At 45.8% G+C, this 143,792-nt stretch overlaps 2 protein-coding genes and 1 long non-coding RNA gene across 11 annotated transcripts; 2 read left to right on the forward strand and 1 right to left on the reverse strand.

Annotated features, from left to right (window-relative positions):
• The first annotated feature begins 10,530 nt into the window (after nt 1–10,530).
• Slc44a3 (solute carrier family 44 member 3) lies at nt 10,531–84,548 on the forward strand. Of its 8 annotated transcripts, none has more exons than XM_021655489.2 (15): nt 10,531–10,717; nt 11,061–11,168; nt 15,448–15,590; nt 16,871–17,007; nt 17,858–17,951; nt 30,087–30,247; nt 32,172–32,261; nt 34,246–34,370; nt 35,088–35,274; nt 46,702–46,867; nt 54,576–54,732; nt 57,854–57,940; nt 78,171–78,308; nt 81,345–81,581; nt 82,583–84,548. In XM_021655489.2, the coding sequence occupies exons 1-15, from the start codon at nt 10,691–10,693 to the stop codon at nt 82,676–82,678; spliced, it is 1,953 nt and encodes a 650-aa protein (XP_021511164.1). In that variant the 5' UTR covers nt 10,531–10,690; the 3' UTR covers nt 82,679–84,548. The 8 variants fall into 8 exon arrangements, with proteins under 8 accessions (XP_021511164.1, XP_060248794.1, XP_021511166.1 ...); XM_021655491.2 differs by lacking the exon at nt 82,583–84,548 and adding an exon at nt 59,387–59,490 and having other exon boundaries at nt 10,533–10,717; nt 81,345–81,522; XM_060392808.1 differs by lacking the exon at nt 82,583–84,548 and adding an exon at nt 59,387–59,490 and having other exon boundaries at nt 10,533–10,717; nt 57,857–57,940; nt 81,345–81,522.
• Cnn3 (calponin 3) lies at nt 84,055–114,473 on the reverse strand. The gene is made up of 7 exons (XM_060392812.1): nt 114,134–114,473; nt 91,947–92,068; nt 91,695–91,761; nt 89,856–89,993; nt 89,367–89,483; nt 87,083–87,229; nt 84,055–85,179 (listed from the first exon to the last, which is right to left on the reverse strand). Exons 1-7 carry the CDS (start codon nt 114,188–114,190, stop codon nt 84,835–84,837), a joined length of 993 nt encoding a protein of 330 aa, XP_060248795.1. The 5' UTR covers nt 114,191–114,473; the 3' UTR covers nt 84,055–84,834.
• Nucleotides 114,474–122,791: 8,318 nt separating this feature from the next.
• On the forward strand, nt 122,792–138,986 carry LOC132656912 (uncharacterized). Of its 2 annotated transcripts, none has more exons than XR_009594716.1 (3): nt 122,792–122,910; nt 134,164–134,261; nt 138,201–138,986. It is a non-coding gene; the product is annotated as an uncharacterized LOC132656912 (long non-coding RNA). The 2 variants fall into 2 exon arrangements; XR_009594717.1 differs by lacking the exon at nt 138,201–138,986 and adding an exon at nt 134,388–134,489.
• Nucleotides 138,987–143,792: the final 4,806 nt, after the last annotated feature.

The raw sequence follows: 143,792 nt of genomic DNA on the forward strand, positions 1-143,792 counted from the left end.
CTGGACAGCTAGATCTCCACAGTGAGACCTTGTCTCAAAAGAAAGGGGGTGGGGGGAAAAAAACTATTAAAAAATACGTAAAATGAAAAAGTGGGAGGGGCTGCAGAGGTGGAACCGGATCCGGTTCCCGACACCCACAGGCTGTTCTCAACTGTCTGAAAGTACAGTTCCAGGGGATCTGATACCCTCTGCTGCCTCTGCACATAGCACACATGAGGTGCACACATGCAGGGAAAACACACACCATAAAAAAATAGAAATAAATGAAAGGGGAAAGCAAATAAAATATCCACGTAATGAAATACAATGCAGCCCCTTGAGAAGTGAGATAGACTTACAGCTATGGGCTTGGAATGACTTTCCAGCCACGTGAAGAGATGTCGTTGATACGATAGTAGTGCGGTGTCATCTCACCTTGGTGAATCCTTCTTTGTGACTATTTTGACAGTGCGGAGAGGAGAAGTAAAACCCGACCCCTTGGGCTCTTGTGTCCTTACTCTGCTACTTTCCAGCTGTGTGATCTTAAGTCCACCAGAAAATGATTACACCTACTTCAGAAGACTTTCCTGAAACAAGCCGAGTTTTACCAAGTGTTAAAACCTCTCACTCAGAAAAACTGCAGTTCCGCCAGCACCAGAGAGAGATGGGAGAGTTCTTATCAGAAACGGCAGGAGGAGGCACTCAGGGAATTTCACGTCCTCCCTATACAGTATAGTAATAATGACAATAAAGTCAGCATAGAATTTGAAAGTATATAATTCTGTCTTAAGGTTCCAACAGTTTAATTTAATGGCTTCAGGTTGAGACAAACAATACTAAAGCAAGAATAACAATAGCAACCTTTTCTAGCCGGATTTTGCTTATGTCTTTAAAGAAATAAAGCTTGTGGGAATTTTGCCCAGCTAAAGAGCCACCTCTGCCCTCGAATCTGATGCCCTGATTTTGGACTGTCTGTAACTTCTGTGACTCCTACAAAAGCCCCATTGCCTTCTCTAAGGTGTTGTGTTTGCCCTCACGTGATCATCCACGCCAGCACCGAAGCCCATTACACTAACTGTGCTCTTGCAGCAAGCTCAGAGCCTCCCATGTCCTTGGATGAGACTTTATAATTGTGGATCTCACAACTATAACTGATAATGACATTCTGTCCAAAGAAAATGGTTCCAGACTGAGCTGTTCTGTCTCTCCATGAGTTAGAAACAGGAACCTTGGACAGCATTGTATGTGGGTGGGGGAGAGCCATTATTAAGGACAAAGGGGGAAATTACAAAAATAAACGGAAAAAGGATTTTTAGATCTCCCATTGTTTCTCAATTCAGAAGCCATTGTTAACGTGTTAGTAAGTTTCCTTCGAGATTTTTTTCTTATGGTGTTATTTTAGGTGTTATATTTTAGTCATGTTATGGACACAAGTGAGTAAATTGCTTTTTCACTGGTCCTGGAGCAAAAACATGCATCATGCTCCAGATTTTCAAAAACTCGTGAGTAACTAAAGCGTTAGGTGCTATTATGCCGATTTATAGATAGGAAAATTGAGGCCTGCCTGAAGACCTAGTCAGTAGTCCAATTAAATGAAACCAGTAAAGGGAAGGGAATATTCCATTCTCTAGAGGTAAACTGCTTCCTACTGTCTATGAAGGGAGATAGGAAGACACATACCATTCATAAGAGAAACACAACCCAATCGCTTTAGATTAAAGACACAAAAATTTTGGAAATATTTACAGAAAACGAAGTGATATTTATTTAATTCTGCCTTCAGATAATTCCCCTTTGAATTTATGTTCTGAAGTCACATGTTTCCCGTTAGTCTATCTCCCTGGGAAGCTCAACCCATGCATGGTCTTCCAGGAACTTAGCAGACTATTTATATCTGTGTAGCTTTTCTGTGATGGAATGAGGGACACATTTGGGGCTCTGATTTGAGCTGAAAACGTGTAGTGACTCTCTACTAATAGTTATTATTTATAATTTATTTAATTTACTGTTTGCTGTTAATTATCCAATTTATGTCTCTGTGAAAACTTGCTCCAAGAATCATTAATTCCAATTATTATTTACATCTTCTTTCACCTTACAACGCGTCCTGAATTCTTGCCTGTGTGGTATACAGCATTTTGTGGCCCCTAAATTTGCTCCGCAGAACTGTAACTTGTCCTCACTATAGCTTTAACAGGTTTGCTAACCTAATATTCCCTCTCTAGTTTGATTATTTATTCAACAGGTCGAGCTCAGTGGCAGTGCAAACACTTCATACACTTAGGATATACGAAGCCATGGGGTTCAGTCCCTACCACCAAAACAAAAAGAAAGAAACGAGGAGGTTTTGCTTAAACATACATTTAGAGACCATTTAAGATGCTTTTTGCCAAGGCTTCTTCCCAACAAAGTGCTCCATTAGATTTAGTTTGAAGTCAACGAATTAAATTTCAAAGACCTCACACGTCGGCAAGGCTCATCTTTCTGGGCCTGGTGGGGCTTCTTTCCCCATGCCTCGTTATGACCTGCAATTTTATTTCTGTCACATTGGTTGTCTCTTCTTTTGCTTCCACCTTGGCGTCACTTTGGATCCCGTTTTCCTAAAGAAAAAAAACACACTCAAACACAGCACAGATGACTTTCATTTAGAGAGAAACTGTGCCTTGGCTCCCATTAATGAAACAATTAGCAAGAGCGTTACCCAAGGGGCCCAGGGTTCTTCCTAGCAGGGCAACTGTTGTCTGGTAAATAATCACTTGGGATATAAGGGCCATGCGGTGATCTGCTTAAAGTTATCTGGCTCCATCTTCCGGCTTAAATTGTAAGTAGTTGAAGGAAAAACTGGGTCAAAGTCCACAGAGCTGGGCTAGGACTTCAGGGAGTGAAACCAGGTGCCTAGGCTCAGGATTCCAGAAACCCTTAGGGCTTTTCATGTCTCACCTGGGCCCAGCCCACCTCAAGAGACAGGCTGGGCCAGCTAGTGCTGAGAAGCAGGGGGAGGGACTCACTTCTCCCCCAAGACTTCCACTTAGGACTCTGGGATGGGCCCATCCCTGAGGACACACTGTCTGGCCTGACAGACCTGCCCCATCCTTGCTTCTCTGTGTTGCTCTTACATTTGCAGAAGAAGCCCGGGCTAGAGAAGTTTGGCAACAAAACCGTCCCCTTCGCTAAAGGGGATGTCAACTGAAGGAATATCCTATCTGACCAGCCAGTGGGGTCAGTGACCTGCGCTCCAGCATCCGCTATTGTTCACCGTCTAGACTTGCAGCCCACTGTCCACCATCAAGTCAGAGGTACCCATCAACGCCTCACCATGAGGACCATTCATTACAATAGCCAAGACGAGCGGAAAGGAAACAGATGAAAGCAACTGCAGCTTAGATAGATAGATAGATAGATAGATAGATAGATAGATAGATAGATACATAGATACATAGATACATAGATAGATAATATATAGCAGATACTTCAATATCTTGATTTTTTTAATTAGTAACAACAAGGTTTTAAAAACAAATAGTAAATCATCAAAATGTGAGGAAAGGGTGGGGGTGAGGAATCGCTCATCCACTGTCTTAGTTACCAAAAGGGGAGAGAGTGTCTTTGTTTACAAATGGCACTAAGGAGGCTAGGGAGATGTTTAAGTGGTTAAAGCACTTTCTACTCTTCCACAGGAAGAGTTCATTTATCAGCCTCCACATGGTGGCTCTCAACCATCTATAACTCCAGTTCCAGAGGATCTGACCCCCCTCTCCTGACCTTCAAGATCACCAGGCATGCACAAGGTGTATACACATTCCTGTAGGCAAAATATCCCTGCACATGAAGTAAAAAAGAAATACTAAAAAAAAAAAAAAAATGGTTCTAAAATAAAAACAACGTGAGAGTATGCAATTCCGAGTGAGAGATGGAAGAAAAGGGAAACCAAGTACAGAGTTGCATCTCAGCTGGTCGTCTGCTTGTGTCCACACACAAAGCCATGGTCCTCCCCAGCGCTGCACGCATTGTGTGTGGTGGCTCATCACTGTCAACCCGACACTCAGGAGCCAGAGCTAGGAGGGCCAGGAGTTCAAGGTTATCCTTTGCTACGATGTGAATTCAAGGCCAGCCTGAGATGCCTGAGTCCTTGTCTCTAATTAATTAGCAAGGAAAAAAATACCAAAAAATAGATACAAAAGGGACAGCAAGGGGTACACCCACAAGAACAAGAAAATCCTGGGATGGGAGTCGGCAGGAGGAGCTACTTGCTTCAAATGCAAGGCTTTGGGCATCTTGAGCTACCTTAAATCACGGAGTCTATTATCATCCCACACCGTGCTGCTCCCAATAAATGTCAAAATGGCTTCCCAGCACGTATGCTTCGAACAATAGCAATATGTCACAAGAAAGAAGAGGCATGTATATCCCCCATGCAAGAGAAGCCACACTGCTCTTTCGTCACAGTGCTCTCTGGTTTTGAAACATCATGCTATATCGGGAAATAGACATTGCATCCCTCACCGCAGGAGGCCACAGTCTGTATTTCCTCACGCTCCGAGGGCTGCCTAAGCTCTGTGCCCACCATCTTGCTGCATCACTGGCAGCCTTAACTCACACCGCCTGCCCCGTCCTGAGCTGATATCCACCACCTCGTGTTTTACTTCGCCATGGCCCTGCCTCTGACGTTTAGCATATGCTCAGGAAAAAACCCTATCCTCAGAGTGGGAGATCAAACATACAGATGTAGTGACATCCGTCTGGCAACAAATATTCACATATAATAATATATATATATATACATACATATGTTTGTATGTTTAGATACATATAGACATATATACACAAAAATGCAGATAAATGAATGATGGATGGGTAGATATGTAGATTCAAGGTTTCTGACACCCTAAGTTGCCTTCAAGACAAATATTCTATCTATAAAGGACAAAGTTAGGTCACCCGGCAATTAGACATTTTGACAGCATCATAAGTGTCACCGGAGCCATGAAAGCGTGACCAGAAACTGGTGAGGGGCAACTGGAGGAGTACATGCCCACACACAGTGATGGCTGAGGGAATGGGATGCCCCTGCATGCCCTTCTTGGAGGCTCTGTTGTGGGAAGGGCCGCTCAGCTGGCTCCTCCAGCCACACAGCGAGTTGCTCAGCTCCATCACCACGTTCCACTCCACGTGTTCTGTGCACTAGGCCAGAGCCAGAACGCAGGGCGCCGTCGAAATGCTCTTGTTGAATGAATGAGCTGCGAACACCGCTGGATGCGTTTTCTAGGGTGTCAGTAACAAAACACCACAGGCTGGGTAGCTTAAACAACAGCAAGCTATTTCCTCACAGCTCTAGGGGCTCAAAGCACAGAACGCTTGCCTGCTTCCCAGACCTGGGCCACCCTGGGCCACCACCTACTTTGTAGCCAAGACTGTTCTTGAACTTCTGGTTCCCTCTGCCTGCCCTACTAAGTGCAGGGATTACAGGTGAGCACCACCACATCAGTGTAAGCCGTGTTGGAAATCGAAGTTGGGGCTTCCTCCGTGCCAGACAAGCACTCCATCAATTGGGCTACTTGCCCAGCTCCCCCAATAAGGACCTCGCTTTAATTCAACCCTGAAATGAAAAGGGTTGAATTAAAAAACACTTCATCTCCAAATGCTGAGGTGCTGGGGACTAGCAGGTCTTTGTGTGAAATCCAGGGAGGGGCCCAGTTCAATGAAGAGTTAAGTAAATCTCAGGTATCTGGAGCGTTTGCTCTCCAGTCCGGAACTCTCACCTTGGCTATGTCACGCAGTGCACATGGCACTTCCTCTTGGCAATGGACGTGGAAGCTACAGCAAATGGAAGGCATATGACAGGCTGGGGAGCAAAAGGCGCAGAGGAACTCCTCTCTCTTTTTCCACTACCCAATGGGAAAAGCCACTCTGTTACAAGCACTGCAGGAACGAAGCCAATTAATACTACCTCAACAGCAGTTTATAGGAAGTTGTATTTTGGAGCAGTTTTTACATTGGTAAGTCTGGATAGCCCTGGAATGTGGCTACTTAATGCCAATCCAGAAGGTTCTGCCCTGACGCCACAGCATTAGAGATGATGAGCAAGTCCTCTGGGGTCTGTGTACCTAAGAAAAGAATCGCATGAACACAGCTCCCCACCCAAGCTAATTCACTAAACAGTGGAGAGGAGCTCTCTCGTTTACTATAAATCAAAGGGGTCTGTTTGGCATCTTAGCTAACTGAATCTTTCAAAAAGTATTTCACACGAGCCAGAAGTTACTGAACTTGTTTGGGGCCCGCTGATATAGTAGATGTAGAACAAGACAAGACTCACCTAAGTTGGCCCTTTCAAAGACAAGGACACTGAAGCTGACGAAGGCTATGTTAAAATTCAGCCCGACTCACACAGCTGGCAAGTGATGGAGTCCGGCCTCAAAGGTGAGTTTGCCTAACCTCACATCTTCCTAGCCAATGAGGTATCAGTTAACTAATCTCAAATAGTACTGAGCTTCATAATATATTAAATATGCTAGACAACTTAAAGAAGTTATAATTTTTAATAGCTCTTGATGGAGCATACAGCATTGAAGTTAACATCTATATAGAATTTAAGCCGCCTCAATTTTTTAAAAATATTAATATAGATACGAGAAGATATCTAGCACAGAATCAATGAAAAAAAAAAAAAAAAAACCTTTTTTAACAAAGACACTGGCCTTACAGTGCCATCTGCTGTTAGAAAGTGGCAACTACATTAGCCCTCCCTGGCAGGGTTTTCAGGGTTTTCTTTTTTTGGGGGGGGGGGCGGGGGGGAGGCAGTGGGTGCTGTTTTATGAAAGACTCTAACTTATGCTATACTATACTATAGCTCACGTAAAACGTGGATATGGACTAAGGGGGAATGGTCATTAGAGAACAGAGTAAAATAACATTGTAGAGGAAAAAGCAGAGTAGAGAAATGAACTGCAGTCGCTGTGGTCAGAAGCTGCCTAGAACCTTCCGGATAATAAGATGTTATGCATATTTTATCCCTATTCTGTTGACCTTACCAGAGAGTCCTATTGTTTTCTCTTTTTTTTTTTTTTTTTTCTTCAAAGAACAAGCGTTAGCTTAATTGATAATCTCTTCTACTTTATTCTCTTTTGTTTGTAATTTACTTGCTCTGGGCATTTAGTTCTCATACAAATACCACGTTTGTTTGGTTTTGGGGGGTTTTTTGTTTATTTTTGTTTTTTTTTTTAATCATAGGTTTTCAGAGCTGGGAAAAATGAAGAACCTGGATTTCCCATCTCTTTTAGAAAGAGGCCCAGAGAGGAAGGAACCTGACCTCATGCCCTTCTGCCTAGGTTTTCATGTTCATGACAATTAGTTATTCTTTCTCTGTGCATAGCAATGCTTTCTGTGCCTCCTTCTTTCACAGTTTTCTTTTTGAATTCACTTCACAAAGAACAGAAAAAGTTGTTGGATTGCAAACTTCAAGATAATTCAGCAAATTTCTCCCGAGAAGATCTCCATCTAAGAGTTTTTAAATCAGAGCCAAGCCCTAGGGTTGGTGAGTGGTTTTCTTCACTTTGCAATGTTACACCTCTCCTCCAAATGGACAGGTTAAATGTTGGAAAAGAAGAAAAAGGCATAGGTAATCTGATAGTTAACCTTGTCCCCATGAGAAAAGGGAAAGGTGCCTGGGACTAGGAAAGCACTCCTCTGGGTTTATTTGAGGGTGCTTCCAGAAAGGGTTAATTATGAGGTGAACACCCACTTTGAATGTGGGCTTCTCCAGCCACAGGCTGGAGGCTCAGCTGGAAAAAGAGGAAGAGGGAGGAAGACCCTAATTCTTTCTGCTTTCTGACCACGATAGGGAACTCTTCTCCTCCCTAAACCCTCCAGCCATGATGAATCAAAACCTCTAAAATTACAAGTGAAAATAAATCTTTCCTGCTTTAAGTTGATGTTTGTGCGGGTGATCAAATGTTTGTGATCAAATGCAACAAAACTTAAATAAAATGTTTTTCTGGAAATGTCTGTATATATTAATTATTGCTGATATCTATATGAGATATTTGGTAAGAAGCAAAAGCAGATGGTACCCTTATTTTTCAGTAATCATCACCAAATGCAAACGTAGTCTTATACTTCAGAGTAAACAAATGAGCTCTGCCAACCATGACATTTACCCAACTGGACAATAAAAGCACTGGCCTGAGGTCAAGAAGAGGCTGATGTTTGATCTGCAGGTCTCAGTCCTGCCTTCTATGCCATTTCCCAATCCTGAAAAACCCTGCTCCAGCTTCTCCTCTCTCCAAGGCCTTTGATGCGAACAGGCTCAGGCAGTGGACATCCACAGCTAATGGTGGAGTTCTTAGTCACACGCGTTCTCTTTCGGGGTCCTTTGCATCTTAAGTTTTCCTTCATTGACAGTTTATTTTCCTTTGTCTAGTTAAGAAACTGTAGATAGGATTAGTCAGTGGGAAAGACACCGTGAACCAGGGGCTTTCAAGTGTCCTGAAGCTGTTTCTCCACTCTAACGCCTCCATGTTTTATTAGAAAGGACGCTGAACACGTTCCTTCAGTATTGTGTTTCAGTGTTACTAAGTGTGCTGCCTATACTGAAACACATCTGCTATAGGGCGTCTTCTCCGATGAGCATCTCCAGGTAACACCACTCAGGACCAGGTCTTGGGAGCCACAAAGAATTGCTCTCACATTTAGAAAGAAGAACATGGTTTCTCAAGACTGGTGTGTGCAGGAAAAGGCTTGAGTATGAGACATCTAAGAGATGGGAGCAAATACATAGTGAATGAAAGTAGGGAGTTTCATCGGGTCATTCGTACATCCACGGGCCATTCAAACGTATGAGACAAGAGACGTGATTATAACGCAGACACTGCCTCCCCTGCAATCACTCACTTCAGCTACAGCTCTTCTACTGCTTAACCCATGCCGTCATTAACGCAGCCCAGAAGCACTCATGCTGATCGACCTATTCTTCATGCCTAATAGAGCTCTCAGTTCTGGTCTCATCTTTTTTTTTTCCCCTGCTTTCTTGTTACTATTGTACTCTCTAAATATCAATACACATATAGTGCATTGTTTAAACCTCTCTGTCCATCTGTCCTACTGATAATTTGTTTTGGATGCTGGGACTCAAGTGTGGTCTTTCTGTAGTTGTACGATAACTACTTGGAGGGATGCTGGGGGGGGTTGTCAATCCAGGGTCCCCTGGAATTCTGCTCTAAGAAGCAAGCGTTCAGGAAAGTCCTGAGAGTCAGGAGTGGGAGGAAGATAATTAGCCCGGAAGGCATCTCACCCCACACACCAGGGATGCACTCTCATTCCTTCTGCTCACCCCAGCCCCTGGTGATTTTTAATATAATATTTGTATTGTTTCTGTTTTTACCGTACATGCAGTGTATTTTGATGATGCTCACCCCCAACTCTTCCTCCTAACTACTCCCACAAGTCTCAGAGCACATCCCAGAAGCGCCAGGGGAAAGAGGGTAAGAGCCAGAGGTCAGGGAGGACCAGGGCAAAATTATAGCTTCTGAAATACGAGGGGCCACTGCTCTTCGGAACTCCGAGTAGTTGTGGCTGCCTAATCAAAACCTGCACGAGGTCAAACCAGTCACCGGTCGCCATGTGGGGTGAAGAAAGACAGCCCTCACCCCTAGCAGAGGAGCTTGACAATTGATGACTTCGGGGCAGAGACAGAGCCAATTGTCCTTCAGCGTGTGGGTGGCCCCCAGGGGGTGGCGCATGCTCCGGTGGGTGGCTTCCCATCCAAAAGCACATGAGCTGCACACACTGGCCTCCGTCCGCCTTTCTAGTGCTTTACTGATGGCTGCTGCCATCGAGTTTCTGCCCTTGCGGAGAAGCGGTGGGCTAGCGGCCTGAGGGTGTGGATGGGGCAGGAGAGGGGGACTGAGAAGGAAGGGCCTCTGCGTTGTTTTTAATTCCTCACCTCAGCGGCATCTCTATTATACCCGCCTGATCGTTAAAGAGCAAACACACACCGGGTATGCTTCAAATGATGTCCACTGTAAAGTCGGGAAGTGTTGCAGAGTAGGAGAGTAGTGAGCGCTGGCACAGAGAGAGAGAGGCAGAGACACACACACACAGAGATTAAATCGGTCCTCTGCCGGCCTTGATCTTGTGTTTCTGGGACTCAAGCTTCGCAAGGGTACACTGTGGGGGAGAAGATTCAGCCTTCCTTGTACAAACAGCGGCTGGAAAGGTAGACACTTGACGGCGTGTCCCCCTGAGCACCACTGCTGTGCTGTGCCTCGGCCTCGCTTGCTCTGTGTCTCAAGGATAACAACAGTTTGCAACTTTTTTTGCTTGTCGCAGAAAGGTGGTGAAGCTCTCAGCTCAGGATTCCGCACACGGAAAGCTCCACTTACCAGCGAGGAACACGCTCCTGCAAGCTCCCCGCCCTCAGGAATGATCCCTGGGGCCTTACTTCCTACTCCAGGGGCTGGCAGGCCGCCCAGGCGGGGCACAGTGGTCAGGTGCACTTCCTGGGAGCGCAGGCGCCACCCCAGCTCCAAGCAGGTCCTCCCAGCCCAAAGCCTTGGTGGAGAGGCCAGGCCTAGGGGAACCTGCGCCCCGAGGCCGCTAGGCGGCGCTGTGCGCTGCCCGCCCCGCCTGGGTCACCTGGCCGGGCCTCTGCACCTCTGTCCCGTGGGCACCGCGGCCACCACGGCTGCCAATCCCTGTTCCAGCTGCCGAGTGTACCATGCAGTGCCTGGGCGCCGAGTACCTGGTAAGAGCGAATGCCTGGGCCCTGAGGGAAGCGCCCTCTGTGGGCACCTGCACAGGCGGGACTCCTCTGTCGCAGCCACCTTCCCCTTTAAGGACACCTGGCCTGGCCGGGAGGACCAGTTGGGCCAAGGCAAGGAAGACTCAGGCGACTGGGGAGGGGGGGACAGCGGGGCTCTTACGGGACCTCACATTCACCCTGCAGGGAGCAGGCCTCCCCAGGAGGAAGCATCAGGTGAGAACGTTGAGTTGCTTTTAAACAACCTTTGGATAGGTTGGTTCTGTAAACGTCACCTGACAGTTTCTCTCGCTTTTCTCAACTGTCTTTTTCCCCCCTCTTCTGAAAGGTATCCGCAGAGAAAACACCAAGGCAGAGAGAGTGGCGACCCCAGATTTATAGGAAATGCACAGATACGGCGTGGCTAGTCCTGTTCTTTCTCTTTTGGACTGGTTTGGTAAGTACGGCGGCTTGGCAGGCTTAGTTAAGTCCCCGGTGTGTGTGTGCGCGTCCAGACGCAAGTCGTGTCTTAAATGTCAGTCGTTTAACGTGTAAGCTTCAAGGACAGACTTCTGCGATGGGCTCAGAATGACCCCGAGTTACGAAATTCTTACTCTGGGATTTCACAGTCTCCTAAACTCTCTGAGGAGACTGTCTTCTTGCCTTAGACCTAGATTTATTGGGTAATTCCACGGAGAAGCAACAGTTTGCAGTGGTCTTTCCTCAGGAAGGTGGCTGTGAGTGCTTTTGCTGTCCAAGCTCTCAGAGTGGAAGTCCTTTGACATCCTCTGTATCCCTCCGTCAAGTAATCATTAGCGTTTGCTGTTTCCTAACAAAGGAAAAAAATCAAGAAAGGCCTAGAAGATTTTTTTAAACTATGTACAAACATACATGTGTGCACATCTCTCATCTACAGTGCTCAGCAAACTGTCTCTTTACGTGCTTTCACGTATACATGATTGCCGGCAGACCCCATCAGACCCTGCTGGGTCAATCCCAGGAGTCGAATCTTGACACTCTCTTTCTTAGAGGTTCATTCACCTCTTTAAGCCAGGTTGGCGCATGCCGTGTGCTGTGTGGTAAATGATTAACTCACAGTACCCTACATATCTACCTAATAGTAATTACCTTTGTTGAAAAGACTTTAGTTTGAGTTAACCCTGAAATACCACATTTGTTCTTCCTGAGTAAAGAATGCATTTATTCCATTTTTAACTTTCCAAATGCTTTTGCATAGACTCGGTTAGAGCCACAGTGGAAGGCTGGGCCTGAATGTGTTATTGCTGTTGCTGTTGCTGCTGCTGCTCCTGCTGCTGCTGCTCCTGCTGCTCCTGCTGCTCCTCCTCCTCCTCATACTGAGGCCCTTCCAACTCTCCTTAAGGAGCCCAAAGAAGGCTGTGTACCTACCAAGCCTTATTACCTTCCCTATCAACAGTTGCTGTTTTTCTCCAATTCTGCCGTTATGTAAATATAGGGAGCAGCTGTTCTCCTGGGTCTGCAGCTTTGACCTTGGGCCGTTAATGTTCTTTAATGATCCTCCCTTGCCCCTCCACCACTCAGACTCAGGCCAGCAGCTGCTTGGGGAGAGAGGATCACGGATGGCCCCTTCACAGCCTGAAGAATTATGTGCCGGCTGAGACATTGCACTCCCTAAGCTGGGAACTGCAGAGAAAGTATGCTTTGTTCGTAGGATGAATCTAAAGGTTTCCATATGCCCAGATTCTCTTTACTGTGTTTAGCCATAAGAGTTCTTTCTCAGCTAGCTGGCATCTTTCACCTTCTCCAAAATTTTTAGCCAAAAACACCTATTTAAATCAGGACAAGGTGTGTGTGTGTGTGTGTGTGTGTGTGTGTGTGTGTGTGTCCACTGCTTCACTTCTGGGTCTTGTGATGGGTATACCAATTAACCAAGTGTAGGACAGGATTATGATTGATGGCACTGCCCTTAGCTGGACAAAGGGGGAGAATGCCAGACTTGCCAGCAGCCTGTGCTTACGTTTATATGAAATACACAAGCAGGAAGCAAGCCTGCAGCTCTGAACAACCCCTGCCTCTACTTATCCTCCAGTGTCCTGTACCACCTCACCCTTTCCCGGCTGTCTTTCAACACTTCCCAGACACAGCTTAGAGTGACAGCCTTTTAAGCCACACCACACTAACACACATTTCCCCACACTGCTCACATCAGAGTCTGGACTTCTAGGCCAGGAGCTTGCCAGCCTTAGCTTAATGGAAGAAAAGCAGGCCCCGGGAATTAGTGAAGAAAATCGTGTTCGTTTACAGCTTTGGGCAGAACTGGAGAGGGAAAAATTGTTCGTTTTCTCTCCACCGTTTCTGTTGGAGTCTTATAAGTCAGGAAAACAAAGCCGGGACATGCACCCATGTGGACTAAGCTACGTGATAGTTGTCAGTGTGGCGTGAGGGCTCTTCCTGGGAGACTCCTCCTGTAGTGGGAGGGAGTACCTGGGATCCCCTAGGAACAGTTTAATTCTTTGAGGTCTATTTTTCAAGGGTCCTGTTATGCTGCTCACCTCCTCTCATGTGGAGCTAAAATTGCAGTGAGGCTTCACAGGTGTGGAGGGAACACGACCCAAGTCCTTACCCTCTCCCCCAACTTTGCAAAGGAGATCTCACATGTGAGGTAATGGTACATAGAAACTATCATGCTGTTATTAGATAAATCCCTGGTGAGATAGGCACGCACACCAGTCCAGGAGACACCAGGACTCACATCCTGGGCTACAAAGACAGGAGACATGCCAATGTTGGGTCAACTTACCACGCAGGCCATTGAGCAGCACACAGAATCACACTTCCATGCACTGTCTTGAAGTGAAGGAAGAGTGATCCTCTCTCTTAGCAAAGGTGACCTGGACACCCTAAAAATCTCATGAATGAAATTGAGGACCAACTTGAAGAGTGGGCAGGGGATGAGGGTCTCCTCTGCCATATGGTCTCCAGTTGATAAGTCCTATTCCTCTGGGGGCTGCAAAGTTTCATATCTTCCCTTGAGCCTCTTTGTCCAACCATGGCCAAGGGCAGAGCCATCAATAAGAATAAACCTGGGGGCTGGATTTGGAGGATAGACACTAGGTCTTGTTTATCTTTGTTTCCTCCTTTAACAGTCTCTGGCACGCACTGAGCCCTTGAAGAATATTTACTACTCTTATTTTCTTGTGGTAGGGTTTCATGTAGCCCAGGCTGGCCTTGAAGTCATTATGTCACCAAGGCTAGTCTTTAACTCCTCCTGATCCTTCTTCCTCGGCCTCCTGAGAACCGGGAGTGTGCACTACCTGTTGAGCTTATTATTTTTATTTCAAAGTTGAATGCAGAGCCTCTGAAAACATTGACTTTAAGGCAGTACATCTGTGGAACATGGGGCCATACTTCTGTTAGTGGACAGTATCACACAGCCTCTGTCCCCAAATAAGCTTGCCAATACCATATACTGTTAGGTGCTGTTCTGTGTGTACTAGACTGGGAAGCTTGCCACCACACTAAGTTTGTGTTATGAGAAGAAGTCTTGGGGTGTACAGGTGTGTATGAATGTTGCAGTTGTTTGGACTGAAATTTCAAATATTGCACATTCCTTATAAAGGTGGTTTTACAAAATAACAATAACAAGAAAATAACAAAAAAGCAAAAAACACCTGTTGATTGCAAGATGCCCTTGTCAAACAGAATCCTGAAATTCTTTTTCCTCATAAGCTCTGATTTGTGAAGTTTAATCGAGCAATTCAAATGCTCCTTCAGACTGTGAGTAGTGTGTTGATCTGTATCAACTCTGTAGCCTTGAGAGGGTTCCCTAAAATTAATACAAAAAGATCATTTTTAAAAGGAAAGGCAGACCAGGGCATGGTGGCCTGTGCCTGTAATTCCAGGACTAGGGGAGGCAGAGGCAGGCAGATTTCTGAATTAGAGGCCAGGCTGGTCTACAAAGTGAGTCCAGGACAGCCAAGGCTACACAGAGAAACCCTGTCTTGAAAAATCAAAAAGAAGAAGAAGAAGAAAAAGAGAGGCAGAGAGAGCGAGAGAGAAAGGAAGGAAGGAAGGAAGGAAGGAAGGAAGAAAGAAAGAAAGAAAGAAAGAAAGAAAGAAAGAGAAAGAAAGAAGGGAAGGAAGGAAGGAAAGAAGGTAGGAAAGAAAGGAAGATGCTTGGTAGCTCAGGAAGTAGGTGTTGACATTGCTGGTAAGAGGATCTGAATTTGATCAGAGGTGCTCACTGGCTAGCCAGCCTAGCCTTCTTGCTGAGTTTCAAGCCAGAGGGAGACTGTGTCTCAAAAAAACCAAAGTGGGCCTTGTCTGCAGATCAATAGCCAACATCGTCCCCTGACCTCCACACATACTCACGTGTGCACCCGCACCTGTGCGTACACACACACACACACACACAGGAAAATGTGGTTAGCACAGCCTTGATGCACTTAGATGAAAGGGAGAAAACGAAATTATCCCAGTCAACTTTGGCTGAAAAAATAAATAAATAAATAAATCAAATCTTTGTCTTCCTGAAGAAGACAAAGAGGAGGGAAATCCGAGCATGTTAGCTCGCCCTTCCTGCTCACCTGTCACACCAGCGTTCACGAAGCTGCACCCTACCTGGGTGGGTGCATTTGCTGCTGAGGGCAGTGGGGGGGGGTTCGGAGCCCTAGGCCCCTCACCAGCGTCTTCAGGGATGTGGGGGCTGTGGTTTCCACCCTGCGGCCGGGCAGTCACAGGTCCTTGGGTTTTGCCAGGTGTTCATCATGGGCTACTCGGCGGTGGCCGGGGCAGCAGGAAGACTCCTGTTCGGCTATGACAGCTTCGGGAACGTGTGTGGCAAGAGGAACTCCCCAGTGGAAGGGGCCCCCCTCTCAGGGCAGGACATGACTCTGAAAAAGTAAGTCTTTGGAGATAGGTCTCCAGCCTGCAGAGGGGGTTTGTGTTTCAAAACTTTGCGTTCCTTTACGAGCCTGGCAGCTTTTCCTATCTGAAACTCACTTGGCCCTTCTTAAGACAGAGGGAGCTGCAGAACCAGCCTCCTCTACTTCTCAGCTCTGTGACCCGGGGCAGAGTCGTTAGCCTCTCTGAGCCCAGTTTTCATCTTTCAAAACTGGGGATTCTGCCTGCCTCCCGGGCTGCTCCAACGCCCCACTGAGATGCTGCGTGAACCAAGGTTTGGCAGGTGTTCCTTGTTCCCATGGTAATGTCTCACACTCGGACAGGTAGTGTGCCTTCCGCTTTGAGGTGAGGAGCAAACTGGGGGTTTCCTGGGTTGGGCGAGGAGGGGGAATGAGGAGCTCCTGTCTGTTGGAACAGTTTCCGAAGGCTGGTGATGGGGACGGATGTACAGAACCGTCTGGGCCCCTAGTGTCCTGAACTGTGTGCTGGAAGTGATTTAAGGAGCCAACGGAGATGCATATTTTTAATGGAATTTTACATTTTTAAACAAACTAAAGTCTCCGTGTGTCATTCCTAGGAAGTCTGCCCTACCATTTCCCACAAACTCCCTTCCTCCCATCCCCAGATGAGGGAGAATGGTCTTTAGACCCCATGGCTACATGCCCCCTCACAGTCAGCCTCCGGGGCTCTTCCCCTGCATTCCCGTGACATTAGCAGCCTGTGTCAGCCTTGGGTTGGGAGCCCAGCTGCCACTGACAGCATATGACCTAGCCAGCTTGGCGGCTCCGCAGCTGCAGGAAAGGTCTCCTGGCCGTCCTGGCTCTTAGGCTGCCTTAAATCTTCAACCTCGGCTCCCTTCCTTTCCACCTGTTGCTTCCCAGAGTCCTGCTGTTCTCTGAAGCATATTTGAACACGTTGGAGAAGTCCATTAAGTCATCTGTGTGTCAGTTTCTAGTCCACCATGGGCAGATTAATCATCCCTTCTCTTCCTCGGTGACTCCTAGGCTAAGTCCTCTTATTACTCCCCCCCCCCCCATTTCCCCGGATGCAGAGCCTAGGGAAGAAAATGTTCGTTCCCATTTGAGTGTGGCTCATGGCTCACAAGATGCCTCCCCCCAGGTTGGTATAGTAAACGTTCAGTTACTCGGAAGCATTCGGCCAAAAGGGTTTGCCTTAGTCAGTCCCCCATGTGGTGGTATGTGATAAGTTTTCAAAGCCTCCAGTTCAAGCAGTGAGAGTCAGCACTCTGAACCATGCTTTTATTTCCTCTGTCTTTAGACATGTGTTCTTTATGAATGCCTGCAATCTGGAAGTCAAGGATAGGGGGCTTGGTCCCACCGCCCTCTGTGTGTCCAGCTGTCCTGAGAAGCAGCTGGACACCCTGGAAGAGGTCCAGCTCTTTGCCAACATGAATGGTAGGTGCTGAGGGCCCGCTCTTCCCCACCTCACCTGCTGTAGCAACCTGTAGGGTCCCAGATAGTGTAACTTACTGGAGCTGCTTTCTCTGAAAAGATACAAGGAATACACCCTTGCAGGTGTCCCCTTTGTGGAAAGAAATAGCAGTGTTTTCTCAGAGCTTGTTCAATGTCTTTTGAGTCTTTCTGGGCTTATTTGAACGCTGCTGGCTCTGGGCGTGCTCCTTGCTGCCTGCAGTGAAAGGTCTACCTTAGAGACTAGGGAGGGGTTGGCAGCCACAAGGTCCCAAGGTTCACAGTCAAATCACCTACCCCGAGGTTTTAGTTTTGTTTTTTTGTTTTGTTTTGTTTTGTTTTGTTTTTTGTTTTTTTGGTGAAGTTGTCTGGGTCAGTTGTGCTAAAACGGCTGACCAGAAAGTCAGAAGTTGTGCTAAAATGGCTTGATCCAAACAGTGTAGACTTACATTAATTAAAAAAAAAAAAAGGAAGTAAAAGACAATAAGAAAAAAGGCAACTTGTGAATTTTATCTGTCTGAAAAACAGAGTGTGAGGTCTTAGAAAATATTTTCAAAGCTGGGTTCAAAACTGAAAGCCCCTACAATAAATTATCTTCAAATAACCTTCAAATTATTTTAATGGCAATCCTACATTTTATAGTGCTGAGTTTGGGGTCTTTTGAGAAGAGAACCCAAGTCTCCCTCTGATGGCACCCTTGCTTTCTAAGTCTGGGTAATACTTTCTAATTCCTGCCTGGTTTGGTAAAATGGCTGTGGTTTCGTTAGGGACTTTCCAAGGAAGATGGATGCAATACATGACAATAGCCTAGCATGTGTGTGTCTTCTGCTTCCAGGGTCTTTCCTGTGTATCTATAATTTGAATTCCTTCAACTATACACAGAGTCCGAATGCAGACACATTGTGTCCCAGGCTCCCGGTTCCTCCAAGGTAAGAGCTTCTGAACCAAAGGCATTCCACACCCAATGCTGCTTCTTCCTCTTCTCCTCTTCTCTCTACTGTGAAAAGTAAAAGGGAGATACGGGTGCCCTCAGGGACAAAGAGAGACTATTTGATACATATAATGGATGATGGCTAAATAAGGAGAAAAATCAGCAAACAGCATAGGCACATGTGGGCTTCAACACCAGTGCTGGGCTGGTGAGATGGCCCAGCAGGTGAAGGCCCTTGCCACAAAGTCTGGGCACCTGTGTTTATACGTGTGACCCACATAATGTAAGAAGAGAACCCACTCCTGATAATCATCTTCAACCTCTATATGTGCGCGCACACACACACACACACACACACACACACTAAAATGTCAGTTTTTTTTAAAGACGGTGAAAACAAATATATGCATTATTACCAAATGCATGATTTTATCAAGTGGCCATTGCACATTTTCCTTCCCCAGTTCTTTGTTACCATTCAAGAGTGCTGTCACCATCAGCACTCACTTTTTCATCGACAGCAACATTGTTAGCTTTTCTTGTTCAAGGTGAGAAATAGGCCAGGGGGTCTGGAGAGATGGCTCAGGGGTTAAGGGCACTTGGTCCTCTTGCAGAGAACTTGGGATCTATTCCCAGGGTCCACATGGCAACTTATAACCACCTGTAACTCCAGTCCCTGGGGATCCAACTCCCACTTCTGAGCTGAGCTGGCACCAGGCTCACATGCGGTGCACATACATACCTGCAGGCAAAACATTCATAAGATAGTGTTTAAAACATTTTGGTGTATTCAAGTTAAATTTCTTAGAATTTTATGTAAGGTTGTACATTAAAAGCTGGTTATATTTACAAACAAGAAATAGGCCTGGGAGGCAAGGCCAAGCAGGCCCCATCCCTTTTCTTTCTGTAAACACGTAAGCACAGGTCCTGCGAGCATTGTGGGTGAGCTCCCTGGGTCTCACTCAGCCCTGGCATGCTACAGGCTGCTTGTAAGTGGTGACTGACTTGCGGCAAAGCAGTGTGGGTGTGAGTGCCTCACACTTGTCTCCTGGAAAAGCCCAAGGCCGCAGGCAGCACACGCCTTCAATACCATCCCTCGGGAGGCGGAGGCAGGCAGATCTCTGTGAGCTAGAGGTCAGCCTGGGCTACAGAGTGAGTTCCAGAACTGCCAGGGCTACAGAGAGAAATCCTTTCTAAAAAAACCAAACCAAAACACATTAGTAATGAATGAGTTCTCCATTCAGGAAAAAAATTCCCGAGAAACAATAATTTAAGTAAAACAAGATATTGCCTTGGCCGTCCTGTACAGTGGTAACACTGCTTTGGCTTGGGACACGCAGAGCAAAGTGTCACAACCCCCACATAACCTCCTACGTAAGCGTATGAAACAAACGGAACTTCACAAAAAGATTTTTTTTTTTTTACTTGTGATTCATGTGATAGTTCCTAGTCCAGTGAAGTTTTTATATATATATATATATATATATATCTTTGTATGGATAACCAGTCAACATTCTAGCATGGAAGGGGGAGGGGCTCAAGCCCCCACTCCACGTGTGTGTGTGTGTGTGTGTGTGTGTGTGTGTGTGTGTGTGAGTGTGTGTGAGCTGAGAGCCTCTGGAAGAGGGAGGGTTACTTTTCTCTGAGGTCCTGCTTCCTGGTGGGTGAACTACACGTCAGTGGGGTGGTCCCACATCTAGACAAATGTGGTCAGCACACACTGGACTCGGCGGACGTTACAACAAACACAGAAAGACAAAGTTAAGTGTCCAGGAGGAAAGTGGATCCAGGAGAATCAGGGGAGCGGGGTGTAAATACGACATTGTGGGAAATCCTCAAAGAATTAAAACAAACGTTCTTTTAAAAGCAATCACGGGCCTCTTTCTGGTTGTAAATACAGCTAAAAAATTCCAACCTTGTAAGTCCTAAAGCTGACAGGCAGGATTTTAGCCCGTGGGAGTCCGGATGTAACCGACCATCCTGTGGCATTCTTTTCTAAAATGAATGCTAGTCTAAAGTAATTGAGAGAGGAAGGAATTATCTGCGGAAAAGAGTATTCAATCCACATTTCCATTTATTTTTTTCAGAATGTGGTTATTATTGCTTGTCTTAATGAAACATAACTGAACCAGGAAAAAAAAAAACTACAGTGTTTTAGTGGGTTAGAGGAAATTATTTCATGCTTGGACACAGGATGTTGGCTTTTAGAAATGTTGTATGTGTGCCTGCAGAAAAAAACTGAAAGTGTGTGTGCGTGCGCGTGTGTGTGTGTGTGTGTGTGTGCGCACACACACACATGAACAAGGTGAGGTGTAAGCATACAGAGGCCAGAGACCAACCTCTGGGGTCATATTCAGAAACACCATCGCTTCTCACAGGCAGAGTCTTGTTGGCCTGGCGCCCACCAGTTAGGCACTGTCTCAGCCTCTTCAGTGCTGGGATTACAAGTGTGTGCCGGCACACCCAGCATTTTTGCACAAGTTCTTTGCACTGAATACTCTTTTGCTTACAAAGCAAGCACTCTGTTGTGGACTGAGCTATACCCCAGCCCTGAGAATGGAATTTTTTTTCAGTGTTTTATTTTATTTTTATTTATTTTTTATTTACTCTGTATCCTAGCTGTAGCCCCCTCCCTCATTCCCTACCAATCTCACCCTCCCTCCCTCATCTCCTCCCATGCCCCTCTCCCAGTCCACTGATAAGGGAGGTCCTCCTCTCCTTCCATCTGACCCTAGCCTATTAAGTCTCATCAGGACTGGCTGCAATATCCTCTTTTGTGGCCTGGCAAGGTTGTTCCCCGCTCAGGGGGAGGTTATCAAGAGCTAGCCACTGAGTTCATGTCAGAGACAGCCCCTGTTCTCCTTACTAGGGAATCCACTTGGATACTGAGCTGCCATGGGCTACATCTGAGCAGGGGTTCTAGGTTATCTCCATGCATGGTCCTTGGTTGGAGTATCAGTCTCAGAAAAGACCCCTATGCCCAGATTTTTTGGTTCTATTGCTCTCCTTGTGGAGTTCCTGTCCCCTCCAGGTCTTTCGTCTTCCCCTTCTTTCATAAGATTCCCTGCACACTACCCAAAGTTTGGCTATGAGTTTCAGCATCTGCTTTGATACCCTGCTGGGTAGAGTCTTTCAGAGGCCCTCTGTGGTAGGCTCATGTCCTGTTCCCTGTTTTTTCCCCTCTTCCGATGTCCATCCTGTTTGCCTTGAATGATGATTTATCATCTTACCCAGGGTCCTCTTTCTTGCTTAGCTTCTTTAGGTGTACAGATTTTAGTATGTTTGTCCTATATTATATGTCTAATATCTACTTATAAGTGAGTATATACCATGTGTGTCTTTCTGCTTCTGGGATACCTCACTCAGGATGATCTTTTCTAGTTCCCACTATTTGCCTGCAAATTTCATGGTTTCCTTGTTTTTTATTGCTGAGTAGTATCCCATTGTGTAAATGTACCATAATTTCTGTGTCCATTCCTCCATTGAGGGACATCTGGGTTGTTGCCAGGTTCTGGCTATTACAAATAAAGCCGCTACGAACATGATTGAGCAAATGTCCTTGCTGTGTACTTGAGCATATTTTGGATACATGCCTAGGAGTGTTATAGCTGGATCTTGAGGAAGCACTATTCCTAATTTTCTGAGAAAGCACCAGATTGATTTCCAAAGTGGTTGTACAAGGTTACATTCCCTCCAGCAGTGGAGGAGGGTTCTCCTTTCTCCACATCCTCTGCAGCATTTGTTGTCACTTGAGTTTTGATCTTAGCTTTTCTGATGGGTATAAGGTGAAATCTCAGGATCATTTTGATTTGCATTTCTCTGATGACTAAGGACGTTGAGCATTTCTTTAAGTGTTTCTCTGCCATTCGATATTCCTCTGTTGAGAATTGTCTATTTAGCTCTGTATCCCATTTTTTAATTGGATTACTTGATTTGTTGTTGTTTAACTTCTTTAGTTCTTTATATATTCTGGATATCAACCCTCTGTCAGATATAGGGTTGGTGAAGATCCTTTCCCGATCTGTAGGTTGTCGTTTGTCCTGACGATAGTGTCCTTTGCTTTACAGAAGCTTTTCAGTTTCATGAAGTCACATTTATTGATTGTTGATCTTAGAGCCTGTGCTGTTGGTATTCTATTCAGGAAGTTGTCTCCTGTGCCAATGAGGTCAAGGCTCTTCCCCACTTTTTCTTCCAACAGGTCTGGTTTTATGTTGAGGTCTTTGATCCACTTGGACTTTACTTTTGTGCAGGGTGATAAGTATGGAAGTATGGATCTATTTGCATTTTTCTACATGTAAATATCCAGTTAAACCAGCACTATTTATTGAAGATGTCTTTTTCCACTGTATGATTTTGGCATCTTTGTCAAAAGTCAGGTGTCCATAAGTGTGTGAGTTTATTTCTGGGTCTTCTATTTGGTTCCTTTGATCCACCATTCTATTTCTATGCCAGTACCATGCAGTTTTTATTACTGTTGCTCTATAGTACAGCTTAAGACCAGGGATGCAGATGCCCCCAGAAGATCTTTTATTGTAGAGGATTGTTTCAGCTAGAGAATGGAAATTTTTAACATTTCCATTTAAACAGAGGCTGACCAGCTGGCCTCTCTCTGTAACTGGGATGGCAGCTGTGACTCCATGGGAAGCTGACATGGAGGCCCTGAAAAGCACAGGGCTTTTGGGGAAGCTCTCCCTACCTGATGGTTCCTTTTCTAAGCTCGGGACAGGAACTGGTCCACTGGGGCCTCACACAGTGTCTGCGCCCTAAGTATTGTTTTATACATGAGAAGACTGGTCAGAGAGAGGCTGAGTTCATTCAGTGAGCAAGTAGAGAAGTTGGCGTTCAGAAACAAGCAGTGTTACAAGGAGAGCCCAGGGCAGCCAAGGCTATACAGAGAAACTCTGTCTCAGAAAACCAAAAACCAAAAAAAAAAAAAAAAAATGAAACGAAACAAAACAAGCAGTGCCCATATTGGTTTCTGTAATCCAGTATAAGCAATCAAGGCTAGCTTTGACAACCTGGTGAGCAGCCTCCTCAAGCTCACACCAAACTAGGAGGGAGATTTTATCACACATCCTGGCGTCGCCACCTCCTCTACCTCAATGCAGGCCAATGCTAACTTTCCAAGTACAGGCAGAAACCTTGACTGACTAGCCTCTTTTGGACAAAGCGAGGGAGACGAAAATAGGCTTGAGGGTGCAGTCTCCTTTTCCTACACAAGTAGGGGTTTGTTGTAAAGTGGAAATTATCATATTTATCGTGGATGAGCTGTGCCAAGCCTTAAAAGCTACAAAACACAAGAAGCTTGGCTATAAGGCCAAAAAACATTTTCTAAATACTTCTTGTGACTGCATCAATTGTCTCTTCTGTTCTCGTCGATCGTGTAAGGTCTGACACACCCTTTTGGAGCCGTGGTTGAATTTCAAGAAGGCATGTACACCTGTGCATGAGCTCTGAAGCTCAATGAAAAAGTACTGCAGAAGATAACAAGGAAAATATCTTTTTTTTCCCCCTTTGGTGCATAGCACAGTGCTGTATTTTGAGACTCCCATGCATTTGCAATCTAAAAGGTTTGGGATCCTCCCCACACTCCTGCCTCCAACTCAGCTGGAGTTCTAGCCTCCTGCTGGACACGGTTATTTGCTTGAGTAAAATCCATATACAAATGTCCTTGCATCTCTCTAGGCAGTTCTCCAGACTACTTGCTACAAGTTGAGCTGTTTTGCTAATGGTGATGAAATGCAGAAATGTGGGAGAAAACCCAGGTTTTGGGCTAATGCATCTCTGGCCAAGTTAATGATGGGCATTTTCCGTGGGCAGCTAGGTAGCCAGGCAACATAAAAGACACAAGCTTCACATGATTCTCTGTGTTCCTTTCAGTGTAAGATGAGTCATTCTTGTCATTCGTGAATCTCTCTCTCTCTCTTTCTCTCTCTCTCTCTCTCTCTCACACACACACACACACATACACACACACTCATGTCAGCAAAGTCACATGCATAAAATTAAGGTCCGGTGAAGAATAATATTTGAATCAAAGGAACAAAATAACATTAAGTCTGTGATTGTTCTTGGTTTTTAGAAACCCTAATGAAACTTCAGAATACATTTGCTCTTAAAACTCTTCCAGTTTATTGGTGTTGTGAAATCGTTTAGTGGGAGAAAAGCAAAAGAAATTAGAGGTTTAGAAAGCAGAAATCGGGAGATAATTACTGGTCTGTAGAGGGTATGATTATAGACCTAAGAAACTAAGAGAATGAGCTGGAAAGCCCCCGTGGGCATTTAGGTAGCATGGAATGAGCTAGTGTGCTGAAATCCGCACATTGGTGGCATTTTTAAAAATTCTTATTTACTACAACAGGAACAAAGACCACATAGAAAGACACGAAAGTGCCTAGAAATCAATTTAACAAGATATATATGCAAACCATAGGGGGAAAACAGCGGTACTATCTTAGGCACAATGAAAATGAAAATAAATGGAGAAGCTCTCTATGTTAATCACACAATTCAACATCAAAAGACTTTATTCCTTTCTATTGGTCTATTAATTTCTCGTTATGGCATTGACAGATCAATAGGATTAGATCCAAATGTGGGAGTTGGTTGCGTGATAAAACTGGCATTGTGAATCAATGGGGAAATTTAAACTACTCAATAAATGGTTTTAGACCAACTGGGGAGACATCCAATAGATGGTTTTCATATAAAAAATTAAACTCACAAGGATTCTTTCACAGCCTGAAAGTAGGGAAGGCTTCTATCTCTTACAGAAAACCATGTGTGGTGGCCCATGCCTGTGATCTTAGCACTCAGAAGGCTGAGGCAGGAGGATTGCCATGAGTCTGGGACCAGCATAAAATAAATTAAAAAAAATAAATGAAATTTGAAAACTCTAAGGAATCTGATTAGTGTTATACTTGGTGATGAGCAGCCGGTGTCCCCTAACTAAGATTAGAAGCAAGAGGGCGCTCTATTCCAAACACTTCTGAAATGGAAGGCCTAGAAAAGGTAACAGGCAAAGGAAACAGAAGGGAAGAAGAAAAGCCATGTTTATTTTAAAACGAGTTAACAGTCTAGCACTATCCAAAGGGCCTATAAAATATTAAGCAAACTGAGCAAAAAAACAAGACATGGGTCAATTTTCTTTCTGAGCCGGGCATGGGGGGGAGGGGCACACTTTAATCTCAGCACTTGGGAGGCAGAGTCAGGCAGATGTCTGTGTGTTTGAGGCCAGCCTGGTCTACAGAGTGAGTTCCAGAACAGTTGGGACTACATACTTTGTCTCAAAAGAAAAAAAAAAAATTGTCTTTTTGGATTCTATTAGCAAATAGTCACTTTTCAAAGTCTATCTTTACCAGAATTTTTAAAAAGAAGGAAACTTAAAATAAACTTAGCAGACAAACCCATGACCTCTGCTTAAAATTTTAAGATCTTGCTGAGAGAAATAAAAGAGCCTGCGCACCTGGATGAACGCACCTACTTACACCATTAACTTAATATTGATAGAATGCCATCTCTCTTCAAATTGTTTTATACGTTCAGCACACCCCGAGGACTCCTACAGAAATTGATGTTTATTATAAGAAGATAAATTGGAGTTGTTATCGCTTATGGAATCACATTGCTTCACGTCCTCCTTGGTTCATGCGGCATGCACTCGGTCTCAGGTGACCATGGAAAGTTCAAGAGGTGGAACCTTGCTAGAGAAAGTGGGTTGCTAACAGTGGAATCTTGTGGGGTCTCTTGTCTCTGGCCCCTTCCTGCCTCCCGCTAGCCTTTCTCCTGCTGCTTCCTGACCCCTACAAGGTGAAGAATCCCATCCACCACAAATACTATGATATTCTCAAATACACAGGGCCAAGCAAACACGGATTGAGACCTCTAAGATTATGAGTCAAAATAAATTCTTCCACCCTTGAGTTGTTTATGTCTGTTCAATCTGTTGGGCCAGTGTAGACACGGCCATAGAAAATGCATGAACAGGGCTGGGGAGATGGCTCAGTGGATAAAGTGCTTGCTGAATAAACAAGATGATCTTGAATCCTAAGAACTTGTGTGCAGCGAAGAGCACCCATCTGTAATCCTAGTGCTTCCATGGGGCGATGGGAGGCAGAGACGGGAGAATTCCCAGGAGCTGTGGGCCAGCTAGCTTGAAGAATATAACCAAGAGACCATGTTGAGAACAAGGATCAAAACCTGCAGTTGTCCCCTAACCTCTACACACACACACACACACACACACACTAAATTTTTTAAAATAAATATTTTTAAAATGCATGAAGAAGGGCTGGAGAGATGGCTCAGAGGTTAACAGCACTGGCTGCTCTTCCAAAGGTCCTGAGTTCAACTCCCAGCAACCACATGGTGGCTTACAACCTTCTGTAATGAGATCTGTTGCCTTCTTCTGGCATGCGGGCAGAATACTGTAAAATAAATAAATAACTAGATCTTTTTTAAAATGCACGAACAAGTGGACTGAGATATGTTTCAATAAAACTTTAGTTATTAAAAAAAAAAAAAGGTAGTGAGCCACATTTGGCTGATCCCTACTTTTAAGAAGTAAGAGAAGGACAAAAAGCTTGGTAGAACCAGGCAAAAGATGTGAGCTGACGTGAACTGTGACAGTTCTTCACACATACTAGAAGAGTTAATTATTTAGAAAGTAGTAAGAGTAAGTACCAGAGAGGACATGGGACCAGAGTGTCTGTAAGTATGTGTCCAAGAAGAGTGTGAGTGATGAGATTAGTCTGGAAAAAAAAAAAAAAGAATAAGATGACTTCTTATTTGGCTAAGCACCTATTTACCACATGACCCCGTCACTCCACTTTTAGGTCTTTGCCTTAGAGGATGAAAATTCCACCTCCAAAAATGATAAGATATAGATGAGAGTGTTTATAGCATCTTTATGCTTGACATTGAAAAACAACGGAAATGGCAGTCGGCAGAAAGACAGGAGATGAAGTTGTATATTCACCAAGGATGTAGAACTCAGGCATTGAAAGCATGCTGGCCTCTGCAACATCCAAATGCAAGAAACTGGACAGAATCAAAGTCAGAGTTGAGCTAGGAGAAATCAGGTCTGTTGAGCAAGGGCTGCAGCTTAGTTGGTAAAGTATTTCCTTAGCACAGATGAAGCTCTGAATTCAAATCCCCAGTACAGTGTAAACCAGGCACACAGGTACCAGACTGTAACCCAGTCAAAGAATCAGGAGCTCGAGAGCCTCCTGGGACACATAATGATCTTGACACCAGCCTCTCTCTCTCTCTCTCTCTCTCTCTCTCTCAAAACAAGCAACCAAGTAACAAAACCCAAATGAACAATCAGATCTATAGGGGAATGAGAGGACATACTGCAGCTATAAAAATAGTCCATGTCTTAATCAGGCCCCAGTGGTTCATGACTGTAATCCCAGCACCTGGAAGGTGGCGGGTTACTAGGGAGGTTGGGATGGTCCTGTCATGCCTTGAAAGAGGTAGTCATTATATGAACTATGTCTTTGCCAAAAGTCTGGTTCCATGTTTAAGATCTGAGTGTTACATGGTAACAGGCAAATTTCACAACAGTTTAAAAAAAAAAAAAAGAAAAAGAAAAGAAAAGAAAATCCCAGGTGGCTGGAGAGATGGCTCAGAGGTTAAAAGTGCATATTGCTTTTGCAGAGGACCTGAGTTCAGTTTTCAGCACCCACATTGAGTGGTTTGCAGCCAACCACAACCCAGTTCCAAGAAATCCAAGGGCTGGCCTCTCCAGGCACCTATATTTACCTGTGCACACACATATGATTAAAAACAAAGTAATTCTTTAAAAAAAAAAAAAATAGGAAATCCCTCGTCTTCTGACATGTACCGGTCTGTAAGTTACATTATTAATAGCAAACAATAGATCAGTATGTGCTGTAGTGCCTTTTGTTTTGAAGGGGGGCTGTGGTGTGATTTGTGTGATTACAAATCTATACTAATTTACATATCTTTCCATAACCGCCCCATCCTACGGTGATACCGCCTTGCCAGTTAAGTTCCCTGATGGGATTCTTTGAAAGGGACTTGTAATCTCACCATGACACCTTCCCCCAAACCCGAAACTGAAGTATGATTATGAGAGAGTGGGAAAGAAATTCTACAAGCGGAGGGAGGGTTTGCCAATCAGCTGTTGAGAATCTCCAGAGATGGCAAAGTTAGGAGAAATAAGAAATTGTCACAGAACAGGGAGGATCATGACAACTAGATATGATTTGATGTCCTGAGTTATATCCTGGAACAGAGAAAGGACACTGGTGGAATGGGACGGAGTCCAAATAAAAGCTGTAGTTTTGTTCCTTATTGCGAGGCTAAGGCTGACCCCGCACAACGTGCTGTGGTGACATGAAAAGTTACCTTTTGGGGAGCAAGACCAAAGGGCACACAGGACTCTATTCCAACTTTAAGGATTTTCTGAAACTCTAAAATTATTCCTAAGTTAAATGCTTATCTCAGAGTATGCCCTTCTCTTCAACATCCAACCCTTTTATGCCTTTAAGGTGGATGTTGGCATTAAAAAAAAAAAAAAAGCTAACTCATTTTCCCCTTTGCTTTGTTTTGACAAGCTCTGCATATTTTTGAGTATATTTTTTTTGTTATCTTGAGGTCAGTTTCCTATCACATTTACATAGGCTTTCAACTGTCTCTAAAATGACAGGCATGAAACTGAAAACAGTGGTTGCCTGTGAAGAAATGTGCTCAGTGGCTAAACACAGGAAGATTTAGTCCATTGGCCCCTCTAGAATTAATCATGTGAATGTTTTACCCCTTCAAAATGTCAATGTAAATGTAATTTTCCACGTTGGATTTCAGTAGGAGTTTTACAAGCCATCTTCTTACTTCTCCCTGTTTCCATTTCACAAAATGGCAGCTGTCTGGTTTTTAGCAATCTGTCAGACAATCCAACCCTTCTTAGCCTGGGGGGGTTTGTTCCCACTGTTTGGGGAAGTGGGAGATACCATGAAGGCACCTATGGTTTGTAAAGATTCTTTAGAATGGGTATTCCTGGGTGAGTTTACATTTTACAGAAGAGCCCAGAAAAGGTCAGCTTTCACACAGACTGAAGGTGTCAGTTACAAAAGCTTTGCTTCACTTTCTGAAGAGGACTGAAGAGTCATTGCTGTCATTAATATCGCTTCTGATTGGCCCAGTTCATGCCCCTAACTATTCCTTAAAGAAATATGATTCTTGGTATGAGGAGGGAGTTCAGGAAGTAACATACTTGCTGCTCCAGCATGAGGACCTGAGTTCAAATCCCCAGCATCCACATGAAGGCTGGCTATCGAGATGTGAACATATGACCCTGAGCTGAGAGATGTAGATCCATCACTCACGGGCCAGGCCAGTCAAGACAACTGCGTGAGCTCCATGTTCAGCGAAGAGACCCTCCCTCAAAAGGTGGAGCGAGAGAGGGAGATAACTAAGATTGACCTCTGACCTTCACGCACATGTACACAGAAGCACATGCACAAAGACATGTGAGCATGAACACAGTCACGTACATACAACAGAGAGAGGAGAGAGAGAGATTTTATTCTTGTGCTGGAGTTGATGGAGTAATGACCAAAACCTGAGAAATCAAAACATTCCTACTTTAAAAAAAAAAAATGTGATGTATAGATATTCTGTGGGGTGTCATTCAGTCTTTAAAAAAGCAAAAGAAAGAATGGTTGCACCGAGTTAAGAATGGTTTAGTGTTTGGGCGTCTATGGGTTTCCTTATTCAGTTTCTCATCGTGAGCATCAGCTAAACGCTGTAGCAAGGCAGGATTGCTTGTCTTTCTAAGAGGTGTTTTGCAAACAGGTTGCCAAACGTTTTGCTATTTAAATTGTGTGTGTGTGTGTGTGTGTGTATGTGTGTGTGTGTACTTGAGCATGTCTAAGTGGGGCAGGGGCAAATGATCTAACGCATACATGGAAGTCAGGGAACAACATCATGACTGAACTTGGGTCGTCAGGCGTTAGAGTCAAGTGCCTTCAAATGCTAAGCCATTTCACTAGCCCTCTCCTTTTCATAAATACTGAGATTATGGTTTGGGGATGTTGGAATTTTGAATTTAAACACGTTTAAAGAGAAAGTTAATCATTTAACCATTGACTCTGCCTTTTCTTTTCAGCAAGTCCTTTCCCTTATTTAACCGGTGCATCCCTCAGACACCTGAGTGCTATTCCTTATTTGCATCAGTCTGGATAAATGACGCTGATGCTCTCCACCGGATCCTAAGCGGAATAATGGCGGGAAGAGACACCATCCTCGGCTTGTGTGTCTTCGCCTTTGGTAACTCTCGACTAATTTTATTTAGCATCTGTGTATGGAATGCCGAATTTCCTAGCGCTCAAGTCCACAGTGAAACGAAAATCAACATCTTTGACCAGTAGAGAGCATATTTACTTCTTTTCTAGATCTGTTCTGAGGCTCAAGTGTAGACAGGGGGCAGGAAGAATGGAAGATGAGTTGGCTCTCAGCCAGGAAGCTGCTCTGCGTAGAACTGTGTTAATGTATTGGCCTGGTTTCTGTCCCTTGTTAACTCTGCGTAAGAGAGCGGCAAATAAAACACCACTGCTTTATGCATGGGCCCTGAAAGGTATGGGGGCACCAGACACCGACTCTGCATTCCACTTGTTAGTCCATCAGACCAGGAGGCCGCGGGGGTGGGGAAAAGAAGGAGCATGCATCCGTGGTGTGTGTCCCTGATAGTAACGGATGCAATGCCCCGAGTGCCCAGCCCCTCATAGAGGCCTACCTGCTTTGAGCAAAGACCTGTTTCCTTGTCTGTTTGCGGAAGCAGCTGCCCACACTTGACCCCGTGGCTCCCGTGCTCCGTGATTCACCTTGCTGCGGCTGTTACGAGCCAATTTTCTGTTACAAGCCAATTTTCTGTCTGAAGAGGTTAAGCCACTCTGCTGTGGACAGATGCTGTGCTCTTTCCAGTAGCAGGCCTCCCACCTCCAAGCTGAAGGAGACCTTTTGGTCAGACGTCAACATATCTCTGCTTGTTTAAAAAAGTTCCTTATTCCCGAATGCTGGGGGAAACTTACCTAGTCACCATACTATAACTTCTGAAGTTCTTATTTAAGCTGAGAATGACCCTGCTCTGGCTTCCAGGGACTAGTGTGGTAAAAATGATATGAAAAAAGCCAAATTAGTTCCTGTATCATACTCCGTGGTCTATTGTCCCCACAAGGACTCCATCCTTGGTAGGTCCTCATGATACACAGTATGGTTTACTGCTGCTTATTCATAATCCACTGACATCTTGTCAGAGCTTAGATCCACTTGTAGGAAAGGAAACTGAGGCTGGGGGAGATTAACTGTCTTGGTAGGGGCTTCGTAGCTTGCAGAGTAAGTGTCAGAGCTGAGATTCCAAATCCTGTGTCAGTACCCACTGTACAGAAACTTCTGTAAGCAATTCCAGGTGTTTTATTTTGGGAGAATTAGTGTTCACAGTCACAGAAATATTCAGAAAAATCATAATGCCAAAGTCTCAACTATTAGAAAATAAAATGCAGTATCTTACATATCCAGTTTATTTAAAAATTATGTTTTGTTGTTTGGGGTGATGGTGGCACACACCTTTAATCCCAGCGCTTGGGAAACAGAAGCAATTAGGTCTCCAAGTTCGAGACCAGCCTGCTCTACAGAGCAAGTTCCAGGACAGCCAGACATACTGAGAGAAACGCTGTCTCAAAAAAACAAAGGTACACTTGTATAAGTTTGACTGTTTTTATTACCAAGGCATTATTCTTCGAGATTTCATAAGAGTATCTAAGAAACAGTAAGAGTTAGAACTTTTACACAGCCCAGCATAAAAGACAAAAGACTTAAATACGGTAAAATTTTGAATACTTCCTTTGGATTTGTAAGAAAATATATTTTTTGGTTATTATAAAATAATACATTTACGTACTTACTTACCTGTCTTTAACTAGTTAAACTTTTGAAGAATGCTAGTCTTATCAGATCCTACTTACTATAGCTGAGCAAGCTTGTGTCACAGGCCTAGGAAGGCACCCTGGGTATAGCTTGTCATTTGTATTTAGTGTTTGGTAGGTTTCCCAAGATACTTGGATATTGTGTGTAAACCTGTTAGCCCTCGCTGTTCTGGGCTTGATCATCCTAGTTTTATGTTCTCCCAACTTCCTCTCCCCTCCCCTGCCCTCCCACCCTTTTTGCCCTTAATGTGCCGTGCTTACCTTTCCAGCCTTGTCTCTGGCCATGCTGTTCATCTTCCGATTCATCTCAACACTTCTGGTCCACATTATCATTTCACTGGTCATTTTGGGATTGCTGTGTAAGTATTTCCACTCTGGGTAAATGGAACATCTCTCGGGTAAGTACAGAATTTAAAGGTGGGGTTGTCTATTTAGTTTTTTTGTTTTTGTTTTTGTTTTTAACTAACTGGAGTCTAAGAAGGGGGTGTGATTTAGCTCCATCATTTTACACGTGAGGAAAACCAGGCCCAGGAAGAACAATGGGAGTTGCTTCTGCCTCCTGAAGAAAGTGAATGGGGTCTCTGTTTGATTTTATCCCACTGAGTAGCTCCTGGTCTACCGACTGGGAGATCCTGGCCTGAAGATGTTGCTCAGTGCAAGGGTCTTGGCAAGCGTGGACATGGCCCTATATTCAATGCCCAGCACTGCAAACAAACAAAAATACAGTTTACTGGTACTCATATGCATCGTAAGGATGAATTCCAGCTGGCCACGTTGATACACACCTTTAGCCCCACCAATTGGGAGGCAGAGGCAGGTGGATGAATATCTGTGAGTTCAAAGCCAGCCTGGTCTACCTAACAAGTTCTAGGACAGCCAGGGCTACATAGAGAGACCTTGTCTCAAAACAAACAAACAAAAAACAAAACCAAACAACAACAACAAAAACAATGGGGGAGAATTCAATCTTTTTTCCTTTCATTTTGAAGGATTTATTCTGCAATGCACTTACCCCTTGAGCCTGTGAGAACCCATAGCTGTCACACAAAGGTTCTGGTCAGTCTGAAGAGCAAGCCACAGAAGGATCACAGACCAGGGGACCCTGTGTGTACCCCTCTTTTGTTACCAGTCAATGGGCTGTGAATATCCCCAGGAGTTTTGTGGAAAGGGCATCTAAGAGATACAAGTCCTGTTCTTTAAGTGGCATAGGGCACTTTAAATTCTGAATGTCCAATATGACTGCAATTTTGTTATCCCTTTGAATATTTAGTTCTGCTTTCAGGCAGCCCCCCCAGAGCCCTGGGTTCCTGTATCAGTCACCTTTCCATCTCTGTGACAAAATACTTGAACAAATCAACCTAAAGAAAAATGTTTGGGCTCACAGTTTCAGAGATTTCAATCCGTAGCCCCTGGGCTCCCTTGTTTCTGAGCCTTTAGTAGTATTCTCATGGTGGAAGCATGTGATAGCCATGATTAATTTTACCTCATGGCCACTAAGAAGCAGAGAGTTAGGGTCTCCATGTTCCTCCCAAGAGTACATCTTCAATAACCTACTTCCTTCAAGTAGATCCTACCTCCTAAATTTTCTTCTGCCTCCCAGGAATGCCAACCATCTGGTGATCTAGCCTTCAACACATGAGTTTTTAGGGGGCATTTCCATTCCAAAGCGTAATAAGCTCTGTATTGGAGAATGGTCATTTCAACTGCTGAAAGCTCACCGTCTCCCCATTTACCAGGAGGCAGCTCTGGCCTCCCTAGAGTTACAACAGTGAGGTTTGAGGTCATGTGTTTGTCCAAATGCAGAGTATTTGCAATGTCAGGGTCTCTTCACAGTCGAACTCTGATAATGTGATCCTCATGGGCTGTGTAAATCACCCACTTCTGTGGATAAGAAGCCACCATCCCCACCCCCAGAACTGTCAGCAGCAGGCCTTGTGTAAACACCTTAGACTGTTCCCTCTCACCATGCTCTCTGTCACCATTCCTTCCTGATCACACTCAGGCTCATCCTGTAGCTAGGTCCCTGTGTCTGACAGAGACAGAAAGCTACCCCAGGACTGACAGGTTCCTTACAGGCTAAGCTGGCTTTGCATGGATCACCCAGAGATAAGTGATGGGTTACAAAGCTTCTAGGGGTTTAGGATTCTCTGTTAGAACAGGGTCACTGGGTCAGCCACAAGTGGCCGAACTTTGTGTGAGTATCTGTGTGTGCGTGTCCATGTGCATGAGTATGTGTGAGTGTGTGTGTGTGTGTGTGTGTGTGTGTGTGTGTGTGTGTGTGTGTAGAAAAGAGGTGGGTAATATCAGGACACATGGCAAGTCTGCTTTTGCTTTGTTTTCTAGTTGTCTGCGGTGTCCTATGGTGGCTGTATTATGACTACACCGACGACCTCAGCACAGAATTGGACACAGAAAGGGAGAATATGAAGTGCATGCTGGCCTTTGCCATCGTCACCACAGTCTTGACAGTAAGATAAGCACTTCCAATACTGGTTGCATTTCCACCCTCAGCTCTGAATTCCAGCCAAAACCAACTTGGATATTCCTAAAGAGTTCACTTTCCAGAAGTCACAGGATGCTACCTTAGGGAGAACTGTTTTGGGAGAGCGCTGGGAAGGAATCTGTGGTGGATAAAGAGATACTTAGGGGATAGAAATGGGGGCTATAGGGTGACAGAGACAAACCAAGACACTTAACCTTGAAGAGAAAGGTAGAGAAGACTGGATGATTCATGGGTGAAGGACGGTGGATTCATTAGTCTGGAGACTTACAACTATTTCTGTGCAGAGAGGATGACCCAATCAAGATGGTATAGCAAGTGGCTTTGAAATGTACTCATTGTCTCTCGCCTATTTGCAGCCCATCTCTGAGTGTGTGGCATGGAGGAGGGGAAATAGAAGATTTCCCTTTGACCCTTAAAGAACCTTCTTCTCACCTTCTCCCACTCTGACCGGATCTATTAAGAAGGCATCAAGCCTCATTCACTGTTATGACTGTGGGATCTCACACAGGGACCTGTACAGAGGGTCTCTGTTAGTGCTTGAGAATTTATCTGTTCCGGTATAATAGACGTAGTATCTTCAGAGAGAGCCGATTAATGAGACAGCAGTTACAAAGTTTGTTTTCAGCCCCTCATCGTTCCTCACCGCTTTGCAGTGGTTTCACTCTGACCTCTTTCTCACCAGGCCGTTCTCCTCATCTTGATTTTTACCCTCAGAAAGAGGATGAAACTGACAGTTGAGCTTCTCCAAGTCACAAATAAAGCCATCAGCCGCTGTCCTTTCCTGCTGTTCCAACCACTGTGGACATTTGTCATCCTCATTTTCTTCTGGGTCCTCTGGGTGGCTGTGCTGCTGAGCCTTGGAACTGCTGGTAAGCGACACCATTGTAGAACTGGTTGCCTGTTCCTGTGAATAGTCTGGTGGTAACAGCGATGGAGCCGGGGGCTCTGTCGTGAGTGAATGTTTCTATATTGGCTTCAGAGAAGCTGGGTTCTCATGAGTGAATAAGTTCAGTCAGGCTTGAACACTTAAGTAAAAGTATAGTATGAACCAAAGCTGAAAGGAAGACTGTTGTTAAATGTCTTCAGGTTTGGGGCTGGAGAATATAGCTCAATGGGTAAGGGTGCTCCCTATCAAGCACGGAACTGTGGGACTAATCCCAGTGCCCTATTAACTGAATGAAATGTCACATGCTTAGACATTTGACATTCCAGAAGTGGGGACAGGAAAATCAGAGGTTCAAGGTCATCCTTCGCTACCTAGCAAGTTTGAGCCATCTTTGGCTGCATAAACCTCTATCTCAAAACAAACAACCACAAAAAGAGTCTCCAGGTTTAAATCTTTCCAAGATAATGCCAACTCCCATGAAATCAGAACATCACAGATGACAGAACCCAGGGAAGGCTCTGTTAACGGGGTTGTTTCCAGCAAGGTCAGCTTACGTTTAAAACAAGTACAAATGGAAGTTCAGGTTGCTTTGGTTTTGAAAAGGGAACTGCGTAGTCTTCGTTCTCCTGTCGTATCCTAAAGCTGCTTCTCCACTGGGGCCCTTCTCAGAATCAGCCTCACTGCTTTACCATATCAATACGTGGACTGAACATTCAGAGATTCTGCTTTTATTTCTTTGGGATAAGACAAAATAAGTGAGTGGATGGATGAATAGACAGATGAACAGACTGACAGATTTGGTATACTTCTAAAAGTACATAGTTTATCATTGTCTTAGGGTTTCTACTGCTGTGAAGAGACCCCATGACCATGGCAACTTTTTACTACATTTAATATCCAGCTTTTCATTGATCTTTTTACCTCCTTGAACACAGGACTTAGCTCTTCTATTGAACTTCTTGGTGCCCCCTTTCTCCTACATTTTGCATTACATTTTGCATTTTTCCTTGCTCCTTTTTATTATAGCTCTTCATAAGTGTAAACGCTAATAACCATACAACAGAGCCAATGCTAGGCTATTTGGAAATATCCTCTGGCAAAGGAATTAATCCCTAACTCTTCACTTTAGCTTCAGACAGACCTTTCAGACATGGGCAAAAAGCAGCTACATTCTTTGCCAAAATATCAGAAGAGAAAAAGGGGTGAGGGAGCTGGAGAGATGGCTCAGCAATTAAGAGCTATCTGCTCTTCCAGAGGTCCTGAGATAAATTCCTAACAACCGCATGGTAGCTCCTACCCATTTATACTGTGATCTGATGCCCTCTTCTAGCATGCAGGTGTGCATGTGGATAGAGCACTCATGTACGTAAAATAAATAAATATATCTTTGAAAAAAAATCACAAGAACAGTCTCTAGGCCACATGCTAACATTCTTCTCCTCTGAAACCTCTTGAGTCAGGCTCCCACAGTTCAGATCACCCTCAGGGCCACTGTCTTCCATGTTCTTACTAATATGACCCGTTGATCCTTGCTTAAAGCATTCAGCTGCTTTTCTAATCTAAAGTCTAAAAATATATGTTTCTCCAAACAAAAGCGTGGTCAGGTCTGTCATATCAATACCCCACTTCTGGTACCAACTTCTGTTTTAGTTACTTTTGTTTTGTTTTGTTTTGTTTTGTTTTTCCTGTAAAGAGACACAATGACCACAGCAAATCTTATAAAAAAAGATGTTAAATTGGGGCTGGCTTACACTTTCAGAGGTTTAGTCTGTTATCATCATGGTGGGAAGCATGGCAATGCACAGGCAGACCCCCTGCTGGAGAAAGAGCTGAGAGTTCTGCATCTTGATCCACAGGCAGCAGAAGGAGACTGTGTCACATTGGCCAGATTTGAGTTTATAAGACCTCTAAGCCCTCCTCCACAGTGACACACTTTCTCCAACAAGGCCAAACCTCCTAATAGTAACTCTTCCTATGGGCCAAGCCTTCAAACACCTGAGTCTACGGGAGCCTTTCCTCTTCAGACCACCACAAACATGCTCTCTAACAGTGCATTCGCTTTCTACATCAGTGTCATTCAAAGCACTGTCTGAAACCATGCAGAGAGCTCCTATCCAGGCATATCGCTCTGCTGTTTCCCTTCACTGAGAAAGCCCTGCTGTGAAAAGAAAATGTAGGGGACTGGGGAGACAGTGCGGTCTATGAAGGGGTTTCCTTGCAATCACAGGGACCTGAGTTTGGTCACCAGAGCCCATAGGATCTGAGGCTCAATGGCTGATGGAGAGCCTGGCCGACTGATCAAGTTCTACCAGCCAAGGTCCACCCAAGGAGAGGCACCATCTCAATAATGAATTAGACGGTGCCTAGGAGTGACACCTGGGGTTGTCCTCTGGCTTTCACATGTGCTTGCACACACATGCCCCTGCATGCGCGCACCCATGTCAGCTGGAAGAGACAACACGCTCAGTGATGGCCTTCGTTCAGCGGAAGCCTCCTCATCCTTGCAGAGCGGGGACAGTCGGTGTAAGTACCAGCAATTGGTCTGCGGGCCACACTTCCAGTGAGATCATCCTGAAAATGCTTCGACCCCACTCTTTGATGTGGTGATGGCCTAGACTCAAGCACTAGGGCAAGCACAAGCAAAGAGTTGCTTTCACGAGACTGTTACCAGGCAGATAAGTGCAAGACCAGATCAACGAGACTGGTGCAATCACTCAGTGCGCTCCCTAGCCTATCCCTTATTTACTCATTCTGTGAGGCAAAGTGCATGCTCTGGTAGATAATACAGACACAGGCTCCTGTCACAGAACAACTTCAGAGCAGCTGGTTCTTCGTGGACTTGGTTTTCTTCACTCTCCTCCGGAATTAAGCGACCCTTCAGAATTAAGATGCTCACAAGCTCCTTGGAAGCCATTGGAGACACACTTGTCCAGCTTCCGGGATGTGGCAGGAACAGGGTCTTCTGCTGGAGGGCCCTGAAGGCCTCCAGTGACTGTCCAGTAACTACCAGAGAGGAGCCTTGTTCAAGTAGACTATAATAGTCAGAATGAGATTGTCTAGAAAGGAGAGAAAACTGAAAGATGTCAAGTACCCAAGATTCCAAAGCCTTCATGTTCCACAACCTCTGCCCTTTTCTTGCCACTTCATAGTTGAAAGAGACAGGTGGGATCCAACCACGGTGTCTCACCTCAGCCTTTAGGAAAGTGACGGGAAGGAAGATGAGCATCCTTCCTCAGAAGTCACAAGCCACAGTACTACCTACCCCCAGTGACCAGATCCAAGGACCATGGTAACAGCTATGAGCTAAGGAGGTTGGGAAATGTAGTTTCCATTTGGCCAGCCACGAGTAATTAAGAACTTACAGCATCTTTACCCAAAGGGAGAGATGTCTCTACTACAACGATGCTCAGAGCCGTCCTCTAGCTAAAAGTAGTCTCAGTGCTGTGGGAAGGCCAAGCAGGGGGCATGGTCTATGAAGCTCGATAATAAACCCTGTGCTGAAAGGCCCTCAGGTAACTCCACACCAGGCAACTTCCTACATTCTCCTCCTCCAGCACCACAGCCCCCTTGGAACTTGTCTGCCGTTCTCAGGCATTAAGTCAGAGAATTAAAGATCCACTTAAGCCATCCGTTGATAATCATGCAGAAAGGATGAGCCGTGGCTCTCTGATTGCAAAGCTCTCTCGAGTGGCGCCTTCACCCTTGCCACTACTCCCCTCACTTCCTCAGTGAAGTACCAACCCCACTGCGCAAGCGGACAGGCTGTAAATTGCCAGATTATCAGAACATACAGAAGAAGCCGAAACAGACTGAACACAGGCGAAGAGGAGGCCTGGTCTCAGGGAGGAAGGAAAAGGTCCAAACCTGAGAGCCGAGGATGAGTGACATCATGGAGTTAACGCCCTAAAGCTGACTTGGGATTGAGCTCCTAGCTTGGCACCCCGTGACGCTCTCCTATGCAGGTCCAGCCACCTAATCATGTCAGAATATGGTAGTTCTCTGTTAGCAAAGAGCTCAGCGGGCAGGGATGAGAGGAGCCTACAGTGAGGGAAAAAAAACCGAGTGTCTTGAACTGAATATATGTCTCCAAGTAAGCTGATATTGGGCTTTACAGCACAGCAGGTACCCCAAAGAGCTACTACTTGCCCTCCGGCTGTAGCCTGGGATCATGGACTCCCTCCAGCCACCTGACCCTCCCTTCTACACACTCACGAAATGCCCAAGATTACAGAGTCCTCATTGCTCTCTGGGCCTCTTCCTCCAGTGCCAGTGGCTTGGATTTGGCCCAAGCAGGCCAGCAACCGCATCGATTTTTGACTCTCGGAGGATGTCCGAGCAAGAACTGTGAGAAGCTTCCACATCTTGGGAAAGGATGCTTGCCGGAGGACACAGTGGAGAGCGCACAGCGCCTCCTTGTGCCAGTTAATGTCCTCCAGGGCATTAACTTCTAGTGATAGAAGACAGGATCTCTCTGTGACCTACAGTGAAGTTATCTGTGTTGGTGTGGGGAGAAGGGGTTATCCTCAGCAGGTAAATATTTGTGAGTTTTCTTTGGGGGCTAATAAGTTAAGAATTTAGTGTGAAGAATCTAGTGAACTTTAGTGGGTCAGGTTTTCTCACACGAGCTGTTTCTCTTCTAATGATTTCCATCTGTGAACTAGTTCACAAGCCGTGGCTTTCTTGAGGGTCCTCTCAGCAGAGCATGTGAACACCCCCAGAGGCAGGAAACATCTCTTAGTCTGCTGGGACTTATCTACTAACTCTAATCCAGTGAAATAAAGAGCCTGATGTGGTGGAGCATACCTGTCACTCCAAAACTCAGGGGGCTAAAGCTGGAGAATCAGGAACTCAAGGACTGGGCTACAAAGAGAGACCCGGTCTTTAAAAATCAAAGTAAAGCAAAAAGTGAACATTGTAGTTATCCAGCAGGTGCCGTTGGTGAGAGATCTGGTGATCTGGGTGATCACTAAGATGGTCTAGAAGCTCAGGACAATGGACAAGGCCCATTTGAAATGGGGGTGGGTACTCCAGGTCCACCCCGTGGCTGAAAGGAGCAGTCACAGCCATGCACACTTGGAACAGGCGTGTGCTTGGAACAGGAGTGCAGCTGGGCCTGGGGAGGAGGCGCTTAGCTCAGCAGGTTTTCCCATCAAAGGACCTGGGATCCGAGGCTGCTTCACATTCCCCGGGGAGTTAATTCTCTGTGCTTTCCCCTTGCCATCCGTGCAATGGAAAAATGATTCAAGGCCGAGCTGGAGGAGAGCTTTGCCTTGCAAATGAAGGACCATATGTTGTTGATGTTAGGAATTAGCATTGAGTATATGGTGGAATAGCTCCCACTAGCCTCAGCTGTGGGCATCATTTGTGGGCCCCCTCCCCCCTCTCCCCCATGCCTGGTGTATTTGAACACAAAGTATCAAAGAAAAGTATCAGTGATCTAGAAGATAAGGGAAGTTATTTCACTGAGCTTGCTGGTGGCTGACCTTGCCTCAGGGACAGGGGGGAGGGACAGAAAGAGAGACTGCAGTAGCCCTTGCCTTTCAGAAGTGCAGGTCATCTGACCGCTGCAGAGAAAAGCAGTCCCCCTACATCTCTCTATGCCTTGCTGCAGCATGATCTGACCTAGAATCCACTCCCCTTCCCAACTCTCACCCCAGCTCTCCACCACAAACTGTCTCCGAAACTAGGCATTCTTTTGTTGTTGTTTGCTGTGTTTCTTTGTTTTTGTCTTGTTTTGTTCTATTGTTTGCTTGTTTGTTTATTTCGGTTTTTGAGACAGGTCTTCTGCGGGGCCCTGGCTGTCCTGGAACTCGCTCTGTAGACTGGCCAGTCTCAAACTCACAGAGATCCTCCTGCCTCTGCCTCCCTAGTGCTGGGATTAAAGGTGTGTGCTACCACTGCCCAGCCCTAAACTGAGTGTTCTTAAAATGTGTTTCTAGTATTCTATTTCTTGAAGGATTGTCTACAAATTTCTTGGGCATGTATACTTAAGTATTTTTTGTGTATTGTTTTCATATTCTTCCTTCTTTCAACAAATACTCTCTGCCTATTATGTGTTCAGCTCTAGAGATGTATTATGTGTGCCTACTGTGTGCTTTGGGTACTTGATATAGAGCGGTAAGCAAGCCAATGGTCATTTCTAGAAAGAGGGATAAACATGTCCTATGTTCTAAGGTGCTCAGATCTAAGAAAAAAAAAGTGCTATTGTCTTAGTTAAGATGTCTATTGTGAACAAACCTGCAGCAGAGTGCAAGGAATCATATGAAAGAAGGGGAGTTAGTATGACGTGAAAAGGATAGGAGCTCCACAAGGATCAAATATATCTGGGCACAGGGGTCTTTTCTGAGACTGACACTGCACCAAGGACCATGTATGGATATAACCTAGAACCTCTGCTGGGATGAAGCCCGTGGTAGCTCAGTAACCAATTGGTTTCCCATAGTAAGGGAAACAGGGACTATTTCCGCAGGAACTCAATGGCAGGCTCTTTGACCTCCCCACCCCGCAAGGCAGGAGCAGTCCTGCTAGGCCACAGAGGAGGACTTTGCAGCCAGTCCTGAAGATACCTGATAAAACAGGGTCAGATGAAAGGGGAGAAGGTCCTCCCCAATGGACTTGGAAAGGGGCAGGGAGGAGATGAGGGAGGGAAAGAGGGTTTGGGAGGGAATGAGGGAGCGGGATACAGCTGGGATACAGAGTTAATAAAATGTAAACCACCAGGACCAAAAGCAACTTGGAGTGGACCGGATTTATTTGGCTTATGCTTCCACAGCACCGTCCATTATTAAAGAAAATCAGGGCAGGAACTCAAACAGGGCAAGAACCAAGAGGCAGACGCTCATGCAGAGGCCATGGAGGCGTGCAGCTTACCGGATTGCTCTCTGTGACTCACTCCGCCTGCTTTCCTACGACACCCAGGGCCACCAGGCTAGGGGCGGTACCTCCAGCGGTGAGGTGGGCCTTCTCACGTCAACCATCAGTCAAGAAAATGCACCAGAGGCAAATCTAGCGGGGCACTTTCTCAGTTGAGGCTCCCCCTTTAAGACAAGTCAGCTTGTGTGACGCTGGCATGAAAGCAGTCAGCTCAGTTGTTATCCACAAGTATAAGAGCCCTGAGGGGAGGGACATGTATGTTCTTTCTCTATCCCTTGGCTCAGGGTTGCCATATCTGAAAAAACAATAAAATTTTCCTCTTATTCTCCCTAATTGTCCTGCAGCCAGAGCAGAGGCAGAAGCCAGGCTGAGGGTCAGAAGGCCAGAGTCAGTAGGACCTGTGGGACAGTTTTCTAAAAAAAAAAAAAAAAAAAAAAAAAAGAAAAAGAAAAAAAAAGCTACAAGAAAATACACAGAGCATGCCAGAAAACAGAGTCCTTTTTGAGTTGTGTCTGCTCCCTTTGAGAAACTGTCTTACCCAGCTGGCCTGTCTTCCTAAAGAATCTGCCACTCACAAAGATCAGTGTGCTGCTATAGTCTCTTAAAATGCTCTAAATAACATCAAGATTCTATCGAGTTTATTCTGGTGTGTTCTAGAGAGATCTAGAAAGTGGTTGTTTCAAAAATCTTTAATAGAGAATGCTGGGGACTGGAGCAATGTCTCTGCTCTTTCTGTGGACCCAGGTTCAATTCCTAAGCATCCAGATGGTGACTCATAACCATCTCTAATTCCAGTTCCAAGGAATTTAATGCCTTCTATGGCCTCCACAGGCACCAGGCATACATGTGGTCCACGGACATAAATGCAGGCAAAGCCCTCATGCACATAAAATTAAAACTGAAAATTAGAACATCTCATTTTTTAAAAGTGTCCATCCATCCCTCCAACCATCTACTCATTAAACATTTACTGTGAGTTAAAATTCCCGTTAAAACATGTGGACACAACCAGATATGGTGGTGCATGCCTTTAATCCTAGCACTTGGGAGGCAGAGTCAGGCAGATCTCTGGGTTCGAGGCCAGCCTGTTCTACAGAGTGAGTTCCAGGACAGCCAGGGTTACACACAGAAACCCTGTCTTGAAAAAAACAAACAAACAAAAAAGCCACATGGACAATGTAGTGTCTTTCTCATTTACAAGATGGAGGAAAACATATATTAAGTAAAACAGGTAAATGACTGTAATAGTTGGTAAGAGGAATGGAGAAAAAGAAAGCAGAGAACAGGAGCAGCAAGTGCCCGAGGAGCCAGAAATCATTTTTTAATTTGGCTATAGGGTAAGGGTTAGGGCGAGATACTTGAACAAAGACTTGAAAGCAGTGTGAACTGGGCCCCAAGTCTGACTCAGGAAAGTAAGAATGTCCCAAGTAGAGGACCCTAAAGGAGACAGGGTTCTGGGGACAGGAAGGGAGTACATTCAGCTAGAACAGTGTCATTAAGCGAGAGATGGATTCATAAAGGAATTCGGAGGAGAAACGGGGTCAAATGCTGGAGATGTGGGATGGGAAGGTTGGAGAAGAGAGACATGACCCTCGGTTCATTTTAACAGCAATAATGCAGGATGGGAGGAGAGGATGGCGATGGCCCCTGGGTCTTTGGAGTGCATCGTGACATCCTGGGCTCTGCCTCTTCCATTTTTCCTCCTAACAGCTAATGTCCAGCAAAAAGCCGGTGTGCAGTAGATACTCGGTACCTGTTTAATTTCAGCACTGGGATGATATTACCCAGAATTCGTTTGCAGCTAACCCGGCATCGCACCTTCTGTTCTTAGCACCTTATCCATTTGCATTTGCGGGTGCCGACTACGTGTAAGGCATTTAGAGTCATGATGTGGTAAGGCACAATCGAGTGAGAAGTAGCTGTTACTATCCTTAAGCGGTAAAGCGAAAAAGCAGACTTCTAGAAGGCTCCGGGATTTGTTTGCGGTTGGGCAGCTGCCCGAGGATCTTGCCTGCACCAACACGGCCCATCCAGGAGAGGGCAGCCCTGCACGCAGAAGTATGCCTGCCCCACCCTCGGACTCTGGAACAGCGGCGGTGAAGGTCCTTGCGTTCCCAGGCTTCCCCCCCCCCCCCCGGGTCCCCGATCCTTGAAGAGATCCGCTTACAGCAGTGGTTCTCTTGCGGTGATTTCCTCCCAGGTAACATTCGGCATTGTATGACGGTGTACCGGATCATTGTAAAGGGGAGATGACAGGAAGCATCCTCTTGAACGCCCACAAACGAATCAGACAACCACTACACTGGTCACAGAAATACCTGCTCCAGAATGTCAACAGGGGCCGTGAGACGCTAAATAGTCCTATCTCGAGGAGCATCTATAAGCAGCCCAGTGAAACTGGCAAAGAGAACAGATAAAAGACATCTCCGGAAGAATCAGAGACGGCTCCTGGGGTGAAAGCACTGACTGTGCGAACCTGACGACCTGTGTTCGGATCCCCATCAACCACGTAAAGGCTGGACATGGTAGCCCAAGTGTCGATAATGCCCGCATGCTATAGGGGAAGGAAGGAAGAGACAGGCGGGCTCCGGAAGCCTGTCTGCCAGCTACCGCGGCTTACGCGCCACGGCACAGACCATCTCCAACAAGGTGGAAAGCCAAGGACCAATGTGTGAAGGTTGTCCTCTAACGGCCACGTGCTAGCCGTGGCATGGGTACCCACACACAGGAGCACACCCGATTGCCTGGACACATGGTGCAAGTAGAGGAGATTTGACACTTCAACCCACAGAAATTTGTCAAAAAAAAAAAGCTATGAGTTGTGCTTCTTTGGAGGCTGGGAAGTCTTTGAGGGCCAAGTGGATCCTGATCTATCACTTCAGACACTCTACGTGCTGACTGTTGCCACCAGTGAGACAAGTAGGGAGATGTGTAGCAATGGCCATGCAGGGCAGGCAAGGGGACCGACTGTCTTCTCTTAGCGTCCATTCCAGCCATCTGAATGTGTGAGGAAAATGACGTCCCCACCCCCACTCTGTGTTAGTATTCTCCACCTGCAAAACGTAATTTTCTCCTGGCACTCGTGGTCTTGCAAAGAGAAGCGCACGCTTGTTCTCAGGCCCTGTGTACTTCAGATGGATCACAGTGCGGATCTCACAGCCTACTGGCCCGCTGTACCTAAAAGCCATTGCCATCATGAGGAGCCACCTCCCTGCTGTTAGGAATGGTTTTCTGAAACGCAGCAGCTTTGGGAAAAGTTGGGCATATTTTTGAGCCTCACCTGAAACGCATCTCCTTCCAGGCCAAAATGAGCTCAACGTTCAGTAGGCCAATGCTGGCTTCTCTCTGTACAGCAAGCTGCCCCATTACCTCTCCCAGCGGCATTCTTGTTCAGCAAAACTAGAGAGGAAGGGATAGAGACCAGCCTTCATCTGTGGAATCCGTTTTGCTTAACATGTGATTACCTTCACCTTTTCCCTTGCTGCATGAACTCTATTGTGACTGTTGAAAGGCGAACGAGTGGATGAAATGAACGCCCATGGGAAGCCGTGACACGAACTGAACCATGTTCAAATGATGGGCAAGTGACAGTCTTCACCAAAGACCAATCAGAGCGCTCACTTCCTTCCCTATGGGAGTTTATTTGTGAAGCTGGTGAGAGAGCATTAGAAATCAAGCACAGAGCTGAGAGCTGGTTTACCAGTACCCACAAAGCTAATCCAAAGGATTCTTTAGGTTGGAGGAGAAAGAAGACTAAAGCATATCAACAGTGGAACATTATTAATACAGCCCTAATGGCCTTAACTCAATGCAATATTGTGCTCCTGGGATACAGGACGAGGGTGAGGATGAGGACTGTTATCACACATGCAGGAATAGTTCTGTGGGCCAGTCTATATCTCAGAGAATACCCAGATTATATCACTCATGGTATTATTATATACCAAGAAGAAATTAGTACCCAGGTAAGACCACGATTCTAAGAAGCCATGTAATGTGTCCCAGGCTTCACAAGAAGGTCCACACTGAGATCTGACGCAAGGAAAGCAGTCCTTTTACGTGTGCCAAGAGAGTTTGCTCTTGAAACAAACTCTAACTGGAGTCTCTGTAGTAAAGGCAGACTCTTATGAGTCTCTTTTATAGAGTCTAAGTCTTTTGGTGAAGAGTTCTGCGACGCGATCTTAATATTTTGTGTATTTTGACAATGTAACATATTTGGCCCACATCACACAAGGTGATGTAACAGAAAATATACCCGGGGCAAGGTGTCCTTCTATTAGTCACCAGAGGTCACTAAAGTTAGACTCTTCAGAACCCAGTTCCACACCTTCAAAGTAGGGTGAGTTTTAGAATGTGGGTCAAGTGTCTTACAAAGCCCCTGCGGTCAGTGTCGATGTGTTTGCTGTGTGAATGTAAACTTTGACACCTGCACTTTGCCTAGGGCCAAAGACCACACGTGAAGAAACATGGTTCGCTGAACCATCTTCCAAGACAAGGGAAGTACTGGTGTAAAGCGTGTTTGTAATTCAACCTTTAGGTACTGCCCAGGTGACGGAAGGTGGACAAGTGGACTATCAGCCTCTTTCGGGCATTCGGTATATGTGGTGGTACCATTTGATTGGCCTCATCTGGACCAGCGAATTCATCCTGGCGTGCCAGCGGCTGACTGTGGTGGGAGCAATGGTCACTTGTTATTTCAACAGGTGAGTCCAGACTTCCATCCCTGTGGTTTGTCTGGGTGCTTCGAGTTGTATATGCATCACTGAACGTATTTGGGGATTTTTACTCAACTCCTTAAAAGAGAGTAACAAGAATTAGGGAGAAAAAAAAAGGAAAAAAGACTAAGCTAAAATGTGGACTGTAAGCTCACTTACTGGTCAGGAGAAATAGTCTTCCGTAAACCTCTCACATTTCCAGGCCCTTTTGCTTAAACTAGAAAATGTAAATGTGGGGGGGGGGGAATCAAACAGCAAAGAAATCATACTGCCTAGAATTGAAAAAAAAAAAAAAAAGGTTGTATTCATACTTTAAACATTGTGGATTTATTTTGAAGACACTCCAGTAGCTTTATCAATTACTTTATCTCTGTAAAATTCAGAAGAATATTTACTTGGAAAATAATGTTACACCCTAAAGAAATGTAAAGTATAATTCATGTCCTTAGAGGTAAGTACTAGTAAACTGATTCTTTATCCGGTATCTGTAGCCCATTACCTCATGAAAATAATTGAGGACTGCTGTTCCTCCATCCCACTCACATTTACCCGAGCTCTTTGCATCTCTTGTGCATAACTCTCCACGGACTCTCTTGTGCGTAACGGTCGCCAGGAGAGCAGGCCCAGGACAAGGACAGGGTTGGACTTGGAGCAGGAAGATTACTCCTGGCAGAGCTGACTCTCCTCTAAAGTCTCAGACCAAATGAGTAGATAAACATGAGCTTCCTGGGGTCGGGGCAGGGGAAGCCAAGCAGCCGTGAATCATGCCATCGAGCAGTTGCCTCTGATGAAAAAGAGCACTGTGGGGTTTTAATAGCATGGCACCCTTTGGGAACCTGGTCAATAGGAATTCTGGGGGACTCACAAAGGGGCTGCTGCCCTCGCTTGGCAGTGAGAGCCTCCCAGTGGAGGTGGGAGTTGCTTGATCTCCAGTAGGGAACAAAGATCTGTCCAGCCAAATTGGCCATCAGGTAACATCTGTCCGGCAGAGAGAGTCGGTGTTATGTCAGTATAACCACACTAAAGCATTTCCAACAAGGGCTTGGATGTGGAGCTCCAGTGGTTCGTGGCCATTGATCTCAGCCCTCCCTTCTCTCCACAGTCTGTCATTAAAGAATTACGCAGACTGTGAGAAACAGGCAAGCAGTGACAGCAGATGAGAACTATCAGCCTTGAACTGTGTGGCTTCAGATGTTAATTTAAAAAGTAAAATAAAATTCAGCCAAATGATGACAACTGGAGACAGGACTAGGCTTACTAGGAAAAGCTAGAAAGGTCTGCTTGTGAGTGTTGGCTGTGTACAGACTTGCAAATAAGATGCTGGCTGAACGCAGAAGCCAGAGAGGCAGGAACTCAAGTATAAAATGTGCTTTCAGGTCAGCCAGATGGCTCAGCAGGGAAAAGTGCTTGCAACGAAAGCCTAACCACCTGAGTCTGATCCCCAGAACCCAGGCTAGAAAGAGAGCGCAGACTTCCAGAGGCGGCCCTCTGACCTCCACCAGGCCATTCCCATGCCCTCATGTTTCCACACACGCAGCAGACACCTAGACACACACAACAACAGTCAATACAAATTTAAGAACGCAGAAGGCAACTTTCAAAATACAAGTAAGTGCAAAATAAAGCTGAGGCTGGGGCAGGGCTATGTGCCAAAGCACTGATTGATGTGGCCCCATAACCACCGCCACCCACATCCCACAGCTCAGTTCCCAGGGCCTTAGCGGCCTCGTTGCTCCTCTAAATGGGGGTGTCTGAGAAGCTTTCTAACCCAAGTCAGGTGCCACATGAGGGAGCCGGAAGTAAAGTAGGGACTTGTACCCCAGGAGAGGTGCTCCCCATACAACAAGCAGTCTTTCAACAAGTGTGCGTGAACCAGTTGCCAGTGGTTGTTGTGCATTCGAAGAAAGTGCAAGAGACTGGAAACCAAACAAAAGGAATTTCGGGGAAACAGATTCCGTGCAAGCTGCACAGGAAGCTGGGGACGGTGCAGGGGACACACCAGTGACATCATCACAGAGGACAGAGAAACAGTGAACTCACATCTGAAACCCCTCACACAAAAAATGAATATCGAGGGAATGAGAAAGACCTTTTAATAATTAACAGTTTCAAAAGTAAGCATTTTCTGTTGAATGCTTCCACTGTGAAGCCAAAGAGCTCTCCAGAGAGTTGGCCAAAGAGACAAACAGGGAAATAAAAGATAAAATGTTAGAGTTATTTAAGAACCCCCTATCTGGCTAACGGGACATTTAGATAGAGCAATAGAGCAAAAAGAAAAAACAAACAAACAAACAAAAAAAAAACCTTTTTTTCTTGTTTGTTTGATTTTCTTGGGGAGGCGGGGTCTCATACTGGCCAACCATCAAAACTGCAGTGCTGTCAGGGTCACCTTGAACCTCTGATCCTCTTGCCTTGTCCACTGAAGGTGTGAGACTTCAGGCATACACTACCAGATAAAGCTTTAAAAAAAACTGAAGAAAGAAAATGTCAAAGACACTCTGGCCGAGCTGAGGACTTTCTGGCCCTCAGCAGCTACTCTGCCCCAGAAAACAGCAGAGCAATACTGTCTAAATGCGTGGGCTTCGAGGCCCCTGACCTGGACTTCAGTACCGGTTCCCACCATCGATCAAGGGTCAATACAGTCACGCTCTCGCACAAAATCCCCAAAGACTTCCCTGGCACGACCTTCTAGGAAGGATGTTTCCACTGAAAGTCATGAGTAGGCCAGAGAGGGAAAGGAGTTTCAGAAAATGAGCAGCCTGTGCAAAGGAGAGGCTGGAGTTCCCCCAAGGCAACAGTGTTGCAAGTGTTAAAACAAAAAGTCGAGTCTAAAGCAGAGAGCACGGTGACCTGCAAGAGGGCTGTCTCCAGGAGAAGACACACAGAGAGGAACAGATGTGCTGAAACACATTGAGATTTACACTTTGGCTCAGTGTTGAGTGAAGCCCAAGGGAAACAGCAAATAAAAAAAATAAAAATAAAAAACCAAAAAATGAGATGCAAGTCTGAGCTCCAGGAAAACCCTAAAGTTGTACAGAAAAGGAAATATAGTTGGACCCTGCTATTTTTATCCCTTGGGAATATTCCTCACTGTACATTTTGTTTACATATTGATGAGATGAAACTAAACGTTAACTGAAGAATTAGTGTAACTGAGGAGTGATTAAGACGAGGGTGTGAGGAGGAGGCTGGAAGAGGAGTGAAACCTGACTTCTGTGTGAGACAGCATCAATAGGCAATATCTGAAGCTGAAAACTCGGAGAGGCAGAATGAATGGCTCAACAGTAGAGCCGGTGTGAGGCCCGGGGGTCGATACTCAAAACCAGAAAAGAAAACAGGCAAGGTGCCAGAGGAAAAAGCAAGTCATTTACAATCTATGGTTGCTGGGTGTTGGTGGTGGCGCATGCCTTTGGATCCCAGCACGGGGGAGGCAGAGGCAGGTGGATCTCTGAGTTGGAGACCAGCCTGGTTTACAGGGTAAGTTCTAGGACAGCCAAGGCTACACAGAGAAACCTAGAAGAGGACTCCCCCTTTTCAGTGGACCAGGAGAAAGGGATAGGAGGAGAGAAGGAGGGAGGGTGCAACCAGGAGGAGATGAGGAAGGGGGCTACAATTGGTATACAAAGTGAATAAATTGTAAAAAATAAATAAAATAAAATAATTTTTAAGTATCTATAGTTTTAAAATATGGAGGTAAGTTCCAGCATCTCTAGGGAGGAATAATTAAGAACAGGTGAAGCAGACTGCTGTTTTCCTTAAGCCTACCAGCACTATTTAGTTCTTTAACTATTATTTTGATGTAAATTTAATTTAAAATAAAATACACTAGCAGGTTGAAGACATGGCCCGGTGGTTCCAAGCAGCTCACAACAGCCTGCAAACCCAGCTCCTCTTCTGACCTCCAATAGGCACCTACATACATGTGGCGGACAGGCGTGAATTAAAAATAACATGCATAATAATTTACTTTTAGCACTACAGTTATCTAATTATTCAAGAGCCTTCTTAAGCAGGCATGGTGGCATACTCACCACCTCTGAGGCAAGTTCTAGGCCAACCTGGCCTACACAGAGAAGCCTAATCTCAAAACAAACCAAGGAGTCGACTTTCCTTTGGACAGTCTGCTTCACTGTGAAACCTCCAGGTTTTTTGTCATCTACAGCTCACAATTCCTTCAGGCCGTATTTTGACTTGCAAGGGCAGAATTTCAATATAGACCCAGTGCATTGATCGTTGTCATGTATTGAAGAGGATTGAAGGGTTCGTAAAACAAAACAAAAAACACTATGTACCAAGAAATGGGCAGCCTGTAAGCTTATCTTTGAAGAGCATTTGTGGAGCAGTGGGAACAGCTTAGCAGTTCAGAGCACTTGTTTCTCTTGGAGAGGACCCGAGTTTGGTTCCCAGCACCCATGCACGTGACAGCTCACAACTGCCAGTAACTCCAGTGCTAGCGGATGTGAGGCACTTTTCTTGCCTCCTCTGGGTGAATACTTGATACATATACAGACATGCAAGCAAACACTCATGCACATAAAATAAAAGCAAACACCTCTTTAGAGTACAAACAAACAAACATTTGCTCAAAGGGGGCATCATAAGAGACTCTCTTTGGGAAGCCAAGAGTAGGATCACATGACTGTAATCGCATCGCTGGGAAGGATCTGGAGTTCAAAGGTCATCCTCAACCAAGGATAAGTTTGAGGTTACATAGTCTTAGGGTAACCTGGGCACATAAGACCCTGTCTCAAAAAAGGCAGTGGCTGGGGTAGTATGAAACTAGAGAGATGGCGCAGTTGATGTAGCACTTACTATGCAAGCATGAAGACCTGAATTTGAACCCACGTAAAAAAGCCAGACATGTGTCACACATTTTATTTTTACATTTATTTGGTGTGTGTGTGCGTGCGTGTGTGCATGTGCACACATGAATGTGAAGGAGAGATGATAACTTGCTGGAGTTTGTTCTTTCGCTGTAGATGCCAAGGGCGGAACCCAGGTTGCTGGATCCCCACTGAGCTGTCTCTCTGACTCTGTTGTGTAGATTTGTAATCCCAGCATTAGGAAGGTCCAGATAGGCAGATGCTTGGGCTGCTGGTCAACCAGCCAAGCCAGTGATGGACCCTGAGTCGGAAAACAAGATCTGGATAGCACCTAAAAAACAACATCCCACCCCCTCCACCCCAGGTTGACCTCTGGACTCCAAGTAGGCAGGAGCACCCATGCACTCACACACGCTCACAAATGTGTGCATGAAGTTTGTGCCCATGATAAAGAAAGTTTGTATTTCTCGTTGCATTGGAAGGATGACCTTACAAGACACCTCACAGGCCCCTCATGCCATCTTGCAGGTTTTGCTAGAGAAATACAAGGGAGAAACATGCTCTTTGCCATGGCCAGGCTGCTTTCCACTCGCTGCCAGCTTTGCTGGAGTCTAGCTACCCCATGCCGCCCGGACTCTATTCAGGGACTATGACACAAAACTGGCTTTGTATAATATTGGAGGAGTTCCTAGTGCTAGGCTGGATTTAAAACGATTGTTCTTCGAGCCCTGACATTGTTGGTGTGGTTGTAAAACACTATGCATGTACCTTGACCAAAATGTATTCTCAGTTTTTCCCAGACTCCTACTAATGTTATCACTGGTTACCCAGCATGCCTAGCACCACAGTGTCAGTTCTCAAACTATGCTTAGGTCCAGAGAGTGGTATTATTTTCAGCTTCATGGGGAAATAATCAGCTCCTCTTCCCAAAACTAGGTTGTGCTGGCTGTGCACAGCACAGCTCTGAGACAGAGCTGATGGCCCTAACCACTTGTACAGAGGGGAGGGATGGCAGGCTGATGTCCCTGGTGACTGTAGAAAAGAGAGGTGACTTCAAAGCCACTCTGCTCAGCCTCTCTCTTGCAGAACTGTTTGTAGTTTGAAAGCAGGTATTGAGTGACTGTTGGCTTGGGTTAAAAGGGCCTTTTTTAAAGTTCCCTCTCTCACCATGTGATAGCCCAGCTTAGGAACCTCTGTACCTTCCTCCAGCTGAGCCCTGTAGAGTGGAGCATTGTGACTTGGGAGGGAAGGCGGGGACAGTATTCCTCTGTCCCAAATCCTTTATCCCACTGCAGTAAAACATGCTCAGAAATCTGATGCCCAAGCCCAGGCTTCAGTACCTGGAGGACCAGACCTGGAGGCCCCATTCACGTGGCCTGTGAGTCATTTATTTCCCAAGCAGATGGGAGGCAGGTGCCCTCTTCTGCGTCTCCCTCTCTTAAGCATTACAGTAAGTTCTGAAGCTTATAAATCTCAATGGAAAAATAAACATTCTTCCTTTGGGGGGGAAGTGAAGAGATGGGGAAAATGTGTCAGAATTTCCTGGCCCGCTCCACTCTTCCAGTGTCAGGTCAAAATGACAAACCGATTTCCATCAGTGAACGGAACCCCTGGTCCATCCTCCCCACGATCACACCACTCAGGGCCTCCTGTGGCCTTGCTGGGCTTCAAATGAGAATGACATTGAACTTTGGATCCTTCTCCCTCTACCTCTTCCTGAGTGCTGGAATTATAGGCAGCACCAGCGCTCAGGTTCCTACATAGCTGGGGGCTGACGCCAGGGCTTTGTGCATGTGAAGCAAGCACCCTACCGAGCTAGCATTTTTGGATAGGCAGCCTCGGTCTTGCTGCCATGTCCCCTTTCTCTTCCTGGTTGACTTAAGTAACAGCAAAATGCACCGGTTGCCAAGTCTTGAGACTTTGCTGGCTATGGGCCTCCTCTTCTTCCTCCTCCTCCTCCTCCTCCTCCTCTCTCAGATCCCAGGCCATTTGTCAAAACCTTAATTCCTAGTGACTTAGCAGGCCAAGCCAGTTGTAGAGCACTCTTTTCTAAAGAAAGTGAGCTTCCCTTGGAGCCCATGAAGTTACTTCTGGGAAATTCGGCCTCCTTTTCTAGAATGGCATCCCTGAGAACGCAGGGTCACATTCAGAAAGTCACCAGAAGGGTGACATCAGCTCTCTTTTTGCTTTCAGGTTCGAGGGAGAGGGAGGGCTGTTCCCATTCTGTTCTTTCTTTTTTTCCGCTCTGTGAAGCTGATTTGCACACATTCTTAGGAGCTGTGTCATTACAAGTCCAGTAAATGATTCACACTGAAGTGACCTTTAAGGAACAGAGAAGAAATCAGCTGATTTGGGGGAACCCAAAGCTGTGCAGAAGCTAAAAGGCCCAGCTACGTTGTCTCCTTGCCATCAAACCAAAGCTCCTGGTTACCTCTCCTGGCCCCAGGCCTGACCATGTGACTTGATGGCTCGAAATATCAAGTTAATACTGGCAATAATTACACATGTCCCTCTGTCATTTAAGCGGTCAACACCAACAGACTTAATCTACTGCAAATGAAATAGTATCAACAGACAGCTGGAAGGGGGGTGGAAGGACCAACAACTGTAAGAAATGTGTGTGTTTTAGATCACTGATATTTTTTTTTCTGTTTTGTATTTGTTTACGCATGAATGCCACCAAAAAAAAAAAAAAAGTGAATTAGCCCAAGATCTAAGGTAACCTTGGCTACCAAGGAGGATAAAAATCTTGCCAAGAGCTTACTGCGTCACCACATTACAAGATGTTAATTCGACGAGGATCTGAACCAGAGAGAACGTGTTGCTTTTTAAATAGTGGATTTTAAATGTCCTTTCCCCGCCCCTGTTCCCAGGAATCAAAATGACCCTCCTGCCCGTCCAATCCTTTCGTCTCTCTTCATCCTTTTCTGCTACCATCAAGGAACCGCGGTGAAAGGGTCATTTTTAATCACTGTGACAAGGATCCCAAGAGTCATCCTCATGTACATTCATAACATTCTGAAAGAGCCGGTAAGACCACAGCCTAAAGCCCGAAAGTATAGGACTGGTAACAGAAGGCTCTGTGCTGGCCTCGTTAAGGGGGCTCAGGCCTGCTGCCCAAGCCCTGCTCTGTTACTGGGCTGAGAAAGGAGGAGTTCTGTGTTAGCTGCAGTCCTTCTAACTAAAATGCTGAGCAAATGGTTGAATTCTGATGGTGCAAAGTTTTGGCTAATGTTTGTGCCTCTTTCTCATGCGTGCTTGCGAGTAAGATAAATTATGAAATAGGAGTAAGAGTTGTTTTGTTTTGACGCCAACATACCCCCTGCCCTCTGTGTTTCTAGTGGGTAAGGTGGGAAGTGATGGGTGCGGGCCAGGAGGTAAGAGTCAGGTGTGTGGGGTTGGGGGCTGGGGTAGGAGCGCATTTGTTCGCATGTGGTCACGCTCACACACGCTAGGGAGTGAGAAATGGATAAGCTGACCTACATCCCGGCTCAAAGGACAGAAAACTGTAGGGCTTTTGTGCCAAGCGTTTTCTCCTCCTCGGGTTTTATTTCCATGCGCATTTAGTTATGAAAGCCGGTGGAAACCAGAACACCAGAAAAACAGCTGTTCTCATGGTGTCTCTAAGCTGCTACACGAGAGGTTTGCAGTTTCCCCAACTCTCCTATTCTCACACAATGCTAATCCTTCCTGCCTCTGTTGCCACCTGGGGGGGTGGGTTGTGACCTGCGCTGAGTTTCACAAACCTACCTGATTCCAGCCCTCCCTTTGGGTAAAGTTACATGACCTTAATAAATGGGGAAGTCATACGCCCTGGTTCACCTTGCTCAAAATTAATTGTATTTGTTTTTTAAAAACAGAAATCTAAATTGTCAATATTTTAAAATCCACAATCAAGATTTCAGCTTAGCCTATCAGTTAAGAACAGTGAGTTGAACTGCACATGGAATTATCTGGCTTTCTTATCTTACCACGTGGAACAGCTGACTATGGAATGTTTTCCCGTGGTTTTGATGCAAGCCTTGCCTGGCTGCATTTTGGAGACTTAAAAAGAGGCAGTTCTACCTGGCCCTGGGCAAACCTAGGCTACTGCAGTCTTAGCAAACCTAGAGAAGGGTTTTTTCCTTCCTTCCTCCCTTCCCTTCTTTCTTTTCTTTCTAAGATTTATATATATATTTTTTATTATGTGCATGTGTGAGAGCCTGCATGAGCGCATGTGCCAAAACAATATCAGATGCTCTGGAGCTGAAGTTACAGAGTTCTGAGCTGGAAATCAAACCTGGGGCCTGAGCAAGAGCAGCTCTTAATCAGTGCTCTTAATCAGTGAGCCGTCGCTCCAGCCCCAGGGAAGGGCTTCTGGAAGTACTGACTCCCTTTTTGTTTTTGTTTTAAATATGCTCATGTCAGGTGTTTTGTACATATGTAGCACACATCTGAATACATATTTCATGACATGTGTATGTACTAATAAATTGACCACTAATACATATATTTAATAATGCATGTATTCATGTATTTAACATGCAAATTAATAATTCATAACCATAAATCAATGAGCAGCTGAGAATTTGCTGCTTCCTACCGAGCAAGGCCTCTTAAGCCCTTTGGGGGAAACCGCCTTCATAAGCCCAAAGAGAAATTTGTGGAAGAAGGATGTCTCTCTGACCCAGGTCTAAAGGATTATTCATTGCTTCCCAGATTCCACAATGTGCAAGGCAGCCAAACTCCCACTTTGTGATGTCGCTGAGGTAAAATGAGACCTCACATAGGTCTTCTGCAGCATCCTCATGGCTTGGTCCTGTGTCTACAGGATCAGCATCTCTCATAGCTGAGTGTGAGCTCTCCTGTGATTAATAGTCTCCTTCACAGCTGCCAAGCTAAAGCATGCCCACGGGAAGTTCCATCCAGCTGAATTAATGACGGGATAAGAAAATGTCCATCAAAGGCTGAGTGCTTCGGGGTCCACAGACTAGGCTAGTTGAGAATTGTTAGCTGTTTTGGACTTTTGTTGTTGTTTTGTTTTAACTCTGGGCGGTAGGGGGACATGGTGGTCAACCCTCACTGAGCTAGTTTATTCAGTTTTCACTTTTAAATTTTTAAAAACTTTATGCATGTATGTATATAAGTATAATTGATTGATTGATTATCTGGGGAGCTGTGGGTCCTGGGACTCCAAGTCAGGTAATTGGAGTCAGGCCTGGTGTGAAGACTTTTACCTCCTGGGCAGTTCTCTAGCCTGGGATTTTTTTTTTTTTTTTTACAACAGGCAGTAGGTAGAACTTTGGGAACCACCCCTGCCCCAGAAAATCCATTCCCAAGTTACACACTCAAGTCAGATTCCAGAAGAGATGATTGGCTCTTTGAAACTTAGTCTGAAAACTTCATGATAGGATTTATTTCCCCAGCGTGAGCCATGATTATTTATGTGGACACAAGACTAGTATCTATGATACGTGGTTTGGATTTCTTGTCAGTGACAAAACATTTATAAACTTTGACTTCAGAGATCAAAGTGTGCAAAGCATAGTGGCATGTGTCTATTGTCTCAGTACTCTAGAGGCTGAGGCAGGAGAATTGAAAGCACAGGACTTGTCTCCAAAATAAAAATAAGGTAAGGTATCCAGGCATTATAATTATAGCCATACCAATAATTCCTACATTTGGGAGTCAGAAGCAGGAGAATCAGGATTCAAGGCTAAGCCTTGCTACATAGTGAGTTATAGCCAGCTTGGGCTATAAGAGAAGCTGTCTTTAAAAAATGAAACATACACGCACACACACACACACACACACACACACACACACACACGCATGCACACACCTACACAAACTGTATATACCATTTGACACACTTAGAGTCAGATGAAGAGGAAAGAGAACTAGAAGATGAGCTTTTCCTTTGCTGTTGAATACCTGTTAACCCTTATATGTCTGTCATCCATGACATCTAAGGCCATGGATGAAAGCTACCTCATCCTCATTGATATCGATTAGTTGAGTTGCTTGCATATGAGGGAGAAGTTTTCCAGGTTCCCCCATCCACACATATATAGACCCACAAATGGAAACAGTCTTCCCATCAGAGACAAGCTGCTTACCTTTTCTCTGTCCTCCCTCACTCTGTCGGTGGCCTGGACCTACCTGATCCCAGCAGCGCAGTTCGTGGTCGAGAGGTGAATTCAAATGCAGCTACTGTGGGCTCCAGCGTCTCACCAGATACCTGTACCATCTCAACCAAGTATGTGCCTTCCCTGTTCTCTGGGGTCTGAAGGGGGCGTCCATTGCTTACATCAGCAGATTCTTCAGTGTGGGTTGTGCAATGTGCCCTGGAATCTGAATAGTGTGCGATCTCACACACCAAGAAATAGTTTTCTTTTTCCTTTCCACTCTTTTTGATGTTGTAGACATCCTTCTTGACGCCAGCCTGAGGAAGGCAGGGCAGGAGTTTATCAGGCTGTTTATCAGTTTATCAGGCTGATCATGCCCCAACCCTCGGGCTCTGGTTTGTAGACCCCTTACCTTGGAACTGTAGGCTATTACAATGGCTCTCTAAATTCTGAAGAAATGACTTTCTTCTTCTTTTTTTTCTAAAATAAAAAGGAGCACGAGCCTTTTCACATTTGTATATAATGAATATCCGTCAACTGAGAGCAAATGTCAATACTTCAAGAGCCGTAATTCTTCTGAAATAGAATTCAGAAGAATTTCTGAAATAGAAATTCCTCCTGAATTTTTCTATATTTCACCAGCTCTCCCCTTACAAGCTACAAATATTCTCTTTAAAAATCTTTCAGATTGGGGCTGGAGAGATGGTTTAATGGTTAAGAGTGCTCTGACTGCTGTTGCAGAGGTCCTGAGTTCAATTCCCAGCAACCACATGGTGGCTCACAGCCATCTCTAATGGGATCTGATGCCCTCTTCTGTCATACAGGCACACATGCAAATAGAACACTCATATGTATATATAAATAAATCTTTTTAAAAAATATTTCAGATTGTCAGAGACTTAAATAGATATTGTCTTTTTCTGTAGCTCATTTACAAAAGTTCAATAGCCCTTAGTCAAAGCAGTGTTCTCTGTAAGGCAGTGGGCCGCTTTGTAATTTAAGTGTGCACAGAAATCTCACTTAGAAAAGTCATTCTTATTATAGCCCATCTTCCTAGCAGATGCTCCACCAGATGTAAAGGGCCATCCGTGTTTGCTGTCTTATAAGCGGTATTTAGAATACCTTTCCTTATTCAAGGAAAGCGTAGCATTTTTTTTTAAGCCCTGCACTATTTTTAAGTCTGAGTCTGGGTGTACATTTTAGAATTTATTTGGATCTAAATACCGCAAGCCACGATATATAAAACACAATAAGGCGATGTGGCATTTTTCAGAGAGGAGGGGCATATTGCAAGCCAAGCCACGCCTTGCAGCTACACTCAGGAGCTAAAATGTCATGTCTTTCTTCTCAGGGCTGTGTGCATGAGTCTGGACACCAACCAATGGTATAAAGGTTTTGAGATGCATTGGTACATTGGAATATAATAAGATACAGTTAAGTAAAAATTCTTAAAAAATTATTAAAAATAATAAACATACAGTTAGACTGGACAGACTGAAAGCGGGACTACTAATACAATAGCTAGATGACCCCCCCAAGGATCCAAGCTGGAATTGCCACCTCTCTCTGTTTCACAGGTTCTTTCTGGGTCCCTCCCTATTCCACGCTTGCTATCAAACTACCCCCGTGGAAACCTAGGACCCCACCATATCAAAAGGGGAGCAAAGTCATCAAGAAAGAGGTAGGGAGAGCTCTAGGCCTATTCACTCCACCCCACAGGTGCTGCCTTCCATGCAGACAGCACCACTCATACGTCACTTGGGTTTGGAGTCTACCTTTCTGTTTTGTTTTGTTTACTCTACTCTGTTATCCCCAGGGACATGTTCTCTGCCTTTTAGAATTTCACCTCCTACTATTAGCTCAAGACCTCTTCTCTTGGGAATTCAGAGTATTGCCAAGGTCAGATGCAGTGAGCATACGAAGCACGCTGTAATTCCCTTTCCACAGGTGATGAGTCCTCGTAACAGATATGCAGTGGGCGTGATTGTCCGGGGTAATAAGTGTAAGCTCCAGCCCTGAGGAAGAGCCAGTAGCGCAAGCGGGAGCGGTTCTCTGGGATTCTGACCTTTGGGTCTGTGCTATAAGCCATGGCCTCCGAGGACTGTCATGGCCTCGTTGCGCTAGGGTGACTCCTACAAGATTGGGCAATGCCATCTGGCATGAGAAATGCCGGGAGGAGGAGGAGGCTGGGAAAGAAGGGTTGATGGGGGAGGAATGGAAAAGAAAGGAAAGATTGATGTGAGTGTTGACAAGAAGAATAGGAAAGGCTCTGGGAGTTCCTGAAAGTGAAGTAAATGTTTAAGAAGGAAGGTAGACAGTGAAGATTAGCCATCATGGGACAGGGGAGGCAGAAAGCTACAGAGGGGGAAAATAACACTGACACATGGAAAGAGTGACACAGACACTGCTATAGTTAACAGGAAAAGCTTGTCTGTCTTATAAATGGTGCCCAATCAACAAAGAAAGAGGAAGACGTGGTCGGGGTGGGGGGAGATGTGTGGAAGCAATTTCACCATAGATAAAAAAATAATAATTCAAAATAGAGTACAGACCCAAATCCTGTAAAACTTCCAGAAGAGAAACCCTTAGTCACCATGAGTTTGGACAGCAGAGTTCTTAAATATGACACAGAGATGCTAAACCATCAAGAGGAAGGGGGTGCAGATGGGGCTGGTAGAAGACTTAACCTAGCATGAATGTCTCGTTCCCAGCAATGCGTGCACCAGGCGAGGTGCATACCTGTAATCCCAGCCCTGGGGAGATGGAGGCAGGAGGATTGGGAATGCAAGGCTAGACTGGGCTGCAGAGAAAGTTCAAGGCTAGTCTGAGTTGCACAAGAGTGAGAAGAGATCGGGGAGGAGGGACAAGGGGGAAACATAACGACGGTAAAACGGTAGTCACCGAAGCTGTCAGTCTCATCTGGCAATAAACAAAGGAAAGCGAGCTCAAAGTGAAGAAATGAATTTAGATTAGACTGGGAAATAGTCTCCCATTGGACTAGGTTATTGCGGGGGAGGGGAGAAGTTTGGGCATCTCTACGCCTGGAAATCAGATACAAAAAAGGTCAAAGTCTGTTTCTTTACTCTGGTTGCTGGGAAGGAGGCTAGAACTTCTGGAAGAGGATCAAATGCTTTCGTCCCAGTCAGCCCTCAGATTATCTCCCTGAAGCTCGGAGGCGGATGTGGTTCATCACTACTTCCTGAAAGCCTCATCCATCTTCACTAAGACCCGGGAACAGGGGCAGGTAGCAGTTTATGCCTTTTGTGGACACTTATGCCTTTTGCAGCCTCGGGCTGCACGGTACTTTATTTGCAGAGTGGGGAAATAAAACTCCAAACCTCATCGTTTCTCATCTACTCCTCTGTACTTCATAAACATCAAACTTGTGTATTGCGATAAAGCAATTGTGTCACCTCACACAGTCATTTCTGCAAAAAAAGAAAAAACATCACTTATTCATTGATGCTGTGTGCGACCATTTAAGCCTGGGTATAATATGGGAAGGGGGCCATGGGAATTTGAGATGTGTATGTAGCGGTGAGTGAGAAACACATGCATGAGGCCCGTGTGTAACAGTACGAAATTCAGAAAATGCAGACGCTCAGAAAAGAACAGCCTTAGTAATTCAAGTACCTGTAAATATCACCAGCTAATAAAACAGTGGCAATGCTGGCTGTAGGCTTTTGGCCCCAACTGCCAATTGATCCTGGCATGGTCTAGTAGTATCTCTAACTTACATGCCAGGAGATGGAGGCTTGAAGGCTCATAGTCAGTGTCAGAACTAGGAGTCAATCTAAGTCCATTTGGCCTCTTCAACCAAGCCTTAAGCAGTCATGCGGCTTTTGTAGGCACATAGTCAGAACCACTCTCGGAGCTGTTCCCAGAAGCCTTGCAATCCAGAGAGGCTAGCTTACTGGTGGGGTGAGGTGGGGTGGGAGGATGAGGTGGGGTGGAGGGCTTGCTAATGGCAGACTTGGAGAGGACAAGAAGTGTGTGGGGCCACAAGAAGCCACTACTAGGAATCCTGCAGTTTCAGGGCCTTTGCTGGGTGGCCCGAGTCCTCCTGCTCTCAGGCAAGTCAGCGGTCCAGGCTTCTGATCTGGAGACTAATCCATCTCAATCTGGATGGCAATGAAACATCCCTGCTTCCTACTAATCCATCTCAATCTGGATGGCAATGGAGCATCCCTGCTTCCTACCAACACCTAACAGGGCCCCAACTGAAATCTTCCCAGGGCACCAGGCTGCTAACCACTCAGCCAGAAAGCCTGCCTGTGTTTCTTGCTATCTTCACCCAATTCCTCATGAAAATGCCTTCCCACTTCCACGCAGGGGATCTGCCCATCTATGATGGTGGCTGTAAATCAGTCCTCCTTTAAGTATAGAATTCAGTGGCGGGGCCACAATTCGCTCAAAGACACTTCTGCACTGATTTGAAAACATGCTAAATTTTTTTTTCAAATTTTAGAGAATTCCAAAATTGCATAAATTTTTATTCTTTCATACAAGGAAAGACTTTTAAATCAATCAGTAAAGTAGGTCCCGTGGTTATTAAAATGTGTTGTTTGATGAGCCATAATAAGTGTGTTGATTTGTTTCCTTAGACTTCATATCCTCTAGTTGTGACTTCTAAGTATCCAGATGGTACCTGGCAGCTATCTAAGCCTGAGACCCTAGGCTGGCAGAGAGTTGGGATGGAATAAATTGGAAAAGATATAACCGGTATTGTTCAGTTATGGTTGTTCGTGTAAACAGACACACATTGTTGAGTATTTAGGTCTTAGCTTTTATTTTTATTTGTTGTCATTTATTTTTTTCAATCCAGCAGAAGTGGAAATGGGTGTAGGAAGTGAGCTGTGGGGTGACGCCAAAACCATTTGAAAACCACCCGTCTCCTGGGATAATCTCCCAGAGAAGTCAGCTCCTTGGTGGGGTCTCACAGCTGTTTGCCTCTGCCCCGTCCTGCTTTGTGTAACTCGAGCTGGCCCCTCAACCCCGGGGGATGTCTGTGGGTTGAAAGAGTTGGGTTAAGTAACTCCCACATCCATATGGAGCCTTCTGACACTTGTTGGCGTATCTAGCTCAGAGCAATGGCATGCGGGTGTCACCCCGCTCCGTCACGAGCCTATGAACTGGGCTTAGGAACCAGCTGTGTTCCTGTGTTCTGTATTGACATGGTGGCCATTTGGAATCTCCGAGAGTGGCTCTCAAGCATACTGAGAACCAAACCATCTCTCTGGGTCTACTCAGAGGGCTTCTGCCAGGAGTGCTGCTGGGATGTAGGAAAACAGCCTATATGACTGACGGAGGGACTCAGGACAGACACTGGTCATCGTGGGCGGCCCAAAAAGTGGGCTAGCACTATTGGGCCCACCATTCCCAGTTCATTTCTCTGTAAGTGACCACACAGGAAAACAGGCATGTCTCCCTGAGGAGGGGACACGGTGCACTGATATGCCTTGAAGCAGACTGTCATGCATGCATGCAGCCTCCTTCTCTTTGCCCTTTGCCTAGGTGCCAGCTAAGCCAGTAGCGAGATAGTTGCCTCCTGGCATTTGCATAAAAACACATGTTGCTCTGCCTTTCTAAGCAACAAACACGTTCATCAGAAAGGTTCAGACCATCCAACTCATTTGAGTACAGAGAAGAGGCTGATGCTTCCTGGGAAATGGGCTCATCTTCCCTTCTTCCTCGTGTCTACTCCCCCTTCCCTGCCTGCCTGCCAGTCATTTTCATAGTGACCATAAAGTTGGCCTGTTGACTTTGTGGTCAACTTGACTTGGGAAAATCTCAAGCCTTTAAGTTAGCTCTGCCTCAATTCCTGTCTTTCTCTCCATCCATGAATAGCAGCGGCGCTCCGTGGCTTTTCCATGTCAGCTTTTGGTTCATCACAAGCCAGGGGCAGACCTCCCCTGACACTCCTTTCCTTCCCCAGAGCAGCACCTGCATCTCAGAGGGCAGATGCAGTAAACCGTGGGAAATTTCTCTAGCCAGATTCTGTGAATGATGGGCAGAGACCTAAGAGAAAGTTCCTTTAGTCACCAGTGTGGCTCGAACAGTGACCCTGGTCATAGACCATCCCAGCAGCCTTTCTTCCTATGGCAGAGGTGGCTCTGCCTCCTGCTTCCCATGCCAGCTGGCTCAGAGCTATCCCTGGGCAGCCAGCTGTTGGGAGAGCTCTAGGGAGGTGCCTCCTGTGTGTGCATTCTAGAGGGAAATGCACACGTGTGACCATATTGACAGTTTGCAGGGAGGCTCATATATAGACGGTGATAATCCCCACCCACAGCTGTCCCATGGCAAATGCTAGTTCCCCTGCTTTAGATAGAAAGAAATTAAGGCTCCTCTTCGCCAGAGGCCCCAGAATGTCTGGAAGAAAATACACAGCTGAATCCCTGTGCTTCCCCATGCGGGGCTCAGGAGCGCTGCTGGGGAAGCAGTGCTTTCTTTGTGTGCCTGTCCCAGGCCCAGCTCACACCTGCTGTGAGCATGTTGCAAGTGTCAGGGCTTAAGAGGGTGAGTCCCTAGGGCGCTCCTCTCTAAGTGGACCTTGGTACACCCTCAGTCTTTGGGGGAAGACTCAAGGAGCAGCTGCCAGGACTCTGAGGCCCTTCCTGACTTACGATTCCACTTTGAGGGAAACAGTTGAGGTTGATTAAATCAGGAAAAGAAGGGAGTGACACAGGGGTACTGGAGCTAGCAGACTCCTCTGCTGGGAAGTGACTGTATTCAGCATAAATGGCTCTGACCTCCTCCCAAGCGGGCTGCCCCCAGAGACAAGGATGCTTGCTGTGTGTTGGGTACTTTGGCCACTTCACCTGTATTAACGACAGTCGACCTCACCCATCAGCCCTTGAGGCTTTGGAAGTCTGCCTCTTCCCCAAGGAGAGCTGAGGCGTGTTCTCCCAAAGGAGATTCTTGGTCACCACTGCTGTTGCCACCACCGCCTTACGTGTTCCATAAATGCTATTTGCTGTAATGAAGGGAAGGTACCTCCTGGTGTCTAAAGGGCTAGGCCTCTCAGGACGTAGCCTGTGGAAGGAGTGTCCCTTGAAAACTAGTGAAATCCTGGAGTAGGGGTCACCCAGATTCTCCTGGGTTTTGTTGTTCATAGGGGGAGGGGAAGATTTAGTTACTTTCGCTTACCAGTTCACCAAATATTGGAAGTTTGTACGCCAGAGAAGTTGATGGTTAAAGTGTCTGTTACCTAGGGTTATGCCAGATAAGTGAAGCAGTTTTGCAAAGCTCTTAGTTCTATGGCTGGCATATAGAGATAAAACAGAAAACATTAATATTACCATCACCTACCCACCACTGAGTGTGTGCGAGCTCCTGGTTGTATCCTGTGAGACTTGGAAGACTGCTGAGTTTGTGAGGTTATTCATAAAATCCTTTCAGTTGGTGGGTACTTATAGAGGGGATGGTGCTACATCTACAGATATTTTTCTCTTCCTCAACCCCAGCAACCACTACTTCGTTCATCACTCACTAGGAGAGCAGAGTTTCTCAGAGAACTTCTTTTTGTTCTCACAATCCAAAGCAGACTGATGTTTTCCCCCAACTTCAGGCTTCCGAACTTACATCTAAACCTGAGATCAGGACACAGAGTATGACTTTGGCTGGAGGCTGAGAAAATAGGTCCACCCAGTCCATCAGTTCTAGGAGACAGACTTGTCTGACCCAGCCTCTTCTGCATCAATCCTTCATTTCTTGTCACTACCATTTTTCATCAGGAACATAGGTGACATGATTTAGCAAGGGTGACTAAGACTGTTTCCAGAAACATGAGTCTGAAAAAAAAGAAAATCACCCTATCCAAGGGGCTGTCATTTCTTAATTGTGAGATATCCTTTCACAGTTCTGAGCTTCATATAAAACACAAAGCCACCAACTTCGGCTCTTACCTTCCCATCAAAACATGCCTTAGAGATGCTGGAAATAGCAGAGGGACCACTTGGATCTTTAACTTTGATCTATGAAAACTACCGCTGAAGTCAGCAAAACTCATTTTCCTCGTGAACAAGGACATGCTGTGACAGTGTTTGAATGTGGAGGATCCAACAGCCGTAAGTGTAGATCTTCTCCTCCATTCTTTCCCTCAGCAACTTTGTGTCTGCGGTAGGTGCCCCGATTGCATGTGAACATACACCATCCTCTGGGTTCCCCAGTAGGGATGAAAAAGGGTGCTTGGAATGCGAGAAGGGTGTCTGACAATCCTACGCTACCCTAGATCCTAAAGAATAAAGAAACGTAAAGGTTATAGACTATTGTTGATGTTCCCCAAGTTTGTTTAGCGTGGGGAAATGGAATTAACAATTAAGTAGCTCCTGCCACAAATCTGATCTTCCTGTGATAGGGAGCAGGCTTCTTCATTCTATCTCTCTTTGGGCCTTCTTCTGGAATTAAAAAAATAAAAACCTAAGGCTCCTCGAGACTCCCCCGAAGTCCATACCAATTGCTCCATTTCCTGCCTTTGAAGGTGTGGGGTCATTCTTCTGCTGTCCTTCCTCAGTTATCTCTGTCTTAGACACTGAGAAGGAAATGGTTTGCCAGAGGCTAGAGAATGCACTCATAAGAAAAGCAAATGAGAGGCGGTGTGAGTCATAGTGATTAAGGAATAAGAAAGGTTTGATTTGGCAGTCACTAATCCATGCTGGAATCCCACCAGGCTCCCACCACCTGACCTTCATTTTTGAACGATTTTCACATGATTACAAATCAAAGACCCAAACTCAGATGTGTGAAGAACACCGTATCATGTCTCACAGTCTAACGTCTGACTTGGAAGTCCCATTCCATTGGGCTGGCAGAAAAGTGAATTGCTACTCTTAGACTTTTATGCAAGGTTTCAGGTGTTTCCAGGCATCATTTGGCACAAGTCGCTGTTGGAAAAACCATCTTCTTGTCTTAATGGATCCTTGGGCCCTCTCCAGGAAATGGGATTCTTTTACAAAGCCAAGACATATGGTCTTATGTGCCCAAATTAGGTAGGTTACCATCTGTCTGAGTCATCTAAAAGAACATATCTCCACAACTTCCTCTTTCCTAGGCAGACTAAGGCCATAGAGGTGGTCACAGAAGGCTCTTACATTTACTTGTTCCACTAAAATAAAAGAGACATAAACCACTGTCAGAACCCACCAACCTCTGGTCCCTTGTCTCTGCAGCCCAGTGGGCTTTTCCTCCTGTAGGTGGAATAAGACCTGAGCACACACCTGCCGCTCCAAGACATTCATGTCACATTGAGAACCTCGTCCTTTGACTTTCTCCATTGCAGGGAAAGGCTAAAAGATGAAAGAAGGGGGAAAGCTAATAAAAGCAGTTTAGCACCTTGGGAGAATTAAAGGAAGAAATAAATGCACGGGAAAGACAGCAGGTAACCCCCATGCGCTTGGCAGGGGATCATCTGCTCAGAGACCCATCTCGCAAGAGCGGTGGTTCTCAAATTTCCTAATGCGGTGATCCTTTAGTACAGTTCATGTTATGGTGATCCCCAACCATAAAATCATTTTTGTTGACACGTCATGACTGTATTTTGCTACCGTTATGACCAGTAATGTAAATACTGTGTTTTCCATGGTCCTAGGTGCCCCCCCACCCAGGGCCATTTAATCCCACACACACTTAGGAGTTGCCACCCACAGGTCGACAACCTCTGCTCTAGACACTGAGAAACGAGTTCCCTCTGAGAAGTATGTGAGGGATAAATTTAGTTTCATTAGATTTCTTAAGTAGGTGGGGCGAGGAAGTTTCTAAACGCTTTGGCAGTTGGATCCAGTCTTTGACAGCAGTTGTGGTTTTATCTTCCCACTCCTTCTGCCTTTTACAGAATGCTTCAGTTGGCATAGGGGTGGGGTGAAGAGAGCATTAGTGAGATTGCCTTATCTGAGGAATGAGACAGCTGCACTAAATGACTTCATCAGGATGCATCCCAGTGTGAGAGTGGAGAAGGGTTCTCTTGGGGTGTTCCATGCCACGCTTCTCACCATAAAAGGGAAAACAGAGGAAGGTGGGGAGGCCCAAGGAACAAGAGGTGGCTGATCTCATTAAGTGGCCCTATTCTAGTCTGTATCTGGGAGCCTGACCAAAGCAGACCTCCCAGACATGTCAATGGCCTAAAATATGACCAGGAGACTGATATGGTTTCAATACCAGCCCTAGGTCCATGCTGCCTTCATATAGTTCTTTCATTTGTAAAGAGTGGCTTGGAATTTGTTAAGAAAGAACAAGAAAAAAAAAAAAAAAAAAAGTACTAGCCCCAAAGAGCTGCCATTATCTGAGACTAAATGTCAGAAGAATAGCTTTCAGAGTAGATGTACCAGTGGAAAGGGAAGGTTGAAATGAGATGACCAGTAGCCAGATGATAGGGGCTCAAAAAGAAAACATGTCATATAAGAAGCCATCATAAGATGACAACATACCTGCATAAACAAAAAAGTACATGTTAGATAGATATGTAGACTTTTTGCAACAGAATAAGGAGGCTAGAAATAAACTGTCTCATATATAGCTAGACACCAAATTACATTATAGAGAGAAGACAGTCTTCCCAACAAAAGCTGGGGATTTACATACAGAAGACTCACTGTGTGCCATTCAAAAACCAACTCATAATGAATTGAACCTGACAATAAGACCCCAAATTATAAATCCATGGGCTGGGGAGATAGCTCAGTGGTGAAGAGCACTGGCTGCTCTTCCAGAGGACCTGGATTTGATTCCTAGAACCTTTATGGCAGATAATAACCACCTGTAACTCCAGATCTAAATCCTCTTCTGTCCTTTTTGAGGAGTACACACATGTAGGGCTCTTACATGCAAGCCAAACGCCCATATACATTAAATTAAAATAGATTAAAACCTAAAAAACAATAAAACCCCTGGAAGAAAACACAGGGTATGGAAGGCATAAGATATAACACAAAATGACAGGCCAAAAAAATAAGAAATAAAACAAAAGAGTCTGCCTTAAGAACTACACACCCTAGAAAACAATGATCCACAGTGATTCACAAAGTCAAAGGCCTATTTTGGGACTGGTCAAAATATGACCACAAGTCACATGTGATAAGAGAGTAAGATTACAAAGAACTTCAGATCAACCAAATAACTTATTTTTTTAAATGGGTGAAGGATTTGAAAAGACATGTCCAAAGAGCCTACACAAATGGCCAATAAACACGTGAAAATATATTCAACATCACAAATCATTAGGGAAATTTAAATCAAAACCATGAGATGTCACCTCATGTCCATGAGGTTGGTTAGGGAATGATTATAAATATACAGTGGAATATCACAAAGCCTTTAATTTTATAAAGCTGTCATGTGCTACAGCAAAGGTAAATTTTGAAAAGATTATACTGAGTTAAATAATGCATTGCCAAAGAACAAATGTCACATCATTTCATTTATGTTAGTCAGTTTGTTTTTCATCACTGTGAAAAAATAACCAGCGAGAAACAACTTAAAGGAGGAAGGTTTTATTTTGGCTCATGGTTTCAGGGCTTTTGTTCCATGCCAAGTTGGCTCTATTCCTTCTGGGTTCAAGCATAGTGAGGCAGATCATCATGGGTGCTCACTTTATGGTGGACAGAAGGCAGAAAAAAATAGAGAAGTGCCTGGAGTAAGTGTCTTCAAAGACATACCTTTGCCTTCTAGCAGAACGTTAGCTATGAACCATATCTATGGGGTAATCTACTGATAAGGTTAGGTTCTCATGTCGAAGCGTCACTAGCTATAGACCAAGCCATCCAGTCTTTGGGGTTGGGGTTGGGAGGCATCCGATATCCAAATATTCACACCACTATATGCAATATCTAAAGAAGTTAAAATCCACAGAATCAGAAGGCAGAAAAGTGGTTACCCAGGACTGGAGGAATCCATGTTTTATGGATTCTGTCTGTACTGTAAAATGAATTGTTCTAGAGATCCATGCACAACCATTCATAGATACTACTAACCCAATAGCCAAAAACTGAACAAGATGATAAATTTAATGTCATATGTTTTATTACAATAAAAGAAGGGGCGATTTATGCTATTGTATAGCTCTAGCAAATCCATTTTTTAAAAATTCTTCTCATATATTACATCCCAACTGTTCCCCCTTCCTCCACCCTTCCCAGTCTCTTACCACCCACCTTCCCTTTCCCCTAGATTTACTCCTCCTCTGTTTCCCTTCAGAAAATAGCAAGCCCCCTAGCGATACCAACTAAACACAGCATCATTTATTACAATAAGACTAGGCACATACCCTTCTATCAAGGCTGAACAAGGCAAACCAGTAGGAAGAAAAGGGTCCCTAGAGCGAGCAATCCCTAGGGATTGTCTGAGACAATTCCTACTGCCAGTATCAGGAGTCCCACAAGAACACCAAGCTGGACAACCATAACATATATGCAGAGGACCTAGCTTAGACCCCTACAGGCTCTCTGATTGTGAGTTCATTCTCTGTGATCCCCTATGAGCCCGTCTTTCTTCTAAGAGTTTTTCCTGCAAGGCTAGCCAAACCATGGTACAGAGCAGAACCAGGGTTCTATCTGGTGGCCCTTGTCCTGGAACCTAGCAGGTCAGAAGTTGCCTTGTAAGCCCCTTGTCAATCCACAGTGTGTTCCTGGATGGGTAGACACCCGACTTAAAACTATTTCCCCTTACACATATGGCCTCTGGGAACACACACCCATTCCCACGTTTATCCTCATCTCACTGGCACCATTTCCTCAATTCTCAGTTCCAAATTGGAGGTGCCTCATGTTAAATAAAGGACCAACTATCTAACACCTGTGGATACCATGGTGTTTGTGGTAGTTGTATAGTATGACAGGTCCCAGGAAACTGTGTGTGTGTGTGTGTGTGTGTGTGTATAAATACATATGATATATATGAGAGTTTCATGCATGAGTACTATATTTACATCAGGGCTAATCATTTTGCACACACCATCTAGTTTTACCTTCTTAAGGACTCTGAGTATCAGGCAGCTGTCAGTCACACTGTATGAATGAGGAAACTGAGGCCCAGAAGCTGAGGAGCTTCACCAGGATGACAATGACAGCAGTACTTTGTGGTCACCTGTATGACACCCACAAACCACAGTATCATTGCCTTGTCAGCGATGAGGGTGAGGAGGAGGAGGAGAACATGGCTCCATAGACCAGGGGCAAGCCCACCTCTTCAGTGTTTCTAAAGTAGCCCGAAGTCAGCATCTGTGCCAGCCTTCCCATCCCCTGAACTCCCCATTCCACACACCCACAGTTTAATTTGTCCTTGCAAAAGAGCAGACATCCTTTCTGACTCACTCACTTCCTCCACTGACTATGTACAGGTCAAATGAGATTGATGGTTGCCACCATTCCGTACAGGGGAGGATGCTGGGTAAAGGTAGCAGTCTACACAGTTCTGATTCCTGGCCCTGCCCAGCATCACTCAGAGTCGCACAGTTGCATTGCAGGGCACAGAGCCTCCCTAGATCAGCCAAGGGTCAAGTTGCAGCAAGCTTGTCTGGTTGGGCTCGTTCTGGATCTGAAAGATGAGTACGCTACACGGAACACCGGCTGTCTGCTCCCGGATTATGCTCAAGGATTCTGTCCTTCTCTGTTTGAGACAGGGCCACTGGCCTGGAACTCACCAAGTTGGCTACGGGGTGGCCACAGGGCTCGTCCTGTCTCTGCCTTCTCAATGCTGTGACTACAAAGCATGGGGCATCACGGTTTTCGATTGTCCGCTTGTTTGTTTAATGATTTATTTATTTATTCTTATCTTATGTACATTGGTATTTTGCTTGCATGTCTGTCTGTGTGAAGGTGTCAGGTCCTCTGGAGCTGGAATTACAGACAGCTGTGAGCTGCCATGTGGGAGCTCGGAATCGAACCCGAATCCCCTGGAAGAGCAGCAAATGCTTTTTAACCACTGAGCCACCTCCTCTCCAGCCCTTTTGCTTGTTTTGAGACCGGGTCACACTATATAGCCATGGCTGGCCCTGAACTCACAATGTAGACCAAGCTGGCTTTGAACTCAGAGATCTGCCTACCTCTGCCTCTAGAGTGCTGGGATTAAAGGCATGAGGTGTTGGGTCTGGCACATTTTGTTTGTTTTGATTTTTAACATGGGTTCTATGGATCCGACTTAGGTTTCCATGCCTCCAGGACAAGCACTTGACCAGCTGAGCTGTCCTTTTAAGGTTTTCATGACTGTTTTTAAAAAGGGTTTTAAGTCCATGAGATGGCTTAGTGAGTAAAACTTATGCTTGCTACATAAGCCTGGTAACCTGAGTTCCATTCCCAGAAGCCACGGTGGAAAGAGAGAACTGACTCCCATGTGTTGTTTTTGGTTGTGCCATAGGACTTGAACACACACACACTCACACAATAATAATAATAATAATAATAATAATAATAAATAAAATTTAAATAAGTTAAAATTAATAGGAAGGGGATTTTAAAAAGCAATTTCTTGTGTGTGAAAGTATTTGTGAGAAATTCAAACATTCCTTCAAGTGCGGGTTGAATATCATTTTCTTTACTTGACACCAACTTAGCATTTGTACTTTCACTGAAAAACTTTGTACAATACAGTTCTATTGCCTTTGGGATGGTCTGTCTGTCTGTCTGTCCTTTCAGCTGTGCATACTTGCCAAGGAACGTTGGAAGGTAAACGAGGGGTCCTTCATAGGGGCTACTTGGGAGTAATCCGTGGTCTCCTTTTTTTTCTATGTTGCTTAATTTTTTTTTTTCAAATGATGAGCTTGGATGTAATAAAACCATTCTAAAATTAAGACTAAAAGCAAATACATTTCAGAAAAGCAAACAGGACTGTATTTCCCTGCTTCTGGCTCTTTTGGCAGTTTTCTCAGCCAAAAGAGCTCCCCACCCCCACCCCTAAGCTCCTCCCTCCTGCCAGGACCCCTGCCGGGGACTGGGCTGGCAGGTTTCCCCACTCGGCCTCTCTGGTGGTGGTTTGCAGCCTGGTAAACAGTGAATTCTCGAAGAGGCCGGTAAATGCCAGGCCCTGGAAGGTCCGGGTGTGTTTGTCGGGTGCCGTGACTTCCTCCCCATGTGTTTGTGATAAAAATCAGAGATGAAACTGGCTTGGGCTAGTTCCTACAAGTTTTCCTAGGAGCCTCAGACCGTCTGGATGGCTGTGGACTCCGCTACCCTTGCGCTTCTCTGAGTTCTTAGGGAAGCAGTGCCTTGTGATACTCAAGTTTGTTTTAGGAGTACTCGCTTTATTTTGAGTGAATAAAATCAGAACTCGGTTAGAAAAGCCATTCCAGAAATAAAGCCAGCTATTCAGGGCAGGGCTTTGGGGCGAATCCCTTCCCTTCTCTATGGGGGAAAACTCTGTTTACTTTTTTTGAAGAGTCAACAGCAGCTCTGCCATCAAAAAGAAGCAGCCGGTTTAGTTTGGGGGGGAGGAGAGCTGGGTGCTCTCGGGGGACAGGGGACTAAAGGCCAGGCTGTGCAAGCTTCAGTTTTGATTTAAGGATTCCCTTTCTATGTGTTAATATTCTTGGAGAAGTTTTTCTAAATAAAGAATTAATCTAGCCTTTTCTGTTACCTAATACCCCAATGGTTAGAATGTTTATTAAAGGGGAATAATAGTGCCTGCGCTGATCGTTTTACTGAGTAAAGTAATGTGATCAGAAGAGAGTGCCTGGTCCACTAGGAAGGGAAAACAGTACTGTGGGGGGTGTGTGTGTGTGCGCATGCACACACATATATTCATGAGGTCCTGAGAAGGACATTAAGTGTCCTGCTTTTCCACTCTCCACCATGTTCCACAGGACAGGGCCATTTCCTGAATCTGGAACTGTCTGGTGGCCAGCAAGCCCCAGTGACCTTCCTGTCTGTGCCGATCTCTCCTGCCCTGGAATTGCAGAAGTGTGCGAGCACGCTCTGCTTCTGTGTCTGAATGTTTTCCTGCGTATAAGTCTGTGCACCACACGCACGGCTGACGCCTGCCGAGGCCAGAAGAGAGCATCAGGTTAGCATTAGAGCTGGAGTTCCAGACACACCAGGTGTGTGCCAGGAACCAAACTCCGCTCCTCTGTAAGAGCAGCCAGCGCTCTTAACCACTGAGCCATCTCTGCAGACAAACTTTATAGTCCTTAATGCAAAACTTTAAAGCCAGCAGATTTTTTTTTTTTTTAACAAAGCCCAAAAGAGAAGAGGCAAGATCTGGCAGAGGTCACTCCGCAGGCTTTAGGAGTTAACTGGTTTTAGAACGCAGCCTCCTTCTACAAAAATTGTCCTGCCATGTCTTAAAGGAAGACCTCCCAAGAACGCCACGCTGCTTTCCTGAAGGAAATGCACAAAGCACACCTCAGTGTAAATGCTTTCCTGCAGGTGGGCCTGGGTGAGCCAAAGGTCCTCTCCGTGTAACACCTGCCTCGAGTGTGTGTCTTGGCATGCCATCCAGCCCCGTTGGGCTTGGGTGATCCCAGCTGCCTTACTGTCCTGAGGCTAGGAGGATGAAATGAGTCAGGAAGAGTGCCTGCAGTGTGGCACAATACTATGTACCGAATGGACATGTGTGTCAGTATGTGCTGCCACGTAGAAGCTGCACACCTGCCTGGAGCAGAAACTATTTAAAGGCCACACACAGGAGCTAGGAAGCTCCCTTCAGGTTTGCACCAAGCTGTTTGGGGACACACCACAGGACATCTGCTCGGGTGGTGGTGCTCAGACGCAGAGCATCCTGGTCCTGGCATCTGTGCCCTGGGGAGAAAGTCTTGACTGTGGGCCAGATTCTGGTTTGTCACTAGGCCTGAGCCAGCGCGCTCATGCATGTGTGGTCACACCACAGTGACCCGAGGTGTCGCAGGGCCCTGTGGGCATTATGGCTCGTGTGGGAATGTCTTGCAGAGTTTTGCTATGATGGTTTTCACCCAGAATTCCTGGCTTATTTCTCTTAGGCGGTGGTTCCCAACCTTCCTGATGCTGTGACCCTTTAGTACACTTCCTCAAGTCGTAGTGACCCCTCAACCCTAAAATTATTTTTGTTGCTACTTTATAACTGTGATTTTGCTTGTTGTGAATTGTAATGTGAGCATCTAATATTCAGGGTATCTGATATGCAGCCCCTGTGGAAAGGTAGTCTGATACACACCTTCCCCACAGGTTGAGAACCACTGTCTTATATATAGCCTTTGTTATTTCTTAAGTGACTTAGAAAACTTAGAATAAACTTGGGTGCTGTGGTCCTCAGGAAGCAAATTCTCCCTCTGATCTTCAAATCCAGCCCTCATTTCACCTGCTTCTCTCTCTTTTTTTTTTTTTTTTTTTTTTCCTTTCTAAGGTACATCATAGATAGTCAAATTTTAAACCCTTTGACCCGGGCTAGAGATGTAGGCCGGTTTATAGAGTACCTGCTTGCACAGAAAGTGCTAGCACAGAAAATCCCAGCACTTGCGGGGGGGGGGGGGGAGTAGAGGCAGGAGATCGTAAGTGCAAAGTCACCCTAGATAGAGAGTAAGTTTGAGAACAGAGGCATGAGAGACCCTATTTCAAATTCACCCCGTGAATTTCATGTGGTCATCAACTTAGAGCGGTTTAACCATTACCCACTTTTTTTCCTTGCCGAAAGGTTAGCCAAGGGGGAAAGGGGTTCCTCCCCTGGTCATTTTCATGAGCTACACAAAATGCTTGCTTCGTAGTCGTCTTCACAAGTGACCCTTTCCACACACCGTCAGGCTCCGTGGCAGCCTTGGGGCATGGGCCGGAAGCTGTCAGCTCAGACGCATGCGCACTGTGAACTGTCTAGTGCGGTCCGTCCTCCGGTTCTCCAGATGCCTGCCAAGGAAACCCCTTCTACTCAGCCTAAGTGTGGGAGCACTAATGCTGAAACAGCAGAACGCTTAGTCTGTACCCTGAATCTAGGGCGATGCTGCCCTCCCCAACTCATTCATCCAGTCATTAATCTAGGTCTAGATGAGGCCCTGGGGGTTGAATCTCGTGCTAAAATGCTACCACCGCTGTCACTTCGGGAAGGAGTATGTAATTTCCCTGTCAGCGTGGTTTTAAGCTTCTCTTTCCGTGAGCCATGAGATGTTAAAGAAAAGATATATGGTTATGAGCCTCCTTGAAACTTGTGCAATTGAGACAGCATGAAAATGTACCATTTAACCTTTCATCGTCTTAGCCAAGGAACAAAGTCTATTTCTGATGGTTATGAATGAGGAATGGCACTAAACTGAGTGTGAGGCAAGGCTGTGGGTTTCAGGGAGAAAAGCCTCCCTCAAAAAAACAAAACGAAACCCCAACCTACCCATCTCCATATAACTCGGGATGTCTGCTAGGAGTCAGTTCAGAAAGGGAATGTGCTGGGCCTGTGGGCCTGGGTTAGAACCCAAATAAAGAGAGGAAGTAAAGATGGAGAGGCCCATGGTGACCACACTGGGCACTGGATGTAGTCTCAGACACGTGGCCCCTGAATTCCCGTGATGTTGAAGAAGCCTGATGAAGACAACATAGGTCTTTCCTATGCCTCCCAGATGCTTATGGAGCTGATCCGTGCTCAGTGGTAAATAATGTCATCTTTGGAGAGCTCCAGCTATATGAGAGTGACCAGCCTCCATGCACTTGTCATTGCCAGACGCGGGGCTCCTCAGGAATGTGACTTTAATCCTGCCATCAGTAGGTGCTCTGCCTCCCCTTCATTGGTAAGGAAGAGGAGCTCAGAGAGGCTGGTCACCCGCCCATGCCCAGTATCTCCTCACTGCAAGAGCTGGGATTTGAGCCCAGAGATAGTTGGACTTCAGGGCTTGTGCTTCCCATAACCACCATGCTCCTAAATTGAGTTTTGGCCTAATGAAAACTGATGAGTGTAAAATCCAGACAGTTGGAATTTAAAGAAAAGATTCTTTGTCTCACTGGCTCATCAGGGGGCTTTGGGAAAGTGCCCTCATCTTGGTTTCCAGTCTATGAAAGAAGGAGCCTGAGCTGGGGAAACAATTCAGTGGCTAGAATGCTGGCCTAGCACACAAGAAGGCCTGAATTCAGTTCCAAACACCAAATAAACTGAGGGTTATTCCCCAAGCAGAAAAGCTCAGCATTTGAGAGGAAGATGCAAGAGAATAGGAAGGTCCAGGTTGGGGCCAGTCTGCACTATGTGAGAACAGATCTGCATTCTAAACGCACACATATACACACACACTTAGTAATCTTATTTTTGGAAATTTAGTCTTAAAAAACTATCTAAAGCAAAGCGTGGTGGTACATGCCTTTAATCCAGTACTCAGGAGGCAGAGGCAGGTGGATATCTGTGAATTTGAGGCTGGCCTGGTCAACAAAGTAAGTCCAAGACAGCCAGGGCTTTGCTACACAGAGAAACCTTGTCTGGGGGTGGAGGAAGAAAAAAAGAAAGTATCTAAAATTAGGAAATCAAGACATTCACTACATATTTACAACAGCATAATATTTCAAATGGCCACTTCTTGAGTTCTTGGCTAAGTTCAAGTGTATCTTCCCACACACACATCAACACATCCCTATAGAAATGACAGTTACTAAAAATTAAAATTTTAGAAGCCACGTAACAACATAAAATGCTTACATAAAGGCAAAAGCCAAATATATATAATTTTTAAAATGTTTTTTTTATTTCTATTCAGTTTTTCCAGTTTCTTCCTTTTTCACTCCATCCTACCCTGCCTTCAATCTGAGTGCCTTCGGCATGCCTCTTTCCTGTGTGCCGCTTTGCCCACTGCTCTCAGCGTAGAGTCCTGTTTGTTATGCATCTTCCTGCCTCTGTCCTGTTCCAGGAGCCCGCTTCTGTTAGAGCGGTAGTTTCGGAACTCCACCATCCCCTGGGGGAATGATTTGGTTTTGTTCTTGCCCAGACCCCAAATACTTCAACTATCTTGGGTACACAGTACATTATTTTTTTAAAGCACTTTTCAGAGAGGATGGTTGACTTTGAATTATGAATCTTCGTTTCTACAGGAAACACAGTTCTCTAGTGACAACCAACACTATTTCTCAGGCCCCAGGGACCCTGATTCCAGAAACCCTTCCTAATTCCATACCACCTGCAGCCTTGGGTTCAGCTCTTGAGTCCCTCCCTTTCCTGTCCTTGAACTCTGCTGTGTATTAAAAAAATAACTCATGCTTACTCATTGTTTCCATTTTTGCAGTGGGACTTTTAACCTGCCGTATTGATGAGAAATACTTTCCCATTTACCAAAGGGTTTGAAAATATATCTGAATATGCTCAGAAACTGAAAGAGACTTTGAACATGTTTGTTTTGGGTGAAGACACTAGGTTTACAGCCACGTATTCTGTGTTGTCATTCTGTCGTTTTAAAATGATACTTACAGTGACTGGAGCCATCGTATTCCTACCTGCTGCGTTTTGTTCTAGAATGCATACACCGCAGCTGCCATTAACGGGACAGATTTTTGTACATCAGCAGAAGATGCGCACAAAATCATATCTAAGAATTCGAGTCACCTCATGTCTGTTAACTGCTTTGGGAACTTCATCATTTTCCTGGGAAAGGTAAGCCATCTTGACTAAATAGATACCAGAAGCTGGAAGTCTACAAATTAGACACTATTGAAGCTGACTCGACAGGGTATTTTGTGTTTTGTTCGTCTGGATTAGCTGCCTTGCTTCATCACTTCATTTATTCCCCCGAACTGGGAGGCTTTCTGTTTTGCAGATGAAACTAAGGTTTCATGTTTCTAGGGTCCCAGAACAGGTAGAGTTGCTATTTTAATCTTAAATCTATCTTCCTTGCCAAAATCCCATTTTGGTCCCTGATTTTGTTTGTCCAAAATGTTCTAGTAACCTTAGAAGTGAGCAAGCTATGTGGATTAGTTTTTGGTCCTGAAGCATAGAAGTAGCATTGATTTCATTAATTTGTTCATTATTTAAGGGCAGTAAATCTATAAAATGAAGTCTGAAAGCCACTTGTGGTGGTACAGGCCTTTAATCCCAGCACTCTGGAAGCAGAGGCAGGTGGATCTCTGAGGCCAGAGTGGTCTACATAATGAATTCCAGGGTAGCCAGGGCCACAAAGTGAGTCCTGTCTCAAAAAGGAAAGAAAAAAGGAAGGAAGGAAGGAAGGAAGGAAGGAAGGAAGGAAGGAAGGAAGGAAGGAAGGAAGGAAGGAAGGAAGGAAGTGAGCAATCTGAGCAGAGCCAGTTGTTTTTCTGATGTCACATGACTATCTTTTAAAACGGTCTTGTGTGGTAAAGAGGCTCCTTAACACTCTAGGGTCTTGTGGTGTAAAGGTCAGAGCTCATAACTCAGAAACTTGAACTTCAGGGGACTGTGATACAGGTCTATAAATCTCCAGCTACTCTGGAGGCTGAGCCAGGAAGGCCAAGATTAGCCTGGGCATATCAGTGAGACCTCATCTCCAGAAAAAAAAACATGCTGGGTATGATGTAGGTCAGTGTGAGAACACTGGTATCACCCCTGTGAGACCCTTGGGTTCATGGTCCAGTGCTGCAATCAAAATAAAACAAATGTGACCTGTGCCTCTTTGGGGCTGTAAGGATAACCAGTGAGATGTTGATAAAGGAAAGGCACTAGCCTGATTGGTCATGCCTCAGGTTAGCAGACTCTGTGCCACAGCCTATAGTTTTTCGCACGTGAGTTTCATCTTCTGGGTCTAACTCTGCATCGATTAATTTGCCTGACCCCATTCCTACTTAAGAATACAGCTATCTCCCCATCGAGCGATCATCTGTCGCATGTATGTGTCTGTGTTTCCCTTCATCATGGGCATGCGGTGATGCCAGAAGCTATCAGAGTTCCTGGCACTGGAGTTACAGGCAGTTGTGAGCAGCTTGATTTGGGGGCTGGAATCACATCCTGTGCAAGAGCAGCAAACACCCTAAACTGCTGAGCCGGCGCTCTGGCTCTCCTACTTCACTTAGATACTGCTGTTCTTGCCCCTGCTCCTGCCCACCGTCTCTTCTGTATTCAAAGCTACACACTCTCGGTCCTTCCAGCCATTCCTCCCTCTCTGATCTAAACACCAGTTTCCAGCAATATCCGCAAGGGAACAAGACCTTAGTCACCAGCGGTGACCCGGGCAATGCCACATATGGTGTGTGTGTGCCCCATTTAGGGTTCCGTGCTTCGGTGGTATACTATTTGGTGTATGACTGTCACAGTTGGCTTCCAGCAAATTAAGTAAGACATGCTCGGATCTCACAGGTGTGTGCTCATCACACATACATTCACTGGGCCCCAGAGACACATCACATGACAACAGTAACAGAAGCACAATGTGGTTCTGCCTTTCAAAACAGCCAAATAAGGTATATTTGTATGCAATTTGGTAATGCTTATTCCCTTATTAGTATTGTGGGTGATACCTTTTCTAATTCCAAAAATACTTTTGGGGACGTGGTTTCATAATTCTTAACACTTCTATTTTTATTTCACTTTAAACATGAATTCATTATCTTAGATTTCCCATAAGAAGCATAATGACCTTTCAAAAATGTATGGAATACTGACTTTAGGCTTCTGAAGGAAATAGCATTCAGAATTCCACGTTCATCTTTCCCAGGCATCCAGGGGTAATGGAGGCCCCAGAAGGACTCTGTCACATCTGTTAAGAAATTGGGTAGATCATGTCCTGGAAGTGTGTTCCTAGGAATCTAATAATTACATGTCACAAAGCCCAAGAAAATTCATTCATCTTGCACGCTAGCACTAGAAAGTCTTTGCACTTTGGTGTCCAGAGGGTAGAACAAATCACTTAGAATATTAATCAAATTAATAACTCAATTGCTTGCAGTATAAAAATGAGATTAAAAAAAAAAAAGCCAGGCACGGTGGCACATGCCTTTAATCTCAGCACTCGGGAGGCAGAGGCAGGTGAATCTCCAAGTTCAACTCCAGCCTGGTCTACAGAGTGAGTTCCAGTTCAGCTAGGGTTACAGAGAAACCCTGTCTCAAAAAACCAAAGGGGGAAAAATATTTTACCAACTGAGACTCAGCTCAGTTGGTAAAGTGTCTGTGCGTAGGCATGAGGATCACCACCCATGTAAAACTCTAGTCCTGGGGTGGGGTGGTGGTGGAGATGGGAGACTCTGGAGCTCACCTGCCAGCCAGCCTAGGTTCAGTGAGAGCCTGCCTCACAAAACAAGCAGAGACTTACCCTGACCCCTAACCCCAGAGGAAGGCATCCGACATCAACCTCTGGCCCTCAGAACCAGTGCACACATCCACAGGATCCACACACACACACACACACACACACACACACACACACACACACACACTTCTGAAGATCCTGATGACTTTGCCACACAGTGGTGAGAAAGCAGAATGAAAGTTTTGTGAGCTATGATTACATTTATGTGAAGTCAAAGGCAGACAGATAAAATCAAAAGACCTGGCTATCTTCTCACCCACTCTGACTGGGCTTTGCTTTGCTTTTTTCCCCCTTCTATCTCATCCTGCCAAATGTTCTTTAGGACACGGACACATACACACGTATTACTTGCAATGCCTTAGGTAAAATAGCTGCTCTGTTTATAAAGGTTTTCACCCTCCTCCCCTCCCCCCCAGGTGCTGGTGGTGTGCTTCACGGTGTTCGGAGGACTGATGGCGTTTAACTACAGCCGTGCCTTCCAGGTGTGGGCCATCCCCCTTCTGCTAGTTGCCTTTTTTGCCTACTTAGTGGCCCACAGTTTCCTCTCCGTGTTTGAAACTGTGCTGGACATTCTTTTCCTGTGCTTCGCTGTGGACCTGGAAACAAACGATGGATCGTCAGAGAAGCCGTACTTTATGGGCCCCGAGTTCTTGGTAAGCAAACATTCCCTCTCCTGTTGTACTCTCCATCCTCGAGCCCTCCAAAGTCCTGAAGACTCACAGATGAGCCCCCTCGGGTTTAGAGGACTCCATGAGTTTATACTTCCACCGGCCCAAAATTCCAGAGGGGGATGGGAGCTCAGCTTTGACATGCTGGACCACTTCCTTACAGACAACCCCTCTCCAAAGAGGATCGAGAAATAAAATGGGGCACGAGGGCATTTTACAGCAGCACGGTCTGTGCCCATCAACAGGTCTATCTTGCCTCTTGGGACAGTCTGGGAGTTTGGACACTGATGTTTATGTAAAGCGTGTTGCATTTCCAAGCACCATGTCATAATCTTGAAGCTTCGGGTAGAGCACATTGCTTTGCTCACCTTTTGTGCCAGTGCTGACAGATCTGCAGCCCTCGGGCCCCTTGCTAACCAGGGCACACCGTCGGCAAAGCCCCGTGCTGCTTGTGCCTGGACCTATCAGGCCATAGTATCCAACTGGCAACACACACTGGATTGTTCATCATTTGTCTCATCCTCTGCAGACAGGAGACATTTCAACACTCGTTTTCACAGCTGTGGGGTGTCAGATGACGTTCTACTAATTTTCTTTCATTTTGTTGCCATAAAAATTAAGTGTTAAGCTCTTTTGGCCTTAAACAACATTCAAAGCACCGTCATTTCGGCAGGTACTGCATTTCAACACTCATTTGTATGAATGAATGAGTATAAATATGGATGCATCCTCCATTTACAGAAACATGACGATGCAATGTCTACCTCTGTATGAACCCTGAAGGAGGTTCTCTGCTTTAAAGCTAAGTTGGTCTTCTCTCCCTGACTTATAAGCTTCCAGCTAAAAATCTACTTTGAAAACAAACCCACTATGCACACAAATAAATTTTCAATACACTTGGAAAACTTTAAAAATTCAATTCCCTAAAACTCTAGGGCTGTGAGCAATTACAAATCACTGATGTCTTTCATCCTTTTGTTTTTCAGAGTTTTGTAAAACGGACCAACAACTTTAACAATCAAGGACACGAGGACTCATTACCAAATGAGGAGGGGACAGAACTCCGGCCCATCGTGAGATAGGGACCAAGAGACATTTGTACCTGAAGAATCTGACTGTACTCTAACTACACTATGACACCGAGACTATGTCCACATGAACTAGAGCAAAAAAACTGTTAAAACTAACTTTATATGCATCAGTTTAAAAGACACAGTATGACTGGGCACATCTAGAATTCTAACAATTAGGAGGCTGAAGCAAAGACCACCAGCAGAAGGCCAGCCTGCATGCTAGAAGACCTTATCTCAAAATAAATAAATATATAAAAGCAAAAAAAAAAAAAAAAAAAAAAAGGTGATGATCAAACTCCACCCAAAAGGAGACTGGCCTGGAAGGTTATTATTGTTATTTAAATACACCTGAACAGCCCCCAAAACACAGACACACTGTAGAAGAGCTTTTCCTTTTTAAGGCCCTAAACAAATCGGAACATTGAACATCGGCCAAGATGCCGTGTGGAACTCCCATCCTAAGGCTCAATCCGACTGACTTGGCAGGCCAGCACGTGTGATGTAATGCAAGGCTCCTTCCCTTCCCAGCTGCCTCTGCAATCGGACAAGAAACAGCCTGACAGCTTAGTCCCACTTTACATGCTAATTTTTTCTTAAATAGTATCACAAAATTCATTTAGCTCTGAAATCTCCTACAATGATTTACAGGGCACTTCCAGAAGCATCGAAGTGAGTGATCACAGAATGACGGGCACGTGTCACTTGTGTGGGTTCAAACCTCTGTCTTGGCAAAAACCACCCAAGCCTAAGACAGCCCTACCAGAAGAATCGCTTGGCTGAGACAGGGTCAGAGGGCGTGAAGAATCAGCTTCCAGCAAGTGGTGGCATTGTCCTTTCCCACACTTAGCGGTTGTTTTGTCTTCTCTAACTAAGGGGAGACCGATGGCTTAGACGCTCCCCAATTTATCAAACAGCACATCCCACGTCAGCTTCAGGGCATCATTCATGTCACACCTTCAACGCGTATGTGATAATTCTCCTTCAAGAGAATTCCAGATTGAATCTGAGATACACCCAGGGCAGCCAAGTCATAATGAAATAAGGACCAAATAATTCTTGGCGGCCACTTTACTATAGGGGATAGACATTTTCTTCTTTTGGTTGTAATTGTTTTGTTTTTGTACCTTTAAGGAAGGCTCTCTGAAGCCCAAGCTGATCTCAAACTCACAGAAATCCTCCTGCATCAGCCTCCTTGGTGTGGAGATTGCGGGTGTTCAGTCACCACACCCAGCTCAGGCTCAGCCTCCACCAATGAGTGCCACATTGAGTGAACTGAATCATGTTAGAAGACCTCCTCTTAGTGCCAAGGGGTGAGGCCTCTGGTTTCTGACCTGACTCTACTACCTAGAAGCTAGCCAGAGAATAACCAGCCTGTGGTTCATATGAATGTTCAAAAAAAAATATTTATTTATAAAAAATACAATGGGATAAGTTTATGCTGAGAAATGCAGCAATAAATACAGTTGAAGGAAACAGTGCGATTCTACAGTGATACATCGGCACAAATGAAGTCTGCAGGCACGCCAGCCAGCCCTACACGTCTGCGGCCATTTTGTATACACGCCTTTGGAAGCGCCACTCAGAAAAGACCTTGTCAGCTTAAGAAAGAGAATGAGTACACATATAATCACAAATGCACACTGATTGTGACTTTATTTAAAACGTAGCAGACAATACTGCAGGAAAATATCAATGCGTCAGGTTCTAAACGCTGCATCTTAAGATTCAGTTGGCAAAGACCACATTTAGCAAATCAACGTTTTTAGTCTTCCATGTACAAGCCAGATACACACTAAACTGTAAAAAAGAAAAATAGTTTCCTATTGTTTGAAAATACCAGTTTAAGTGTACGATTATAAAAAAAAAAAAAAAAAAAGAAGCATAGATCTTCTTCAACAAAAGACCTGGCTGTCCTTTCACAGCATTCCTTTTTACTTCATACGCAGGTTATTGGTTATGCTGTAGGATTTAATTGTTACAGCACTAAAAGGCAACTATTTAGGGAGGAGGCAGAAAAAGGAAAAAGGAATGTATGTAAGGCATTTATTTTTAAAGGTACAATAAGCATAATAGTGTTTGAGGAAGACAAGATAAGAATTATTCAAGGCTAGGTTGGGTCTCACTGGATAGAAACAACGGACTAAATACTGCACTCCCGTGTGTGACTAGTAATCAATGCCCTGGTCATCGCCATATTGGTATTCTCGGGGATAGTCATCGGGGTACTCGCCATGATATTCATCGGGGTACTCTGCCTGGTAATCGCTATCACTGATCTCCGACCCGTTTGTTCCCGTGCCCTGGCTTCCGTTGTGAATGACGGGCTCTGTGGGAGCGGCACAGTACTTGGGGTCATACACTTGCCGCCCGAGCCCGTACACACTCATTCCTTTCTGGGAAGCAACCTTGTTGGTGCCCATCTGTAGAGAGATGGTCGAGTTGTCCACCGGCTGTAACGTGAGCTTCTGGTCGTAGATGTCTCTTCTGGTACCCGGCGCGGACATCCCAGCCTGGTGGCGGGACAGAACGGTGCACAAGGTGAGACAGCAGCTGACATCTACACTTGTCAACGTCGCCTGAATTACGAAGGTCACACCTAGAATCTCTGCATTCAACGCAGTAACTTTCAACTGGTTTGATGTGGCCCTAAATTTACAAAATGACTATAGGATTCGTTTTTACGACAGGACTCACGGACTCTTGAGCTGAATCGGGCCTTCCTTCAACTCTCTGCCCACTGTAGAATCACCATATGGTGGCAGACAAATCAAATTAACTTAAGAGTTTTTTTTTACTCCCTATATGTAATACAGAAGCAATATAACTTACTAAATAAAGATCAGACACTAAGGGCACCTCTCTGTCTAGCTGAGGACCCACATGGTGGTTCACAACTATGGGTAACTCATTTCCGGGGCATCCCATCCCATGCCAGGCATGTACATGGGTCACATACATACATACATACAGGCAAAACAGTCAAGTACATCAAAATCACCTAAAAGTTGCACATGAATGTCTATTAGTGACCATCCAGGTCACCAAGAACCATGCTAAGCAGGTCTCAGGGACTGAGTCTCCTCAAGAGGCTGTCACGAAAAGCCTGCTTCAGACCAGCTCCTGTCTCTCTTTTTACAGTACGTAACTCAGACCTCAGTTTCCCACTTAGGTCAAGCGCACACTTTCATATGTGGAGTGGGTGAAAAGGCAAACGTGAGTGGCAACTGTGAGAAGCAACTGCATGTGACAGGGCGTGTTCCATAAAGGGAAAATAACAGCTATCACCATCAAAATAAAAAGGTTTACCAAAGCCTGTTCCCATTATTTTTAGATAGAAATTCCTGCTGCTCTCAAATGGTTATTGGTACCTCCTTGTACCTCCTTGTCTGTATGTGTATGTGTGAGTAAATGAGGCAGAGAGAGAGAGAGAGAGCATGCTAGATAGATATGGGGCCAGGGTGCACATAAGAAGGCTCTGTAGAGTCAGTGCTCTCCTCCTTCTACCTTCATGTGGGTTCCAGGGATTACCAGAAGTGTCTTTACCCCCGGCCCCCAATTTGGTTCACACCCTCATCTATTTAAAAAACTCTTATAGTAACTGTGACAACTAATCTTGGTTTGCAGGCAGACACACTGGAAAGTAAGCCTCAATGAAGGAATTACCTCTAACAGTTTGGCCTGTGTGCATTTTCCTGATTGCTAATGAATGCAGGAGGCCCCTGGGCAGGGAGGCCTAGCTGTCTAAGAAAGGCAGCTTAGCAAGCAAGGGAAGCCAGGAGGTGACATTCTTCCATGGTCTCTGCTTCAGCGCCTGCCTGCAGGTTCCTGCCTCAGCTTCCCTGGAGGATGAACTATGACATGGAAATGTAAACCAAATGAACTTTCCTCCACACGCTACTTTTAGTCAGAGGGGTTTACTGAAGCAACAGAAAGAGTTAGAATGCTAACAGTTTGAGAGTTATTTAATTAGCATTTCATATAACTTCATTTCCCTGTTAGCTCAATATTTCGTAAGAATGCCGACTAAGCAGCTCTTACTAGAAATGCCAAATAATCTTATGGACCTATTTAAAGATGCCCCTCTAAAACCCAAACCAGAAAGAAGCAGGGGAGAACCAACTGTCTTTTCCAAACACATGTAACATCACTTTTTTTTTTTTTTTTTTTCTGGTTAGGCAGAGAGGCCGCTGTTCTTGCTGTCAACCAAGACCGTTAGTCACACTACACTTTTCAGGCTGGAGAAAGGGTCCTTTGATTCTTTTGCTCTCTAAGCAAAATCTACTTTCCTGAAGACTAAAAAATATTACAGAAGAAATAGCATCTGAGATTCCAGCTACTCACTGTAGGCCCAGTGCTAACTGAGCCTCCCCTCCTGCGCCCTTTGCTTCAGGTATTAAAGACAACACTGCTTACCTGGCTGGCTCCTTTGTTGGTGCCCATCTGCAGACTAATTGTCGTCTGGTCAAAGGGTTTGTCGGTCTGCATCTTGGGGTCATAAAGATGCCTCCTCGTGCCGTAGGCTGTCATGCCCGCCTGGCTGGCACATTTGTTGGTTCCCATCTAAAAGATCAGCATTAATTAACACAAGTCAGTAACACACACACAGAAAACCGTTCTCGGTTACTCAGGAGATGGAAAGTAGAACTGGGGGTGTAGCTCAGAGCTAGAGTCCTCACCTACCATGTATAAAGATCTGGGTACAATTCCCAAGCACCAAAAACAAAACAACAACAAAATAGGAGGTGGGGCTTACAGTTCCTGAGCTATAAAAGAAAAATTCCAAACCCTCCTAAATATACAGAACCACATAGTACAGTTTACTTCCAGAAAGAGACACAATGCCAAATAAGAAGCTACTGTGTTGGCAGAACCATGGATAACTAAACTCCTCTGATGTTCTATTCTCTGCAGTGCAGGTTCCAAAGTAAGGTGTTCCCACTTCGGTCAGAGAAACCAACGGGAGGTGTAAACCAGACAACAAGCCTTCCAACTACAGCTACAGGGGCATCTGCCCTTTTTGTTGCTGCCATCCACAAAGTTCACCCTCCAGAACCACATAATCAAGCGAGACACACACACACACACACACACACACACACACACACACACAGCTTATGAAAAAAATCTTGTAATATTTCAACTAAGTTGATGAGCTTGTGCTGGGCTGAATTCATAGCTATCTTTGGCGGCATGCGCAGCTGTGCACTTCGAGTCAAAACAGCAAAGCAAACACCAGATGCTTAGACGGTTCTTAGGAATCATCATCATCTTCATGGGGAAAACACATTTTATTCCCTCAACTCTCTGGCCAGAACCAGAATAAGGCAGCAAGAGGAGTGTGAAACGAGGCAGGTCCAGAGGGGTGGTTAACTTCTCTCCCCAGCCGAGAACTACATGATCCAGGAACACTCAGTGCAGCCTGTGGAATGGAGGAGGAAATGCAGTTCCTACCATCCATGTTTTTCTCCTTAACAATAGTTTTTGGCTGTGCTTTTCTGAGCCATCAACATCAACCCAGGCAGGCATGGCACTAGCTAGGTAGTCAAGGATAATCTGAAACTCCCAATCCCCCACTTGGAATACTAGGGTCACAGGTGCACACTACCATGCTCAGGGGACACTCGGAAAAGAAAACTTCCATTATTAGAAGCAAAACCCCTGTGCTGAAAATGATTCACACAACACACATAAGCCAAAAAAAAAAAAAAAGGGGGGGGGACAGTTAAAAAAATCACTGCAATGTTAACATTTGCATAAATACAACTAGAGTTTGCAACAGGCGTCTGTGAATACCTTTTGGGTTTTATTTGTATATGTCTCCCTGTATCTCGTGCCACACACACACAGAAACCCACATTTTGCAAAAATATAGAAGTATTGTATAGTATTTAGAAGTATGGAATATAACCATGCTTTTCCCTTAGCCTGTCTTTTCAAACACTGATGTAAACTTTTTAGGCTGCATGGAGGCATAACTTACTAACTGAGCAATGTTTGGACTCTTCCTTTCCAAGTCCCCACCATCTGTATGCTGAACTTTTTAAAGTTACAGTGCAGCAGATTCAGTCAAGAGGTCAGTACAACCAAGGAAGTGCTCATCGCTGACGCTGCTTGGCTGTGCCGTTGACACTCTCGGGGAGACTGTGTTAAAGGCATCTTAACCATGTGCTTCCCAAGCACTAAAGCTGGCCCAGTCAGCAGGGCTTGGCTGTAGCACCAGGCGTCACTAGTACATAGAAAGACCTTGGCACTCTGGGCTTTATATACGTCGTCTCGCTTGGTCAACAATACCTAAAACTTCATAAAGTACATTTTCTTCCCTTTCTAAAGGCAATATGATTAGGCGAGGGAAACCCCACAACTTAATTTCCTAGGGATACAATGGTCAACTCATTTAGTTAATTTGCATGTTTTGAGACAAGGTTGTGTTCTATAGACTGGCCTTGAACTTGTATGTAGCCCAGGACAGCTTCAAACTCAGAGCAGTCCTCCTGCCTCAGCCTGCTAAGTGCTGGGATTACGGGTGCCGGCATAGGTCTTAAATAAACAGGAACTGTATATGTCGTTGTTTATATCCAAGCAATTTACACGGCAGAATTACCCTGCGCAGTTCGCTGCTGAGAGGCATAACATTTTGTGTGGCAATAATTAATGACACTGTGTCAATGAATGAGAGAAATCCTAGCACGGCACTCACCTGTAAGCCAATGACACTTTGGCCAGCCTTTAATTTGCCCTCATCAAAACGTCTGGTTTGTTTTTCCGCATACTTAACGCCAATGTCAATGGTTGTGTGGAATCCTTTTGTTTTCGCCTAGACAGGAACACATTCACCAGCTGAGTTGGAACACAGATATTCTGCCACACGGTTTTGAAGAGGAAATGACAAACAAATGATGTCCACAGATAGGCTTCTGGGGTGATATCATGTCATACCAGAGGCAGAAAACACACTTAGGGCTATTCAATGATAATGTGTACCCTTTGAAATGTGAGGGTTCTAATTAACCCATCAAGCACAAGCTGATGTCAGCAGCCTTTTTGCAAAGCCAGCAATTACAGAAGACACAGGTCCCTCCCCACCAGGTCTGTGAATCCCTGGGAGAACAATGATGTAATTCATTACCTATGTGCAGGGAAGTTGTTTAAAAAAAAAAAAAAAAAAAAGTGAAGAGCATATACATACCAGACCTGCCAGAGCCACCAGCGTCGTCTGAACCTGGGTCATGTTGCCATTCTCAAATAGATCATTTGCTTCAAATATGTCATGGGGCTTCATACCATAAGCCTGAATGGCTTTAATAAAGTTACCAATATTCTCCAGCTGTAAGCAGAAAGAATCAGGTAAGGTTTGGAGCTACATATGGACACACCAAGACTCTTCAGTCTCAATGACAAGACACCAGACAGAAGCTTTTTGGTGAGGATTCTCTATCCGATACACAGTAAGCACACAGCTTATTCTGGAAAAGGGCTTATAGAATAGCCTTTTACAGTAGATTCTTTTAAAATGCTTTTTTTACTGTTCTTGTTTCGAGACAGAATCTCACGAAGCTCAAAATGGCATCAAACTGGCTATAGGGCCAACAAGGATATTAAATTTCTGATCCTCCTGCCTGGACCCCACCCTGCAGGCCTGGCCATCACAGGTGAGCGCTACCGCTGCTATTTGTGTTGTGCTGGAGATCAAACCCAGGACTTCCTGCATGCTGGGCAGGCACTCCACAAACCGGGCCACATTCCCTGCTTTCTAAAGGTCTTTACGGGCAAAGCTGGCCAGGTGTGACTGTGTGTGTGGTACACATTTATGCACTTAGGTGCATGTGCCTATGTGTATGTGCAGGGTAAAGGTTGAGGCTACTGACCCACCTCCCCCAGCCTCCTCCACTTTATTGACTGAGGTAGGGAGCATCTCTGATACATGCAGGACTCGCCTACTAACCCAGTCTAGCTAGACAACTTGCCCTGGCTGTTCCCTGTCTCCCACGCAACTGGGATTCTAGGTCCACCCCGTTTTTACGGGGACCTGAGCCCCAGGCCCATCATCCTTCCACATGTTTAAAAATTCCACGTTAGAGCTATCCAGGCCTGGACTTTTCTTTGTCGAAAGTTATACACATGCAGCAATCACTCACTGTGCGTTTTAACTTTAATTTCAAAGCAAGTGGATTTCGAAATGACCACTGTCTCCCGAACACACTGAAGACCAACTAAGTAGCCAACGTTCTTCTTCGTATGAAATGAAGCTGCGATGCAATGCAATGTTCCACCATAAACTAAGAGTCACTGCATTAAATGCCTTGTTCTCCTCCCTTTACTTTTTTTTTTTTTTGGGGGGGGGGGATGGTTTATTTGGCTTACACTTCCACATCACTGTTCATCACTGAAGAAAGTCTGGACTGAAACTCAAACAGGACAGGAACCTGGAGGCAGAGGCCATGGAGGGCGCTGCTTACTGGCTGCTCCTAAAGGCTTGCTAAGCCTGCCGCCTTTCTCGTTTTTAATTCTTCTCTCATCTATTACATCCTGATCTCTACTTTAGCCAATGGTCCATGCGGTGTATGTGTAAAACTGTATCAAATCCTTCCAAGCAGACTGATTAAATGCAGAAAATGTCTAAAACTAAACCTAAGAAGATTAAAGGACCATTCAAAAAACATTTTTAATGGCAAAACCAAATATAGGCATGTGGACAATTTTGTGTGTTTGACTTTTTTCATCAAATAAAGAAACTGAGGTGGTGCAGCTCGCTTGAAACTCTAGGTCTTTCTAAGTTCTGTCCATCATGGAGTTTATAATGACTGTGAGGCGAGCCTGGACTACAAAGTAAAACTCTTGTGTCAAACAAGAAAAGGAAAGGAGGGAAGGAAGGAGAGGGAGAGAGGGAAAGAAGGGAGGGAAGGAAGGAAGGAAGAAGAAAAAAGAGGTAGAGAAACAAAGGGAGGAGAAGAGAAAGGGTGAAACAGAGAGAGGAGAAGGGAGGGGAGAAAGAGGGTGGGTTAGAGACCGCTCACTTGACAATTACCTGAGGCCAGTTTAGTGAGGACTCGTTGACTTTCTTCACAGAGCCTGGCTGTAGCTTGTTTATGAGTCTAAAAACAAAATTACACAAAGTCACTTTATAGGTCAAGAACAAGGACTAGAACACTAAGCCAATTCCCCGGATGTCAGTAAAGGAAAGTATTAAACACCGTGGTGGAGTATCAAGGCCCATGTCCTAGAAACCAACACCCATGGAGAGGAGCAGGAGAGCAGCAAGGACCCGGGGGCCGCTTACTCGCAGAGGATGATGCCGTCCTTCAGGCCCAGCTGGAAGTTGGTGCCGATGCCCATCCCGGTCACCTCCTCTATCCAGTTGCGCAAATCCTCCTCTGCCTGCTGATCATACTTGGACGCAATCTGAAATACAAGTTTCCTAGCTGCAGAGGATCTCAGTGACTGGGCGACACCCACACCTGGCTCACAAAGTCCTCTCCAGCTGTGGCAGGCAGCCCTCCCCCTGCACAAGTTTGCTGGCGACCTTAACCAGCTCTTACAGCCTCAGTGACGGTGCACAAATTGTTGGTACGCGTGTCCACTAAGGAGAGCAGACAGAGAGGCTGGGACCAAGGAAAGAATTCAACAAGACTAGATAGATGAGGTTTTAGTCATGACACAAGGAACAGGATTTAGCAGAGTATTGCAATAAGGCACACTTAATCACCACATTCCAAAGGATGGAGGGATTCCCACACATGGGACTATCTCACACAGTATCTCAACTATCTAGGACATGCCATTCCAGGAGGTTGGTCTACAACGTTCTGGGATCTGCCTTCTATTGCATTCAATACACGCACGCATACACATACAAATAAGTGTATTTTGAAAGCATTTCTTTGAATCTAAAAAAAAAAAAAAAAAAAACACAAAAAAAAACCCTACCTTTAAAAAAGATCCTTTCCTAATAAGAACATAAACCTAAACTTTTGTATTTAGGGGTTTATTTTTTCTTTTATGCATATGGCTGTTTTGCTTGTATGTATGTCTATGCACCATGCCGTGCTCATGGAGACCAGAAGAAGGCATCAACTCGCCAGGAACTGGAGTTACAGAGGGGTGATTCTAACCCGGGAGCTCAGGAAGAGCAATCAACACTCCTAACTGTTGGACCATCTCTAGCACCCTAAATGTTTTTGTTGTTGTTTTCGTTTGTTTCTTGAGACAGGATTTCTCTGTATAGCTCTGGGTGTCCTGGACCTTACTCTTTTCACCAGGCTGGCCTCAAACTCAGAGATCCGCCTGCCTCTGCTTCCCAAGGGCTGGGATTAAAGGCCCGTGTCACCACTGCCTAGCCGTGTGTGTGTGTGTGTGTGTGTGTGTGTTTCAAGACAGGGTTTTCTCTGTGTAGCCTTGGCTCGCCTCCAACTCACAGAGATCCACCTGTCTCTGCCTCCCTGAGTGCTGGGATTACAGGCATGTGCCATCATGACCTGCTTCGCCCTAAACTTTTTTAAAAAGTGAAAAATAATAAAAATGACATGCACCACACCTTTAACCCCAACTCTTGGGAGGCAGAAGGAGGTGGATCTCAGAGATGAAGATCAGTCTGGTCTACAGGGTGAGTTCTAGCCAGGGCTACAGAAACAGAGAGACTCTTTCTAGAAAACAACAAAACAAACAAGTAAAATAAAGGAGGAGGCAGTGGCAGCAGATGGGAACAAGACAAGATTATATACTCTTCATCTTTTCACTCAGCATAGCTAAAAATGCCAACTAAACACAGGCAGGCAGGAGCCCAGAGGCTAGAGATAGGAACTTGGGCATCAATTACAATTGTCAGAACTGGAAGTGAGCAACAGGGATGCCTGCTGGCCAGAAAACATAACCAGGCCTAATTACTGAGAGATGCACATCACTCTGTTGTCTAGGATGAGGTCCTTAGAGCTCAGACCCAACTTGTCATGCAGGAGCCAAGCACGATATAGAAGGCTGCACTTGTCCTTTCTGAGAGAGAACCATGGATCAGCAGGGCCAGGGTGGACATGTAAGAAGCTGGCTAGGACATATCTAACAACCAACAGTGAAAGTCAGCACGGAGTCTTAAAAGCAAACAGGCTCAGCTGACTACACTTGACTATTGGTCTTCCTCAGGTGACAATGGCGGCTTTACAGTCCCCCCACACCCCCGAGGTGTGCACAGATGTCATTTCTCACATCAAATACATGAAAGAGTCACACTCTCCGCTTGCAGGGTTGTGAGAGCGTTCAGACAGGACCAGAGCTGCTGCTGGAAGCAGCCTCCCTTCCCCCATCACCAAGAGGAGGCTCTGCTGCAGGAAACAAGATTTCAGGGATTAATTACTGTGTCTCCTTCACACTCCATTACTCATAATTAGAGAAACGGATTGGATAATGGATAATTCACTTCAACTGTGTGTTTACTTAGCCAGGTTACAAAAGGAGCCCCAACAAGTTTCTACTGCTGTGATAAGGCAGCACTGCAGAGCCTCACGGATCAAATCCAGCCTGGGAAGGAGTTTATAGAGACAGCCCTACAGTACAAAGCATGCCTCCTGAGCAAGGTTCCTGCCTGTGTACCCTCATTCCTGGAAAAGGTCTACTTTTATCCCCTGCCAGCCTGGGTGACACTGGGGGTAAGGTGGGGGAGCAGGAAGGAGGAGGTATGGATAGTGGAAGATCCGGCCAGCGGAAATTCAGTGAGGGAGAAGCAGGAAGCAGCAACCGCCCTCCTACTCAGGCAGCCATAACTTATCCCCTCCCCACAGCAAACAGGTCCATCTGCGTGTGATGCTTCTTCGCTTCGTTAAGCATCGACCTTCTGGTGCCGTTCCCGGCTCCACAGCAGCAAGACTGACTTCGACAAGTTCACCAAGTTCCTTCTAGTTGTCTACACAACCAGGTCAGGCGACAAGAACTATAGACACATGGTGCAAGATATACACACGGGCAAAACATCCATACACAGAGAAGAAATAAACCTTAAAAAAAAAGTAAGGAGATGTCACATACTTGCAACCCCAATACAAGAAGACAGAGCTAGGTGGAAGCCAGTGTGGGCTACACAGGGAGACCACGTTTGGGGGTGGAAAAATATTATCTTGCTTTTTCAAATGTGGAGATGAAACTGTTACAGCGTTTTGTTCTGTTGTTCTGTGCAGAATGGTGATTTTTTTAAAAAATAATCTTTTATTACTGTGTGTGTGCATGATGCAAGAAGAGGGAGTCAGAGAACAACTTTCAGGACTTGTTTCTGAGGCAGGGTCTCTGTTGTTTCCATGGACGGTACAGAGTTCAAATGGAGCTGTCCTAGAACAGAGGGACAATGTCTCACCTAGATACCACAGACTATTTAAAAAAGCCCAGCACCAGGTATGGGATACCTTTTTTGAGGGCATCCTATACCCTCATATCATAGGATGCCTTTTGGGGTACCCCCAAACATCATAGGCTATTGCCAGTCTTCTTGGTTACCCCCCAGAATTTGATGCTAAGACCCTAAACTTGAGTCATAGAACATGGAAAAATCAAGCTGGTACTGACCTGGAAGACAGTCTCTCTATACTGGGAGAAGAAAGTAAACAGCTCTGAGCCCTGAAAGCTAAAACAAAACAAAACAAAACAAAACAAAACAAACAAAAAACAGCCTGGCAAGATACGGACACTAGTGAAGTGGAGGAATGAAAGTTTCAAGAATAACCAATCACTTTCTGATTGGACTCACTCCACACAACAGAACTCATGACCTGGCACTATTAATGGGCTCAAGATCCCAAGTCATAAGAACCTAGATACTCTTATCTTGCTAAACGGACATAGGAACAAGCTGCACCCTAAGCTCTGGATACCTGTAGATCAGTGCATGGTTCAACCGTCAGAGAGGCTTCTTTTTTTGCAGTAGATGGCAGTTAATACAGAGGCCCACAACTGGTCAGCACGCACACAGTAACAGACTATGGAGTGCTCAACCCTAAATGGGACGTCCGTATCTCAGGCCCTGACCCCAAGGTTCAGGGATCCCTGCAAAGAGGGGGTGGAAAAGCTGCAGGAGCAGAGGCAGTAGACATCGGCAGCAAACGCAGCTGCCTGGCATGACAGGGCTGCTGTACACATTTTCTCACAGCTGTGACCACATGCTCAAGACTTGCAGAGGATCAAGGCAGCCAAAATCCCAGCCAGGAAGGACTCAAGAGGAACCCTCTCCTAGATGAGGAGCTATTGGCAAGCAAATGATGGAGACTGGCGGAAGGAGAGTTTCCCTCAGGGTGTGATCCCAGAGGCCACACATGCTCTCGCAGGCGACCCTACACTAAGTGGACTCAGTGGGTTTTAACAAAAGCACATGGAGTTGGGAGGGACCGGGGTGGGCAGAATGGGTGATGACTCTCATCAAAATATTACATGCATTATGGAAATTTCAAAACAGTTTAAAAAAAAAAACTTTAGCCAATACTATTCACTAGCCGATTCGTTATTTTCACCTTAAAAGCTTTCATTTCTGAATATAAGGCTAAAATGGCATTTCCACCTTGTAACAAAGCAAAAGTAAAAAAACAAAAACAAAAAACAAAACAAAACAAAAAAAACCAAACCAACCAACCAACCAAAACAATAACTCTAATGTTAGAATAAAGGTACAGCCTACGAAAGGAGGAAAGATACTTTGCTAGGTCAAGTGTGGCGGTGCATGCCTTTCATCCCAGCACCTGAGAAGCAGAGATGAGTAGGTCTTTTAAGTTGAAGGTCAGCCTGATGAGTTCTAGGCCAGGACTATCTAGTGAGACATTGTCTCAAATAAAACCAAAAACAGCCCAGAGTGGTGGGGCAAGCCTGTATCGCTAGCACTTGGAAGGCAGAAGCAGGTGAATCTTCATGAGTTCAAGTCGTGAGTTCAAGTCCAGCCTGGTCTATATAAAGCAAGTCCAGGACAAATAGAGGACAGTCAAAGCTACAAAGAGAAACCCTGTCTCGAAAAAACCAAAACCAAAACCAAAACAACAAAATCCAAGGGGGGGGAATAGTTACAGTTAAAGGCATTAATATCTAGAATATACAAACAACATATAAAGAATTTCAAATAATGAAGCAGACAAACTTCATCCAATCTATATATAGGCTATGAAACAGCTATCAAGAAAAATACAAATAGTCAATAAATACTTTTAAAAAATGGCTCAACAACCTTAGAAATCAGAGAAACGCATATTAAAACTGCTTTGAAATTCCACACCACTCCAGTTACAATAGCCGTCATCAAGAAAATAACTGACAACAGGTGACAGGATCTGGGGGAAAGGAACCTTTTCATACACATGGAGGATAGAAAGTATAGATTTGCAGGGCTGTGTAGAAATCAGTCTGGAGGCTCCTTTAAAATCGAAAATAGAACTAATATATGATCCTGCCACAATACTCTTGGATATGTACTTGAGGGACTCTTAAGTTAATATAACATACTGTGTGCACTTAGAACAATACCCGCACACCCATGCCCATTGCTGCACTGGTTCCAGGAAACAGAACCAATCAGATGTCCATCAACAGATGAACGGATAAAAAGGTAGTACACAAACAAATGAAAAACAAATTGTAGCAGCGTATAGTGGCACACACTTTTAATGCCAGCATTAGGGAAGCAGAGGCAGCCATTTCTCTGTGAGTTCCCGAGGCCAGCCAGAGTTACAGAGAGAAACCCTATCCCTTGAAAAACTGAAAGAGGAGGAATAGTGGAGGGGGGAGGAGAAGGACAGAGGAAGAGTAGGACAGAGAGGAGAGGAGGGAGGGAGCTACAATCAGGATATAAAGTGAATAAATAAATAAACAAAAAAAAACCCAACAAAAACAGCTGATAGTAAGTAGAAAGCCAGGGACATGGCGGTGAGTGCCTTCCACAAAGGGTCATAATAAGCCCAGAAAAGTCACAGGGAGGGAGGGAGGGAGGGAGGGAGGGAGGGAGGGAGGGAGGGAGGGAGGGAGGAGTAAAAAGTAAAATACAAGTGAAGACCACAGCGCTGAGAATGGTGCCTACACACAGCTGGCGGAGCCTCCTCACTGAAGTTCGACAGCATCTTCCCACAAACACCATTAAGAATGAAGACCAAGGGAAAGACTTCACAGGGTTGGCTGGGTGGACTATCCTCCACTGCCAGTCCTTGCTCAGTCTCCCCTTATTCCCTGTGAACATCAACTGTCCGTCCAACTGTCCATCCATCCACCTTTCTCCTTTCTTTCCTTCCTTCAACCCTGAGAACCTAACTCAGAGGACTAAGCTGAGTCTCTCAGTCTCTCATCCTGTGTTTCTCTTCTCTCTGTGGAGCCTGATACCTGCTCAGCCCTTGGCTTTCTGGTCTGGGCATCTCAGAGAACCCATTTGGAGTTGCTCTTCCTTCACATGCAGGGCAATCCTGTGTGGCTCATCTTTAGTCCTCACTTTCTACAGCAGTATTTGTTCACAAAAATTAAGTTAGGTAAGTATGCAGAGCACACATAACATGGACTGACACTGCCTGCAAAGGGGCAGGAAGAGGGTCTTTTGGGCAACGGTGAACAAAATCTTAGACAAACTTAGGACCCTACAAGGCTTAGCCCACAGCAGTTTTACTTCTTTGTACTGAATCTGGCAGAGATGGGAGACATTAGGGAAAAATTTATTAGACTAAAGTGACGATGACAGACAAGGACAAAAAAATGCCAGACGAACTAGAGAATACAAGTATCTCTTCACTGCCCCTCCCAGTCTCAGCCCCTTCCTCAAAGTAAGCATTAGCCTCTGTCAAATAAAACAGCAAACAACACAGGAAAAAGATTCTCTTCAAAACCACAAGGCCCAAGGGCCTGCACTTCCTAATAGTAGAAAGAGACACCACATCAGATAAAGAGCCCCGCAGTTGCTAAGAGGCAGCCAAGAACTGGCACTGGTTTTAGAGACGGCTCACTGCAAGTCTTCAACAGGGAGACAAAAGGTTTCAAAGACATTTCAGCAATGGACTAGTGACAAAGCCGGTGCTATCCTGTGGTGCTGTTTTGGTGTGAGCAGCAAGCAATCAACAAGAAGCTGCTAGCACACCTCGAGGCAGAGGGCTCACCTGAATGGCCAAAGAAATGCCTGATGGAGAATCTACTGAAGGGTGAAGGTCACTTGACTTTTACTCCTGTGCCCACAGGGGGACTCTGGTTCAGGACCCCTACAAGCCCCAAGATCCCTAGCTTCTATAATCTCTTACACAAAACAGCATAGCATTTATACACAGCCCACACATATTCTGTATCATCTCTTAGCTTACCATACCCAATACTATGTAAATGCCATATATATGGCATGATGAATCATCTAAATCACCCCAAACTATCTACCTAAAAATCACTCATGTTAGTAACCACGGCGGTTTAAATGAGGAAGACCCCAAAGGCTCTTTTTTGAATGCTTAGTCCCCAGTTGGCGGACAGTGAGAGGAGGATTAGGAGGCGCGGCCTTGCTAGAGGAGTGTGTCACTTGGGAGTGGGAAAAGCACAAGCCAGGCCTTTTGTGCCTCTGTCTCTCTCTGCCTGCTGCCTGTGGATTAGAAAGTAAGGCTCACCCACTGCTCCAGCTCCAAGGCTTTTCCCACCATGATGATCATGAATGAGCCCTCTAACACTATATAGAAGCAAGTCCCCAATCAGCTGCTTTCTTCTCTAAGAGTTGCCTCGGTCACGGTGCCTCTTCACCTCGATAAAATGGCAACTAAGACAGCATCTGCCACGGGTTTTCCCTATTCTTCTCTCAGCTTCTTCTTTAGTCCTCTTTTCTGTGCTCTGCTCAAATGGCCAGGAGGCACAGGGCAAAGACAGGCCCTGCCCTGAAGATCTTATGTTTGTAGTACAGACTCCAACAGTTATTCTGGGGTGTAGACTTGTTGGGAAATTTGAAAGTCAAGGACAATCACACCTGTGGCAGGTGAGCACAGTGGAATTTAAGGGCAGAGCAAAGGCAGGCCAGGCCGTTCTCTGAGGTACAGCCCGACCTCCAGATCAATAGATAGATAGCCTGTTAACTTCCTGCTGTTGAGACAAAATATCTGAAGCCAGGTTTATTTTGGCTCTTAGTTTCAGTCCATGGCTGCTCACTTCGCCCTGTCGCCCTGGGCCTGTGACAGAACCAGGACACCACAGTGGGAACCATGAGACCGAAGAAACTGCTCAAAATGAAGGCTGTGATCTGATTGACACACCTTTAAGGGGAAGCCCCCCAGTGAGGTCACTTCCTTTCACTAAGCCCCACCTCCTAACATTTCCTCCATATTCCACAACCCACAGGGAGACAACCAAGCTTTCAGAGACGTGCCAGAATTCAAACTCTAACAGTCAGAGAAACACAACGACCTGACGACTGGATGATGTACAAAACACTGTGAAAGTGAACCTAAAGCTTTAAAAACACCACGAGAAGCCGATCCAGTGCCTAACCCAAACAGTACAGCGGGCAGAAGGAAATGCATTTCAGCCTCTTTCTAGAAAAAAAAAAAGATCTTTGGATTCTCAGGTGTAGAGCAAACATACTTAAAAGTAGATTTTGAAAGTGCAACCCGAAACAGAGAGACAGACAGACAGATACTGAGAAATATGAAGGCTGGCTTCCCAGAACACATTAAGACTCAAAAGCCTTAGTTAATTAATTAGGATAGAAACATCTCACGTGGTGAACAATGATGAAATACAATCCTGAAGCAGGTCTATCCTTCCTACCCCATCCCATTAAAACAAGAGTCTCTATTACTGATGGGAGAGGATGGCTGTGGTGGAGAGGACTTGGAATTTCTGGTGACAGCGGGCAAGCACCTGGCAGAAATCACATTCAAGAGCATCTGCCCAGGTCCCCTTCCTTGAGGTAAAACAAGCACTTCATCTCTGTGGCTCAGAATTTCATGCATGGCACAAAACAGTCCTCAAACAGTGGCTTTCATCTAAGGATCACGCCACCAGCCTAAGGCCTCAGATTTAACGGGGATGGAAAGACACCTGTATCTGAATGCTGTTGCGCTCATCACAGGCGTCACTTCTCCTCGATCAGCCAATCTAGTAATCCTAGATGGACTGCTAAGGAGATAGTCGCTGTCTGTAGTAGGCCCGGAAGAAGGTCAGCCAGGAGCAGCCATTCGGCTCAGGTAATGAGTGATCTAGAAGCCACAGGGCGTGCTTACAGAACGTAAACATGGAGTCAGAAAGATCTTATTCTTGTACGATGAACAGATTATCCAAGATACATCTAAAACCCTGCCCCAAAGGTCTAGAACAGCTGTGAGCTCTGTGAGCTGATGAGTTACGCTAATGTTCTCTTCTTTGTATAGAGAGATAATTACTGCCTGAATCACAACAGCCTGGGGAGATACCCAAGGAAAGCATTACTTACAAGAAACAGGCGTGAGAGGAGGATGTGAACTGCTAAACCGTCTCCAGCTGCTATCACCCAGCTTTACAGAAAGCCAAATCCATCTGCCAAAGTATGGTCTAGAAGAACAGTTCCCAACCTTCCTAAGGCCACACCCTGTAATACAGTCCCTCCAGTTCAGGCGACGCCAACCATAAATTTATTTCATTGCTACTTCGTAACTATAATTTTGCTACTGTTATAGAACATAATGTAAACATCTGATATGTGACCCTTGTGGGGGGTCATGACCCACAGGTTGAAAAGCACTGGTCTACACTCTTATCTACAGAGAGATATCTTTTCCACAGCATCAGGTTATCATCCTGACTGAAACAGAGGATAGTTTAGAATCAAATACAGAAGGTTGGGTAATCATTTCACTTGTACGCTGGTTAGACCCTATCTGTGTCAGTACTGTGATCCAGATGCATACGAAAAGAGGACAACAAACTGATATTGGTCTAGAAAGATCCATCTGGTGGTGGAAAGATTATGGAAATCAGATATGGCCAAGCATAGTGGCCCGTGTTTATAATCTCAGCACTTGGGAGACAGGAGGACTATGGTTACAAGTTGGAAGCTAGCCTGTCTCAATGAATATTCAATCCTTCGTAACCAGCCTGTTATGAAAACTGGGCAGCCGGGGGTGGCTATGCACACCCTAAAAGAGGCCTAGAAGTTTATAAAAGAGGATAGCTGTGGTCTGAACATTAGCTGAAAGTCTCATAGGAGAGGGAGCCAACTTATTCTAAGGCTCACGGAGGATGGCAAAAATGTCCCAAGGAAATGGACTAAAAGCCAAATGGAAAACAGCTTGTTAGTATCAATGAAGCGTAAGCAGGAAGCCAACCTGCAAGAAAGCCAGCCCCTCGGGAGAACGGGCTCCCTCGTCAATCAGAGAGATCTGTAGAGATTTTGCTGAAAGACGGTCCCAACTGAAGCCGCAACAAATCAAACAAGGCTGCCTCTCAAGTTTACATTTTCTCTGTTCCCACAGCTCGAACGCACACGCGTCCCCACAGCAACCGATGGCTTCTGTCCAGATTCAGGACGGTGGCATGGTCAGGACAGGCAAATACGAGCACTTCGGTTGGCCCTAACCATAGGACTCCACTCAGGACCCAGATCTGTCACCTCAGACCATGAGTGCCTTTATTACAATGGCGTCCTGTCCAGGCAGCGACGGCCTAACTCGGCCAGCTACGGATCTGGAACGCTAGGCAGGTTACAGGCTGGCTAGGGAATCACACCAACGTAGCAAGCGTGCAAGAAAGCACTACGTTCTCCCTCCGTGCAGATTAGAGGACATGAAGTTTCCATTAAGTAACAGGATGGAATTTCCCACTTGACCCTTAACAGAAAGCTGCCATGTGCCTCATGGAACGGCATGGGAAGTGACCTTTAGGGGTGACTGAGTGGACCTGTGCTGTTGACATGGGTCTGGCCAGGTGAAACTCAGAGGCGCAGCCTTTTTCCGGTCTGAATGCAGACCAGACGCGTGTGTGCAGAAAATACCCACCACAGCTTCCTTAGCCCGTGTTTACAGCCTGGGAGCTGCTCCCCTATAGAGACTGCTCCCACCAAGACCAAGATGGTTCCTTGCTCGACTGTATTTCATAACCACGCCTCCTTTGTTATTTCCATGTAGGCCTGTTTCCCCATTCAGCTGCATGCCGTGGCCCCCACCTCTCACCTGCATACAATAAGCACACTGAGCTTCCAGGATCCTGGGGTTTCTCCAGAGAGCCCGGTACACGCCACCCCAGCTCTTCTGTCTGTCTGTCTGTCTGTCTGTTCTTTCTTCATTCCCACATCAGCCCCAGTCAGGGTTCCCAGACCCAAGCTGTGCAAGGACTTGCTAGAGACCCCAAGGTGAAGACCTGAGTTCACTTCTCTTTTGATACTATGAAAAACAATAGACCCTGGGGTTAGGGTCACATACCTGCATGCCTTATGACCTACACAAAAGGCCACTCAAGACAGGCATTTTGATGCACACTAGAGTTCAGTCTTCTCACTCACCGCAACAAAGAGAGGAAGAACTACAAGACTCAGTTTCTACATACAGACTCACATACACATACCTGTCTGGCCCCCATAACAGACACACTTGCCCCACACACACACATGCACACATACACACACATGCACACATGCACACAAGCACACACGCACACTCGCACACCCTTGAACACAGCTGGGACGTTATGAGACCCCAGCACATCCCTATACATGGTAAAGACAACTCACACTGTATGTGAATGTCATGCAGTTTGGATATACCCAAGAGGGACAAAGCCAGTCTTCATGAACTATAGTGTCTGTCAGGCAGCATTCTGTCCTGGGACAAAGGCCTCCGAGAGGTGATCTGACAGATACACAAGCACAGAACCCAAAACGGAAATCCGACTTCCCATCCCCTCCGGGTCAAGGGCCAGAGGAATGGGTGGAGGGACAAGAGGCCAGAGAGCAGAGGGGCCCTGCAGGACTCTGCTGACACAGGCAGCAGAAAGCAGTGTATTCCACACACAGGCCTGACCACCTTCACGCTCACAGCCTACGTGTGCTTTCTGGCTCAGGAGCTCCAGGCCAGCCCAGTGACACCCCAGTCCACAGGAGAAGAGCGACCCCACTGGCTAACGAGAGGTCCAGCCCACATTGCCTCTGTGTTCTAGGGTCTTCTGTGTTTTTCCCACCCCTGCCAACTGCTAACTGCTTCCCCTCAGTAGCCCTCCAATGAGCACAGACTCCCAGCTCGACTGAAACAAGCAAACCATTGAGCGAACCTGATGCCGGCCTCAAGCACTGACCCGTTTCTCTTTCATGTCTGTCCAGCCCTCTCCACTTTCTCTCCCTGTGCTCCTACCTCCTGGGGGTGGGGGTGGGGTAGGACTTTCCACTGAGGACACTCTCTCAAAAGGTTACCAGTAAGTGTTCAGCAGCCCAATCTAGGGCCTGTTTCCAGCCTTCCTAGACCTCCCCACTCTCCTCTCTCTTGTGAAAGGACCCTGCCCTAGAGCTCCTCACCCTGGCCTGCCCTCTCCAGGCTCAGTACCTTTCTTCTTTGCCCCTTGACACCTCTGCTTTAGCCTAGGACTAACTAACACAGAGAAGGGCTGGAAAGTGCTGGGCCATCACCGCTCGTGCCAAGCTTCCTCTTGCTGCAAGCAGGAGATCCTTACTGGCTCTTGTGTCACAGGGCTGCCGAGTTTGTGAACGCTGAAGGAAGACCCTGAATGCCCCCCTTCTGCTCCAGCCATTCCCTTCAAGACACTGGAAGACTTCACATGCGGCAGCTGTCCCTCAGTATCCACGGGGAACGGTTCCAGGGCGCCCAACCACCACGCCAATATCCAATGCTCAGCCCCTTGCATAAACTGTTATTTTAAACAATACCTGCAGGTAACATACACATCCTCCCACGACTTTCTCTATGTGTAGAACTGCAGATGGCAGGGCTGGAGAGACGGCTCAGTGGTTAAGAGCACTGTCTGCTCTTCCAAAGGACCGGAGTTCAATTCCCAGCACCCACATGGCAGCTCACAACTGTCTCCATTTCCAAGGGATCTGACACCTTCACGCTGATGAACATAAAATTAAATAAATTAAGAGAAAAACAAACAACAAACACACACACACAAAAAAAAAAAAAAAACCCTGCAGATGGCACTCAGAGCCTCTACCAACAAGTGACACCATCAGCCTCCCTTCTGTACATCCAAAAATATCTCTTGACCACTTGTATGCCTAATAGAAATGCAGTGCTGTCCTGTTTAGGCAACAGGTGGCGAAGTCTATGTACATGTTCAACAGAGACACAGACATTTCGGGGGATATTTTCAGTCCATTGTTGGCTGACACCACAGAGGTGACACAGCCACCGAGCGCTGACTGCACATCACTGCAATTAATGAACCGGATACCACTTGGTGGCCATTTACTATGGGATCACTCTGATGCCACCTGAGTACTACTTACCAAATAATCTCTGATGGCAGGGTCCTCACTCCCGCCCCCTGTTGGGTCCCCAAGTCTGGAAGGGTGAACAGTGAAGCAGGTTCACAGATGTTGGTTGTTCTATGACTCCTCACCTATTCCTCTGAGGTACAGGGTTTCTCCCTGAGTGTGAGGTTCATATTTTCTCATATAAGCTAGAAACCAGCCAGGCCAAGAGATTCTCCTGTCTCCACCATCCTTGGAGCAGGGATGGTTACATGGGAACTAAGATCTGAACTCCAGACTTCATGACTGTACAGCAAGCATTTTTTACCGATGAGCCATCTCTCCGGCCCCCATTGTCTTGTTTTTTTGAGGCAGGGTCTCATATACCCCAGGTTAGCCTTGGAACTTAGTATGTTGCTGTAGATAGCCTGGAATTCCTGATCCTCCTTTCTCTACCTTCCAAGTACTGGATTTCAGTTGATTAAAAAAAAAAAAAGACCTTTTATCTATTTCATACCATTGGATAGGAGAATTAACTGATTTTTAAAAAATAAAAACTGCTTAATACTTAATATACACCTGAATTTTGGGTCCAGAGCTATATATTTTCCAAGCGTCTTTAAAGGAACTTTCCCAGTATGGAAGGAGTGAACAAATCATGGAAATCCACACAGCAGATTAGAGTTCATTTTCTGGAATATCTGAGTGAAGCTCAGGGTGATTCGAGCCACCAAGATGAGGGAGAGGAATACAGAGTTCTCTCACTGCTTTGCTCTCACGTTTTGGCACCACACCTACTCTTCACAATTATTTCATTCACCAAACGAAGATTAAAGAGTTGGAGAGGTTCTCATCAGCAAGGAAGAAAGATAATAGAGGACATCTCCAAAGACTGAGTGCCAAGCAGGAACCTGGACCCAGGTCTGCCTCAGGGTCTTTGCCTTTTGCATTTTCATTCCTCTACTCTGTCCAGTTCATCGCTAGCTCGTCTCAAAGTGGCAGGACTGGAATATGCCTGGAATCCCAAGCCATTGAGGAGAGTGGAGGAAAGAGGACTGCTTGGGCTGGCCGAGGAATTAAGAAATTAATCTGAGCAATACGGTAAGATGCCTCCATCTCTAAAAAAGGGGGAGGGGACAAGATAAAGGAGGAAAAGCAGCAGCAGCCACTGTCCCTCAGTGTCACTGTTATCACACTGGTAGACCAGAACCTGCTGTCAGCTCTGCTTCCAACAGCCAGGAGAATCTGCAGTCTCAAGGGGCAGTGCCAGCAATGGTTCAAAAGTTCATAGATATTTTGCAAAGACATCTCAGATTGAAAACGATTCTACTGGCCTCTCTGGAAAGTAGCCTCTTGCCATGAGTGTTTTGGAAGGTACTAGAAAATCAACGATAGGAAAACATTTAAACAGAGCCACTGGCCACAGAGAAGAAAAAGGGTAAAAGAGATCGAGCCAGGAGAGGAAGAAAAAAAACTAGAGATGAAAACCTAGCTGGCCAGATACATATCTAGATGTATTCAGCCATGGGTGAGTGGCATGAGAGTTCCTAATACAACATCCAGGTTCTCTGCAGAAACAGAGGGGAAACCCACAGCGGATTTCAAGCTCAGAACAGCCTGAGCGATGCAGTTTTGCTGCCAATGACCATAGACCCAAGCTAATGAGGCTCGTGTACAAACAATTCCTACACATGATAGGAAGTCTAAAATGATTGTTGCTTTTCCTTTAAGGGAATATGCATATGTGTAGAAGACAGATAAAAACTTGGGTGTGTCATTTCTCAAGCATCATCTACCCCTCCCCCAAGACAGGGTCTCTCATGGCCCTGGGACTTGCTAAGTAAGCTAGGCTAACTGGACAAGTGAGCTCCAGGGATCTACCTGCCTGTCTCTGCTTCCTCAGTGCTGGGATTGCAAGCACATGATAACATACCCAGCTGTTTCTAACCCCCCCATTGATTTTTGGGGTCTTCAAGGCAAACAATTTAGCACTGAATTATCTACCCATCCCCCCTTTTTAAGACAAGCTCTCTCATGGGGCTCAAGCTGTCCTCAAACTCACTGTATAGCCAACGATGGCTTTGAACTCTTGATCCTCCTGCCTGCACCTCCCAAGTGCTAGGATTACAGGCTCGTGTGACCATGCTGGGTTTATGCAGTGCTATGATTGAACCCAGGGCTTTGTGTATGCTAGGCAAGCAGCCTACCAGCTGAGCTACAGCCCCTGGCTTGCTGTTGCTTTTTAAATAGAAGCATATGTCTGAATTAACCAACAGTAAGAGAGACTTGCTACACATGGTATTAATTATTTTTTTCTCAGATTTCCTCCCACATGAAGCAAAAAGAGAGGAAGAAAAGTGCAACAATGAAGCTCATACTCTGCCCACCGGCTCAGCCTATGTGTAAGCAGCAAGGAGGGCTGAGGAGCTGTGATTTACAAAAGGCAGATCTGAGGGGAAGAGAATAAAAGGGGCTTCTTTTCGCTGCATCTTTGCTCCCAGTTCTCTGGCTTTCCCATTGTAGATGGTCCACCCAAGAGGCACAGCCACTCCCTGAAGCTTCCCAGTTCCTGCTCAGGAGGAAGATACACAGAGAAGTTCTTGCCTGACCTCATAGGGGAAACTGAGCCAGAAAGGAGCAGAGAACTCAGACCTTCTGGGGGAAGGCATCATTAAGGATGCTATATAGGGAGTTCTGGACAAAGGTCCAGGGACCCATCACGTTCCTGATGAGAACAGGAAGCAGAGTAGGCACACTTAGTGTCCCGACCCCTTCCTACCAGAAGTCTCAGACACAAATGAAAGCTCAGCTTTTGGAGACAGTATCAATATCTACAAGACAAATACAGCTCAGAAGCCAGAACTGAACACTAAGCAGTGGCCAACATCTGTACTGTGCGCACCTCGGGCTCCAGGCGCTGTTCTGAACGCTTGAAATGAATGATCTGGGCGGGAGATTTCTCCCAACAACTTTGTAAAGCTGAGTGTTACGTCTTCACTGAGCAGGTGAGATATATTCAGGTTAAGTCACTTGCCCAAAGTCCGCATCAAAATCTCAAAGAAACTGGATTCAAACCCAGGATGCCCATTCTTCACGATAGCTTCACTTGCTCACAGACAGGAACCAGAGATGGCACTACCTCGGTGCTCAAAAATCCGTGTTTATAAAACTTGCAAAATATGTTTATATTGCTTAATATAAGAACTAAGTGTGGGGAAAAAAAAATAAAAGAACTGAGTCCCCACAAACAATTCCCCCTTTCCAGAAATACCAAAAAAATTGAGGCTATAAGAAGACAGGCATTAATAGTTAAGAGCCCATGTATGAATTTAGAGCCAGAGAGAACCAATGCACACAGTACATGGCTAAAGTCAAGAAGAACATGGCACCTGCCCCACACTAAGGACAAGCCGCCCACAGTCACCAACTCATCCTGAAAAGGGAGTTAAGATGGATACAATGAGGGTGAAACAAACCAGAACTCCAAAACCATCCACCTGTGTTTTAAAAGAGAAAATATAGTCACAAATAATATTAGCCATCTTAGCCCATGAATACAGTGAATGGAGTGCAGAGAAAAAACTCATTAAACCTACATGCAGGCAAACCACCCACACTGGAAAGAAGCCCATTAATCCTGTCATACATACATACACACACACACACACACACACACACACACACGCCCCTCTAATTACTGGAAGTCCTCACAATGTTTTCACTGTTCAGCCTATTTCTGAAATCTAAAACTGCAGGTAGAAGCTGACAATATAATGCTCTCAGACTGTGTGAAAGGCCACAGGACAGTAAACGAGAAGGTGCTCCAGAGTAGCTGCGGTACCTCTCCCCGTCCTTGCCATGTGCACCTTCTTTATGTTTTGGTCAAGAAGAGGGGATGGAGGTGAAGAAAAGGAAAGCAAGCTGGCACACAAACCCCACTAATTGGTCCCTTGCAACGGCAAAGACATTGAGCTGGGGGATAGCTACTCGTCCCGTATCTGGGAGGTTAGCATCGGAGAAGGCTTCTCAGAGAGACCTCCACAGTTTCTCTCTAACTGGGAGTCCAAGAAAAAGTTTTCCCTGGGAGACAATCCCGAAATCAGCAACAAAGATGGAATTATTTCAGTGGTTAAGTTTTCAAGGTAATATTAACACATAGAACAAGTAGCTTCACAAAACAAGGACGGCCGGTGTGAGGACACACTAAAGAAAGCAGAGAAGGCAGAGAGGCAGGTGGATCTCAGCGAGTTCCAGGCCAGCCTAGTCTACATAGCCAGTTCCATGGCTACACAGTCAGACCCTGTCTCAACAAACACAACAGAACAAAGCCATCTAATATCAAAAACAGCAGACCTACACAACAGACTTCTCATAAAAAGGAAACTCCTTAGCAGGATTGATTTCCAGCTGTTAGAGACAGCAATATCTATTCCTGGTGGACAAATTCATTAAATTGATAAGAATTTACTACAACTCGCAAGATATGTTTACATTTCTTTTCTGTTTTGTTTTGCCTGTGTTTTCAAGACAAGGTTTCTTTGTGTAACCCTGGCTGTCCTGGAACTTCCGTCTCATGATGACCTTGAACTCAGAAATCAGCCTGTCTCTTCCTCCCAAGTGCTAGGATTAAAGATATGTGACCACCACCATTTCTTCCATTTCTTCCTCTTTTTTTCCCCCAAGACAGGGTTTCTTTGTGTAACAGGGCCCTGGCTGTCCTGGACTCACTTTCCAGACCAGGCTGTCCTCGAACTCACAGAGATTCACCTGCCTCTGCCTCCCAAGTGCTGGGATTAAAGGCGGGCACCACCATGCCCAGCTTCTTCCATTTCCTGTAACAGGGATTTTACTTAATTACACAGCAACTCTTACATAATGTTCCAAAGCTCCAAACCACAACCTAATACAGACCTTGAGATCTACCCCCGAATAAGACCTAGATCTTTATCGCAGATAGGAAGAGACAAATGATAAGTTTTTAATCAGAAATTGATTTTAACTTCAGTACTAAAAACAGCTAAACCCAAGTACATATTTTTACAGTGATTCTGGTGTTACCTTAAGCGATTTGTTATTATTACCTTTTTTTTCTTGGAAACAGGGTCTCACTGCATAGCCCTAGCTGGGCAAACTTGACGAAATCCACCTGTCTCTTCCTCCCTCTAGATTAAATCCTCTAGATGAAAGAATGCATCATCAAGCCTGGACCAGTGATAATTTATCATGCTGGAGTCACCTGGGAAAAACTCTTAATCCAAGCCGCCCTGAGAGGCAGCTGTTCGTTCAAAGGGCATGGGACACACAGCTGCAAGCAAGGATGCCATGGGTCCTGGTCCTCGTTTTACTATATGACTGTTTAATTTACTTTTAAGTGACTTGAAATTCTAGTAGTAAGTCTTCCAAAGTGGCTTTTAGATGTTTGGGAATACCATTGGATAACCGGAAGATTCTCCAAGTAGCCAGTTTGCTGAAAGCCGACTTTCTGGAAGGCTGTGACATCCACCCTAATCCCATTCAGCCCCCACCAGGAAAACCACGGAGGTAAAAACCCCTGGGAGTGGGGACACCACACCCTTCCCACTCCAGCTTATTTCCTCCACTACCCTGAGAGTAGCTAAGGTCCCTGGCAACATCCGCCCTAAGCCAGCTTTACTGGCTCCAACATTTTGTTTAGACCCAACTGCCAGGAAATGTTGCCCTTCCTTAGAGGATCTGTTGGTTTTATTGCGTTTTCAGTTTTGTTTTTCCTTTTAGTCCCCACACAACCTGTTCAACCTGTGAGACCTCACAGGACAGCATCACTTATGAGATGATCTGTCCTCCTTTAAAGGTCCATCTATCCCACTCCCACTTCTTCCAGGGCCTCATCTGGATTCTATGTAGATCACAGTTACCGGTCCTTTTACTCTGTTTCTTTCTTTTGTTAAAGACAGGCTAGGTATGGTCTGTGCACGTCTGTAATCCCAGCACTCAACTGGGAGGTGAGGCAGGAGTAGGAGGAATTCAGGATCATTCTTGGCAAGTGAATTCAAGACCCACCTCAGTTCTATGAGACCCTCAAAAAAAATCAAGGCGGAAGCACTGTCTACAGTGAAGACTGGAGCCTGGACATGTTTTCGTGTCCCACTTCTTTAAAAGTTTGTATGTTCTGCTATGTATTGGCATCTTACCAAATAAATGTTATTTTCAAAGACGTGGCCCTGGAATTTTACTGATTCAAAGTATTTAAGATCAAAGACATCTTTAACTCATTGGTGGACTGCTTTCACCACTAAGTGAATCCTTACAAGAGCAGGACGGACAACTCAAATTCTAAAAACCAGCGAGTAAGTCCCTCTTCTGAGCTGACACCCATGACAGTCACTGAGCAACGATGCAAGCAGACGCTCCTCCACGAGGCAGTATTTCAGGGATGACAGCATTTCCTTCCATTTCATAAATCAGGACTCCAACAGAGAGACGTCAAAGGATACACCTACATCAACCAAGGCAGGAACTGGCCCAGGGGGACCTAGGATTTACAACTGTTGAACTCAAAACTTCACTCCACACTCCCTCCCAAGACATTAAATTATATTTTAAAAAACAAAATTCATGGGGCTGAAGCTAACATTCAATGCCTAAGAGGACTGGTTGTGCTTGCAGAGAACCCGGGCTCCACCCCCAGGCTCACAGACATCTGTAACTCCGGTTAGAGGATCCAAAGCCCTCTTCTGGCCTCCGGAGGCGCTATAGGCACCTTCATGGACATACATGCAGACAGAACACCCACCCACGAAAAATAATAAACACAATTCTTGTATTTAACCAACTCATAAGTTAAACAATAGGGGGGGGGGAAGCAGAGGAGAGTGTAAAAATGGAATGTCAAGTTTCAGTTTTCACATGTCCACTGACAGCCTCAGTCAAAAACCAACACCTCCCTCAAGCACGCAGATTTGGTTTCTGAGTCCAGAACAGATGATAAATACCATTGCAGGAATAACTACAATGTCAAGAGGTAACAGGTGGATGACAAAAATAAGGGCAGACAACAGTGTCCCATGACTGAACATATCTAAGAACTTAACTAAGACACCGCTTGAAATTCTTAGAATACTCCAGGTTTCTTCTGCGACCTCCGGCCAATCATACCCTTCCTGAGCTCAGCATCCTAATCAGAAAAGGCTGCTGGAATCCCAGTGGTGCGCCCCACCTCACACTGCACCTCTTCTGCTGAGATCAAAAGGATTTTTATGAAAGGGTCCTGTATGACAGCCCTACATAAATGAAAGGTTTTTTTTTTTTTTTAATGGGCTTGGTGTTTAATCCCTACAGCCTTTATAACTTTCCAAAAGTTCTAAAAAGGAAAAAAAAAAAGAGGGGGGTAGCTGGGGGGAGTTACTGTTTCCAACACTTAGAGCAATACTGATCAAGCCTGAGTTTCTGCTTCCTGGGGTTGTTGGCTCAGTTAGAACGACAAGGGGGGGGGGGGGAAGCTATTACGCCAGTCAGCAAAACGAAAGACAGCTTGGATAGCAAGAACCAGGAAAAGTCAAGTCACTGGTGGGGCTGCCAAAGTCACCAGTCCCTCATTTACAATGCAAAGGTAAAGGGACTCAGCGGGCGCCAGAGTCCCAGAGGGAATTACAATTCGGCGTGCCAAGCTCACCCGCCAACGCCCTCGGCTTCCTAAAGCTAGAGCTATAAAATTGGAAGGACCGCTATTTTCCAACGAAGTTTTCAGTTAGTGAGTAGTCCAAACAAACTTCCTGCCTCTTTGGGAAAACTTCCATACGGACAAAACATTCGAAAAAAGGTTAAAAACCCTAAAGATTACAGTTTTCGAACATCGCAATTTAGAAAATTAACCCCTTGCTTCAAATACTGTTTGGAACCTTCTAGACGTACAAGGCGCTGCGCTAGATGCAACAGCGGGAGAGAGCAACCCTCTCGCTCGGGTCTGACAACCGCGCACTTCATTACTGACAAGTAATTGCCTTCACACCGTGGACACACGCAGCTCCGGGACGGTAACGGCCCTGACCAGGCCAATGTATTCTACCAGAGGTGCGACAGCGCGGTGACAATCCTGACATGCTTCGGCTCCCGGGAGGTTAATGGGAATTAAACCACAGCAGCCCTCCTTTGTGGCGCTTTGGCCGGAACAGCAAAAAGGAGACAATGAGCGGTCTGTGCGCAGTTCCACGCCGATTGGCTGGTCACCCCCCTCCCCGAAACCCCTGATGTCATGGACTTGGAATGCAGGCCGGGAGGAAGGAAAGAGAGGATTTGGGGAGGGGGACGCCTCTCATCCCTTTCCCAGGCCAAAAGTCCGAGAGATAAACCCCGATGCCTTCTTGAGAGGAGATCTCGGCGGGGCTGCGTCGCCAGATTCCAACCACTTCGAGGACACAAGCCCGCCACGGCAGATAAACCCCGAACAAAAGCGACCCCGCCGGGATACGGCGACAATTCAGCGTGCTGCAAACTTCTCAGCATCGCGTTTCTAAATCTCCCACCTACAGCCCATCCGACCCCCAGGCTGCACGCTCAGGCTTTGTCTGCGTTTCCCGCAGCAGCAGCGATTGCATCAAGCCACCACCGACGGGCTCCCCTTTCCGCCCGCGGGTCCCAGGGGTCGGCGGGACACTCCGCGTCCCCTCCCACGGAGGAGGAGGAGGAGGAAGAGGAGAGGAACAATGAGGGGCCCGGTCTGGCCACGTAACCGCCCAAACTTCTGCTTGTGGGAGGAGGGGGCCGGGATGGGGGGAGACGCGGGGTCCCACGGCAGCCCGGGTCCTCGGCGGATGGCGGGGGCGGCAACTCCCGGAGTCCCAGGCGCGAGGCCGGGCCCCGCCTAAGGACCACAGACCCACTCAGGAGCGCCCCCTGCCCGGAGGGAGCCGGCCTGGGAGCCGGCCCGGCGACGCTGCGGGACTCCGGGCGTCCGGGAACTCACCGCCCGCCGGAACAAAGCCGGGGCCGGCGCGTGCGGGAGCGCTCCGCCGGCCGGGGAGCGCGCATCTCTCCGGCAGCCTCGACGTCCCTCCGCCGCCGCCTCGCAGCCCTTCCCCTCCCCCGCGGCAGGACCTCCCACCCACCACCCCCCATCAGCCCATCCGCGCGCGTACCTTGTTCTTGACCTCGGCGGAGAGCCCGTAGGAAGGGCCCTTGTTGAAGTGGGTCATGGCTGTTCGGACGATGGGAAGGGGCTGCGCTCGGGCGCGGGGGATCGGTCGCCCTCGGGGTCCCTGCTCCTAGCCCCAGCGGCGGCCGCGCGGGAGATGCTCGGGGCTCGCTCCTCGGCTCGGCGCGGCGCGGGAGGAGCAGAAAACGCGGTGGACGGACGCGGTGGATGCCTCGACGTTTGGTGAGACTCGAGTGCAGAGGAGGCTCGGGGCGCTCTGGAGTGGAGCCGGCTGCCTCGCTAGCTGCCCGCTCCGCGGCTCGGCGCGCTCTGCCCCCAGCCCGGTCCCCTCCCCAACCTCCAGGCCTCCAGGGATTGGCCGGTGAGCCCGACCAATGGCGCGCCGCCTCCTCCCCCACCGCCTGCTCCGGGTGTCCCCGGCCAATGGCAGCGCGGCGGGCGCGGCACTCCCTTCCCCGGATCCCAGCCCCCTCGGCCCCGCCCTCACGCCACCGAGGACCTCTGTGCCCCTCCTCCCGGCTAGTCCGCGGGCTGCGGCTGCCCCGCCCCGGCGCCTTGGGGGCTTCCCAGCCGCTGCGGTTCTCATCAGCTCCCAGGCATCCCTGGCGCTCCGACGGCGGAGGAGACAGGAAGCTCCCGGAGCTGGCCCGCCGCTCACCGGCCACTCCATCCGCCCCTTCCCTGGCCACAGCGCGCCCAGATGCTGGGCTGGAAACCCCGGGAGCAGCCTCTTGAGCCCACGTGCCAGGCACAGGGAGGCCTGCGTCTACACCTGCCGGGTCCTCTCCCCACGCAGCTGCCGCACCTGTGGGCCTGACCTCTGCCTCGGTCCAGGTTCTTTGCCAAATTCCTGCTCACTGTCTAAACTTTAAAATGCAGTGCAAAAGAAACTGGGAAAGTGTGGCAAAGCCCGGGGCTTTTCGGGTCCCTTTCTGGATTCGCACCAGTTGCCTTCCGCAAACATTTTCACCGGGAGTTCAGCCAGCCCAGAAGTCTATCCAGGTGGTTGTTGCTCTGCCTAGTTTTTGCTTGTTCGTTTACTTTTAATTAAAGGGCCGCCTTGAATCCTCATTCAAAGCCTGCCTGCCTTTTTTGTTTGATTTATAATCAGGGGTCTCTTTGAATGAGCGTTCCGTATTCTTTTCCACCCCCTTCCTTTCTTCTAATCCTAATGGCAAACTGTGATAGAGGAAGGTAAGAACAGAACAGTGTCTTTACCTGTGCTCCTGCGACCATACTGGACTGTATGTCTTGCAAAGGTTAGCCTATTTACGTACCCAAAATTACTAGGTAGAATTCGTATCTGTTTTCCTGGCTTGAAGGCTGCAACTTGGAGATTCCTAGTATGACCACGAACACACCTCCAGAGCGTCACCCCTTGCCTTGGTGTTGCGGGGCACACTTGGGACAGGTTGCAGTCCTCTGAGTCCTAATACGAGTTTTATTTCCCCAAATGCAAGCTGACATTCCAGAAGAGACCACAGAACCGGGGGCGGCTGCCTGCATGAAAAGAGGAGCCCAAATTGAACCTTTCTGGGATAGAAATGAGGAAGTGTAGCACAGTGTCCCAAGCTTTCGATCCCAGCCCACATGTTTGAGTTGGAGGCCAGCCTGAGCTACAAACAGAAAAAAAAAAAAAAAAAAAAAAGGCAGTTTCTATTAGCTGAAAGATTTTTATTTTTTTAATTTTCTGAGACAGGGTTTCTCAGTGTAGCCCTGGCTTATCCTGTAGAAAAGGCTGGCCTCATACTCACAGAGATCCTCCTGCCTCTGCCTCCAAAGCGCTGGGATCAAAGGCATGCGCCACCACTGCCTGGCTGAATTTCTTATCTACTCCGTAAGGCACACTGTGATGGGACAGGGACAGGGAATGGAATGGGCAGGAACATGAAATGACTTCTCATGAGTTCCTGATTGATTCTGAAGGTACTTAGAATAATTAGGGCATTCTTTCCACAGAAAGATGACGTAACTGATGGAACAAGCAGTTGGGGCTGTTTTTCCAGTCTGGTGATAGTGGCCCTGGGTCATCCACAAGACCAAACACACTTTTTAGAACCAACACTCGATCCAGATACGGAGTAAAAATTACAGCTGTCAGCCTCAGCTCTCCTGTAGAACCCCAAGCCTCAGGGCCTCTGTTTGGCCACAGTGGGTGAAAACAGTGAGGTCAATGCCACTTTAATCTCTTAAATCATACTTGGTAGAACGCTTGGGAGTTTTATTCAGTTTTGTCAGCAAAGGCATGGCTTCTAGTGTTTAACAAGTTGTTGTTAAGGAGGTGTTACAGAGGTGAACTGATACCGCCGACGGACAGTAGGAGCAGTCACAACTATGGGGACCTACCTGATGCTCCTATCCCCCTGTGTGGCTTCAAAATGAACATTAACATTTGCTACATTCCTTTAGTCAACTATTATACTCTTAGAAGTATGTCATGTTCTCAGCACTGCCACCCAATACCAAGGTACTGTTGATCTGAATGGGTCCCTCTTCTCATATAGCCTACTGCCAGGAATAAGTAATGCTGTGTTTAAGAACTCTGTCTGTGGAGGCAGGAATGGCAAAGCGCTCCTTCAGTCCCAGTGCTCAGGAGGTAGGGGCAGGTGGATCTCTGTGAGGTCAAGACCACCCAGGGCTACACAGTGGGGCCCTACTTTCTAAAGAAGGAAAGAGAGGAGGAGGAGTGCAAAACACATCTAGAATTGGGAATAACTGAGCCAGAGAGATATCTCAGTGGGTAAATGTGCCTGCTGCATACCCCGATACCCTGAGTTTGATTTCCAGCGGACCCACATGGAGGAAGAAGAGAGCCAACTCTATCAAGTTATCCTCTGACCTCCTTTTGAAAGATGTGGCATGTGTATACATACACATACAAAACAGGTAAAATGAGATTTGAAAAAAAAAAAGAAAATTCAAAGTAATTGTGTTACTGAGACACAGCTTATAAGCCACAAACAGCAGATAAAATGCAGTGTCACACACACACACACACACCCCTTCTCCATAAAACATATCACAACCAGAGAATGGCTATAGCCATCACCCACAGGGCTTCTTTAACTTAACAAAATTATCTTGATGAGGAGCAAGATGGCCCAGTAAGTAAAGCTCTTGCCAATCAAGCCTTACAGCCTGAATTCAAATCCTGGACAACCCATGTAAACATGGAAGGAACTCCACAAAGCTGTCCTCTGACCTCCATATGCATGCTGTGTCAAGTGCATGCACACACTCATACATAAGTCTCGTCCATACTCTAAGAAGAATAAAAGGGGGCTGGAGAGATGGCTCAGAAGTTAAGGGCACTGCTTGCTCTTCCAAAGGTCCTGAGTTCAATTCCCAGCAACCACATGATGGCTCACAACCATCTATAATGAGATCTGGTTCCTAATTCTGGCCTGCAGGCAGAACACTGTATAGGTAATAAGTACATAAATCTTTAAATAAATAAACAAAATGTTAAATCTTGAGGTTCACTCACATTGTAGGGCATACCATTAGCACGTTCCTTTTTATAATTTAATAGTTTAGCACAGGGATGGGCAAGTGTGTGTTATCAATTCCCTAGGTGATCAGCCCACACCTAGCAAGCCACACAGCTCAGCAACACAGTGCATTACAGTTCATCTTCAGCTGTTCTCTGGCTTGCTCTCCATCTCATTTCCTTTTTATTGTTGACAGGGTCTTACCCTGGCACTTAAACTAGCCTAGAACTCACACTAGTCCAGGCTGGCCTCCAACTTGCAGCAATCCTCCTGTGTCATCTCAGGTGCTGGGATTACAGGTGTGAGATACCACACCTGAGTGATTGTTTACCCTCTTGACCAACTGATTAACTGGAGCTGTGATTCCCCGCTGCTGCTCTAAGGAGAAAGCCTTAGAGCACCTGGGAAAAGGTAAGACTTTGTACTTCGGCTGGACATGATGGTGTGCCTATTTCCTCCCAGCACTGGGGAGGCAGAGGTGGGCAGATAGATCTCTGTGAATTAAAGGCCAGATGGTCCACATGGCAAGTTCCAGGCAGTTAGAGCTATGTAGAGACACTCTGTCTCTCTGTCTCTGTCTCTCTCTCTATGTATATATATGTGTGTGCTTGCATATGTAATTATATATGTGTGTGTGTATATATATATATATATATAATTTGAATTTAAAGTTCAGTTTCTACTAGATACATGTCTGTAAGTTGAGAAATCATAAACCAGCCTCACCCAGGAACCACCTGAAAAAGCTGCTGCAATCATTCATGAACATGCCAGTAACATAAACATGCTCTCACTTCTCTTAGATCCATACCTCCAAGTATAGTGGCTGGCGGGTGAAAGGATGTGTTTAACTTTTTAAGAAACAGCTGAGTGAGTGAGATGCCTCAGAGAGTAGAGATGGTTGCTTCCAGGCCTGATGACCTGTGTATGACCCCTGGAATCCACACTGTGGGAGAAGAGAACCACCTCCCAAAACTTGTCCCTTGACCTCCACATGCAAGCATGGCGCGCGCGCGCGCGCGCACACACACACACACACACACACACACACACAAATGTAATTTAAAAGGTTTGTTTTTGTTTTATTTTGTTTTTTTCTTGCTTGGGTACAGTGATGTACCCAGGGAGGCAGAGGCAGGCAGATCTCTGTGAGTTTGAGGCCAGCCTGGTCTACAAAGCGAGTCCAGAACAGCCAAAGCTAGACAGAGAAACCCTATCTCAAAAAACAAAACATTTATTTTAAAGAAGCAACATATCTTTTCCTAAAATGATTGTGATATTTTATGTTCCCACCAGCAAACATGAGTCTTAGGTCATTTATGCCTTTGCCAGCACTCAGTATGTTCCTATGGAATGGTAGCTCCTTGTTTTAATTTCAGGTTTTCTAATAAGTACATTGGGCATCTTCTCATGTACTAGTGTACATATATATAAATATATACATATATATATATTTTTTAAATTTTCTTTCAAGTTTTTCCCCCCTTTGAGACAGGGTCCTCCTGTGCTACCCCAGCTCATCTACAACTCAACATGACGGTGGTTCTCAACCTGTGGCCAAGCCCCCTGTGGAAGTCACATCTCAGATCTCCTTCATCTCAGGTAGCCACATTACAGTTTATACCAGGAGCACTGAAATCATCTTATGGTTGGGGTCGCCACAGCGTGAGCTGTATTAAAGGGCTGCAGCATTACGGAGGTTGAGAACCACTGCGGTATGTCAAGCTGGCTGTGAATTCATGGCAGTCTGCCTGCTTCTGCTTGGGGTTAAAAGCAGGCATTAGCATGCCTGGACAGGTCTCTTTTAAATTAATTTATTTATTTTTAAGAGACAGTGTCTTGCTGTGTAGCCCACACTGGCCTCCAACTCGTGGCAATTCTCCTGCCTCAGCCTCCAAAGTACTGGCATCATAGACATGAATCACCATGCCCAGCCATCTATTTTCTTTTTACAGTATGTCTTTCACTTATTGCCAAAATAAACTCAGAAAATCCTGACCAAGTTCTAACAAGAAAGTTAGATTTTTTTTTCAGGAAGGGCCTGAAAATCTTAAGCATTGCCACCGAGTTTTGTTTTGTTTTAATGTGAAGAACACTTTGAACTGAATTGAGCCCTCTTAAACAGTGTAACTACATTTCCAAATCCCCATGAACTGAAAACAGGCTCTGGAGGGCTGTCAATGAAGTTTGGTTTTTTTTGTTTTGGAAAGTATTCTTCCAGGCTAGGGAGATAGCTCAGTTGATAATGTGCACAAAGCACAAGGATCTGAGTCTCACCTTTAAAAAAAAAAAACCGTAAAATGTGGGTGAGGTGTAGTGCTCATAATCTCCGGGACTCACTGGCCAGGCAGCACAGCCAAATTACTGAGAGCCAGGCCAACGAGAGACCAAGATAAATGGCAGCTGGGGTCCTTGCCCTCTGACCTCCACATGCACATTCCTTTAAACCAGGCCTGGTATAAGATGATTTTCTAAAAACTGCTCAAACCCCTGGAGAATTCAAATAATTATCTTACCAGTGACGCTTTATGGAATATGGTACGAAAATATCTGATTGTTCATTTTTTTAATTTTGTTTTTGTTTATTTTTGACATGATGTCTTCCTATGTTGTCCAGGCTGGCCTCCAGCTCACAGATATCCTCCTGCCTCAACCTCCCTGGTGTTGAGGACTTTAAAATATCGACTCTGTTGTGCAGGGATCAACTGCACATACAACTCGGTACCCCGAAAGATGAACAGCCAGGTGACAGGCATGCACAGGCCAAGCCATGGAAAAGGGGATGCAGGGTTTCCAGACATGCTCGAGGCACAGGTTCAAGTACCAGGGAAATACTAAGAAATCCCTTTTGTGTCTGTGGTAGTGGAGTGGAGAGGTGTTTTTATTTGTTTGTTTTGTTTTGTTTTTTTATTTTGGGAATGTTGTTGTTTTGAAACAGATCTTCACTCTGTAGGCCAAACTAGCCTCAAAAGGAAGTCAGTTCTGCCTCAGCCTCCTCAATGCTGGAAGCAGAGGCACAAGGTGTGACATGCAATTACCTGCTTAAATCATCTTGAAGACTCATCTCTTTTTTGTCCTTCTTGAGGAATGTTGATCCCTTTACTTGAGGTGATGCTGTTGGTATGACCAGCCACCTAACCTGGCCTTGTAGATTCCAAGACACTCAGGGCTGCCTACAATCCCGCTTAGTACTGAGCCTGAAATAACGTGTATTGTTTTTTCTTCAATATGGATACCAGTGGTGAAATTTGATTTCTACCTTAGTTAGAGAGTGAGGACTCAGTACAGCTGTTCTCTGTCTACCCTCTACTGTAGTCACCATGTGATGATGTGACATCTATATTTAAAGGAAGAAATAACGACCAAGAAAATGCCTCAGGCAGTGCTGTCCAGCTATGTAGAGCTGGCAATCGGAGGCAACCCTGACAGCCAGCTTGTTCAATGTAGATACTCTGAACAAAGGGATGAGTTACATGGCCGGTGGCATGAAACACAACAGGAGTAGGTCACCATGCTACTCAACCTGCGCAGTTAAAAGCCTAGGCCTTGCCAGTGTAGCTTCCCATGTGTCCAATCCTAGCACTAAGGAGGTAGAGGCGGGAGGATCAAGTGTCTAAGGCCAGCCTTGGCTACATAGCGAGCCTGAGTTCAGCTAGGGCTACATGAGAACAAAATCATAGTTATGAATTAATTACTTGTCCTTGGAATTTTCCTTTCACCATTGTCAGGTCATGGTTCACTGCTGGCACCAGGGAGAGCGAAACCACAGAGGAGGAGGACTACACTCTCCACAGGCAACCCGCGGCACATTTACAAAAGTGACGGCCAGATCCTCCAACCAGCTAACCTCGCAGAACCCACAGGAGCTGGCCAGCAAGAAGACGACATCCACTGTGCAGGCTCCTCCTCGAGGGCCTGTTTGAGAAGGTACCCCACTTCTACAGTCTCTTCAGATTCCTGTACTCCCATTCTAGGCACAAAGGTACATGTCTACAACCCCAGAACTCGGAGGCAAGAGGATCGAAGTTCAAGGTCACCCTTAGCTACTTAGTGAGTTCAAGGCCAACCTGGGGCTGTATGAGCTCCTGTCTTAATAAGCCAAAACTAACCAAACAAAACCCCCCACTGCCCTATACTTCCATTCATCCTTTTCCACAGTTTTCCTCCAGAATTCTCCTAAACTTGCTTAAGCTTTAGCCGTGCCCCCTCCCCCCAAAATCTAGAGCTGCCTTCTAAGGGAGTCCCCCAGAATACCTACTTCCCTTCTCTTTAACAGCCAATCAGGAGCAATTGCTTGACAGACTGATGGCTCATCACCCGAAACAGCTGAAAACCCAGGCTCTGAGTGTGCCTTGCCACGGTGTTCCCTTTCTAGATTCATCTCTAGAAGATTTATGTTTTCAGGGTAGCTCAAAAACTAAAAATAGAGTTAGCAAATTATCCAGCTGTTTCACTTTGGATTTTGCCACACACACACACACACACACACACACACACACACACACCAATAGTGAAAACATCTTGAAGAGATGTTTGTACACCTTTGGTCCCAGCGGACCATTCACAATGTGTTGGAACTGACAGGCGACAGGGAACATAAGAGAGTTCAGTAGATAGGTAAGGATGACTTTGAACTCTGGTCCTCTTGCCCCCAACTCCATGAAGTTTTTGTATGTGGGTTTGGGTGTTCCCCCTGATTCTTTAAACTTGTGTTTTATCTGTGCGAGTGATTTAAATTTTTTTTTTCTTTTTTGGTCACACTGTATTACATCACCATAAGCAAGAATTCCCTCAATTGGGTTATGTAAAGAAGACAAAAAGTGAAAGCTAAATTCTAGAACTACTCAGATTTGGAGAAAGAGATAAGAAAAGCAACTAAAACTGAAAACAAGTGAAGTCACAAAAAATAAACTCAGAAAGAAGAAAACTGTTAAGTAACCAGACAGGGTCAATGGCACAGAACAGAATGTTTTGAGCGCAGTTCTTCTCACTGAGGAGCCACGAGTCCCTGAGTCCTACAGGAAATGAAGCTCTTGGTTGGCACAGTGACTCACACCTGTAACCCCAGCACTAGAGAAGGGGGCAAAGACGGGAGGATTGCAGAGAGTCCAAGGCTAATCTGACTACAGCAGAAGACCCCAGAACTCTCCACAGGCAACCCGCGGCACATTTACAAAAGTGACGGGGACACTGGGGACAGCAGGAAAGGTCAGGATCCTGAAAGGAAGCCGGCTGGGCTGAGGACTGCAGAGGAACCAGGTGGCAGTAGGTGAGTGCAAGGAGGCTGGGGCCATGTGGGTGGGGACATGTTAATTCTAAGAACCCTGAAGGGAGGACTGGCTACTCCTCTCACCCACCCACTCCCCCTGTAGGTCTCCTTCCTGGGTTCCTTCATTTTCCTTTCCTCTGGATGACGCTCCCCTTCTCCCACCTTCTTGCCAATCCCTTTTCAGTTGTATCCCTTCTTGAAACCATAGGTGATACTCCACTAATTCTACTGGTTGTCATTTGAGATCAAAGGTGGCTGCCTGGATTTAGCAGCCTGGAGAATGAGTTAAGCAAGAGCACAGGGCTACTCGGTCTGGGATTTAAACCTTTCTGGAGGCTTTCGAGGTGGTTTTGAGTACGGTGTACTCATGTACAGCGTGAGTTTTTGGTTTGGTTTAGGGTTTTCTAGACAGGGTTTCTCTGCTTAGCCCTGGCTGCCCTGGAACTCACTCTGTAGGTCAGACTGGCCTTGGACTCAGAGATCCTCCTGCCTCCACCCAGGAGTGAGGGGATTAAAGGCGTGGGCCACCACTGCCCAGCCCCGTGTGGTTTTTGGGAAGATTCTGATGCATTGACTGATTTCAGGCAATGAGGATGACAGTCTCTGGGCCTTCAACCTTCTCCTTCCCCATCTCATTTTGGCTTCTATATGCTCATTTATGTACCTGGGTTTGATGAGGCTGTAACCTAAAGGCTCCTGCCTATAAAGACTAGGAAGAACACCAAGGATCTCAGCCAAGCAAACTTTCTGAAGTAAAGCAATGGTCTGCATTCCAGTGCCACATTCCAGTCCCTGTTATCGCCTACCAAAAACCTTAGCTAATTTGATTTAAGAAGGGATCAAAATACTAATGCAGTTTAATTCCTCTGTAAACTTGTTTACTCTGAAATATGAAAGCCAGATCACCTTTCTGAAATACAACTCCTTCAGTGTGGAGGCAAGGGAGAAGCTTCCAGTCTGTTCAAAGTTGCTGGCCACCTGTTTCTTAAAATAATTATGTTTAGTTGTGTCTCCAATACACGCGCACACACACACACACACACACACACACACACACACACACATTTACCTTTTTGTGATGAGGATGCTTGTATTGCTTCAATATTTAAATCGTTCATGTGGGAAGCCTAACCCAGTTTTTTGTCCTCCTTCCCCTTAGATTATAAATTTCAAGAAGAAAGGAACCACTCTGCCCAACAGTGTACCTTCCCAACACTTCACACAAGGTGACCACCACTAAATATTTATTTTGTTAGAAAAATGAGTTGGGGGCTAGGAGCTGAACTCTGGTAGGAGCTCTGTCCAGCGTGTGCAAAGCCCTGGGTTACCTCTCGGCAAGACAACAACTATGACAATCAGGAATTGGGAGGCTGATGAAAAGAAACTCCCTCAGGAGTACAAGTAAACTTCCGCTTAGCCCCCCAGACACCGCCAGCTAACCTCTTGGTAGGACTTTCTGATTTAACCAATGAGATGCTCTCTTCGCCTTGTTTCTGCAAACAGCTTGCAGAAGCTCTTCTCTTCCTCTACACGGAGCTGCAGTGTTTAGGGTCCAGTGTGGCCTGGTTCACAAATCTCGTCTGCTCTCAAACAGAGATCTGGTCTGGTTATTTGAGTCAAGTGCTCAGGTAGCCCAGGATGGACAGGGTAGCTGAGGGTGACCTCAGACTCCTGATCCTCCTGCCTCTAACTCAGGCTCTAGGAGAATATTTTTTTTAATTTTAATTTTTTGACAGTTCTTGAGCTTGAACCCTAGGCCTTCCCTTTGTTACACAAGTGTTCTCTCTACCCCTTAACTGTACATGTGGCCCCTAATACCTTGTAATGTGTAACAAATGAACATAGTAAGAAAACGGAACACAGTTTACATTGTCTGATCATCTGGTGGATCTATTTCATTGAATTCAGTTATTATCTGTTGAGTGCCAACCCTGTACCAGAGATGTTTAGGCTCTGGGGATACTTGGGAAATGGGATGGGTAAGATCTTTTGGGGCTTCCAGTCCAGGAGGCGACAGGGTATAGAACCTGGTAAAACAACTCTGTGCTAAAGGCCCAGGCCTGTGCTCAAGGGGGTAGAGTCTGGGGCTGTTCAATGGAGCTGTGAATACTGATAAGATAAAGGAGGGTGCATTCCTGGGAGAAGATGAGCTTGAAGATGAACAGGAAAAGGAAGTAGCTGAAGGCAGTGAGTGAGGGGTAGGATGGTATGCTCCCAAAGTTCCTGTGCCAGAGGCTTGGTCTCTATTGTGGAGTTAAGTTAGTAGAACCTTTAAGAGGTAGGGTTTAGGTAAGGTGCTTCCTGGAAGAGCATGAGAACTGCAGAACCAACCTAAAAAAGCTGGCTGTGGCTGTGGTGATACACACTTGTCATCCTAGCACCGAGGGGATGGACCAATTAGCCGAAAGTAACAGAGGTGACATCTGAGGTTGACTTCTGACCTTTTACACACACAGACGCACAGACACACACACACACACACACACCTAATGGGCGGTGGTTAGGTTGGGTCCTTAGTGCAGTTCTCTTAGGACCTTAGTGAGCTCGCACAAGAATGGGTTCTTAGAGAAAGATTGGTGGCTCCCTGCTCCAGTGTCAGCGGATGGTCTCTCCTTGTGTGCATGTTCCTGTCAGTGGTGCCATCTGCCACTCTGAAGCACAGCTCAAGGGGCCCTCACCCTGAGCTGTAGGATTTTGAATGGTAAAGAACACACTGCCCCTCTCTTTTCCTTATTTGTGAGACAGTATATATATAGCCCAGGCTGGTCTTGAACTCCCTAAGTAGTTGAGGATGAGCCTGCACTTCTGACCTTCCAGCCTCTAACCGCCAAACTCTAGGATTATCGGCATGCCTGACTATCTCTCATTGTATGCACCGCTGGGCCTTGAATCCAGGACTCTGTGTTTGTTACAAGAGTACTCCATTGGCTTAGCGACAGCCCAGCTCAGGCTTTGATTTCCAGCATCAGATGTATTTTACCATCAGGAAACGGACATCTGCCAGTAACAAGTCAGCAGGTCAAACAAACAAAACCTCACCTGTGTGCTTCTGAATTAAAGAAGGATTAAAATAAGCCCAAATTAGTTAGGCATTCGGGTGATCTCTAAAAATGGAGTCTTGAGTAGTGTATCTGGTAACTCAGCCCCAAACTGAAATTAAGCAGGTAGGCAAGGTAGATGATTCACAGCTGTAATTCCAGCTGCTTGGGAGGCTGGGGTAAGCCATAGCTAAGGTTCACAGCCTGTCTCCGCTGGAGGGTGAAGTCAAGGGCAGCGTAAGCCACTGCTCGGTGGGGCAGCACCCGCAGAGCAGGCGGGAGCAGGCCCTACATTCAACCCCCGGCGCTGAAAAAGAGAAGTAGGTGGACCCATTGTCCAGCCACCCTGGATAAAAAACGCTCCTATTATGTTATAATACTGGTTCAGCTGCGAGCTTATGTTTTAGGAGAGGAATGTGCTCAGCATAATAGGAAAGAATTTTTCCACTCCCTTTTGTGCGCTCAGAACTGGCCTCCACATTCGTTTCCATTTCTTTCTCCAACTTTGCATTTTAAATTGTTTGGATTGTGATCATAGATTTAAAAAAAAAAAAATTAACTTCACCTAAAATCCCCCCTTCCCCAAAAATTAGTTTTTAAGGAAATTTCTTTGTAAAGGGACTTGCTTGTAGCTCTTAGGGAGAAGAGTGTATGGGTGTGATTTATAGGCATTATTCCAAATACCCTCCCCATCCTCCATCCCCAGCAAAAAAAAATCCCTTTCAGCTGTTGAAATGCATTTCTGAATTGTCTGGTTTTGCTGTCTCACCAAGAGTGCTGTGGTCTGTGTCCCCTAACTTACTCTGCAATGTAATAGCGTCAATAGATAGGACCTGCAGGGGTGTCACCAGGTCCTGAGGGCCCTTCCCTTAGCACGAGATTAAGGATTTTTATTATATTTTATTATTTTAATTTCATTTGTGGTTTTCAAGACAGGGATTCTCTGTCTAGCTTTGGCTGTCCTGGACTCCATTTGTAGAGCAGGCTGGCCTCGAACTCACCTGCCCCTGCCTCCCTGAGTGCCAAGATCACAGGCACGTGCCCCCATGCCTGGCTGAGAGTAAGGATTTTTGAGACTTAGAGGGCAACTGGCCCCTTCCGGTTTGGTTTCAGTCTTGTGCAATGTGAGGGTGCAGCATGAAGGAGGTAGAAGCCTTTGCAGTCATTGAGCCCACAGCTTCCTAGCCCCCAGAATGGTGAGAGATCAATGTCTACTGCTTATAAATCACCCGGGCTAGAGTGTGACAGCATCGACGGATGAAGAGTCAGAGCAAGGGGAAGTCCAGGAAATGTGGCAAATGGATGGGCATGGTTGTACATAGTTTTGGTTATTTGGGAGGCTGAGGCAGAAGGATCATTTGAGTTCCAGGGTCTAAGCAAGACCAGCCAAGGCAACATAGCAAGACCCTATGAAAAGAAGAAGGAAAGAAAAAAAGAACTGCATTTTATTATTTTTTTGGAAAATTTGATTTTTGTTGTTGTTCAAATGATTTGATGATTTGTTTTTCCTTGACGTAAGTCAAGTTTTGTTTTGTTTTGTTTTTTTTTTTTTTTGGAGCCAATTCTTATTAAACATTTTTGAGTAAGGTAGGGATTACAGGGCAGAGGTTAAGAGAGCAGCCTGGAGTGTGAAGGTGCATAGCTGTTAGGCAGAGGAGCTATCTGACCTTTATGAGCTTCAGCAGGCTGGTTTCGTAAGATGTGTGAGAATTAAACAGTACTATTATTCCCAATTATATGCCGCTAAGGCCTGTGGTGCTAAAGAAAAGTGGAACTTTGAGGAGGCATGACCTAGAGGGAGGAAGGTAACTGGAGGCTCTGGGACCTTAATCTTCTTTCTCTCTGTCCTTTGGTTCCTGGCCACAATGAAGTGACTGTCTTTGGCTCCACCATGTTCTCCTTGCTCTGAAGTATCTGCTCACTACAGACCCAAAAGCAATGGGCTAACTGGCCATGACAGATTTAAGTCTCTAAAAGCATGAATCAAAATCTTCCTGCCATGTAAATTGATTTTCATCTAGTATTTTGTTATAGTGATGAAAAGCTAAAAAGAAGACTATTAATTTTGTTCAGATCCTTTTCCTGAATTAAAGTTTCAATGTTACCGGTCTTGAAGACTGCTTTTCCATTTATACAACCCTTCAAAAGCCTGGTTAATATACAACTTTAGAAAATGTCTCTTTCAGACACGCGCCAAAAATGCTGTTGCAATCTGGGCCAACCCAAAAAAAAATGAACAAAGGTCGGCAAACAGTGCTCTTAAAATGCACACCTCTTTTCATCTAGCTCACTCAGTCACTTTTCATCTAGCCACTGAGTGTCTTCTGTGTGTCAGGTCCTGTCCTGTACTCTGAGAAGTAGGCTATAAGCAAGACAAAACTCATGCCTTAAAAAACATGGCTCCTCTTGCTGGGGATTTATTATTCAAACTTCTTTATGAAAATTCAAGAGGTGTTTGTTTGTTTGTTTGTTTTTGTCTTTCTTTCTCTTGAGACAGGGCCTCATGAATCCAAGGGTGGCCTCCACCTTGCTATGTAGCCAAGGATGGACCTGAAATCCGGACCATACTGCCTCTACCTTCTGACTGTTAGATGGTGCCAGGATTGAACCTAAGTTTTTATGCATGCTAGGCAAATACTCCACCAACTGAGCCACACATCCAGCCTAGGATACTTGTGTTCACATTTTGTATTTAACCAAAGCTCCTTGTGCACGAGGACAGCTGCACACCAACCTTGTCCTTCTAGTGCGGGACTAAACTGCACTTGGAACCGTCTTCAGTTTTTGAGACAGGATCTTATGTAGTTATGTCTGGCCTCACATTCACAGCTGTGCTCCAAGTCCCTTAAGTGCTGTCGTTCATGGTGTGCCCCATCAGGAACTCTACAAAGCCATCCTTCCGGGGGCTGTCTCATTGGTAGCCTGGAATAAATGGACCTCTGAGCTTTGCAGACACCATGTTCCTGACCTCTGTTCCAGAGACCTGCTCTCAGTCACCAATCAACATATCTGTGTCTGGAGGGCCTCTTCCATGTTCTCCCTTCAGCTCACCAGCCTTATCTCATCTCATCTCATCTTCTCCAGGAAGCCTTTCCTGTCTCAATGTGCCCACGTTGGTTCAGTAGCTACTGCTAGCTTCCTGTGGTGGTCTGAAAGAAAATGGCCCTCCTGGACTTATAAGGAGTGGCATTATTGGAGGTGTGGCTTTGTTGGAGGAAGTGTGTTACCAGGGGTAGGCTTTGAGGTTTCAGATGCTCAAGCCAGGCATAATGGCTCACTCTCCCTTCCTGCTCCCTGGGGATCCCGATGTTGAACTCTCAGCCACCTCTCCAGCACCATGTCTGTCTGCTTGCTGCCATGCTTCCTACCATGATGATAATAGACTGAACCTCTGAAACTGTAAGCCAGCCCCAATGAAATGCTTTCCTTTATAAGAGTTGCTATTGTCAAGCACATGCCTTTAATCCCAGCACTCAGGAGGCACAAACAGGCTGATCTCTTAGAGTTCAAGTCCAGCCTGGTCTACAGAGTGAGTTCCAGGACAGCCAAGGCCACACAGTGAAACTCTGTCTCTAATTCCCCACCCCCCAAAAAGAGAGTTGCCATTGTCATGGTGTCTCTTCACACAATAAGACTCTAAATAAGACACTTCCCATGACTTAGTTTTTTGTTTGTTTATTTGTTTGTTTGAGACAGGGTCTCTACATAGCTCTGGCTGTCCTGGAACTCATCATGTAGACCAGGCTAGCCTAGAACATCCACAGATCCACGTGCCTCTGCCTCCCAAGTACACCACCACCCCTGGTTCCATGCTTTAATTTTAACATGTCCTAGAACTCAATGCATCATTATTGAGTAATGATACTTTTTCATCAAACTGTGTGCTTCTTAAATTCAGGGACTAATTTGTGGTAACCATACTAAACAAAGAGAAGAAGGAACAGGAGGTGATGGAGGATGAGGAAGAGAGAATGCGTTAGTGATAAGAACTCTCCCTAGGGGCAGGGAGATGGATGGCTCAGCCTGTAAAGATGTGTGCCCCCAGGACTGATAATTGGTTTGGGTCGCCAGTATCTGCCTTTTTTAGAGTTGTATTTATTTAGTCCAAACTCAGGGGAATGACTAGTTGTGGTACTGCTGAGTTATTTAACTCAAAGGGTTTCTTATTTCTGGCAGTAAGCAAGGGTTTATAATAGGCATGTGCCCTTGAAAGAATAATTATTATTAGAGGTTTTCTTTTTTTTTTTCATTTGCTTTTTAAAAACACAGTCCTGCTCTATAGCCCAGGCTGGCCTCAAATTGGTAACAATCCTCAGCCTAGCCAGGTATACAGGTATGAGCTACCACAGCCTGCTCTAGAGGCTTATGCTTAAAGAGGCTAACACACAGCATTCGCTGTTTGTGGAACTTTCCATACAAGTTCTTCTGAATTCTAACATAAGCCTGCGCTTATGTTCTTTCTATATATGAAGGTGAAGAACAGGTGAGAGGGCGACTTCTAAGGCCACTTCCAGGGTCTATTCATTTACAGTTTCCACCTCATTGCTTGGGGCAGGTTCTAAGAGAGGGGAGGGAGAGGAACACAAAGACTCCGCCGCCCTCATTCACGAAGACCACTCATTCTCCACCACTGTTTTCTCCAGTTACTACTATGACTGGAGAACCTCCAGCACGTCCATCTGCAGTTTATTATATCCTGTCTGTTGTGGACTTGCCTGTTAGTGTCCCCCTCCCAGATTCATGCTGAAATCCAAACCTTAAGATGGAGGTGCTGGGAGGCGGCATCTTTGAGAGGTGACTGGCCACAAAGGTAGAGCTCCTGAGTAGGATTAGGGCCCTTATATGAAAAAGCAAGAGAGGTAGATTGTTCCTACCTCTTTCTGTGTACACATGCACGTATGTTTATCAATTCATCTCACGGCATGAACCCGGGAGATTGGGGCCTAAAAATGAGGCAGACTAAAGTCTCCTGCAGGAGTCAACTTTATTCAGAGCTTCTGACGATTTATGCTCTGAGGGCTAAGAAAAGTCACCCAAGTACAGTATACAATCACGAGGACAAGCCACACGTGGCAAAACAGGTTTTTACACTAGAGGCATATGAATAGAAGCTTACGTAAACTCACTCTTATCTGCTACACCTGGGAAGAGCACAAACCCACATTCCATGAAAAATTCTGTGTTTTGAAGAAACTGAGGTCGGTCATAAGACCCTTATCTTGTATTCTTGGAGTTTTCTCACAAGCACTCAGAATTCTCACATGACTCCATTCTTGGACCTGTGTTCCAACGCCTGTGTGTATTAATTTTACAAACAACCATGCTTCATTATGACATTTTCATACACATATATAATGCTTTGATGATGTTCGCCCTCCCATGCCCCTCCAACTGGCCTCCTTCTCCCCCCAAAACAGCTTCCTTCCTATTTACATGTCTTTTGTTGTTGTTGTCATTGTTGTTGCTAAGTCCAGCTTAGTCATATGAGAGAAAACACGTAATTTTTTTTCTTTCTGAATCTGGCTTATTTTGCTTAACACGATGTTCCCCAGTTTATTCACTTTCCTGCAAATGGTGTACTTTCATTCTTCCTTATGGTGGACTAAAACTGCATTGTGCACCTACAGCACATTTTCTTTATCCCTTCATGTGATGATGGGCACCAGGCCGACTCCTATCTTGGCTGTTGTGAACAGTGCTGCAATAAACATGGGTGTGTAGCCATCTCTATTGTTTGCTCACTTTGATTTCTTTCGGCATGTACCCAGGCACGGGTATTTGCTCCCTCTCTCTGTGCTGTGTAGTTGGCATTCTCAAAACAAAACAACCCTCAGCAGACACTGGGCTGGCGACCTCTCAGCTGGTATGAACTTCCCAGCGTATGGGTTATTTTGCTATTGCGACCTGTGTTGAGATGGAACGTGGTAGTGAGATGCTTCTGTGCCTATACTTAATTGTGCCGAAGGACCTTAGCAATGGTGGGTAGAGGGCGGTCTAGGGGAGAATGGCTCAGCAGCCCAGATTGTCAAGCCGGGGCTTTAAAGTCAAGTCTCCCGGTGCCTCTGAAAGGAAAGAAAAAAGCTGCCAAGTGTCTTAGAGAATTATCACCAGAACAGCTGGTAAACACGTGGGCGGTAACCCCATCGTGACCAGAGCCCCAACGGAAGGGAACACTAAGGAAAAGACAGTTCCCGCCAAGCAGAGAGCCCGTGTTTATGCTCGAGTGTTTTTGGGAAGGCGGAGAAGAGGGGAAATTGGCCATTTAGCTGGATACATTGATAATCCAAGTGTTGAAAAGGGGCTCAGGTCCTAATGGTAAAACACGAGAAGGAAGCAATCTTTTGAAGTCAGAATTGCTGAGCAAAGGGAACTAGAACGTAGGAGATGCAGAAAATTCTCACCCTCCCCACCCTGTGAGAACTGAGAAAGCAGGCTCATGGGAGGTCAGTCATCTCTGTGTGTGGCCAACCGACAAAAGCCTAAGTTCCGTGGATATTTGTGTGACGGTGAACTGTGCAACCTGAACAGAATGCCACCATTGTGAAGAGAAGGGGAAGGAGAGGGTCAAAATAAAGAAGGGCTGTCATGCTAGATGTGGTAGTTTATTCCTGCAATCCTAGAACTTGGAAGGCTGAGGCAGGAAGATAGTTCAAAGTCATCCTGGGTTACATAGTATAAGCCCTGTCTCAAAATAGGCACATTTCTGATCCCGAACTTGTGAGGTGGAGGCAGGAAAATTGTTGCAGGTTTGAGGTGGGCCTGGTCTATCTTGTAAGCTTCAGATCAGCCAGGGCTACAAAGCAAGACCTGGTCTCAAAAAAGAAATCAAAGGAGGAGAAGGAGAAGGTTGGAAAGGAGGAAGAGAGAGAGAAAGTGGAAGAAGGCATCAGTTTTATGATGAGATCATGGAGCTATTGGAAGGCAGAAATGCACTATTTTCAGAGTGTGGGGGTTCAAGCCCTCCTTACTAAAACTTGAGGCGCAGAACCTCAGCTTTGTAGGCTGCAGTTGAGAGACTGCAATTGCAGCTGATCCAGGAGATTGGAATGATACCCCAGTAGGTCACAAAGGCAGGATCACCGTACCAATGGAGAAGACAGTGACTTCAACGGCTGCATCTCAGTCACACCAAGACCAAGGAAAAAACAAGGGAAAAGAGAGGGTTTACCTGTGTCTGTTTAAAAGATGAATCTGAGCAAGCACTCAAGAGGCAGCAGTGAGATGGTCCTGAGGCCGGCCTGCTTCACATTGAGTCTGTCTTTACAACAAACAGAAAGCACCAAGGGCTTGATCCAGAGGTTGTACATACCATGTCTGTCTAAACTGCAGTGGCCAGCGCCTCATCGGGAGTGTGTCCACTCGCTGTGTGGTCATGTGGTCATGCAAAAACTATCTTCTACAAGAAGGGGGAAGTGATGTCACAGGCACAGCAAGCAGACTCAGCCTGCCTCCAATTGAGACAGTGGGTTACTAGGGAGTAGCCATCAAGCAGACTCAGAGGAAAAGCAGCAGCAGGAGGTGGGACCTTCGGAAAGTAAGAACAGCCTCAGGCCACCTGCTGGCACCAGGTGCTTGGGTTCAGGTCATCATCTCCATGATCTCCAGCAGCTTTTCTTCCTCCGCTTACAGTAACCCGGCATAAGCCAGTCCTAGCAGCCTTGCCATCAAAGAGCACTGAGGTATGCACTGGGAACACTTGCTCCTGGTGGGCTGGGGCGTACACTTTTCTCTTCCATTCCTGACACCGGGTGAAGGCCTAGGGAGCAGCGCCCATGCTCAGGAGGTAAATATTGGTTTGACTTACTGTGCTGCTTCCTGTTGCAGCTGGATGCACTTATTATCTGTCTCCGTTGTTTCTGCCGATTATAGAAGGGAGGTTTCAGATCGCCTCAGAAAAACAGTCTTGAGGACTTCAGGGAACGTCTCAGTTCAGAACTTGAAGAGGAAAATAGTAACAGTTTTAGCCCAGCCCTTCCTTGAAACCTGTCAGCACTCAAAGAGCAGGGGCCGTCAGCAGCAGCGGTAATGCAAACCACACTGTTATGAGAACCAGAAGGGCTACGGAGGGCTGGAGGGCTCAGTTCCCTCCAGAGCGGACAAATGCTCACAGACCTATGAGTGACATACCAAAACGATCAGCTCACCCTCGAAAGAATATGCTCATGCCCAGATTTAAAGAGCCTTGCATGAAGCTGTTTATTTTCTTTTTTTCCAGTGTTTTAAATTTAACCAGCTGGAGAGAAGTACCATTTTGGGCATGGGTAGCGCATGGCTATAATCCCCAGGCTGGAGCAGGTCAGCCTGAGCTCCATGGTGAGTACTCAAAAAAAGTACCATTTTATTAAACTTTTGTAAAACAAAGGTTTACACCTGCAACTGGCACATTGGATACAAAGCAACATCGCCCAAAACGCATGGTTTGTTGATTCTCTTCCACAGAGGAGAAAGCGGGGTTCTCAGAGGCTTCCCTAACAAGGGCTTCTACGCTTCAGGATTCATGTTCAACCAAAGAAATTCACAAGTCTGCTTGGCAGAAGGAAGGTATTCGACTAATTCTTGCTGCTTGAGCCTATTTCAAACAGACGCAGAAATGACAAAACATGCATAGCCCAACACATCGGCACAGAACTCACACGACATACAGGACTTGTGATTGCTTGTGCAATTTCCCTTCGCTTCTGTACAAAAAGCAAGCCAGCCAAGCCTGTGCGGCGGAGCTGGGGGTCCAGCCCAGTGGTGTGACTTGGTTAGCACACCTAAGTCCAGTCCCTAGCTAGCAGAGTGAAAACTAAACAAAAGAAAGCACTCCAGACAAATCAGGCCGTTGTCTGAGCCGGGTGTGGTGGTGTGCACCTCTAATCCCAGGAGGTCAGCTATGAATTCGAAGCCAGTGTGATCTACATATGAGGGCCAGGCCAGCCAGGGCTACATTGTGAGACCCTGTCTCAAGAAACAGTCTATTGAGGAGGGGGAAGAAATCATACCTGGGTGGGGCAGAAGCAGAAAGCTTTTAGTGTATAATAACCTCAGCGATTTAAATGATAGCGCTGCGACTTTCTGTTTCAGTGTGGATAAGGCGGTTAAATGCTAAGGTCCTGAAGGCTCTTGATGACTTTATCATTTTAGAGAAAGGTCACTGGTGACAGAACGGCTACTTGGTGGCATTTGTAGCCTTTATTCATTTAGGGATAGAGCTTTAGTCATTTAGGGATAGAGCTGGGGACAGAACTTTGTGGTAGAGCGCTTACTTAGCATACATAAGACCCAGGGATTTGATTCCCTGATCCCTAGCACCCCCACCACACACACACACACCTAAAAAATATTTTGTTTTCAGACCCTTTTTTTTTTTTTTTTTTATGAAAACCTGTTTATTTATTCACACTAAATTAGATAATGTGGTGTTTTCCCCTGGAAACATGCTTTCAGAGGTGACAAGTTCAGCATTTTGTTGAGAGGTTCCAGGGCACACATGCAATCCCAGTCAGGATGGGGACTCACTGCAAGGAGACAAATGTCTATGCGGCAATGAGAAAGAGAACGGGTGTGTGTGTGTGTGTGTGAGCTCTGGGCAAACCTGATGCGTGTGCTGTCCCAAGAGGGCTAGGCACAAAGGAAACCTCAGGCATGGACTTCTCCATGTGGGAACTGTTTGAAATGTTATCACCCAGGAAACTCACTGGAGACCCAACATCCAAGCTTTTATTGAGTGGTGCAGTCACACAGGCAACATCCTCTTGGCACAGGCACCAATTTGAGACTCCCAGGCAGAAAGCAGGTGTTCAGGCTAAACCATATTGTTTGCATAGTTTAGGCACAGCCGGCCTCTTATCACCAAGGGCGGGAAGGAACCCCAACAAAATTGGAATTCTCAGGCACCAGCAGAAAGGCAACCTTGCAGGCCAGCCTGTCACGTGGAGGCATCTAGGACCTCTTTGCTAATGTCTTTCTGCATGCATACCATCAGGAGAGCTACTTACCAGAATAGTAAGCTTGAAGGGTTTTTCTTTTATTTGGTATTTGCACACAGTAGGCAAGCAATCTCCTCTTTGATTTTTTTGTTTGTTTGTTTTGTTTTGTTTCCCACCCCCATAACGTGATATCTGGTCCTTTTTACTTATATTGTAATTCATATTTATGGATTCTTCATCCAATGCCAGGATACTCTTTAAATCATTTAAATTTGACAAGAAACAAGTCCTGTGTCTTTTCCCTCGTTTTATAGATGAGACTATTTGGACACAGCTAGAGCGCTGTGGAAGTTTGTTCAAAAGCTCAGTGATAGAAGCCAGGCATTGTGGTGCACTCCTTTAATCTCAGTACTTGGGGGGCAGAGGCAAGCAGATCTCTGTGAATTCTATGCCAGCCTGGTCTCATAGTTCCTGGACAGCCAGAGCTATATAGTAAGACCTTGTTTCACAATAAACAACAAACAACAAACAAAACAAACAACCCCACCTGCTAGAGCCTGCAGAAATGGCTTGGTGGTTAAGATCATCTATTGCTCTTGAATAGGACTGGGATTTGGTTCTCCGTACTCCAATGGGGACTCAAATTGTTTATAACTCCAGTCTCAAGGGATCCCACGTCATCTTTGCTTTTTCTAGCATCAGATACAAACCTGATGCATATATATATGTGATATATATATGATATATATATATATCACATATGATATACATATATATATATATCACTCATGCACACAAATAATAAAATTAATACATCTTTAAAAAAAAATCTCAACAACTAATTGGCAGTGCTTAGGGCTGAACCAGGATGTACCAACTGTACATTTGGGGCTCTGAAGGCCCAGGATGACACCTTGAGTAATGGGATCCTTGACTGCTTTCTTTTTAGGAGTGTGTCACCAGCTCTTCGGGAGCCACCTTCAAACTCTTGGCCAGTGTACTGACTTTGAAACCTCTGCTGAAATGGGCTTTGCAGAGTTGGGCTGAGGGCCTGTCCTGAATGGACTGACCATGCCACTGGTACTAGCTGGAGTTCCCATATCTCAGACAGAGCCAATACAATATTGGCTTTATTGGATTGGCTTACGCAATAGAAGACTGAGTAGTCCTGCAATGGCCCCCTGCAGGCTAGTGAGACAGACAATCTGGTAGCCAGTCTGAGAAACCTAAGAAGTAGGAGACACAACAATGCAGTCCCAATCCAAGGCTGAAGGCATCAAAGCTCCCTGCAGAGTTGTCAGTGTGAGTGTTCATTGAGAGGATGAAGAAGCTCGAGGCTGTTGTCCAGGACAACAGCAGCAACAGCACAGTGGCTCAGAACGGAGCTGTGTGTACTGGCTGGCTTCATCTCCTTCCACCTTTATCCTATCTGGGCCCCCAGCCCCTTGGATGGTACTACCCACATTCAGGATCTATTTCTACTCCTCACTCCTCCTGAATGCCAGTCCTCTCTGAAAATGCTCTCATAGGCACACCCAGAAGTATGCTTTGCTGGACTCCTGGGCATCTCTCAATGCAGTCAAGTTGACAATCAAGACCAACATCATACCATCTATTCAGCAAATGAAACCATGCTAGCTAGCTCTTTGTACTTAAAAAAAAAAGATGTTTTTTTTTTTTTTTTTTTAAAAACATCTTCTGAACTTAAAGCAAAGGGCCATGAGTAATCAAATGTGTATGAGGCCTGCCTGCCTGGATTTCCCTTATCCTTCTGAAGCTTAACGTCTTCCTCAGTCAAGCCCAGACAGTGCTGTCATAAGGCAGGCACAGCCAAACAGATGGGTTTGTCTGCCAGAAAGTCAGGCTGGGGACTCCAGTGCCATCTGAAAAACAAAGTCTGCCTCAGAGACTTGACAGTGGGCATGGGTAAGCCCACATCTGGTTGTGAAGGGAGAGAAGAGGGGAGTTTAGACAGAGAAGAATGGAGAAGCAAGAGGCTGCCAGGAAATTGTAGTTGAAGGTATTCCAGAAAGTATGGAATTTAAAAGGATGGGGAGGATGGTTTCTGCTTTGGAACTGACTGTCTCTATGGTCTATCCTGGGATGACAGTAATAACGCATCTGTGTGATGTTTTTACACACAGACATCCATGGTACGCATGCACGCATGTGCTCACGCACACACACATTTATATCAGTTGACACCGTTTTCACAGACAGCCTGGGAAGGAAGACAGATCTGTGTGATTATGGCTGTTTTGTCGATGAAACAGGGGCACAGGATAAGGTCGCTTCTTTTACCTCAGGACCAAGTAGCTCATTCTCTTTTCATCTTGGACAGTGCTTCACAGGCTTCCGTGTGCAGACAGCCACCGTTGGGACCAGCAGGTGCAGTAGATCCGGAGTGGAGTCAGGGTTGGTTTCTAACATGCTTCCAGTTATAGGGAAGCCGAGTGCAGAATGCTTTAGAGACTGTTCCTGCCTTCCTGTGGTTGGCCCTGCTTTTTACTCTATGAAGATGTGGAAATGGACGCAGATAACTGTGCTATGTATTATTGACTTCCAGTAACACAGGTAAGGAGTTAATGAAATACTCTATTTATGATAGGTTTGTGATGAGTTTGCACAATCGGCCGGCTAATCTAGGTGCTTTGTTCCGAGTATGTTTAAGGCAGGCAAGGCTAAGCTCTGATGTTTGGTAGGCAAGGCGTTGTATTAGTTACTTTTCTGTTGCTGTGACAAAATCGCATGATCCAAAGCACTTGTGGAAGAAACTGTGAATTTTGGCTTATGGTTCCCGAGGAAAAGAGCCCTTCCCCCCCCCCCCCATGGCCGGGAAGCACTGGAGGAGTGCCAGCAAGTGGTAGGCAAGCTGAGAGTTCACATTCCAACCGCAAGCAGGAAGAGCAGAGAGAACCGGAAGCCAGCGAGGCTATGGACTCCCAAAGCCCACACCCAGTGGCATACCTCCTTCAGCAAGACTATACTCCCTAAACCTCCTGAAACAACACCGACAACTGGGGACCCGAGCCTTTGGAGGGCATTTCTTACTCAAACCACCACAGATGTTTTAAATGAATTTTCATTTTGTAACTTACCATGGGCCATCAGAGCACAGCCCCACTGTAAGTCAGGAGCCTCTTTACATTTAAATCTTCTTCTTCTTCTCCTCCTTCTTCTAGATTTATTTATGTTTTCAAATTTTGTGTGTTTTGCCTGCATGTATGTCTGTGCACCACGTGTCTGGAGGCGCCTTAAAGTCAGAAGAAGGAATCAGATGCCCTGGTTCTGGGGTTACATGTGGTTATGAGCCACCATGTTGGAAATTAAACCCAGGTCTTCTGCAAGAGCAACCAGTGTTCTTAACCACTGGGCCATCTCTCCAGCCCCGACTGAGTGGTTTTTGTTTGTTTGTTTGTTTGGTTGATTGGTTGGTTTGGTTTGGTGTTTAAGATAAGGTTTCTCTGTATAGCCATGGCTGCCCAGGAACACAGGTCTCCTACAGAACTTGGAGCTAAGGGAGTCAAGCTTTAGCAATCTTCCTGTTTCCCTCTCCACCAGCTCTGGGTTACACATGCAACCACAACCAACTTTTTTTTTTTTTTTTTTTAATGTAGGTGCTGGGGATTTGAACTCAGGTCCTTATGATTGGACAACAAGTGTTCATACCCATGAAGCCATTTCCCTATCCCCTGTCCCACAGATTTTATAAGCTAGTCACTAAACCACCAGCAGCTTGGAATTAGCGATGGAAGGAAGCGTGTGCACCTCAAAAACGGGTAAATGCTATAAATCAGGCCTTATCTCTTACTGAAGTGTCATTTGCCGGCATGGCAGTTTGTCATCTGTGTGTGCTCTGCAGAGCTTTGCCTGATGTGGATGCTTTGCGTGTGTCCATAAAACCAAGTCTTCAGTTAGGCAGGGTTATAAACAGTGCAGCAGGCTTATTGTCAGAAACAGCAAAAAATATTGTAAAACAAGGAGACTGTAGATCCAAGATAGCTGAGCTTTGATGTGGGATATCCTAGAATTAACCCACATGCATGCAAGCATGCACACACACACACACACACACTCACACACACACACACATACACACACACACACACACCATATATTGTAAACAGCACCAGAAGGTCTGATAATGTAAGCTGCCATGGCTTCTGGATGCAGAGCATCAGACTGGCTTGAATATGTGATTACATACTTCGGTCCTCGAATGCAAAAGGAGCAATCACATTCCCTCTCCCCGGGACTAGTCTAGAAAGCCACAGTGTTGGAATTGAGAGAGAAGGGTCTGGAGCAGTGGTCGCTCAGCCACACACATGCTTCCTCGAGATCTCCATAGTCTTCCTCACCGATGTCCGGGTTCTTGTTTTGCTTCGTCCCTTCCTGTAACTGAATTTATGGCTGTGTCTTCTGGCATTGATTAGAACCGCTGTTTTGTTCTTTTGCTCCGAAGTTGTTTGCCATCTTGGGAACAGAGCAGTGTGGGAGTGGCGTGGGGCGGGCTGCTTTCCCAGCACAGTTTGCAATGCTCCTCAGCTGAGCTTGCCCAGGGCCTGGTAGTGTATGTGTTAACATCCTACCCCTGCCTCACTGTGTTTCCAGGCTCTTTTGCAGTGAAGGTGACTAACTGTGTCCTTGCCTACTCTCCCAGGTAATTTCTTGGCTTCTTCTGATATTTTCTCCCTCCTTTTCTTGGCTGGCAATAAGTCATATCCATTTTTATTTGTGTTGCAAAATGTTGTCTCTTTTGCTGGCTCTCCTTCTTTGCCCATCCTGAAATGTTAGTGTTCCCCAGGGTCTTGTCTTCTGGCCTTTGGCTTTTGTATTTTCTTACTCCCTGGGTGGTCCTGGGCAAGTCAGTCCATCCTCAACTGGTGAAATTTATGACTCTATCCAGACAGGCTTGAATGTGTGTATTTTCCTACCCACTGGGCACCTCTACAGGAATGTCCCCAAAGGCTTTAGATGTCTGGCACATCCTTACCAAACTCATTATCAATTCCCATCAGCCTCAATGGATAGGAGTCATGTTACACATCTCCTTCACTCCCATTCCCCCATTCTTCTTGTTGAGACAGTTCTCCTGCATAGCCCAGGCTGGCTAGGAACTCTCTGTGTAGCCTAGTCTAGCTCGAACTCACAGTCCTCCTGGGAGTACATGCTTGCAGCACCGTGCCCGGTTGTTCTCTCACTTTCCAACAAATCCAGTCGTTCTGTGTTGCAGTTACCCACCCCCGACAACTCATTTCTTTTGATTCTATGGGCTGGATGAGCGCTGGTTTATTAGTTTTTAACAGGCTCATTCATACTCAAGCAAGTATTGAGTCGGGCTAGGATGTCCAGATGCCCTGGCCACTGACAAAGGCTCTGTAAAGAGAGCTTCAGTTCTCCATGTGGTGGCTCATCCTTCAGTAGGCCAGACTGGCTGTCTTGCTCTGAATCCTCAGGGCATCTTTCCAAGTCATCAAAAGTAGAAGGTGCCAGGTTTACTTAACCTCAGCTTTAGAACACATAGGTGACACCTGCTGCAACTTACTTTTTACTTAAATTAGTTCATTCAGTTTATGTATCCCAGATTAGCCTCAAATTTGCTATGTAGCTGAAGATGACCCGGAACTTCTGGTTCTCCTGCTTCTACCTCTAGACTGATGGGCCACAGTTCTGTGCAGCCGTGTGTGTGGTTTATACATGCTGAGGATCCAAACCAGGGCTTCGTTCATGCTAAGCAAGCACTGTAGCAACTGAACTACATCCCTGGCCATGGTTTTGATTTATCTGTCAAGCTAAATTACAAGATCAGTCCAAACTTGTAGGAAAATGGACTCCATGCCAAAATGGAGAAGCAGTGTGGTCATTTGGCAAATAAGTACAGATATCATACCTACAAACAAACAGGGACGGGAGGGATTGATTGGTGGTAAGCACATTGCAACATTGCCATGTCAGGGCCTACGGAGTTTGTTCTCTGTCAAGGCCCGTTACAATCTGAGAGCTCTGTTTTAGGGTGAGAATTCTGGCAGTGTGGCCTACATGGTTGGCAGTGAGGCATTTGCTCAGGAAGGCCAGGCAAGAGGGCTTGGAGCAGGTGAGAGGTGTGGGAGTCTCATGGAAGGGTGAACACAAGCCGTTTCTGTAGCAGAGTTCAGAGAGCCGTGTCGAATACATGCCTAGTTCCAGTACAGGCAGCAGAGAGAGAGATGTGCTCAGCTAACTGCAAAACATCATTTTGCAACCCAGGATTCATTCATTCGTTCATTCCCTTTTCTCTCTTATTTGTTTTGACATACAAGTTTTTGATTTGTCTTGTAATCCTGAGTGGCCTGGAACTAACTCACTATGTAGCAGAGGCTGGCTTGGTACTCACAGTAATCCTCCTTACTCAGCCTTCTAAATGCTGGGGCCATAGGTGTGTGTTACTATCCCCTGCAAAGCATTTCAAATCTTTTAAGGAAGAAAACCCAAGTTGGAAAAAAAAAAAGTTATAATGAACTGTTGCAGGATATTTGATCCTATTGTGAACTCCCAAAACTGTAAAACCCTGTTTCTTGTTTGATATGGTTGAGCCCTATCACATACCTTTAATCCAATAACTTTCTGTTTATTTTAAGCAGTTGATTATGGTGTGGTTCACCCAGCCCTAACACACACCTTTAATCCAAGAGCTTTCAGTACATCGGGCTGAATAAAGTTAACCTAGCCCAAGAGGAGGAGTAAGATACCAGCTGACAGGGATTAGAGAGGAGGAAGAAGTTTTTACCAGGACAGTAATAGACTGGTTACAGAGAGAGAACTCAGGTGAAGACCGAAGGAGCCAGAAAATGAGAAGGAGCCAGGGGATTAGAGCAGATTGCTGGAGTTAGTTTGAGGCCAAGCAGAGCAATGCAGAGGCTGAGAGAGAAGCCAGGTTGAATAAGTTAACTGGGAGAGAAGTTTGAGCCAGAACAGCTGAGTTGAATCAGCCAGCAGAATTCGGAAGCCTGTCTTTTCCTGTTGGGCTTGAAAGCAAAGGAGGTTGTGAGGTTGGAGATGTCTGTGTGCTCCTGTCGCACTGCCGACATTCTAAAAGACTGCACAGAGGTATGCACAGCCATGACTATAACAAACGTGTCCCAGAGTTCCTCTTACACGAACCAAGGAATTTTTATTTATTGTATTTTGTGGAGCAGTAAGCAGGGTCTGTCTGTGTAACCCAAACTGGCCTCCAACTTGCTATGCAGGCCAAATGCCTTAGACTGAGATTCCTGTCTCAGCCTAGACTCACAGACCTATCCCACCACGGATGGCTAGAAATTTGCTTTTTGCTTAAGCTAGTTTCAGTTGTATTTTCTTCCTGTGTAACTTTAAAAGTTTTAAATGAATCAAAATCAACCACAAAGTGAGGTGGTGGCGGCACATGCCTTTAATCCTAGCATTCAGGAGGCAGAGGCAGGAAAATATCTGAGTTCAAGACCAGCCTGGTCTACACAGTGAGTTCCAGGGCAGTCAAGGGCTACACAGAGAAAACAAAAAGAACAAAAAAGAACAACAACAAACCAAAAACCAACCAACCAAACAAACAAATCAACCAGGAGACTGAATGACAGGTCCAGAAGATCCCAGCCTTTTGTTTTCAGTATTTCTTCAAACTATTTCCCCAACACTACTATGAATTCTTCTAAATATTACTGTTGTCATACAAAAAGCTAAGGACTTTTGTTGTTTACACAGTATTTTAATCCGATTAGAATGAAATCCCCTTACTTTGCCTTAACAAAACAAAACCAGTGTTTTTCTAGTGTCCCCTCTAGTCATGCGCGTTTCTTAACTGAACCGTAAATGTTTCTCTCTGCTTTCCTGCTCTTTCTTATTTGCCCACTTTGCAATGGCCTCCTATTCCCCTCTTCCTATTGAAATCACACTCATGTTTACAGGACTGATTCCCATA

Source organism: Meriones unguiculatus, chromosome 10 (assembly GCF_030254825.1).
Source record: "Meriones unguiculatus strain TT.TT164.6M chromosome 10, Bangor_MerUng_6.1, whole genome shotgun sequence".
In the NCBI taxonomy this organism is placed as follows: Eukaryota; Metazoa; Chordata; class Mammalia; order Rodentia; family Muridae; genus Meriones; species Meriones unguiculatus.

Bases quoted from the DNA above. Each gene is read 5' to 3' on its own strand.
- Slc44a3 (XM_021655489.2), top strand. From the start codon at position 10,691: ATGCAGTGCCTGGGCGCCGAGTACCTG. The intron at 32,262-34,245 runs GTAAGTATTTCC...TTTGTTTTCTAG, and splicing joins GGTCATTTTGGGATTGCTGT to TTGTCTGCGGTGTCCTATGG. The intron at 78,309-81,344 runs GTAAGCCATCTT...CCTCCCCCCCAG, and splicing joins TCATCATTTTCCTGGGAAAG to GTGCTGGTGGTGTGCTTCAC.
- Cnn3 (XM_060392812.1), bottom strand. From the start codon at position 114,190: ATGACCCACTTCAACAAGGGCCCTTCCTACGGGCTCTCCGCCGAGGTC. The intron at 87,230-89,366 runs GTGAGTGCCGTG...CTGATCTTTTAG, and splicing joins AAAGTGTCATTGGCTTACAG to ATGGGAACCAACAAATGTGC. The intron at 85,180-87,082 runs GTAAGCAGTGTT...TCCCGCCACCAG, and splicing joins CCAACAAAGGAGCCAGCCAG to GCTGGGATGTCCGCGCCGGG.